The 144,179-nt window shown below is 43.9% G+C and overlaps 3 long non-coding RNA genes and 1 pseudogene across 8 annotated transcripts in view; 1 reads left to right on the top strand and 3 right to left on the bottom strand.

The window, feature by feature from the left end:
• The window catches only part of LOC118238616, a 176,770-nt gene extending 126,851 nt beyond the window's left edge, over positions 1-49,919 (bottom strand). For 2 of the 6 annotated variants that reach the window (XR_004769397.1, XR_004769400.1), the window contains exons 1-2: positions 48,978-49,919; positions 48,728-48,810 (exon numbers count right to left, since the gene is read on the bottom strand). This is a non-coding gene — a long non-coding RNA (uncharacterized LOC118238616). Of the gene's footprint in view, positions 1-12,689; positions 12,771-14,338; positions 15,906-31,071; positions 32,507-45,314; positions 45,793-48,727; positions 48,811-48,977 lie in introns of those variants that run through there. The other 4 variants (XR_004769396.1, XR_004769399.1, XR_004769395.1 and 1 more) reach the window with 4 other exon arrangements.
• On the top strand, positions 32,558-33,151 carry LOC100760359 (annotated as a pseudogene).
• Positions 49,920-54,074: 4,155 nt separating the features above from the next.
• Positions 54,075-119,683, bottom strand: LOC103159905. Its single transcript, XR_004769401.1, has 6 exons — positions 119,622-119,683; positions 116,554-116,761; positions 67,503-68,768; positions 65,121-65,258; positions 63,837-63,969; positions 54,075-62,598 (listed from the first exon to the last, which is right to left on the bottom strand). It is a non-coding gene; the product is annotated as an uncharacterized LOC103159905 (long non-coding RNA).
• Positions 64,319-65,114, bottom strand: LOC118238617. Its single transcript, XR_004769402.1, has 2 exons — positions 64,829-65,114; positions 64,319-64,732 (listed from the first exon to the last, which is right to left on the bottom strand). It is a non-coding gene; the product is annotated as an uncharacterized LOC118238617 (long non-coding RNA).
• Positions 119,684-144,179: the final 24,496 nt, after the last annotated feature.

Below are 144,179 nucleotides of genomic sequence, written 5' to 3'. Positions count from 1 at the left end.
GCCAGGCACCAAGGCACAGAAGCCCTTTCTGACAACCCATAATATCTACTCAGAGTTCAAAAGTCTTTTCAGAACCTCCTAAGCTAAAAGGGATATTATGATTTGAAGTCACTCTTCCACAGCCTTCCTTTCCCGAAGTCTTAAGCCTAGACTGCCTGAAAAATATGACTGTGAGATTAGCAGAACTATAAAAAAAAAAAAAGTTCAAGATGTCCCCACATCCAACTTGGAATGAACATGAACCTTTGGGGCCACTGGGGGTTTCCAGATGCTACCTCCAGTTTCCTTAGCACCTTTCCCTACAGCTGACATGGAAGCTAACACTCATTGGCTCCAGTAGGCAGTATGTCCACTCAGAGGCTCAAGCGGCTTCTCTTGCTGCTGCTTTATGTAGTATTTGCTTACACTTCATACTGAACACGTTGCTCGCCTGCATGCTGAGAGACCAGGAGTCCACATGCATCTGGGGACATGTCTTCCCTTAGGTCCCAGTGAGTACCCACTTGTGATGTTGAAATCCCCAGGTTCCTTTGGCTAAAGTCATTATACAGCTGCCTCTGCAGGAAGTTACTCTTTCCCCCATACTATAGGATCACTGGCTCATCATGAGAAGGAAATCATTTCAGACATCAGGCTAGAAGTCAACATCAAAGGATAACATGTCTAAGAAAAGACTTCAAAAGCTAACTCCAACTCTTCACGAAAACAAGCCTTCATCCATGCCAGGCACCATGGACCACATACACATTCCCTCCATTCCTACAAGGAAACTCCTACTTATTGTTCAGTTTTGGTTTTTTTTTTGAAGACATGATCTCATCACATGCCACAGGCTTACCTCAAACTTGAAATCCTCTTGCCTCAGCTTTCGGAGTGCAGGAATTATAGAAAGGTGCCATCATGCCTGGCTGAAATTTCTGCTTTATACTCAAGCAAACAACCCTCAGGCATAGGGACTGTATCCCCCTTCCTTTCCTACCATCAAATACACAAAGTAATTAGAGTCTGGTCAGGGCTGGGGGTGAGGCTCAGTGGTAGAAGGCTTGCCTACTATGCATGAGACTCTGGGTCCAGGCCCGAGCGATGACAATGACAACGATGATGTACTCCTCAGTGATTGTTAGCACAAATGCTGTGAGGCAACTTCCTTGAAAGAAAGGTAATTCCTTCTGCATCCTTCTTCCTTTCTGTTACATGGAATGAGGCTTTAATGGCAAAGAGATGTTTCCTAAAGAAGGTGGAGTACTTTACTGGAACAAGTTCTGCTTCCTTTACAGTCTTTGGTGAGCAACCATGGATGTACAGGGCTGTCTTCTTCTGGACAATTTACTTAATGAGCTACTACTCATTGCTTACCTGTGTGACACAACCACACTAATGTCTGAGGCATCTTGATGACAACTGGGTCCTACTCTGCTTAGGCTTGGGGTGAGGGGTAGGCAAGGAGATTGTCAAGGAACATGTAGAGTTGTCCCTTAGAGGCAGCAGCCTTTATAAATGGCTCTTGACCTCAGCAGCAGCAAAAATAATTGGGCCAAGCACAGAGAGGACTTTTGTCCTACGGTTCTAGAATATGTGTTTGATAGTGTCTTCCCTCTATTCTACCTTGCAGCCTCAACAGGAATGGATATGATTTAATGGGTCTGTCTCTTGTGCTTCAAGATGTCAAGTGCCCTTTTCTTGTGACTTGTGGGGATTCGCTCACAGTTGCCATAGAGACCAAGTGAATCCAAGTTCAGCTACAACAGCTAGACTTTTTTATTCAGAGACATATTTTGAAGAGGAGACCAATATGTAAGACAGTAAAGTTATTCATCTTTCATTAATAGCACAGAGGCCCGTGCTGGAGCCTTCCTTCAAAATCTTAAGGGACAATATCCCAAGAAGCCCATATTTGTGAGTGAATCACAAAATGATTAATTAAATACATTTTCCTCACCCACTTAGCACCTGTCCTCGAAGAATGCTCTTCTTCCAGAATCTTAAATAGGAAGATTAAGTCATCATCTTACTCTCTGTAACATATTTTTTAGCCTTCTTGCTCATCCACACACTTCAGATCTGATCTAGAAGCAGGAATTCATGTCGGAAATTGCACTGGATTTGGTGAGGTGAAACCTGGAGCTTATCCTTGGCTTTGTCCTTAAAGTAGCTGGTTAGTGGTTGGGGGAGGGGTGCTCTATGCTCCAGTTCCCTGATCTGCAACCTGAAGGATGGAAGATGACCTCTCAGATTCTTCATCACCCTGAGCACTTAAAACATTTTCTGCTTTATTTTTGATCTCAACTCTCCCTGTCAATCACACAGGCTGCCACAGTCATGTTTCTATCTTTATCTCTGTGACTGGAGCACAAGGTAGTGTAATATGTACTCACTGTGTCAGAGCTGAATGGTGTAAGTGAATGAATGAGTGAGTAAGGGAGGGAAGAAATGAGTCTGTCTTGAAGAGAGACTTGCCTAAATATTAGATAGCTATGTCCAGATTTGAGGGCAGGAGTAGGGTGGGGGTTAATTTGCTTTCTTCTCTCATTTCATCTTAATATGTCAAATAAATCTACAAGTTGATTATCAGACTGGAACTGACTTTGGAATCAAGACTAGAGGGTCACCTCTTGTTAACTGTATGTATCCCCTGCCACTCTTGAGTCAGTGCAAAAATCCCTCACAGACTAAGAATCAGAAAGTGACTGTCACTCTGCCCCTTTCTAAGACAAAAATCATTGCAATGAGGAACTTGGTCTAGTCCCCAGTTACATCCCTGTGATCTCAATTTCCAAGCAAGTTTCTTCCCCTGTTGCAGACTGAGAGTCATCATCGTTCTTAGTCAAAACCAAAAACTAAACTAAACACTAAGAAACACAAACAATCCAGGAATCTAAACTCCTTCCCAGCAGCTTCTGGTGAATTCCACAAAGGAAGGGAAATTCTGGGGAAGAGGAAGCAGGAAGACAATATAGGTCAGAGGTGACTGGGTTTATATTCTGGGTCCCTGGGCACATGTTGTAGTCAAACTGCCACAGATAAATTAAGTGCTTATGACTCCATCTAAATGGGGTCTTTATATGAAGAGTCAGGTTCTGGGCCAACAGACTGTATATGTATAGCTGGCTCAACTTCTGAATTGTTTTCTAGTCTCTAAGTGAGAAATTGCTTGGTATGATTTTAATCAGAATTCCTCTTGCTATAAGCCTGGTTGAATAGTTTTAAATTTTGTTTAAAAGCCAGTTTCTTTTTCCCCAGGGAATTGTCTCTTTGTACGATTTTCCTGTTTCCTATCAGCCTTGTTGATTCATCTTCAGAGCACTTTACCTAACGAGAAGGAGTTCAGTCTCTCCCTGACAGATGTTGCAAATGGTTCTCCCAGTTGGTCATTTGTCTCTTGACTTTGCTTGTGGCGTATTTTGCCAGTGAAAATGGTTTCATGAATCCTTGGACAGGCTTATTGATCTTTTCTTTTACTATATTAAGTCACAGAATGGCTTTCCAACTAAGAAGTCAGAAAGTCACCCAAGTTTTCTCAGAAAAATAAACAGGTTCATTTATTGCACACAGCTCTACAACTCCCTTGGACTTGTTCCTTTGTTGTTGGGTTTTTTTTCTTTTTCCTTCTTCCTAAGACACAGTCTTATTCTGGGTGTGTTTGAAGGCATGTCCAGAGAGGATTAACTGAGAAGGGAAGAAACCCCCCTCCACCCCTAGGGCTGGGCCACATCCTACAGTCACAGATTGAATAAAACGGGGAGAAGGGAGAAAGTAGTTCGGTATTCAGTCAAGACATCAATGAAAACAATCAGCATAGTGGAAGAAGTCTTCTTATCCCCCAATGACAGCTATCATCTTCCTTTACAAGCAAAATTAGTATTCTTCCCAGATTCCTTTGGCTGAACCAGATCCCACGGGCTCCAAAAGATGTGGGACTGGAGTGGGCCTTAAGTTTCCATCTTACTCAGTAGTCAACAAACATATTCTTCACTGTGTGGAAATCCTCGTCTCCCTCTCTGCTCATGTTCCCAGCCTTCCTCCAGCAGTTATGTCTCTCTTCTCATCTTTCTTGCCTTCTCTCAGAGTGTGTGTCTCCTCATCTTCTTGCCTTCTCTCAGCATGTGTGTCTCTCTTATCATCTTCCTTGCCTTCTCTCAGCGTGTGTGTCTCTCTTCTTGTCTTCCTTGCCTTCTCTCAGCGTGTGTGTCTCTCTTCTTGTCTTCCTTGCCTTCTCTCAGAGTGTGTGTCTCCTCATCTTCTTGCCTTCTCTCAGCATGTGTGTCTCTCTTGTCATCTTCCTTGCCTTCTCTCAGAGTATGTGTCTCTCTTCTCATCTTCCTTGCCTTCTCTCAGCGTGTGTGTCTCTCTTCTCATCTTCCTTGCCTACTCTCAGTGTATGTGTGTTTCTTCTTGTCTTCCTTGCCTTCTCTCAGCGTGTGTGTCCCTTCTCGTCTTTCTTGCCTTCTCTCAGCGTGTGTGTCTCTCTTCTTGTCTTCCTTGCCTTCTCTCAGCGTGTGTGTCTCTCTTCTCATCTTCCTTGCCTTCTCTCAGCGTGTGTGTCTCTTCTTGTCTTCCTTGCCTTCTCTCCGTGTGTGTGTCTCTCTTCTTGTCTTCCTTGCCTACTCTAGGCATGGGTGTTTCACTCCATGTCTCATTACCTTAATGTTTCAATGAGACTTGTGAGGAAATCTCTCTCAGAGTCTCCCCTGATCCTCTACCCCTGGGCAGATCAGACAGAAGCCTGTGGGGTGAGGCAATGGACTGCTAGAGGACCAGTGTCTGTGACAAATGGAAACTGGTTTTCAGCATCTCAGCACCCTCTGTTTAGCCAGAACCTTCCCTCTAGCGTACATTCTGTCACCATCCTGTGCATACATGTCCTGGGCTGGTGTGGGCCTCTTCCAAATAAGGTGACATCCCATTGATTCTGGGGCTCACTTCAATCTCTTCCTCCTTCATAAAGCCTGTCCTGACAGGACTGGAACACAGTGGCCTCTCCCACCTCTGCATTCCTGTTAACAATCTCTGTATTTCTCACTGCTGTGCATAGCAAGGGAAAACAGATTATTGGATAAATGTCTAATGAATACATAAACTGCATACAGTGTAATGTTTTGAAGGGATAAATGACAAAGACTGTAAAATCTTTGCTGTAAAACTATAGGGCATGATTATGCTCATGCTGCCCTACCATCTGTCTGTAACTTGTTCTCTCTTATCTTCGTCATGCTCCCTGTGATCTGAAGATTAAGATGGAGGCTAGGATTGAAGGTTATGCAAATGAAACTTAAATTCATAAATGTCTCATAACTTGGGTTAATGAAGACTGCATTATCCAGGGGAAAGAGAGAATAACAAGGTGACTGTCCCATGACTGGGTTGACAGTCAATTATTACAGCAGCTGTTGCTAGCAGTGGCCATTGGTAGATTGCTTAATATGCTCAAAACAGCATTCTATGAGCAATGTGTTATTGTCCCCGAGAGGCTGAGACCTAGAGCTACGAGTCATGGCCCTTTGTCACCTATCTAGCACAGGAAGTAACTGGGAACTCCACGGTAGGTTGTTTTCTGCATAGATCATGCCTAGAACTGTGCTATTTTAATTATTAGGAAGTGACAAAGGACAAGACAAGGTGGCTCTTCTGCCCTTTTGGACCCATAGTTTTTCCACTATCAGAATCGTCACAGTCAGAAAGATCGAGTTGAGGGAAGAACAGAGAAGGAGAGCAAGGAAAGAGATACCTTGATAGAGGTAGCCAGTGTGGGTTTAAAGAGAAATCTGGCACTAGGGAAATGCCCATGGATCCAAAAGGATGACCCCAACTAAGAATCTAAGCAATAGTGGAGAGGCTACCTTAAATTCCATCCTAGAGCCTTCACCCAGTAGCTGATGGAAGCAGAAGCAGAGATCCACAGCTAAGCACTGAGCCGAACTCCTGGAATCCAGTTGCAGAGAGAAAGAAGTGATGAGCAAAGGGGTCAAGACCAGGCTGGGGAAACCCACAGAAACAGCTAAGCTGAGCAAGGGGGAGCTCACGGACCCCAGTCTGACAGCTGAGGAGCCAGCATAGGACCGAACCAGGCCCCTGAATGTGGGTATCAGTTGGGAAGCTTGGAAAGTCTATGGGGCCTCTGGCAGTGGAACCAGTATTTATCCCTAGTACAAAAATGAATTTTGGGAACCCATTCCTTATGAATGGGTTCTCAGCCTAGATACAAGGGGGAGGGCCTAGGCCCTGCCCCAAATGATGTGACAGACATTGATGGTCCCCCATGGGAGGCTTCACCCTCCCTGGGGAGTAGATAAGGGGTAGGATCAGGGCTTGGTGGGGGGAATGCTAAGATGGGAGGAAGAGGGAACTGGGATTGGTATGTAAAATACAATTGTTTTTAATTTAAATAAAAATTTATAAAAAATCACTACAGCCTGGGGATATTAGGTGAGTGGTAGGAAAACCGGGAGTAAGTGAAAGAAAAAACAAATAAATGAAAGTTCACATAGCATGTTTTCTCTTTATTTTAGGAAAAAATATAAATTATTTATCAACTGGATAATATTATTTTAAGCAATTTAGAACTGTAGATCTCCTTAGAAACTCTCCTAGACCTAGTTGAAGCAATGGTAAAGCCATATGGAGAATGGAAAAGTCCATCAGAATGTTGAAACAGAAAAAAATATTTGATGGCTTGATGATGTTTCTGGAAAGTAGAAAGCAATAGTGCCCACTGGCATCCCAAAGCTGAACTCTACAGAGGCCGAACACATGCTACTAAGAAGGCTTCAGCCACAGGCTTTGGCTAGAGGGGCCCCAAGCTTGGAGAACACAGATAGGAAGAGCAAGCATGAACTTGAGGTGCTGTAAGGGAAGTTAACCACACAACAGTTGGCAGAACTGGACCACTCAGACACACACTGTCTGCACTCCAAGTGTAGACCAGCTGTTTGTTTCCAACTGCTGCATAACCATAGTCTTCACAGAACACATGCTTTTCAAGGTGGGGTTAGAGGGACTGAGGGAAGACAGAAGTATTTTTCAACCTGAAGGGCTTTAGAGCCTCCACAAAAAACAAAAACCTAGCTCTACTCCAAAGTTGAATTTCATGGCATGGATGTTTCCTTGGGTAATTGTAGTAGCTGAATTTGTTGAGTATGTGGAAACTTCACTCATTCAGAGAACAGCCTTATGAGTAAGCACACATACCAATGAAATCCATCTCTTTAGATGCAGAAACGTGTTCTATGCATACTTTAAAAATGACTTAAGTCAGCCAGGCATGCTGGCATAAGTCCTTAATCCCAGCACTCAGGAGACAGACCTTTGTCAATCTCATACCATCCTGGTCTCCCTAGTAAGTTCCAGGCCAGCCAGGAGATCCGGTCTCAAATAGAAATTACTTAACTAGGAGCTGGGGAGATGGCCAAATGAGCATGGAGACCTAAGTTGGATCTCTATCATGTATATAGAAACCCTGTCAGGCAGCCCCTTTCTAATCCTAGCACTGGGAAGTGGATCCAGAACGATCTCTGGGGTTACTGGCAAGCCAGTCTAGCTCAATTGGTATACTCTGGGTTTAGCGAAAGACCTTGTCTCAAAGAAAAAGTTTGAGAGCAATTGAGGAAGATGCTCAGCATTGGTCTTTGGCCTCTATATACATGCACAGAGATGTGCACTTGTATACACATAAATCACCCCACCCCCACAAACAGGTATGCACAAATACATACAAGAACATATACACTCACATACAGACGTGAACAAGTGTGTGTGTGTGTGTGTGTGTGTGTGTGTGTATCACACAAAAATGTTACTAAATATATGTTCTACTGGAACAGTGTGGTGGTATGTATAAGAATGGCCCCCATAGGCTCATATGTTTGAATACCTGAGCCCCAGTTGGTGGAACAGTTTGAGAAGGATTAGGGGGTGTGGCATTGTTGTTGAAGGAGGTGTGGTCTTGTTGAAGGAGGTGTGTCACTGGGGGTGGGATTTAAGGTTTCAAAGGGCTCCTACTACTCCTAGTCTTCTCTCTGCCTCCTGCTTTCAGTTTGAGATGAAACTGAGCTCCACTGTCATGGACTCCAATCCCTTCTGAAACCATAAGGCAAGTTAAACCCTTCCTTTTATAAGTTGTCTTGGTCACGTTGTTTTATGGCAGCAATAGGAAAGTAACTAATACAAACAAGAACCCAAGAAAAAGATCCAGAAGTATGAGGCACTAAGGCAGAGTGCTGAAGTGAATTCCCAGCTTGATAGCTTGGAAGCAAACCTACCTACATCAGTGTGAAAAGGTTGAAAAATAGAGAATGTCTTCAAGAGGGAAGCAGATTTCAATGTGAAAGTCAAAGCAATTATCTTTATTGATAATAAGAAAAAAGAGAAAACTAGAGAGAACTGGAAAAATAATAGTTGCATGAAATTTTCCTCAGAGACTAAGGCATGGTAAAATTTTGAATAGCTGGAATAAGAAGTGGCATTGCTTGCATTTTGCCAAGTAGGATATTTTTCTCTAAGGAGCACACACTTTAATGAAATAGAGCAAGGTTCATGCTTTTTTCCTATTGACTCAATCACGCTAACTGGCTTTACAGTAAGTGTTCGGTGATCCTGCTGCATGACAAATTACCCCAGAATGTAATGGCTTAAAACAATAATCACTCATTGTTGGTCAGAGTTTCTGTGCCCAAGAAATTTGGGGACAGTTCAACTAGGTGGTTCTGGCTCAAAGTAATGTGGGAGGCTCTGGGTTAAATGGTGGCTGGGCCTGCATTGAACTTCTTGGCTTCTTCACTCCCAAATCTGCCATCTATTCTGGGAAGACTAGAAAGCTAGACATCTGAGAATGCTTTGGCCATCTCTCTCCATGTCGGTGTAACATGATAATATGGTTTCTCCAGGATGGCAGTGTCTTCCGTGATGGCTAGGGCTCCAAAACTCTCTCTCCTAAGGATAGATAAGATAGAAGCTATATTGCTGTTAGGACCTAGAATAAGACAACAGAGAATGTCATTGCTCCTGGACTCCATCAAGCAAAATAGTCAACAAAATCCCACTGAAGCTCAAGGAAAATTGAAATTATTCCAATTCTTGCTATAGAGTGGCAAGGTTCTAGAAGAATACAGGACTGGAGTTTTTGTTGTTGTTGTTTTTGTGGCTATATTTCAGAAATACAGTATCTCACAGTGCCAAACCTATGCTCTTCATTTACCTGGATTATGGAAGGTAGAGTAATATAAAACAAAATGTAAATTAAATAAAAATTAAAACAATTATATTACAGACATAACAAAGTGATATAGAAATATGAATATAACAATCCTTTAGGGATTTTTGTTTGTTTACTTGGTGGTCGTTTTGACTCTAACTGGTCTAGAACTTTCTATATAGACCAGACTGGTATCAAACTCACAGAGATCCACCTTCCTCTACCTCTGGAGCACTTGGATGAAAGGCAGTACCACCACCCCCAGCTATTCCTTGTTGTTGTTTTTGGCTTCCGCCTCTAGATTGCCAGTATTACAGTCATGCACCACCACACCAGACTTGTACAGTTCTGGGAATCGAGCACAGGCACAGGACTTTTTGCATGTTAGGTAGGCACCAATTAAAATTACATCACGGACATCCTTTTTTCCCTTCCTTCCTTTATTTGACAAGTATTTGCTGAATGTCTGTTGTTTACCACAGATTCTTGTAGATTTTACACACACACACACACACACACACACACACACACACACACACACACAATGAGAAATTCCCCATTGCCTATGGCATTACAACCCTAATAACCTGGCCTTCATTTCTTATAAGCTAGGGGGAAACCAACAGTTTAAATGTAAGTACGTATATAGATACAGATGATAGATATGGATACATGTATACCTATAAATAGATGTACATTCTAGAGAACCAGGATATTGGCACATAGAACCAAGGAGGCTAAAAAATCTACAGTGAACATCTGGGAGCTGAGAGACAGAAAAGTGTGCAGTGTGACATCCAAGAAATCAGAAGCTTCCAACCGAGGGAGACAAGCGCTATAAGGCTGAAGGAAAAGAACCCTTCAAGTGTCAGGGCCTAAAGGAGGAAGAACCTGGAATCTGAGGGTCGGACACACGGGAAAGGTGCTCTGTTGCAGAAGGAAGACCAGATGGCAGCTTCCTCCGGCCTTCCTGTTCTCTTTGGTCCCTCAGCTGGCTGAAGGATGCCTCTTACTCAGTTTGCTGACCCACCTGTCAGCCTCTTAGAAACATCCTTACAGAAGTGTGCATTACCATTGTCCTATCATCCCTCGTTATAGTGAAGGGGACACCCAAAATTAACCATTACAATAAATAAACTGAGATGTGCATGCTTTATAATGAGTCGGTATATTCCTCTATTACTACACATGTGCACGGTTAGCAAATGGAGAACTTAAAGAATTTGGAGAAAAGTAAGTGTGGTGGTTTGAATGAGAATGTCCCCTCAGGCTCAGGTATTTGGATCCTTGGTCCCCAGCTGGTGGCAGTGTTGGGGGAAGGCAGTGCAGCCTTGCTAGAGGAAGTCATCTCTGGGAGTGGGTTTTGAGAGTTCATAGCCTTGCTCCTCTTCAAGTTTGCTCTCCCTACGTCATGTTTGTGGTTAAGCGTGTGCTCTGTCCCCTCTCTGCTCCAGCCACCGTGCCCGCTGCTTGCTGACTTGCATCCCCACCATAATGGACTCTAATCCCCTTGGAATCATAAGGCAAAATAAACTCATAAATTGCTTTTGACCATGGGATTTTATTACATCAGTTGAAATGTTAACTAATACAGGAAGTCAATAAGTGGCTCATAAAAGTCTCTTGTACATATCAAGGAAGAGACACCCAAACTATAGTTAAAAAATGTGAACAGGCATTACACAGGATGGGGGTGGCAATGATGTGTCATTCTGTATGCTGCAAGTATGTGTTCCTTTTATGGGTTGATGGGTAAAGCTGCTTTGCCCTATGGAGGGGCAGAATATTGCTAGGCTGGAAAGCCAAACTAATACAGGGAGAAATACAGGGAGAAAGAAGATGGAGTCAAGAGATGACAGCAGCTGCCAGAAGAGTAAGATACCAGAGCATTATTGGTAAGGCACGGGCCCCATGGTAATACACAGATTAATAGAAATGGGTTGTTTTATATGTAAGAGCTAGCTAGTAATAAGCCTGAGCTGTCAGCCTCTGACTAATTATAAGCAGCTGTGGGACAGACAGGATGCAGAAAAGCCTCTGGCTACAGGGCAAATGTCCAGCAAATACATAAAATTATGCTCAGCATTGTAAGCTAGCAGAGAAATGCAAATTAAAACTGTAATACAGCACCTCTACACATTTCACAAAAGGGCCAGAAAGACTGACAAAGTTGAGCCCAGCATCAAATTTATCTGGTTGGGGAGCAAAGGCAGCCTCATCCTCAGCTGGTGACACTGGGTGGAAATGGGAGGCAGCTAACATAGCCACCTTGGAAAACAGCAACATACTAGAGTGAGCTGAATGCTTATCTTTTAACCTTCAATTCTCCTCCCTTAAATATGCACATGCACACCAATCATTTTTGGAAACAATAAGAGCTCTGAATAAAACCAATAACAACATTGTGTAGCAACAATTTGAAACATTCCACCCTGAGGGAAGAGCTTGAAGGTTTAAAAAGTTCTAAAGGAAGAGTTATTAAAATCTAGGAAATAGACAATGTAGAAGTCTCGGGAAGTCCCTGAAACTAGCTAGATGTACTGGTCCCTCCCTATCCAAAGTTACACAAACAACAAGGACGGCTGAGGTGAAGAGATTCTCCAACTGTCTAGCTGTCTGCAAAACTTGGAGAGACCTTCAAGGTTTCAGCTTACATGAGTCATCCTTTATGCTGGGGTAGACATTTAGTAATGCATCTGCCTTAGACTTGTCCACAATCCTCTAAGAAACCCGTTACCTGTATTTCCCAATTCCCACATCAAAACAAGGCAGGTGGGTTTACTTGCCTGTAACCCCAGCACTCAGGAAGCAGATGCAAGAGATCCCTAGAGCAAGCCGGCTAGTTAGTCAAATCACTGCAGTCTGCGTGAAGTGGGAGACCCTGACTAGATACATGAGGTGATCAGAGATTGGGGGAGACATCTGATGTCAACTTCTAGCCTCCCTTGTACCAGTATCTACACACACACACAAATGTTCCCACACATAAGCAAATACACATACACACACATGTACACCACACACACACACACACACACACACACACACACACACACACACACACACACACACACACGTATGCAAAAAGAAGGAAAAAATAAAGAAGTGGTCCTTCTTATACTCAGCCTTATGACTTCTCTTTTAAAGAATCACTTTATTGTAATAGACACACAAATGAAAACAACACAGAGCTAGATTAAGATAGCCACTCAAATGCTTGCCCAGCCTCAAACTTTAGACCTCAGTGAACCTACATGTAGTTAGAATGTAGTTGACATTAGATGTCTGATCACCTCACATAAGAAGGAAAAGAAATGGATTTTTGTTGGTTTTGTTTTATTTCTGAGTTTGAGTGACCTCACTTAATATTTTACATTCTAAGCCCATCAATTTTCCTGCAAATTTTATGATTTCATTTTCTTTACAGCCAAGTAATATTCCATTTTGTATATGGGTCCAGAGAGCTCTGCACAACCAACTTTTCACACAAATAATCACTTACCAGAATACTGCTTCTTTTCAATGACTCATTAACAAATGACAGTGAAAAGATGACAGCTAATTTAATTTGCTGTGACAGCCACTATAAAATAAAGTAGATGCAAGTTTCACATGAATATGCTGTAATTGTCCTGCCTATAGTGAGTGCTCTTTCTCCAGGTTAAAACCTATGAGTGAAAAGCTGTGTGACAATAAGAATTACCTTAGTCAACTGTAGTCAGTAGGTCAGCAGGCACGGTCAGGCAAGTAAGTAGTGGGGACATTGGAAAGTGCATGCTACCAGCTGTATGCATTACTATAGCTGCTCAAATGACAATGGAAATCTCTCCCTCCCTGCTCCCTGCTCCCTTTCCTCCCCCTCCTTCTTCTTGTCTTTCTTTCTTTCTTCCTCATGCTTCCCCCTTCTCCTCTTTCTCCTTTTCTTCCTCCTCTCTCTCCTCCCCCTCCTCCCTCTCTCTTCTCTATGGTGCTATAAATCAAACACAAGATTTCAAGCATGCCAAACAAGACCTCTGAACTATACCCCTAGCCTCTTTAGTTTAGTTTAGTTTAGTTTAGTTTTCAAAGTTGGGGGTTGAATCCATGGCTTAATTTCCTTTTTTTAGACAACAACAACAACAAAAATGGATCAAATGATATATTTATTATGTTACCATATTTCAATTTAGACTTTAAAGCTTTAAGGATTTTTAATGGTTGCAATGTGTTTATACTTCATCAAAAAATTTAAGAACCCTCTGGGGGAGAGAAATGAACAGAGCAGGTCCAGGCCCAGAGGTGCCTCATTTAAATCAGGAAACCATTGGAAATCACAACAAAAAGTACTATGCAGACACAATTAACGTATGTCTTCATTGTTTAAGGTAAATGATATTTCACAACAAAATGAAGGGGCAAAACAAGATCTTAAATATGTAACAGGAAACTCAACAACAAGGATTTGGACATCAGTATTTTCTAAAACAAAAAACATTCTCCTTCCTCCTATCCATATTGAGTCCCATGGAGTGACACCACTCTAACTTTGTATAAACACTCTTTGAAGGGCGATGAATAAACATTCCAGTGGTGTGGACTTTATAACAGGGTTAGGAGACCAATAGGTTAAGTCAACCTTTGCTCAGTTGGGGCCATGCTGTTGCTGCCTATGAAGTAACAGAGAGCCTGGCCAGCTGCAAAGTCAATAGGTCAAAGCAATTGACCAGTAATGGTGGAGAACAAGCCTGTGCAAGCTGCCCTTTGGCTCCCATGGCCGAGCTTAAACAAATTCAAGACCTGTACTCACTCTGAACTCCTTATTCTTGTGTCAAGCTACAGAGGGGAACAGGGGCATGTCTCTGCACTCAACCTGGAGACTCATTTTCTGGAGACAACAATTACACAAAAACATCCAAGGAGCATAGCTAGTAATCTTGGGAAAGAACACCTTGAGGGAATTAATACTGAGTGGGGTACCTTCTGCCTAGTTTCCTTCTCAAAGTTCTGAGGTCACACCCATTTGCCCTATAGTGACAGGCTCTTGGAAGCTGCTTTTGCTAACAATCACAGACCCTTCTCTTGTGCCAATGAGGTGACAATGCGCAGGGTGAAAGCCTGGCATCTTTGCCTTCATTTTGGAGCTACTTCCTTTACATTGGGTCAGCTGCTTACCTCTGCAATAGGTGTGTCATTCGCTCATGGAGTGTCTACATGGAAGCTGGTCATAACCCATCTTGTTCCCCTTCAAAGTTGAAAGCACACAGAGTAACTGAGGCCTCTTATTACTTTTTATAAATAAATAAAAATAGTTCATCTCTTTATAATGACCCATTTCAGAATCCCCAGAAGGCATCTAAATACCTCTAACAATTATCCTAAATATGAAGTCACCTTGAATCCCATGCACAACAGAGCCTTGAAGGGCAGCCCTCCTCCCCCTTCAAAAGATGCCCATCTCAAACCGGGGAGCAAGAGGATTTCTTGAATTAGAACTGAGACAGTGATCAACCAGACTCAACAAGCCTTGACCATACTGCTAAATCATGCATGCCTTTTCCCCAATGCACCAATTCTTATTCTATCACGACAGTCTCCTGAAGATGAATCTGAGGGTCACTGAACCCCTCTATCTGTTCCTTTTCCAGTGTGGCCTCACTAATTATACACTGATTAAATATCCTCTGTCTGTCTTTCATGGTTACTCCTCTCTTTATTGGGGTTTTGGGATGGGTAGCCAAATTGTCCATTGGTACTCCTGGAGACTGGGCCTTTGTCCTAAATTCTATTACATAGCCTTTCTGATAGAGGGTAGAATAACCTGGGGGCCTCTTTTATCCCTTAGGGGAACCCAGAGCTCCCATTACATTAAAGACAAAATCAGGCGCAATATGATGGGCTTTCTTTCTTCCCTCTCCATATCAGCTGCTTCTTATTCTATAGTCAAATCGGGATGGAGAAAGAAAAAGCAGCGTTGCTATTGAGTCAATAAGCCCCTGATCGGCTGTATGTCTCCACCAGTGATCTGTGTGGTCAGTGCTATCTGCTACATGTTGCTAACGTCACCTACCACCAATGGGGACAGACCACCTTCTACCGAAGCCTGTCTCTGCTTTCCAACCTTAAATAGCTGTGCGGCAAAACTATTTGCTAGGGGGTAAAAGAGGTTTCTTCACTCAAGTTGTTGAAATAGAAAATCACTTAGTTGTCTGCAGTATGAGTGTAAGGCAGAGTTGGGGGTGATGATGCCTATAGGTAGGACCACCCCATAACACAGCTAAAGGCATCAGGTGAAACACATAGCAATCCTCCATGTGGGCTGAACAGTGGGTCACTTGGGCAGCTGGGTGAAACCTGATAGGTAAGTCCTTCCCAGGTAATTCCACATGCTGCCAAGCTAGAGAACTGATTTGAAGAGGTATCGACTCAGGGTGCTTGGGGACCACTGGATTGGAAGGATGGATGAATGGATGGATGGATGGATGGATGGATGGATGGATGGATGTCTAGAATGAAAATTCTCAAGCATGCAAATAACAGTAACTTAGAGACATAGACTAATGACAAAGGCATGGCATCCTTGCTATAAGTATACTCCAGTGTCTGTTTATAGCTGTGATAACAAAAGGCCATGGAAAGCCAATGAAGTCACAGGTGTGTATATATAGTGATACATTATTTATGATTTATTAAAGTTTGCCTGAGTATTCAGAAAGCAAAGTCAGCCACAAGCCATAGAAGCCAGGCACACACCTTTAATCCCAGCAGCCAGAAGCTAGGAGTTGGTGGTTGTAGGGAGCCGTCCCTGCATTCTCCATTACAATGATGGCACCTGCAGGCACTGAATGTAAATTATTGCGCAGGCGCTGGGTAATTTTCCATTCCTTGATCTCTGCCTATTCCGTGGCGTCATATGGCCTGATGAGCTGAAGCCAATCATAGGGTGACACGTCCCAGGCGGCGGCTGCCAGCCTTTATTAGGGGACGGGATTCTTGGCTCGGGGTCTCCGCTCTGGTAAGCTTATGCTCTCCTCTCAAGATGCATTAAAGCTTTACTGCAGAAGGATCCGAATGTCCTGTGTGGTTCTTGCTGGCGAGGCGATAGCGCGGGACATCTGGTGCCGAAACCCGGGAACTTGTTAACATCGCCGGCACTGCGGAGACCCCTCTAACGGGGCGGATTCAGAACTGCAGGGTGGTAAGTTCGGAGAGGTATGCTTTATTCTGACACCTTCTTTTTTGACTTTGCTTTTAATTTGTCACCACTATGGGATGGAAAAGCCTTAATTCTAGTCTTTATTCTTCTTTTGTTCACATTGGTCTTATATTATGCCCACCGTGGCTGGTGTTCCAGTTCGAGACCAAGCTTACCCCAGGTAGCCTCCAGCATAATGGGCTCTTCAAAACAGAGAGACCTAATTAAAAACTGTCTAGAGATTGAGGCTTGCCGTCCCATGGTAGCAGAGAGTCAAAAAACGCTTAAAGAGGTACAGGATAATATATCAGAAACCGAACGAGATGAGAGATTAGGAGCTCAAAAAAGGAAGGACATGTCTAAGGAAAAAGGCCCTCCCCAGGATACAAAAAAAGGGGGAGAGAAAATAGGGAATAACCGGTCACACCCCGGTAAATTTAAGAGAAATAAAGACTCAAAACCTAGCCTCTGCCCTACAATGAAACTAGAGGCCTTGGAGCTGAGCAGCTTAGACTCTGAGATTTTAGACTCTAGCAAGGAAACAGAGCTAGAGCAAGACAGATACCACCCTGATAGATATCGGCTGCCAAAAGTAAAAACAAATATGAGGCCACTGCCTGTTAATCCAGCAGGTGTACTTCCATCAACACCCCCATTATTTGGTACTGACTCCTTTTTACCATTAGAGGAGCGGAGAAAATTACAGATGGCTTTCCCAGTCTTTGATAGGGGAAAAGGCCATGCATGTTATTCAACACTTCTTAGAGGCCTGGAATGCCTGGGGAAAGCCTCATAAACATTGACGCTTGGGGCCATACTGCGGCCAAGCGTCACACCTCAGAACCTAAAAGGCCAAAGGAAATGATAAAATAAAAAGATATCTTAACTGGTCTTTGGAGAGGCCCGGATCCTATTCCCATAAGATCCAGGGGAGCTATATGTGTTTTTCCACAGGATGAAGAGAATCCCCTGTGGATCCCGGAAAGACTCACCCGAAGAGCCCCTTCGGACCTTCAAAAGTCGGAACTCCACCCTCTCCCCGGGAGTTGAGAGCCACTATTATCCAGATTAACTCCTGTCCTTGACGGAGGGATTGTCATCATGGATCGCTTCAGCTGTCTCCTATTTTAAGGAATGGGTGGGGATGGGATTGTTTGGTGCAGCCGTTTGCTGCGGATTGGTGTTGCTTCTCTGGCTGGTCTGTAGGCTCAGGGCTCAAACTAAGAGAGACAAGGTGGTTATCGCCCAAGCGCTTGTAGCTTTGGAACAAGGGGCTTCCACTGATATTTGGCTAACTATGCTTAAGCAATAGGCTGCCGGCCAGACAGCTCTTGCACACCCGGAGCCTAGGCTCATTGCACAGGGTAGAGTGTCTGATTTGAGCAGCCCATGAGGGATGTTGAGCAAGGCATCGCACAGAGAGTTGCCCAGTATGCAGGCTTCTCTGGGAGGCATGTTGTCCTGCATAAGGGTTGCCTGCCCTAGTCTCCCTTTCCCAAAAAACGGCAGAGGACAGGTCGAGAGCGCTTCGGGTCAAGCTAACAGCCTGATGGCGACTCTTGTACACAGTCTTAATGTTTGATTGGGAAGGTACAACCTCTGCCTCTATCCCTCAACATATGGGTGACCTATTTGCTTGTAAAAATATAAAGCCTTATCATTAATTAATAAAAAAAAGGGGGAGATGTAGGGAGCCGTCCCTGCATTCTCCATTACAATGATGGCACCTGCAGGCACTGAATGTAAATTATTGCGCAGGCGCTGGGTAATTTTCCATTCCTTGATCTCTGCCTATTCCGTGGCATCATATGGCCTGATGAGCTGAAGCCAATCATAGGGTGACACGTCCCAGGCGGCGGCTGCCAGCCTTTATTAGGGGACGGGATTCTTGGCTCGGGGTCTCCGCTCTGGTAAGCTTATGCTCTCCTCTCAAGATGCATTAAAGCTTTACTGCAGAAGGATCCGAATGTCCTGTGTGGTTCTTGCTGGCGAGGCGATAGCGCGGGACATCTGGTGCCGAAACCCGGGAACTTGTTAACATCGCCGGCACTGCGGAGACCCCTCTAACGGGGCGGATTCAGAACTGCAGGGTGGTAAGTTCGGAGAGGTATGCTTTATTCTGACACCTTCCTTTTTGACTTTGCTTTTAATTTGTCACCACTATGGGATGGAAAAGCCTTAATTCTAGTCTTTATTCTTCTTTTGTTCACATTGGTCTTATATTATGCCCACCGTGGCTGGTGTTCCAGTTCGAGACCAAGCTTACCCCAGGTAGCCTCCAGCATAATGGGCTCTTCAAAACAGAGAGACCTAATTAAAAACTGTCTAGAGATTGAGGCTTGCCGTCCCATGGTAGCAGAGAGTCAAAAAACGCTTAAAGAGGTACAGGATAATATATCAGAAACCGAACGAGATGAGAGATTAGGAGCTCAAAAAAGGAAGGACATGTCTAAGGAAAAAGGCCCTCCCCAGGATACAAAAAAAGGGGGAGAGAAAATAGGGAATAACCGGTCACACCCCGGTAAATTTAAGAGAAATAAAGACTCAAAACCTAGCCTCTGCCCTACAATGAAACTAGAGGCCTTGGAGCTGAGCAGCTTAGACTCTGAGATTTTAGACTCTAGCAAGGAAACAGAGCTAGAGCAAGACAGATACCACCCTGATAGATATCGGCTGCCAAAAGTAAAAACAAATATGAGGCCACTGCCTGTTAATCCAGCAGGTGTACTTCCATCAACACCCCCATTATTTGGTACTGACTCCTTTTTACCATTAGAGGAGCGGAGAAAATTACAGATGGCTTTCCCAGTCTTTGATAGGGGAAAAGGCCATGCATGTTATTCAACACTTCTTAGAGGCCTGGAATGCCTGGGGAAAGCCTCATAAACATTGACGCTTGGGGCCATACTGCGGCCAAGCGTCACACCTCAGAACCTAAAAGGCCAAAGGAAATGATAAAATAAAAAGATATCTTAACTGGTCTTTGGAGAGGCCCGGATCCTATTCCCATAAGATCCAGGGGAGCTATATGTGTTTTTCCACAGGATGAAGAGAATCCCCTGTGGATCCCGGAAAGACTCACCCGAAGAGCCCCTTCGGACCTTCAAAAGTCGGAACTCCACCCTCTCCCCGGGAGTTGAGAGCCACTATTATCCAGATTAACTCCTGTCCTTGACGGAGGGATTGTCATCATGGATCGCTTCAGCTGTCTCCTATTTTAAGGAATGGGTGGGGATGGGATTGTTTGGTGCAGCCGTTTGCTGCGGATTGGTGTTGCTTCTCTGGCTGGTCTGTAGGCTCAGGGCTCAAACTAAGAGAGACAAGGTGGTTATCGCCCAAGCGCTTGTAGCTTTGGAACAAGGGGCTTCCACTGATATTTGGCTAACTATGCTTAAGCAATAGGCTGCCGGCCAGACAGCTCTTGCACACCCGGAGCCTAGGCTCATTGCACAGGGTAGAGTGTCTGATTTGAGCAGCCCATGAGGGATGTTGAGCAAGGCATCGCACAGAGAGTTGCCCAGTATGCAGGCTTCTCTGGGAGGCATGTTGTCCTGCATAAGGGTTGCCTGCCCTAGTCTCCCTTTCCCAAAAAAACGGCAGAGGACAGGTCGAGAGCGCTTCGGGTCAAGCTAACAGCCTGATGGCGACTCTTGTACACAGTCTTAATGTTTGATTGGGAAGGTACAACCTCTGCCTCTATCCCTCAACATATGGGTGACCTATTTGCTTGTAAAAATATAAAGCCTTATCATTAATTAATAAAAAAAAGGGGGAGATGTAGGGAGCCGTCCCTGCATTCTCCATTACAATGATGGCACCTGCAGGCACTGAATGTAAATTATTGCGCAGGCGCTGGGTAATTTTCCATTCCTTGATCTCTGCCTATTCCGTGGCATCATATGGCCTGATGAGCTGAAGCCAATCATAGGGTGACACGTCCCAGGCGGCGGCTGCCAGCCTTTATTAGGGGACGGGATTCTTGGCTCGGGGTCTCCGCTCTGGTAAGCTTATGCTCTCCTCTCAAGATGCATTAAAGCTTTACTGCAGAAGGATCCGAATGTCCTGTGTGGTTCTTGCTGGCGAGGCGATAGCGCGGGACAGGTGATAAGTACCTTTAATCCTAGGACTCAGTATTAAGAGGTAGATGGATCTCTCTGACTTCAAGGCCACCCATATCTACACAAGATTGAATCAATCTAAAAGAAAATTATAGCTCACACCTTTAATCCCAGGACGCATGAGTGGTATATAAGACTCAGTATCGGGCATTCTCCAGCCACACTGAAGACAGGAGCATCCATCCTCCCGTCACACTGAGGATCTAGCATGTATTCTACAGCCACACTGAGGAAAGGCAGCAGTTTGAGACTTGATAAAGAGTTCTTGGATCAGCCCTTCCAGCTTGAACTAGAGGTGAGAGCTAGTGGCCAGCTGCTTTTGCTTCCCTGATCTTCAGGTTGAACCCCAATTTCTGTCACTGGATCTTTTATTTATCGTGTTACATGTATATTGAGCCCAAGATGGAGCCATCAATACTTGTAGAAATTTGGTTGTGCTTTTTAAATTTAATTTTTAAATCTCTTTTATCATAGATGAATTTTAGATATGCAAAAATAGAATTCGAATATATCCTTTTCCTAGTTTAATCTATGGCTAACATCTTAGATGGGGATGATACACTTATTACGATTTTCTGATTGCTTTTTTTTTTTTTTTTTTTGAGACCGAGTCTAGCGATACAGTCTCCACTGACAGTGAGTTTGCTATTTAGTTCAGGCTAGTCTTGAACTCCTGACCCTCCTTCTTCAACCTCCTGAATGCTGAGATTACAGGTGTGCACCACCATGCATTGCCACTTACCACAGTTACTGAACCAATACTGATGCATTTATATGAACTGAATGTGGTTGCTCAGATTTACTTTGTTTTTACCTTGCATCTACTTTTTAATCCAGGGTCCCGTATTGCAGTGAGTTGTCACCTGTCTTTGGGCTTCTTTTGGCTGTGACACTTTCTCAGTCTTTTCTTGTTTTGGTAGCCTTGGTAATATTGACAACCAGTGAGGTAGCCTGTAGAATTTCCTTCAGTTGGCTTTTCTCTCAGTTATGTTTTGTGAGGAAGACCATAGAGGCCAAGTAACTTCCCATCACATCATAACTGAGGTGCATATAGTTGGTCAACTTGACCGAGGTAGGTCATCGTCAATGTCAACTGGGTTTGGAATCCCTATAGAGATACTCCTACAGGTTGCCTGTGGCTATGTTTCCAGAGAGAGAGGCTTGACTGGAGAGGGTAGACCTATCCCCAGTGTGGGTGATTCCATCCCACAGGCTGGATGCCAGATTGAAAGAAAAGAAGCAGCCTATGGAGCAGTGTTCAGCTCCCTGCTTCCTGGCCATAGGTGCTCTGTGACCAGCTGCCTCATGATCCTGATGTTACAGCTAAAGCCTCTCTCAAGACCACACTTTCCCCACTATGATGGACTCTGCCATCACACAAGTCCAAAAAACAAAAACAAAAACAACAACAACAACAAAAAAAAAAACAAAAACACCTTCCTCCTTCAGTTGTCAGATACTTTTTGTCACAATGTGAGGAAAGAACTCAGGCACACTTTTAAACTCAGAACCCTTTTAAAAGGCCCATTTAACTTACTTTAGAACTTCATCAAATTCCATGGCCACATCTATCTTATTCAATGAAACCCTAGTGGAAAGAGACCTATGCTCAGAACTCATGAGCCTTCAATGAGCAATAGCACAGCCCAGCCCCAGGCCTACACAGAGACAGCACAGACTCCGGCTGACATTTTCTTTTTCACTCCTTGTTGTACCACACACTTCAGATTCGATGTCAGCATATGTAAGTGTGGATAATATATCTCTTTTATAAATAGTGTCAGGTTGAAGGACATCTCTGTCAAGACCTCTGGGAATCAGATCCTGGGGCTGAGGTTGTGTGCAGGGTGTCTGCTGAGATGTTGGAACTGTTAAGACCAAGACTGACAAGGCAGGACACAAACAGGACAGAAGGAGAAGCCCAGTCACAGTCCACGCACAGACCTCATCCTATCTTGTGGAAGTTCTGGATCCAGGAGATTCCTGGGAGATAACTATGAGGAGAGTTAAGCGGGCTAGGCCTTCACACATCTGCACTGACCAGTCCTTAAATGAAGGCTGTGTGCAGGGAAGACATTAATTTGGATAAAGCAGCTTGTTTGAAACACAGGAAGCTCTGAGAGTGGGAGGCTCCAGTAAAGTCTTTGTTGACAACATTCCCAGCACTAAGAAGAACAAATCTGAGCCTAATTCCCGGTGATGTCCTATACAGCATCCCCCATTACTTGCTTGCAAAGATAAAAATCTATTTGTCAACATTTTTTTGAGCACCCAATGGATTAAGCAGATAAAAGTTAACTAAGTTGGCTCCCTGAATTACCTTCCCAGCAGGAAATAAACATAGAGGGCAGTCAAAGTTTAAGGCAGAAAAATCAGCAGTGAGCCCTAGGAAGGATTGTGCAAGACAGCATTGGGCAATGCACTCCCGGGTTTCATGTAAGAAAGAGCTGATACGTGCTGTCTCTTCTTGGGGAAACAGGCCCTGGGCGGAGTTGTGAAACAGACAAAGTGGGGCCGTTTCCTCTTTCTTTCAGCACTCAGCCAAGGGCCTGACTCTTCAAAGGGCAGTTTGGTTTAGTGATCCCGGGCTGCTCTGAGGGTAACAGCACGAAGAAAACAGGACTCAGGTTAGCTGACAGGCCCTTCCCTCAGGAGGAATGACTGCAAGGCCTAACAATGTACCCAAGCAGAGATACTGATGGCTCATACCTCTGATCTACAGCCAACAGGGGAGTCTGCGCCTGCTTTCCACTCCCATGGAAGCCTATAGTCTCCACGTCAGGGCCAGCTTCTCCCTCCCATCTATGTTTACCTACTGAAACAAATTGCCCTAAACTGGGTGGCATAAAAATGACCGTAGTGGATTCTTTCATAGCCTTGGACGTATCCCATATCCTCTCTTGACTCCAGTTGGTGCAAGGAATCCTTGGCATTCCTTGGCTTATGAATATAATCTCTGCCCCAGACACCTCATGGCTTTGTCTTATGTCCATGTAACTTCCTCTCTTTTTCCATTTTTTTTTTTGACTTTTTTGTTTTGTGTGTGTGGTATATGTGTACATTCGTGTTTTTTTCACTTTTTGTGGAGAATGTTATGCATGTGCACATGCATGCATACATGTGAGCATTCAGGTAGCTATGGAGACCAGAGGTTAAGTCAGGTGTCCTCCATCACTCCCCTCCTTATTTCTTGAGACAAAGTCTCCCACTCAATGCGGACCTCGCTGATGTAGCTAAACTGACAGGCCTCAGGGATCCTCTTGTCTCCACTCTCCCACAACCCCCTGCGCTGGGGGTCACAGGAACATGCCACCAAACCTGGCTTTTCATGTGGTTTCTGAGGATCTGAACTCAAGCATTTCACCAGCTGAACCATCTCTCCAACCCCTTTTCCTCTCTTCTTCTGAACAGTAATCTTGTCAATCGAGCCTCAGCCTATTCTGGAATGACATCACCTTAAATTAGTTACAACTGCAAAGACCCTATTTCCAAATATGGTCATCTTTGCAGGTACTAGGTATCAATTGTTGAAAGCATATTTCAACTCATAATGCCGTTGCTAAGGTTACTAAGGTGCCTGTTGCTAACCACAACTAAAGTTGGGATGCCCACTCTCATTAATTAATGTATGCTAACGAAAGACATCTTGACAATTTCCTTAGATCCTCTCATCAGAAGACTGTCTCTATCCTTGAAAACAAAAAATACACAGAGAAAAATGGGAACCATGTGGGAGGTTTTGCAATGCCTTCTGTAAACAGACACTGAGGATAATTTCCTCACATGTAAAGAGTGAGGGGAGCTGAGGAGACAAAACGAAGTTCCCAACTTCACTAAGACCAAATCCACTGTCGAATGGCATTTATTAAAGGAATTATGTTGCTAATGTGCCAAGATTTAAATTTGACCTGGATCTATTATTTCTAGATTATATTCCACTGGTCTTGTCAGAGGCCATGCAAAACGCACCCAGCTACTGGATAAAGAAAGGCAGGTGTCTCCCTATGGTATTGGGTTGAGGAGGGCTCTGCATGGATGGAGACACACATCCTCTTCTAGCCAACATGACTTTCAGATCACCGTGTATTATGGTCTCAGACAGCAATGATGATGAGCTACTGTGAAACTCCAGTCATCCATGTGTTGACAACAGTCACTGTGAGGCACTAGGGGCTGCTGAGGGGGAGATGGAAATTGCAGAAAATTTTTTTTCTTTCTGGGAGAAAAGGAAAAAAGAAACAGATTTTGTGAAAGCCCCTATGTAATTTTAGGCTGGGGTAACTGCTTTCTTAAAAGGTCTTTGAAGGAAGAAAGAAAATGGGTAAGAAGGAGAGGGAGGCTCTGTTCTAAAACCAACAATGGTTGTGGGAATCCTAGGAATGAACCTATTAGCACCAAGAGATCCCGCAAGTGATAGGATGCTGCCCAGGTGTGATGAGGCTTGTAACTGTCTTGAAAAGGAATAACAGAACAAAACAAAGTCCACGGGGAGACATTGAGCAGCCAGCCAGCTGTGCACTGCTCCTGCTCACAAACCTCCTGCAGGTTAACTAGACTTGTGTCTCACTCCAACTCCCATAAAATGGAAATGAGCTCACTTTTTCTTGAAGCAGTGGTGGGTCATGTGTAGAGTACAAGTCTCAGTTCCAATACTGCTCAGACCAAGGAATTACCAAGTGTCTCAGAACCTGGTTCCTCCATTTTTAAGATGAAACATCTGTTCTTTAGGGTTTCTGGAGGTACCATGTGTGACAGAATATGCAGAATGTTTGCAATATCTGATGTTAGATATGTAATTTCCTGCCCCCACTGTGTGTGTTGGGGGGGCAGTAAATTGCCTCAGAAGTGGAGATACCTGTAGCTCTTAGGTCTTTGATTCTTCTCAGTGGTATGTCTACCTCCTGGATGCAGGCTTCACCCAGCACCACTGACCTTGTGCATCTGAGGACTTTTGAGTAGACCGGTTAAATTAAATGTGTGTGTGTGTGTGTGTGTGTGTGTGTGTGTGTGTGTGGTGGTGGTGGTGGGGGTCCTCATCCAGGGGTGCTGGATTCCTCTTGTGACTGATAAAACTGTAGCATGATTCCAGAAGTGACAGAATGAAATGTGACAAGACCACAACAATGGAGCTTAACACTGGATACGAAAGTGACTACAAAGCAGACGAACACATGAAGGAAGAGGAGAGGTGCCTTCCACTCTCGTCTATGCAGAATTCCTCTTGGAGGGGTTTCTCAGGGTTGAGACAGAGTAAAAGGGAACTCAGATCTCCAAGGAGAGGCAGGATGCAGGCGTCCTCACACAAGGCACTGCTTACCAAAATAGTTAAGCTCAACTCAGCTCTTTTCAGGGATATTTGAGTCCAAAGAAATCAAGAAAAGAGGTTGTGCATCTGGGTGCTGACAATGACCTTTGAGGAGTCTTCTCTACTTCTGGTTTGAATTCCCCTAAAGGCCCATCCTTTTCACCTAAAAGATCTATTCTATAGCCCAATTTAAAGACTTCTAGACAAATAGTTCATGGAAGCCAAGGCCTCCACAACAGGTCAGGACAAGTGCAGGCACATAACCTGACTAAATACCTCTTTCAACCTCAGAAAGCAAGTGAGTGTTAGCAGGCCTTCTCTCTCCTGCTGCAGGCAGCCTTTCCTCACCCACACAGACACACGGGGACTGCAAACTGACCTTTACCCCTACTCTGGCCCTGACATGTTTACTTTGGGCAATCATTCTCTGTCTTGGCTATTGGTGGTTTAAAAATTAGCTGTAAAAAAACCCTAACACCAGGCCTCCCTTACCAGCCTTGTCCAACCTTATGACATTGCAAAATGGCATCACCGTCTACAGAGTTCACAAGCATGAACCAGGCAGTCAAGTCTCCCCCTGACCCAAAAAAACTAAAAACACACACAAAAAAACCTTATGATGTTTTTAAGTTTACAATGTTGTTTTAAGCCATACTTATAGCTATTATCAGCAGCATGCAGGAGAGTCTAGCCAGACTCTGGTGGGGGGGGGGGTTGGGAACAGGTGTTTTTTTAAAAAAAAAACAAAACTGTAATTTTAATAGTGTGTGTGTGTGTGTGTGTGTGTGTGTGTGTGTGTGTACTTGTGAATGTGGGTGTCCATGGAGGCCAGACAATGACATCAATCAGATCCTCTAGAGCTAGAGTTATAGGCAGTTGTGAGCCACCAGATGAGGGTGCTGGAAACCAAAGTAAGATGCTCTGAAGAGCAATCATCCTCTAACCTCTGGGCTGTATCTGTATCCCCAGTATAGGCACCTGAAGAAACTCTCAGATTATTAAATGGTCAGTCAAGGTTGAGATCCACTGACTTAAAGAGTAAATTGGAGCATAATGGCCAAGAATAGGATAGTGAACTCCACCTTGATATTCAGTCTTTGAGATTGTCATTGACAATTCCTGGAACACCTGGTTTGGGAACCATAGTGGCTGGATTAGTTAACTAGAGCCAGCATAACAAAACGACACAGGCTAGGTGGCTTCAGTTACAAAGTTCTCTTTCTTAAAATTCTGAGGGCTAGAAATTTCAGAATCAAGGAGCCAGAATGGTTGGGTTCAGGTGAGGGCTCATTTCCTGGCTTATAGATGGCCATTTTCTTACCGTGACCTTCTCTCTTCATTTCAGGAACGTGTGTGTGTGTGTGTGTGTGTGTGTGTGTGTGTGTGTGTGTGTGTGTGAGAGAGAGAGAGAGAGAGAGAGAGAGAGAGAGAGAGAGAGAGAGGGAAGGAAAGAAAGAAAGAAAGAAAGAAAGAAAGAAAGAAAGAAAGAAAGAAAGAACTATCGAGTGTGCTCGACATCTCTTTTAACCTAAGCTACTTCCTTAGAGCCACAACTGGGACTGTGGTTTCAGCATATGAATTTTGGGAAGACACAAACATTGATGGCCAATAACAATGATCATGGTCCTGACAGAAAGCCCAACAGTTAAAGATTCCCTGGTGCCACATGTCCTTGTCCCTACCACGGGTTCATAGATGAACAACACTGCTGTTCCTTGGGAGCTTGTTAGAAATGCAGAACAATGGGCTGCAACACAGTCATGTTCCTCCACAGCAGCTCCTGATTTAAATAAGAGCACCCACCTCAGGGCCGGCATGTGAACCAATGTAGGAGAAATGCCATTGACAGACCTTCCCCAACCCCAGTTTCCTCCTCCTGTGGATGGAAGGGAATAAACTTTCTAGCCATTGACTTTAAGGACACAAGATGAAAGTCTCTGACTATGTCCCCATCATGAACACTTACTTTGGTGTCTTTCCACTCTCCCTGTCCTTTAGCCTTCAAAGATTTACCTCATGAAACAAAGGAAGCATTAACCCTGGGCCAGCTGCAATAAGCAAAGTGATAAGTCTTATCTAAGGGAGCAAGCCAATCAAGCTGGTTGAGCAAGAGAATGGGGCCTTAGGGCCATAGAGCTAGGAAGGTGTGAAAGGATGAGGGTGGGGCAGCTCTAGTGAAACAGCTCCCTTGGTCCAAGACCAGACCACAACAAAGGGAACAGCTGGCGCTGGGGCTGGACAGCTAGGGCTTTTGAAATGAGGGTTGAAGTTAATAGAACAGGGCTGAGGAGCTTTTCTTATCTGTCTTGTCACAAGATTTCCTGGAAAAGGTGCCAAGCAGATTAAATTTCTTCAGCAATTAATTTTTTTTTGTCAACAATAAGAGATGGGAGAATCTTGGACGGTTAGCATTGATGTCATTTGAGAGTCATCAAGAATGACCAATTGCTAAAACCCCTCCATCTTGGACACACATACACACACACACACACACACACACACACACACACACACACACACACACATATATATATATATATAGAGAGAGAGAGAGAGATGTAGATACAGATATGAAGCTTTGCTTTCCGCTGGTGCTGTTTAAAGGCTTCTTTCTTCTTTCCTGGGAATTTTTGAGCATGGTGAAGGATGATGACCCCATCAAGGCAACTAAGAACTGTAGGGTTGTCCCCTGTGATGAGATGAGGAACGGAAGTGTCTCACATTTCTTGAAGGAAGGTCTGTGTGAGACACAGGGAGGTTGGAACTTCCCATCCATGAAACTGACCCGTCATCGAATGCTGCCCACAGTCCCCCAACCACACCAGCTTCTGTACTTGGGCTTCCGTGCGATCCTCCAACCTGAACATCAGCATCTGCATCTTTGGAGGACTGGATTCCAGCCTGGGTTTGCTCTGGGGTCAGCCTGCCCAGATTTTTTACAGCCAATTCTGCTCCCTGTTTCCCCTCCACACTCTCCATACCCATACAAGTTTGGGTCACACCCAATTAGAGACAGTTCTTATAGACTCAAATGACTGGGTTTTTCCTTTTACCCATCTGCTACTGGTTTGGGTTTGTCCTACCTCCCCAGAAAATAGTCTTTTTATAAATTGTTTTTGTTACTTTGAAATAGGATCACATAAAGTCCAGGCTAGCCTCCAACTCTCTGTATAGCCCACACTGGTCTTGAACTACTAATTCTCCCACATGGTTCCCAACAGAGAAAGCCAGAGACATTTTGCAGCAGATTTTAAAAGGGGCAGATTTAAAGGTGGGAGCAGAATCACCATGGCAACCTTGGCCCATTGTTACTCTGCTGGTTCATGGGGATGGTACAAGGAAACAGCCAGGTGCCTGCTGCTGCAGCTCTCAGACGCTGGCCAGAGTGTCATAATGAGAGGCTTCCAGCCAGAACCGGAAACAGTGAGGTGGACAGAGATTCCAGGCTGTCCTGCTCTCTCTAGCACGCACCATATCTTGTCACCTTGCCCCACTACCCTGCTGTCATTAGACTCTAACACCAGATGCCCACAGGAGGCAAAAGCCAAGTCCCCAGAACAAACCCCTTAGTCTATGTCACCCTGGCAGTTCTGTTTCTGAGTTTGAATCTCAGCTGATAGGACTTAGAGTCAGGGTAAGAAAGAAGGTAACGGTGAACTTCTGATGAACTTGAAGAAGCCAGGGCTGGGTGGTGGTGCCCCACACACCTTTAATTCCGGCACTCAGGAGGCAGAGGCAAGAGAATCTCTAGGTTCAGGCCACCCTGATCTACAAGCTAGTTCCAGGACCAGGACAGTTAGGACTACACAGGGAAACCCTGTCTTAAACCTCCCCAACTCCAGAAAGAAAAAAAAGAAATAGGAAGAAACCAGGGCTGGAAAGATGGCTCAGCCCTAAAGACCATAAGAGTATAGACAGTTCTTACAGAAGCCCCAAGCTTGCATCTCAGCACCCACATCTGGATGCTCACAACCACCTGTAACTCTAGCTCCAGAGGATCCAATACCTCTGGCCTCTGCAGATATCGGTACTTCTGTACCAAAGCACGCGCGCACACACACACACACACTTATAGATCATGAACAATCAAAGAAATAAGAGTCACTAGATGCAAGTATGGGTTTATTGAAAATAATTTTTGTCTAATTAGTTTGGTTTAGGGTACTGTTTCTAAAATGGTAGTTATGTCAGAGGAAGGAAGTAGTAACTATTAGCTTAATGACTAAAAGAAATAAACCAAATTTCTCTTTTGTCTTTGTGGAATAATGAGATTAGAGATCCCAAAGCAGAAACATGTAGCCCAACTTAAAAAGAAATCGAAGCTGCTCAACCCAACACCTATCGCTTCCCCTCTCGGAAACAGAACTGCAGTGGATCCAAGGCTTCCCAAAAGGAAGAGAGTCCCTTTAGCGCTGTCCTTTTATCCATCTACTCCTGGTTTGGGGTGTACTTGCTGGAGCTCCAGAAGCCATATGGAGCCACTGGCTACCTTAGGAATGAAAGCCACAAGCAGCAGAGTTAGAATATAAAAATAATTAAAAACCACCAGGTGGTGGCAGCACACGCTTTTGATCCCAGAACTCGAGAGGCGGGCAGATCTCTGAGTTCGAGGCCAGCCTGGTTTACAAAGCAAGTTCCAGGACAGCCAGGGCTGTCTCTGTTACACAGAGAAACCCCATCTCAGAAAAAGAAAGAAAGAAAAAGAAAAAGAATAATAATTAATAATAATAAATAAAATAAAAACCAAGGAAAGCTTGAGTACTTAACATTTGTTGCTGCAATACTAGCTCTGTACTAATATTTAAAAAGTTTGCCTTAAATGAGAAGAAACTAAATGTTTATCTTATTTGTTTTCTTTCTCTGTTATACAAATAAACCAAACCCTGATGATGAAAGCACACTGTTATTTTTAAATGTGAACATGTGTCACAATTCAGAATGGTTTTAGGGTTGGTTAATAGTGTCATCCATTCACTCCTTAGATGGCTGTCTCTCTTATTTATCTATAGATAAAAAAAAAAAAAGTGTGTAGCAGCCAAGCATGGTGGCTCCAGCCTGCGATCCCAGCATTGAGGAGGCCAAAGCTGGAAGGTTGAAAGTTTGAGGCCAGCCTTGGCTACATAGTAAGTACTTTCTCTTGTTCTTTTTGGTTTTATTGAGATAGGGTCTCATATAGTCCAGGCTGGCCCTGAACTCATATGCAGCTAAGGGTAACCTTGAACTCCTGATCCTCCTCCCCCTACTCCAGACCCTCTACCCCCAGTGCTGGAATTACAGGCATGTCTCAGAGTATAGTTTCAACATGTGTTTATTCTTCTCCCTTCTGACCCTTGGGTAGTGGTGTGCACTAGTTCTGTGATTTCTTTTTTTCAAATCTGGACATATCTGATAACTTTCCCCATCTCCTTTTAAGCTAGCTGGTGCTCTGCCATAAGACTGGACTGATCCGAAGCTCCCGGGCAGGGCACTCAATGGCCAGTTGTAACAGCATTTACAGGACACTGCTCACCAGAAGCTGTAGTCTGAGATGGGCTGGGGAAAAGGAGAGGGGTAGCATTGACTGTAACTTGACCTTTTAACTCCTTCAGCTGACAGGCTGGCCGAAGGGGAACCATGGCAGAGAATCTTTCAGGATGGTTAGGGATGCTGGTTTCTGTTTGTATGCTGTGTATTCCACCTTGAACATGTAGAGGACATCTTCAGAAGGAGGAAGGTAGATCCTGAGCATGAAGTGAGCAGGCAGGAGTAGCTAGAGCCCCAGGGAGGTGTTAGCTGGTCCAACTAGGCTTCTTTAAAGAACTGAGACATGAACAATGACTGCATGAGTGGGGTCTGACTGATAGGCTTCAGGAGAGGTGGAACACACTTGGGGCATCACAGCAGGAGTAAGGGTTCATAGCTGAGGGGGATGGAGATTTATCCTAGTATGTATGTCCCGAGAGGAGGAACCACAAGGAGGTAAGTCCTGAGTCATCTGACTTTGATTTTTAGTCGTGGTGTCCACCATAGAGATGATAATGACAAGATGTTCTAAAATGTGTGTGCCACACTAATGTTTCCTAAGTTACTAAAGTCTAAAGCTACTCTCGGTGGCCTTCCCAATGTAAGTAAGCCTGAGTCTTTTGGAAGTTTACACCCCACACTGCCTAAGTCCCACCGGCCTTCTTCTAGACTCTGGAGTTAGTGATGATAGCAGGGAGGTACAAAGTATGGGGCATGCAGAAAGGGTCTAGGATGTAATCCTCAGTCAGCTGACCACATGCAATCAGAGCTGAGGATATGTGTGTGGGACTTTGACCCGTTGGCACGCATACAAAAGCGTGAGGCTGGGTTCAGTAAGGGCTGTCCACGTTTTGAGCCTTCATCTTGCCTGCCATCTAGCAAATGGACTTGATGTGGGGTTTTACTGCTGCAGGTACAAGATAAGAGATACCTAGATCAGAGGCAAAGGCCACACTAGCAGTCTTGCTGAACAAGACTAGGTGAGACTAGGAGGGCGAATGCTGCCATGGTGGCTGTGTGTCATTGGCTAGGGAGCCACAAGACAAAACTTTCAAACTTACAACAGAGGTCTGAGTAAATTTGTCCAGCTTTTGCTCCAGAGAAAAAGATGATGACGATGCTGTTGGTGATGAAGTTTCACTTTTAATCTGGAAACAAATCTGCTGTCTCCACTGCTGTCCTCCATAGCTGCTCATTATCCATATATTTTTGAAGACAGTAACCTGGGATAAAAGCTATCATGAGATCTGTAGAAGACACCACAGAGGCCTTTCTCTGCTGCATCCACAGCCGTGAGTATGCTCAGGCTACAGAAGAGGCTTGCCTCTAGCGTCCTCCGTTGTGGTAAAAAGAAGGTCTGGTTGGACCCCAATGAGACCAATGAAATAGCCAATGCCAACTCCCGTCAGCAGATAAGGAAGCTGATCAAAGATGGGCTGATCATCCGGAAGCCCGTGACTGTTCATTCCCGGGCCCAATGCCGAAAAACACTTTAGCTCGACGGAAGGGCAGGCATATGAGCATAGGGAAACGGAAGGGTACCGCCAATGCGAGAATGCCCGAGACGGTGACCTGGGTGCTAAGGATGGGATCCTGCGTCAACTTCTCAGGAGATACCGGGAATCCAAGAGGATTGACCGCCATATATACCACAGCTTGTACCTGAAGGTCAAAGGGAATATCTTCAAAAATAAGCAGATTCTCATGGAGCACATCCACAAGCTGAAGGCAGACAAGGCCCACAAGAAGCTCCTGGCTGACCAGGCTGAGGGTGGTAGGTGGAGGAGCGCCTCCAGGCCAAGAAAGAGGAGATCATCAAGACTCTGTCCAAGGAGGAAGAGACCAAGAAATAAAGCTTCCCTCAAGTCTGTACATAGTGGGCTGCCTGTGACCTCAGGTGTATCAGCCATTAAAATAAAACAAGCCTTTGTCTGTTGCCCTCTTTAAAAAAAAAAGACACCACAAAGAATCCACTTCTAATCATTGTCCTGATCTATTTTTAAAAAGTATATATATATATATATATTATATATATATATATATATATGACTGCTCTATCTATATGTGCAACTTTATGTCAGATCTCACTATAGACAGTTGTGAGCCACCATGTAGTTGCTGGGAATTGAATTTAGGTCCTCTGGAAGACCAACCAGTGCTCTTAACCACTGAGCCATCTCTCCAGCCCTTCTGATCTATCTATTTATAGTTGGACACAAAGCTGCTGAATAACCACACAGTCTAGCTCCAAGTTGTACCCTGCTGGACCAAGAAAGCCCACGAAGGCCTTGAGGCTGGATACATCTGCATTAGAACTTCAGTCTGTCATCCAACTTGCAGCTCTAAAAGCTGTCTGCAAACCACCTGACCTTCACTTTTCTCATTTGGAAATTGGGGCCAAAGATACTACCTTTGCAGTGTTGTTATGAGGATTAAAATGCATTAAATGTTAAAATACCATCAAATGTTAGTACCCCATCTAGCAGACCAGACATGCTTCATTTTTGAGGCAGGATAAAAAGGCAAAGGAAAAGGACATGGGAAGGGGCCCCTCACTCCAGAGTCCAGAGTCTATCTGAAACCTCACCAGCTAGTCAAGAATTCAACACAGACACCATTCACTGTGCAGGTTGCCAACATAGAGACAGTATGTCTATAGAGGTATTCCAAGTAAGAATGTTTAAATAGCATTAATCCACAAGGCAGGCCTCAGCATATAGGGTCTCATTCCTTGCCCAGATATTTTTGGCTGCATCACAAACAAAACCATTAACTTGTTTACAATGAAAACACCCTAACTTCCTGAACCACTGTGATCTAGGATGTTGTCTTATAGACTATAATCCTATCCAAAAACCAGAGGAAACACTTTATTGTCTCATTTGGATTCCTTAGCAAGCCTTTGAAGACAGAGCTCCAGAGTCCAGGAAAATCCTACGCATGGCTACTGCAAAGAAGACAGTTAAGCGCAACCCACCTTTGAGAGGCCCACATGCATGCTCTTGGGTGTGTCTTGTTCATCCCAACTACCTCTTTCTATCAACCCACACACTAAGTCTATGCTAAAAATCTCCCTTTAATAAACTTGAACTCTGCCCATCCAGGCTCATCCTGAATTTCTTTTCGGCTTCAGAGTCGGGGATCCAGCTTTTCGTGACTAGAGAACTCAGGCTGCCGACAGCTGTGCTGGGCTGTGTCACCCTCCATACTTCTGCTGACTTTGGAAAAAATAGCATTCTGAATAACCAGATTGTAAGACCCTTGCAAACACATGGTGACATCAGCTCTTTTTTTTCTTCTTTCTCTGTGACTTAGTTCTGAAAACTGAAGGTACTGAGGAAGACTTACAGGAGACCCTGGGTTCAGACTCGGTACCTGCACTAGGTTCAAGGGACCAAACCACCATGGAATCTAATCACACTGCATGGGTATACTATGGTTGGTTGTAGGAGGCTCTGCAGCTAAGTGACGGATTAAGCTGTACACAACTAACCAGGTAACACAACTAGCCGGGTAAGCTAGTCCAACCAACTTACTGGTGGATGGACTAGGCTGTAGCCAATTGAGTGTTTCCTAGCTCTCTCCTCCCCTTTTCTATAAACACTGCCTGATTGCAGTTGGTTGGGATCCCTGGACCCCTTTCTGAGTCCTGCTTCCTTTGGCCATTGTTTTTATTCTGCTTTATCAAATGAACTATTGGATGCAACTGGTCTACGGAATTTCCCTTGTAGCGGGGGAAGGACAGCGGAGGACACATCTTTGAACTCCCTCTGTATGGAAGGAATCACCTATGCCTCTCAGTAACTCCTGTTCCCAAAGATGTCAGGCCTGAAACTTAAACAGCTCCCTGGAGGTTAGAGGTCATGGCAGGTCATCTTTGTTTGCCTTGGCACAAGCTGCTGCCCTGTGTCATCTCAGCTCTGCCTTCCTCCAGCCTCAGTGTTTACCTCAGCTCTGCTCAATTAGAGGATATTTAGGACTCCTTTCCTCAATTCAACATAATAAACACCTCATCTCATCGCATCATAGGTTTCTCTAGGGAACTCCAACCTGCTATCTAATTAAGCCTTGTTGGGGGATAATTTTTTTCCAGGAAGTTTTAAGCTAAACACATATAGAAACAGTAGGTAAAGACTAGAAAGATTCGCCCCAGCAAACAATGCTAAAGTACACACCTTAATTATAGGGGAGCAGAGAATTTGCTTTCATCGCTTCATAAGGTATTTTGTTCTATGCGAAGTGACTTTTGAGTTTCCATCCCAGGTGGGTCAGGGTTCAGCGTTTTATTCCCAAGAGCTCCCAGGAAGTGGGAATTGAGATTTTATGCTACTAAGAAAGCAAGCAGAAAAAGTCAACAGTTTAATGTCTGTGTGTATATGGGGAAAGGGAGTGAGAGAGCAAGAGAAAGAAGGCATGGGGGGGAAGTGGGGATGGGTGGGCGCATCCATACCGAGGCACTGAAAGAGTTCTGGTGAAAAGCAGAGAACAGAGACTGAATTAACAGAGGTGCACACAAAGGGGTCCAGGGACCCCAAGTATATCTTCTGGTCACTATATATACTTCAGATTTAAATCCAGGGAGAGCTGATGTGTGGGCAAGAGGCCTGTGTAATCAAGAAGCCCTGGTCAAGGCCTGGAAAGATGACTCAGCAGTTAAGAGGACTTCCTCCCTCCCTCCCTCCTTTTCCCTCCCTCACTCACCTACCTACTCGATTACTGGTCTTGCAGGGCACCCAGTTTGGTTCTCAGCACCCATATCAGGTGACCCACTGGCTTCCCAGGACACCTGCATGCATGTGGTGTGCATGAACTCACCCAGGAACATACACATAAATACGTTTGTTTGTTTAAAAAAGTCTCATTCCATGTGATCTGCTTGATTGCTGTCTTGGGTCTAGGTCTACAAAGTGGCTAAACATTCTTATTGTTCATAAGAAACAAAAACTAATTAATGGTCCATTTTCAGAAGTGCCTTGAGGTTCAGCTCTGGATGAACAGGAAAACACTGGTCCCTGCTAATGCCTACTAGTCCCCCCCACCCCCACCCCAACAATAACAAACCCTCAAGGTTTAGAGGGAAAAAAAAAGCAAACAGGGCAACAAACCCACACACAGTGCTTGTTAAGAAATAGACAAATACATGTGGGAAACGGAAAGGTGAGACACAGGTGACATCTAAGATTGTACTCTCCTGATTACTCAAAGAGGAAAGGGAGAGAAATAAAACCCCTTCTCTACACTCAGTCAGCACTCATGCGGTGCCTGGATGTAAAATCTTATAAAACAGAAAGGCTCACTTGAGCTACTTACTCTGCCTGCCTGCTATCTGCTATTAGGAACACCCTCCTTCCTGACATCACTCACTATTAGGAATGCTCTGGTTCCTGACATTGCTGGAGCCTCAGGAGCTCTGCTTCAGGGGTAACAGATATCTTCAGATAATTGCCTTGTCTAGGAAGTGACCTGTCCCATAAGACTTGGCTGTTCCTGGAATTCAGGGTGGATGTAAGTCTAGGACACTGCTGGAGTTATGTGCCTTTGGGAGACAGCTATGAAACAGGACACTGTAAAGATCTGACAGTAAGATGTCTCAATTATGCTTATCTCTGTGTGTCCTTACCCTGGAGTGGGTGTCACCAGTTTTTAGAGAGCTACTCCCTGAATGATAAAGATTCCTACACAGGGGCTGGAGAGATGGCTCAGTAAAGAGCCTTACAGAGGACCTGAGTTCTATTCCCAGCACCCTCACTGGGCAGCTGCCAGCTACCCCCAGCTTCTGGGAACAGGGATGTCTAATGCCTCTGGCCTCTGGGGGGCACCTGACCTCACATAGACACATATGCATGATTAAAAAGAAAAATAAATCTTAGAGAAAAAAAGATTCCTACCTTCAGAGGTAAATAGGCGACCTAAAGTAAAAGAGACAGTGATGAAGGTGGAGGCAGAAAGAGCAGACTTTACCATGTCTCACTTGGTGGCCCAACAGAAGAGTAGGTGCTTTTTAACAAAAAATAGTTTGTACCTGCCTGATGATTCCCCCACAGACTAATTTCAGAGTTTATAGCATATTAGTACCAACTAGATTGTTAAGACTGATAACTTTAAAAATGCAAAACAAAACAACAACAAAAAAATTAAAACAAAACAGAACCACTCATTGTTAGGCTGATCCCTAGTCTGAGAGTGTGGATCCAGTGTGGTGCCTGGGAATTTACATTTCTAACAAGCTCCCAGGCAATGCTGGGTCAGGACCTGGCTTTCGGAAGCAGGAGCCCTGGCTGTATTTTATAATCACAAGGAGTTCTCAGAAAGAAAGCAGAGATTTAGATAGAATTCAGCTTGACCAGAATCAGGGCACCTGGGATTTGGAATGCTTCCCAGGTCATTTCTCAGGACTGAGAGCCACAGATGTGCAAAAGTTTCCCCGAGAATGTATGCTTTTCTCTCACAACAGCATGGCAGCTGGGGAAACATGGGCAGATGTAAACAAGATGTGTTATGAAGCCTCTCTGGATGCAAACAAATCACTGGGAAAGCCAACTAGGAAGTAAAGAAAGAACATTGGACCTGCCAGGTATTTCCTGGTGGTGAGGATGAACGGGACTTCAGCTCATGGTGACCCAGTTTGCAACGCTATGCTCCTGGGCAAAATCTCTCCCCCAGAGCTTTCTTTAATTATAAAATAATCAACTCAGTATTCTCTCCCTACTTCAGCAGAAGGGCTCAGCACTCCTGGGTGGATTATAAGCCAGTAGAGAGGTACAGTGGCTCCTTTGGGACTCTCCAGAGGTGAGATAAGAAGGTAACACTTGGCTGGGACTTCTCATTTATAAAGAGCTCTTCATCATCACGTTCATTGTTATCAAATTTTTTACAAACAATAAGATTTGCTCAAGCCTGGCCTTACTTGCCTTCAGTTGGTGGGTCAATATTTCCTTTGGGTGTCAATGCTAGCTAAATAGAATCTCTAGGACACTTACAGAGAGAACTTATCTCCAACCCAGAGTGACCAATTACTTCTCAGTTCTGAGGGCACCAGAGCTTTAAAAGCATAGAGTGTGGGGGTTAAGGAGGTGACACATGATGTGTAGGCTGGGTGGAGAATTGTGGGCTTTAGAGTGAATAAAGTTGTATGTAGAACAATATACTGGCACTTTCTGGAGATTTGGTAACTTCTTTGTCTATAAGGGTGTGTGTGTGTGTGTGTGTGTGTGTGTGTGAGAGAGAGAGAGAGAGAGAGAGAGAGAGAGAGAGAGAGAGAGCTTGTGGGTATGTCTGTGTGTAAGAAATGAGCTCTGTGTCTGTGTGCATATGTGTGAGTTTGTGAGTGTGTGTATGTGTTTGTGAGTATGTGTGCACCTGTGTGTGAGTTTATGAGTGTGTGTGTTTGTGAGTGTATGGGTGTGTATATATATGGGCTCTGTGTATGTATGTGTGTGTCAGAAATGGGCTCCTTTCTGGTACATGTGATTACAAGTTCATTTTTACAGAATCATTGAAAAAATTGTGACATTTCAAGCTCCATAGCATTGTATCTTCAGCAATCATTTTTATTGGTGATCATCTGGACATGTCTGGCCTCTGTAGTGTGTGGCACATGCATGTGCCCTTGCCCTGGCTTCCTGAACACTTGGTAAGCATACTCGGTGGATGTGATTGGTTGTTGCAATGTGCACATGGAGTAGAAGACATCTTCCTCTAAAAGAGAAAGCCCTTTGTCACTGCCATGAATATTTAGAAAGTGTTTCATATAACTAAGTTAGAAATAAATAAAACTTCAGTCATGCCCACAAAATGGTGGGTGATGGGGAGTTGGGCATAGCCTGGTTGGCAAATGGCCTGCTAAACTTGAGGTCCATCCCCACAACTACATTAAAACCTAGATGTGTCAATGTGCACACCTGTAGCTTGAGAGCTGGAGGAGAACGTGAAGTTCAAGGTCATCCTTGGCTACACAGAATTGGGGGCTAGCCTGGGATACTTGAGACCCTCTCTCAAAACAGATAGATGGTGGATGATAATCTCAGGGGTAATTCCATAAATCTACTTTCATAGCCTAAACTCCCTTGGGAGCTTGTAGAAGACCTCAGCTTGAACAACTTTTCTTCAGTGTCAGAACTATTTCATTACTGGTACAAGTAGCATATTTCCCTCATTGTTCTGTGTGGTATTGGGTTACATTCTATTGTCCAGAGTAAGCTATAGATAGAAGATCTCAGTCCACCCAAAGCCCAAACCCAAGCCTTCCCCCCAGAGTCCCCGTTAATTATAAAATAATTCTAATAGACTGTATAGGGAGGGCAGCCAAAGTACAGGCAGAACTTGGAAAAGTGGGCTCTACCCCTGGAGGTGAATTCTCAAAGGCCAAAAGCAGCCAGCCAGCTGGTGAGTAAGAAGGCCAAAACAATTGAGTATCTGGATTATATAGAAAAATAAACATTTCTGTGGAGAAAAAATTAATAAAATTGAATTATTGGCTACCTAACTGTAAAAAGCATAATTAAAGAATAGTTGCAGGTCAGTTCGGTAGCACACAGCTGTAATTCCAGCACCCTAGAGGCTGAGGCAGGAGGATCTGAGTTTGAAGTCATCCTAGGCTAAATAGTGAGAATATGATTAAAAAAAGACAGAGGAAAATTATATATATACATATATACATATATATAATTATTAAACATTTAGTGAGTATATGTAATATTTTAGTGATAATGTTAAATGTGTATTTAATTCTGTAATATGCTTTCTATGACATGCTGTGGCTTGGTTGTTTTGTTATCTTGTTTTTAATTCTGGACTTAGGTTGTCACAGGGACAGCGAAGTCTAAACCCTGGTTTCCTTAGGAAGCCACTTGACCTCTTTGAGTCTCTTATATTGTCATACAGAGCAAAGAGGTTTCAGGATGGCTGAGGTCAATTCAGGTTTAAAGTGACCAAGAGGGATGTTGTGGTCCACATGAGCATTGGAGTTGATTTTTCATCTCTGAGCTCTCAGGCAGGTCACTTCGCCTGTTGCTCAGTCTCCTATAGAGAATAGAAATAAAACACCATACCCATTTAATTGGGTTGTTGAGATAGTTAAATGAGAGACTCTTCAGAAGTTTCTTGTTAGAGACACAATGCATAGTAACTGAGTCCCGTTGGTGCTGATGGATATTATTACAGTGATTTGTCCTTCCCAGGATAATTCAGAGAATGGAAACCACAGAAAGCCTTGAAAACCATGAAAAGAAAAATGGAAAAAATTGAAATCAGTTTGTCTCTTTAAATATTTTATTTCTAAATCATATGCGTATGTATGTGTTTTTTGTGCATGTGAGTGCAATGCCTACAGAGGCCAGAAGAGGGCATTGGACCTCTTGGAACCATAACTACTGGGGGTTGCAGGCTGCCTAACAAAGATGCTGAGAACTCACCCTTAGTCCTCTAGAAGAGCCATTGTTCCAAAATCAGCTTTTGGATATAAGGAGCAGATAGAACTATGCCTCCTGATTTCCCCAGCAAACCCTTGTAATGCATATTTGCAGAGCAAGCTCAGGACTATGTTCTCTCTTCTGGCTTCTCAATTTCTACTGTCTCCTCCTTTCAACCAAAATAGTCCCTGGTACAAAGAAAGCGGTCAATAAAAATCAGCTGCTGTAGTGGTGGTAACTTTGAATATTACCCCTAACGTGGATAAGACAGTAAAGAAAAAAGTATAGATACAGTGAAAATACTTTGCAAAATAGAAAACAGTTAAGAAAGCCAAGTATTCTCTTAGCCAGTGGAAGTGATTAATAAGAAGTATTTGGCCTGATGTGGTGGTGCATTCCTGTATTCCCAGCACTTTTGAGGTGGAGTCAGGAAAATCAGGCATTGAAGGTCATCTGAAGCAGCATTAAGGAGTTCAAGGCTGGACTGGAGTACACGGCACCCTAAACAAAAGAAAAGGGAGGGAGGGAGGGAGGGGGGGAGGGAGGGAGGAAGGAAGGAAGGAAGGGAGAGGGGAAGGGAGAGAGAGAGAGGGAGGAAAGAAGGGAGAGAGGAAGGGAGAGAGGGAGGGAGGGAGAGGGAGGGAGGAAGGAAGGGAGAGAGGAAGGAATATTTTTAGAAAGAAGGAAACAGAAACCACGTCGTGTTCAGTTTTGAGCAGAAGGAACTGGAGTGATCATCTTTCCTGTATGTGACCTTGACTCAGAAGGACTCTGCATCCTGACTAGAGTGATAGGGAGCAGCCTTCTCCCTGCAGGAGTGTATGTAACCTGCCTGGGAATTGTGCAGTCTGTCAAATTCCTGACATTTGACTATAGCAATGTTAATGTTCAGTCAACCAGACAGCAGACCAGACAGTGGCTGCATCTTAGCAGTCCACTGAAACATTTGGAGAGGAGAACAATGAAAGCTGAGAGGTGCAGCGCTTTGCTCCTGTCCCTTCAGCCTACCATACACAAGACGGAGAAGGAGAACTCCTCATACACCAACTGTGCCCTCCTCCAGCAGCCGCAAAGCCACAACCTCGGTATTGCACAAGCAGACACTTGACGCCATGCCAGACACCATGTAGGCAGCTCTTTAAGCTGAGTAATGAGACTGCGTTTATTGGGAGCCTTTAATTACCAGTCTAATGTACAAACACATTTCTCTCTGGAGACACTCACACAAGCACAGGCTTTGTTCTGGGAGGAGAGCAAGCTGCTTCTGCTTCCTGGCAGAGAAGGCATGGGTCCAGGGTGATAGTTATATAGATTGGTGAAACCCAGCCTGCTCCTGTTCGAGTACACCCCCTTTCTCGCTCCCATCCAGCAATCCAGAGCTGAGTCTCTGACGGTGTCTGTGGGGCAGCCGTTGCCTCACTTCACCTTTATCTGCTGTATGATGGGAATAAGTGGAATCTGGACATGCTACTAGGAGATTTACAAAGCAAGATGGGCCCTATGAGCTGGCCTGTCACCAACCCTGATGACCTAATTCAATCCTGGGACCCACCTCCTCCAAGTTGTCCTTTGACCTGAATTCATGCATGCACCCCACCCCCACACTCTAAATAAAGTAATAAAAATAAAAAAAAGACTACTTACAAAGCAAAACAGAAAAATAAGGGTCATCACAGTGGAGGCCACTGAGTTTAATATGGAAAGTGAAAACAATCCAGCTATTGGAGCACAGCTCTGTTCACCTTGACAATGGGAAGGGGCGGAAAGGCCACACTGAAAGTAGTTCACACATACCAGGTACCATTTACAGAAGAAACGCCATGCTGAAAGTAGTTCACACATACCAAGTACCATTTACAGAAGAAACGCTGCGCTGAAAGTAGTTCACACATACCAGGTGCCATTTGCACACCCTGTCCTGAACGAGTCTTCCCCCTGAGATGTCATTTAATCTCACAGCGACCCACAGGACAGAAGCCATTTAACAGTGTTTTCCCTACCTCCCTCGCTGAGTTGCTGCAGCTGGACTCTGGCCCTCAGGCAGGCTTCAGCCCAGGGGCTCTGTTGCTTATAGCTTCTTGATATTTACACAGCAGTTCACTGACAAACTTCTGCATGGCAGGTTGAGTGGACAAGGTGTGGGAACACAGTCCATGAACCAAGCTGTGCAAAAACTCGGAATAAACAAGACAGGAGTCGTGTAACCTCTGTTCCTCCGTAACATTGTTGCTCTCGGAACCTGCGATCATGCCCTCCCAGGTGTAGCAGATAGGAGTGAGTTTACTTCAGATTATTCGTTACAGCTGGCCTTGTTATTTAGCTATATGCCTCTATGGAAAAGCATGCTTTTACCATGTACGGCTTGTCCTTGTGATTTTATACTTTATCCAGGTGACTCTGATAACCCTCAGAGTATAAGTTATCTGATGCTATGAATTAAGTTGGCTATTGCATGGGACTTCAGTCCGCCTCAGTCTTAGGTCCTGCTCTCCCAGGTTTATACTACCAACTAGAGTGGAAACACAAGACATTAATACCATATGACAAGGATATAATATTAGAAACAACGAAAGATCTATAAGAGACAAATATCCTTCTTAACACTGTGATCCTGGGCTGGAGCCCTGATGGGAAGAGAGACAAGAGATGTTGTGCCCAGCCCTTCGGTAACCATACGGTCAAGCCTGTTCACCTGCACCCACTTGTTCACTAGGGTATCTGGTCTAGCATGGGAGTAATACAAGATCTAAGAGAGAACACCACTGGACAGTCAATGAACCCATTGCCCTCAGTTTCCCCATGTCCCAGAGAAACTGGGGAGCAGAAACTGGCAAAGAAACATGGGTCTATTCACAGTTCAGCCAAAACAGAAGATGGCAGTTTCATGACTACCATACAAGTCATTTGATAACTTGTAGGAAATTGTGAGGGGACATGAAGATGTATGCAGTTTAGCTGTGAGATAGCTTCGTGTGTTTACAGCATGCAGGAGTCATGATTGAAGCTGATGCCCAAAGGAAAGATTCAGAAGCTCCAATTGCAAATCCTTCACAGAATAAACCCATGAACAAAGAACTCTGCTGGATCCAGAATGGATAAGGACCTCACTGAATACAATAAATAAATAAATAAATAAATAAATAAATAAATAAATAAATACATGTTCTTTCCTGTTTCAAAATGGAGGACATTAAAGGCCCTCTTCTTCTCAACCCAGACTTGAATGAAACACTAACAGGAAATTGAGGCAAACTTGGGGCCCAAGGTCACTTTCCCTCTGTTAAAGACCTGATAAAGCCTGGGTGTATACAACCTGTCTTGTGTGGCTCAGGAGAGTTATGAATGGGGCCTAACACAAAACATAAACTTAAAACATTATGAGTTTTTATTTTGTGATTTGTTTTGATACTTGGTCATCACTTGAACATGGATTTAGTAGATGATATCTTTGACAACACAAGGTAGAACACACCTATTAGCTGTCTCACAGCTAAATCTATGTGCATTCTAGGGCTGGTTTTCTGTAAACTTCAAGATGGCCACAGGAACCTGGAACAAGGGGCCTGGGGGAGGTGGGAACTGGACTTTCTTCTTTGGTTGAATGAATGTTTTTCAGAACAATTTCTGTTTCCTGATATCTTTGGAATATAGGAAAACTGAGGAGATGGTTTACGGACCTGAATGCCCAGCAGAATTCTAGCTTAGAGCTTGAACTTCTTTTGTCTGTCTAGACACCCTTGTGTGGCAGCCCTGCGGGTGCCTTGCTCTGACACCCCATCCCGACACCCATTGTTTGGCCATCCTGCCCTCAATGGGACTCTACTGGTGGGTGCTCTTTGCTCGGGGATTCCCTTTCAGCCTAGTACTCCTGTCCCACCCTCGTACCCTCCCTTTCCCTTCTCAAGTGTGTCAGTCCTTTACCCCAATCTGAGCCACCCACCAACACACACTCCAGAGGCACCCTCCTGTGTCGTCTACTCCAGGCAAAGTCTCTGCACATGGAGTACCGTCTTGGCTTTTGTTCTCAGAGGACTAAGCTGGGGAGTCTCCCTCCAAGGGAGAATAGCTCATCTCTGAAATCAAGGACTTAGACACCCACTGTCTACCTGATCACATTTAGCTCATCCGTCTTGCACACCTACAGCCTCTCCCATTTGGCTTTGGTCTTCCTGTTGTTTGACCTGCCTGCCTTCCCACTTGTTGATTTCCTCCCCTCTATTTGAACTAATTAGAGCTCATGGTTTCTCCATCAGTGGCTGTGATTGGCAATGCTGAGAAGACCATTATTTCTAAACACTGAAGGCTACTTTTCATCCCTGGCCCAAATGGTGTTCCCCATCCGTGGTGACAACCAAAACCAGCCTCACCTGCTTCCAAACACCACAGCTATGGAGAACATCTAGATTAGTCTCTTGTCACTTCCATGTGCCCATTGTCCTTCCATCATAGTAAGCTGAACACACCCCTAGCCTGGTGCCTAGAGCTGACTACTGGCTCCTGGCCAGTGAACAGGTGCTAAGTCCTGCTGTCACCAGTTTTAGGGGAAAAGCCTCGTCTCCAGTGGCTCTAACAGGTTAGGCTTGGCCGCCCACCCTGATATATCAATTAAAGGGGCAAGTGATAGTGAAAAGTGGAGATTTAATCAGTCCATTGGGTGGAACAGATAAAGGGGTTTAGTGACCTCCCGAGTCTGCCTTCAGGGGACTTACATGAGTTTTAGGTTTAAAGAAAGGAAGAATTGGGACAGGGAACAAGAGGTGTACATAATTAAGCAGTCCTGGTCAAGGTGGTCTGATAATCGCTGTCTCAGTTCTAGGAATGAAAGTGATCCAAGGAAGTCCTTTTTACTTGCTGGGCCAAGATCGCTCCAGTAAGATAATTATTCATGCTTCAAGGTAAAGCTTGCCTTTATAGACCATTACCCTCTTCTCAGAGGTGGTCTGTCCTACAAGACTCTGGTGTTCCCTCAGTCTAGGGTGACTTCACATTTAGGACAATGGCTTAGCTCTGTGCTTCCAGCCTTGAAGGAGGATGACATAGATTAAGCAGGCACACATCCTCTAGGTGATGGACATGCCTAAGCAGTGTGGCATGGGAGTCTAAGAGGAAGGAGACAGACACAAAATGAAGGTTAGAGTGCTGGCCTTTATCCTGCTTCTTTACTTTGTGGGCCCAAGTGAGGAGACAGTGATTTTTAGAAATAGCTCCCTCTAAGAACCTGTTAAACTGTAGGAATGATTTCACTGTTCAACAGACTGGTGCTGCCATCAAGTCCTTGTCATTAATCCCAAGATGATCCCCAACACGCATGGCAATCTAATGAGTTTGCTCTTCCAATCCCCAGGGTAACCATTAAAACCTTTTCTATGTCGATGAAAGCCCTGAACTTTAGCCTATACAAACTAAGGAAGAGAACTCTATGGCTACAAAAGAAAGAAAGGAAGGAAGGAAGAAAGAAAGGAGAGAAAGGAAGGAAGGAAGGAAGGAAGGAAGGAAGGAAGGAAGGAAGGAAGGAAGGAGAGAAAGAATGGAAGGAAGGAAGGAAGGAGAGAAAGAATGGAAGGAAGGAAGGAAGGAAGGAGAGAAAGAATGGAAGGAAGGAAGGAAGGAAGGAAGGAAGGAAGGAAGGAAGGAAGGAGAGAAAAAGTGGAAGGAAGGAAGGAGAGAAAGAAAGAAAGACAGAAAGAGAGAGAGAGAGAGAGAGAGAGAGAGAGAGAGAGAGAGAGAGGAAGGTAGGGAAGGAGGGAGAGAGAGAAAAGAAAGGAGTGGATGCTCCCAGTTTATATCTTCAAACCCTTGCCCACAATAGTTAACTCCTGAAACACCTGCCCATCCTCCCTCCTAGGACAGCAGAAAGGGGGCTCTTTCCCTTGTCTAAAACCACCCCCCATCTGTGATCCCATCCCTCTCTTCTACAGCAAATGAAGCAATAAAAGCATCCTGTCTCCTTTGTCTTTCCTCTCTCTTGCCTTCCTTATTCAAATATATGCTTCTTCCTCCCACATGGAAAAGATGATTGTTGATAAAATATGGACACCTCTTCACGCAGCACCTTAGTAATGCTTCATTCAGGAGGTGGCTTAGCTTGCCTAAGGATTTAAGAATAAAATTCCTCCCCTTTAACCCTACATTACCTCCATGGATGACCAAAACTCTTTGGCTGCCTTCCTGCATGGTCTCTATTTATTATCTCTCCCTCACAGCTGAATCCTTTCTATCTTAACCGTCCTGGCATTGCTGAATGAAAATTGTTCTTTCCGAGGGCATTTGCTGTATTGATCCAATCTTAGAGAACCATACCTACCACTAGTTTCTGTGATACCAGCATCCCCCATTTTATTGCCTACATTTGACCATCTCCCTGTCAGGGACAGCTTGCCTTTCTGACCATCATTTTAAATCTGTGTCCAGGGTCTGAAGAGATGGCTCAGTGGTTAAGAGTGTTTTTTCTCCACCCACCTGGTCCCCACAGTCACTTATGAAATAACCATTTTGAGGCTTAATTATCAGTTACAGCTGTTTGGCCAATGGCTTAGGCTTCTTAGCTGGCTAGCTCTCTCTTAAAATATTAAAACATCTTTATTAATCTGTGTATTACCACATGGTTGTAGCTTACTGATGATGCTCTTGCATCTTGCAGAGCATCTTCCCTGGCAGCTACAAGGTGTCTATCTGACCCCGCCTTCCTTCTTTCTCTGTCTTTGTTTGGAATTCCTGCCTACATACATTCTGCCTGGCCATTGGCTGAAACAGCTTTATTTATCAACCAATAAGAGAAACACATAGTCACAGCATACAGAAGGACATCCTACATCATGCATGTTTAGTCCTGGCACTGACATGGTGGTTCACAAGCATAACTCCAGGGAACCAGATACCTTCTGACCTCTAAGTGTACCAGGCATACATGCAAGTGGTATACATACATACATGTAAGCAAAATGCTTTTATGTATAAAATATAGCAAATAATTGTTTAAATTAAAAAATACCTATGCCCAAAGCTTCTGTCCCTGGGCCCCCTTTCCTTACCTTTCAAATTCTTCCCTGGCTATAGCTCTGGGAATAACCACAACCTGTAGAGTCTATGTGCTAACAACTCCCCAACTGGCAGTCTGGTCCTGTCTCCTAAATCAGATTCTTCTATCATCCCTGGGTTTGCACTGGGCTGTCTTAGAGTCTACCAAAATCACAATTTGTATGTCTGTTGAGTGAATTGACAACAGCACAGACCACTCTAGGATTTTTTTTACATAAAATGACTTCCAATGAGGGGGGCTCATGTTCAACACTGGTTGAGATGAATGGAGAAAGCCCTAGGCCTTGTCCAGGAATGGATTCCAGAGCAATCCTGCAGAATTTACCCTTAAAAGGGGGATGTTCTGTTTGATATAAGCAGGAAGCTGGGGGATGAGAAGCCTGATGTCCCAATAGGAGCTGAGTTCAGATGAAGCACCTGGACACTCTGGCCAGGACAGTTGAAGCCAGAGTCATCAACAGCTACTGATGCCATCAGCACCGTGAGGCTTCAGGCTCTGCTGCATTGTGAGCTCAGGACTCTCATGAGGGAAGCCGAAGGAGGGAGCAAAGCCACATCTGGACCTCCAGTTTTAAGAAAGCATATATAAATATCTGGGGACTCCTAAGAGCACTGCAGTGAGTCATTATACCATATCTGGACCTCCAGTTGTAAAAAGCATATGGAAATATCTGGGGACTCCTAAGTGCACTGCAATGAGTCATTATATCACATCTGGACCTCCAGTTGTAAGAAATCATATGTAAATAGCTGGGGGCTCCTAAGAGCATGGCAGCGAGTCATTATACCAGCATCTACGGCAGATCATTATTTCTCCAGCATTTCACTTCTCCCCTAAAGCTCGTGTGCTGCCTCTGTCCAGTTTCTCAAACCTGAAACAAAGTAGTGTCCTGGACCTGCTCTCTTCTGATGCATACCCAGGCCTGCCAGGTTTGCCCCTAAGTACCTTTTCGTTCCATCCCTTCTCTCCTTTCCATTTCTTACATCATCTCTTACCTCAATTGTAGCCTCCTAGGCAGTCTTTCTGCCTCCATGTTTGTCCTTCTCTGTTGCATCTTCCATAATGTAGCTGAGTAAGCCTAGTAAAACAACAAGAAAAATGAACACAACACTTCTCTGCTTAAAAAGAACTCATTAAAAATGGTTGTGTGATGATATATTATTTATGATTTATTAAGTCTTGCCTGAGAATTCAGAAAGCAAAGCCAGCCTCAAGCTATAGAGATCAGTCAGTGGTGATACGCACCTTTAATCCCAGGACTCAGGAGACAGGCAGATGGATCTCTGAGTCCAAGACCACCCTGGGCTACCAGAGAGTGAAACAGAACTCACACCTTTAATCCAGGATCTGAGGAGTATAAAAGGTGGAGGCATTCAGTCTCAGGAGTCTGTAGCCACACTGCGGAGAGCATAGCAGTCTGAGTGAATCTGAGGAGCAGTGAAATTGGGAGCAGTTTGAGGATCGCCCCTTTGGTCTAAGCTGAGGTAGAGGTGAGAGCTGTGGCTGGCTGCTTTGCTTTTCTGATCTTCAGCTTGAAGCTTGAACCCTAGCATCTGTCTCTGGGTCTTTTATTTTTCTTGCTACAGGCCATCTGTTTTATTAGGTTCCCCATCCTGTGAGCACGCACTGGGTCTTACAGACCACAATATGTTGTCTTCATCTTTCCACTTGGCCTCCTTTCTCCACACCCATCTTCAATAGCTCTTTCCTTAAAGTCATAAAGGAAACCTCCAGGTCTGCCTTTTGGCTCTGATCTCTTGTCAGCCGTGGGCTTCCTTGTTAAAACTTGAACTGCCCAGTCAAGGATTGTCCTAGCTCCTTCTCGGTCAGGGTCTCTGCCTTCATTAGAAACTTTTGCTCCACATCCCACATCTCAGCATCTCTCTTGCCCTCAGATCTGTGCATTGTTTTACTGACTTCTCTTCACCCATGTTTGTCCCAAAGACTTAATAAACTCCAAGCATATTCTTGGAATCAGATTCAAAATGTCTCTGGAGAAATAAAACAGGCTTTGAATGGCTGAAGAAGAAAACTAACTTTATTCTCACTCTTAATTTTTATCAAGACAGCATGGAGGGCATGTGTGCACATGTATGTGCATGGTGTGTATGCATGTGAGAGAGAGTTGTGTGTGTGTGTAAGTGTGTGAGTGTGTGCATGTATGTGAGTGTGTGCATGTGTGTGAGTGTGTGTGTGTGTGTGTGTGTGCATGCGTGTGTGTGTGTGTGTGTGCATGCGTGTGTGTGTGTGTGTGTGTGTGTGTGCATGCGTGTGTGTGTGTGTGTGTGTGTGTGTGTGTGTGTGTGTGTGTGTGTGTGTGTGTGACCACACTAACGTCATAACAGACGGCTTATAGATGTGCAGACCCTGACACTCCTAGAGGGAGGGATACCAGCATGTCTGGTGGTACTCGCCAACCTCCCAAATGGAATCCCCGCCAGTTGTTTCTTCGTGTTGTCTGTTGGGCTTTTGATTGGATGGTATTCCACAAGGAGGTAAGTAGAGCAGGCACAGATGGGAAGGAAGCCAAAGAAACCTGCAGCTTTAGTGCTGTGGTTTGAAAGTGAAATGCACTCGCCAGGCTTGAAGTTGTGAACACTTAGTCCCTGGCTAGTGGTGCTGTTTCTGAAGGTTGTCATATCCGTAGGAGATGGAGCCTTGCTGGAGGACATGGGTTACTGAGGGAGAGCCTTGCACTGTTACAGCCTGCCCCACTTCCTGTCCACTCTCTGATTCCTGACTTTGTATTCAAAGATGCCCCTGTTTCCAGACCTTCCCATGATGATCGTATCCCTTCGTAAAGCACGAGGCAAAATAAACCTCTGCTTTCTCATGTGTATCTGGTCAAAGTAACAAGGAAAGTTCTACAGTTAGGTACCTCTTGGTGTCAGACGTATTCCGTCTACACAGCAGCTGCCAAGAGGGTGTGTTTGGCCATGGTAGCCTATGAAAGAAGAGGCTGCTTACCTTGTGGAATGAGACCACCTGGCTTGCATCCCATTTACCATTTGTCAGTGAAGTGGCTGTGGTGGTTTGAAAGAAAATGGCCAGCAAATGGAGTGGCACCATTAGGAGGTGTGGCTTTGCTGGAGTCGGTATGGCCTTGTTGGAGGAAGTGTGCCACTACAGGGCCAGGCTTTGAAGTCTCATATATGCTCAAGCCACTTCCAGTGACCCAATTCATTTCCTGTCGCCTTTCCATCAGGATATAGAATTCTCCAGCACCATGTCTGCCTGCACACCATCATAGTCCCAGCCAACATGCCCCCCCACCATGATGATAATGGGATAAACCTCTGAAACTGTAAGCTGTCACCTCAATTCAATGTTTTCCTTTATAAGAGTTGCCATGGTCACAGTGTCTCTCCACAGCAGTGGAAACCCTGACTAAGACAGTGACCATGAGAGAGTTAACCCACTGGATGTTTCAGTTGTATTGTTGGTGAATGGTGTGGTAACATGACCTCTGTGCAGTTAAGGGCATGTGTGAGCATTAGTACAGTACCTGTAACAGTACTGGGCAAGTGCAAGCACACTGAAGAGACTGGTGAGTACAAAATGTTGGCATTTGACAGAGGAGGAGGCTGGGGTCCCAGGAAGCTTATTAACACCTGTGGCCCCCCAGACAATCAGAGGACATGCTAGATACCACCCTTACAATCTGGGTTCAGGGCCAGCAGTTTCCCAGTCTGCTAACTACCCAACTCATAGCTAATACCTATGAGCCATGAGTCACTTTTACCATGTCCTCAGAAACATCTTGACCAATGTCCCATTGATTACTAGAGACAACTGGGAAAGCTCGAGGTTTCACTCCCCAAGTCTCCCTCTCAATCTACTTATGTTGTCCCACTACTGCCACTTGTAGCTGATACCTCACCCCAAATGAGACCCTTTACCAAGGCCCTGGTTCTACCCCTGAGTAATCTGAGTTGACTGCAGTAACTTAGCTTTGATATTTTTTAAAGTACTAACCATGTTAGGAATTAACACACAAACTTCGAGACTAAATATTTTTATTAAGAGGAAAAATATGACAGACCCTTGCTCTCAGGGGCATATAATAGGCAGCAAGATAGTCACGTACACAAACACTACAAACGTGACCAATACAGGAAGGGGATCAGAAAGAGGCTGAGCGCTGTGGACCACTGACTCTAGGATATCGCTGAGGTATCACACAGCTTCCCATGTCTGAGGACTGGGAACAGGATCCTCTTCAAACCCTTCACTGACCACTGAGAAGCTTGGGAGTTCTAGGACCACTCCATGGCTGCTGAACAGCTTCAAGGACACTGGGGTCACAAAACAATACCATTTGCCAGATGGCAGGAGCTGCCCGGGGGAAGGAGAAAGGCTGTCATCGATGCCAAGCTAGATGGAAAACGTTTTCTGAGTTAAAGGGAGGCATGCCTTGTTCTGTGTGGAAGCAGCAGATGGACTCAATTTTTCAGAGCTCCTTCATCATTTGTGGGTCAAAGACCCTTCAGAGCATAGAAAGAAATCAGTGAGGACCAGTAAGTACTGCAGAAACAAAGGACAGGGTCTCAGACAGCACATTGCTTAGCTTCTGTGGCTTCACAGATGCTTAATAAGCCAACGGTGGGTTCCCAGTGGGCTCGTAAATCCTAGGATAAAAACCGTTACTTAAGATGGCTGCCAACAGGACTATTTTAGGGCAGTGAAAAGACTCCATAGGGCACCGTAATGGTGCATACATGCCACCACACATTTGCCCACACCCAAAGAATGGATGTCAGGAACGAGCCTAAGCAACAACTTGAGGGTTTTGTTGGGGATGGTGCACCATCAGGTTCATCTGTTTTTGCAAATGTGCCACTCTGGTGCGAGATGTTGACTGTAGAGGAGGCTGTGTAAGACGGGGGATGGGGGGGCATGGGGGGACGGCGGTGTGGGCATCTCTGTGCTTTCTGCTCAATTTTGTTGTTTGCCTTAAAATTGCTCTAAAAATGTAAATGCCTGAAAATACACTGATGTAGGGGATGCTGTAGCCACGAGGGCGTGGTCAGGGTGACGTAGAGTGAGGGACACTCACGTGGGCGGCCCTGCTTTCTGCTTTCATCTTCGGCTTGCTGTATGGACTGCTGCCCCGAGTTGATGCTGTTTTCAGGGTGTCGTGAGTCAGGGCTGGCCCGGAGAAGCAGGCATGGCTACAACTTCCCCTACACAATGGTACTTCTGCGTGCAGGGGTGAGGCTAATATCCCTATCTTGAGACAGGGTCTCTTGGTACACATTAACTGCTCACAGCCTAGAGTCTCAGTCAAGTAATTAACTGGAATTAACTGGATGTAGAGGCGCATGCCTGTATTCCCAGCACTTGGGGGTGGGGCTAGGGCAGGAGGCTTGCATTAATTTAATGATTTCCATGATGATCCAATCTAGAGAGTGAGGCCTTATCTCAAAAGACCAACTATTAATTATTGTTTTTTTATTTTATGGTAGGTGCATTGATGTTTTGAGTGCATGTATATATGTTTGTGTGAGGGTGTCCGATCTTGGAGTTACAGGCCGTTGTGAGCTGCCATGTGGGTGCTGGGAACTGAACCCAGGTTCTCTGGAAGGACAGCATGTGCTCTTAACCACCGAGCCATATCTCCAACTCCAGTGAATTATTTTTTAACGGTGAATTTGGATACAGAGTTAGCTAAGTAGACAGGGAGGGCAGCATGGAAAAATAAATGCAGAAAGCAGGGTGATGGCTCTGTGAGCTAGGGCACGCTGAAGTTTATCAGCGAACCTTCAGGGTTTAAAGAGAAGCCTGGAACACATTCTCTCCCACACCCCTTGGAAGAAGCCATCTCTACCAACCACCTGACCTGAGATTTTAGCCTCCGGAGCCTCGAGTCTCCACATCAATCCACCTGGTTTGTGACATTTTAACCTTTACAGCCTTAGGAAACGAACTCACCATCCTTGGAGTTACCCTTGTCCGGGCACCCAAAGAAGTAGTCATTCAGCTCGTCCCAGCTGAGGCCACCAATGTCACAGGCTACACACACACCATTGCTACTGGGTCCGGATTGAATTTCTAACACAAAGAACCCATGAGCGTACTGTATACAGTGGTGTCCTCTTAGGGCATTAAGTGTAGGACCGTTTATCATATAGCAATGATGGACTTCACCACTTAACTCTCTGCTGACTTACAGATAACCTACATCACATCCTCCTCCTTTCTTCCCTGATGAGGAACTTGAGCTGGATGTCCTTGAAAATCACATCACACAACCTGAGAATTTCAGAAAGCAGCTTGGTACTCATGCTTAAGTAAAAACAAATTACCCACAGTCCCAGCTCCATACAAATCAAACAGCTTTCCTTTTCCCTTTCAATCGTGTGCATACATAATTTGCACAGAGTTTATTTAAGATTCATTCAACATAGTTAGAATCAGAACACACATAATTTTGGAGTCTGCTTTTTCAACTTGCAATTTATCATAGCATTTTCCATGTTGCCCCACAATCTTTACACTATTTTAATTGGCTATAAAGAATTTCACAAGTAATTATACTATAATTTACTCAATCATTGTCCTTTTGACCAACATAAAAACTTTGATGTGAATCTTCTTTAATTGCAACATTTTAATTATTGTTCTAAATAAGGGTTTGGCAAACTATGGCCTGAGAGCCAAATCCACCCACCCATTCTTCTACTGCCAGTGAGCTAATGATAGTCTTCAAAGTTTTAAGTGGCGAAGAGAAAATTTTAAAGTATATTATTTTGTGATATTGGAAAATTGTATGACATTCAAAATCCAGTGTGTTTAAATAAAGTTGTATTAGAACATGGCCATGTTTATCACACATTATCTATGACTGCTTCCATACTACAGGACATAAGTGGTGTTAGTGTCAGAGATTAGCTTCTGGCAGGCCAAACAAGTTAGTCTTGGTCATCCATTCCCAATAGGCCACCTTAAATAATAGTGAAAAGCAGACAAAGTAATTGTATTCAATGTGGCCAGACTTTGATGAGGAACAAAGAGGTCCAGTGACCTCCTCGTCATCCCCAAGACCATCTTCCAGGTGCTGATACGATGTTTAAATTACAATAGAGAGTAAGAGGTGTGCACAACTCAGGTCAAGGTATGGCCCTGCCCATCCTCATTGTCTCAGTGCCAGGCTCTCCTGCAATGTGGTCTGATAAGTGTGAGAACTGTGTGACATCTCTTCCCGGAAAGGACCTCCTCCCCATATGGTCCCCAGAGCTTTAGCTTTTCCCTCTTCCCAGCCCCAGCATGATACTCCTGGGGAAATTCTAATTTGAGGGGTCTATTGTTTCAATAGTCTGATAAGCCAAGGGAAGGACACAGCTGTTCATTTAGACTATTTTCATTCCTCCCAGGATGGTTACAAGGACAAAGTTGGGTAAGCTGGGACAGAGAAAGAATGGCCTGCAGATCTTAAAATATTTGATATTCATCCCTTTATAGAAAACATTTGCCAAAACTTTATCTAAAATCATATCAAACCACTAACTCACACTGCCCCCAAAATTCATGCTCAAGGCCACCTTGTTACCTGGTAAGGAACTTCACTGATCATCTTTCTGCCTGCCATTATCAATGTATTTAACAGTGATTTTTCTAAAATGCCTGTCCTGTGCTGAATATTTGTCATTTTGGGAGGCTGTGGAGGATATTAAAACTAAATGAGACAACATCCTTTCTCTCAAGGAGTTAGAAGTTGAACAGGGTATTTGTTGCAGAAATACAGTAAGAGCATTACAGGTTTGAAATCTGGGGCTGAGAGTATAGCTCAGTGGTAGAGCACTTGTCACCTAGCATGAGAGAGGACATGAGTTTTATCTACAGCAACACACACATGCACTCATACATGTGAAAGCACACACACACAAACAAATGAAACACACACACACACACACACATTCTATAAAGCCTTACAGAGACACAGAAAAACAAACAAACAAACAAAACCACCTTGTGGTTTAGATGTGATCCTTCCTGGCAGCTGGCAATGGGACATTTCAGCTTGGGAGAAACAAAAGGAAGCCAGACCTGTTAGAAGAAACAACTGTAGAGTAAACAAAGACAAGGAAGCAGGAGACGCTTGGGCATGTGTGTGGGACATGTGGCTGCTGTTAAAGGTTGATTAGAAACCACAATGAAGGACCAGATGGAAAGAGAGTAGAGAAAACATGAAGATGGGACAGCAGGGATAAGAGGAGAGTGTGGTCATACTAAGGTGTCTGTAGAAGTTGATCAGATACCAAAGGCCAGATGTGGTGGCAATACCTACCAGAGGGTCACAGTTATGGCTGCACCAAACTTTCAACTGAAACCACTAAAAATGAGAAACAAAAGAATCCCCCTTCTGTTCCTTCCTTCCTCTCTCCCTCCCTTTCTCTCTCCCTCTCTCCCTCTCTCCCTCTCCTCTCCTCTCTCTTTTTTCCTCTCTAAGGATTTATTTGTTTATATGTACATGCACATGCTCGAGCACGCGCAGACACACACAAGAGGGCCCAGGGTCCCTCTCTATCACTTCAGGAGCTCCTCACCCCAGCATGCACCAGCCATGGTCCCATCTCTGCTGAGTTACAGGTGTGCATGGGAAGCCCAGTTTGTTTTTGTGGATGCTGGGACTGGAACTCTTGTCTTCATGATTGTGAAGCAAGTGCTCTCTATTGCTGAGCCATTTCTCCATCCCTTTTTCATTTTTAATTGTCTCATCATTTCCAGAGTGAAAAGGCTTTGATGGGCCGTGCCCCATCCCCTCCACACCCTGCACAGAGCATGCAGGCAGAGCTTTGAGAACTGGCAAGCCCATCATAGGATGTGGTCATCCAATCTCCAGTGAGACAGCTCCAGTCTTGGGCAGAATGCCTCTTGGGGACAGTCATCTCTGCCTTCTCCCAGGACTGGTGCCTGTGACAAGTGGTGGTTATTTTGATACACAAAGCAGGTACAAGCCTTAAGGTTGGGTGAGCAAGACATGGAAGCTATTTTTAAACGTCTGTAACTGGATTTACCTAATTTCAAGCTTCATCTTTTACCTAATTGCAGAAAACCTCACCTAGACCAACTTCAGGTGAACCAAATTATTTCCCATTTCTTTTGCCGGTTCAGATCTCCTCTGCCCTCTATCTGTCATTGTCTCCTTTCCCATTGGCATTTCTGTTACTACTGCCACCGGTCTTCAGTAGTCATCCCCACAGTCTGCATTTTTCTTTATGGGCCCCTGTGCCCAGTGCTCCCTTTATGGCTAGTCCATGCTCCTCCTGTAAGATTCGAAGTCTTTCAAGTTCTGAAAGCCTGCTTTAAGGGGTAATTATAAGGAAGGAAGTCTCCAGGTTATTATACCAAGATGGTAGGGTAGGCAAGATGGCTCAGAGTGCAGCACACTTACAGAGCAACGCTGACAACCTGAGTTCGATCCCCAGAGCTCAGGTAAAGGGGAAAGGAGAGAACCAACAGAACCAGCCCCTCCCCATCTCCTAACACTAGTGATGATGATGATAATGATGATGGTGATGACGACACCATAACCACCACTACAGAACACACAGGTGAGACAAATTCTACTTTTCAGGAGCTTCTCAGGAGAAAACTCAATAATTGTCCAAACAAATATGACCTTAAGCAAATGGTCATATTTAATAGTTTATGTGTTCAGAGCAGTCCTTCCAGGGTAGGAATATGAAGTGTCAGGGTGTCCTACTAGTTTGAGCCTCTGCAAACACTATATTTCTACTTCTCCATTCTTTGCTATAAAAAGACCAATCTAGCTGTCTATGCTCCAGGCTCTGAACATTAGATCTTTATTCAGGGGCTGCTTGGTAAACTCCAGGGTCACACAAGCTTCTCTGTCTGCAGGACACAGTGGAGAGGAGTCTGTCTCAACCACGCTTTAAGCCGACTCACTTCCTTTTCAGGCCCATCTTGATCATCCATAGCTCAGTAGTAGATAATCTTCCTTGTCAACATGACTGAATTCAAAAGTAGCCATGGAAACACATGTCTGGGGGTAACTAGGGGTGGTGTTTCCAGAGAAGTATATCTAGTGGGTGGCACTATTCCCTAGGCTGGGGTCCTAGCTTGAATAGAGAGGGCAAAGTTAGCTAAGCAGCTGTACTCATCTTCCTCGGCTTCCTGACTGTGGCTGTAATACCATCAGTCATCCCACCCCCCTGACACCATGTCTTCCTCTCGTTGATCGATTTTATATGGGAGTCAGACTAGGCCCTCCCTTCCTTAAGCTGTTTTTCTCAGATGTTTAGTCACAGGTATGAGAAAAGTACTGGATACGCCAGGCAAACAGTGTTTGATACTAAACCCTGCCAATGCCTGATGACTTTCCCAGACTTGCCGATCCTAGATGCACTCATCATGCCATTGCTTCCCTAGAAACTCTGAGTTTGTACAGCTGCCCCCCAGACTCAGGTTCGTGTTTGTCTTGACTTTAAGAATATGCAACCTCTGGCTCAGCCTACTTTCTCAGGCAACTTCTTCCCAGTACCTAAGACACACCTCTCTCCTTGCACCAAAATCCTACAGATCCTTGGGAATCTGGCTTACACTTGACCTTCCTTGATCTATGAGGTGTGACTGGCACTTTGATTCCTATTCAGTGATGACTGGAGTTCATATCCCTGGATGGTGACACCTTAATGACAGGAGCAGTGTCAATCATCTTGTACCTAGTTCCTTAGAACCAGAAGGTCATGGCACCTATAACGATTATTCTTATGAGCCAATGGGGCTAAGAGAGAGGGCCCAGTCCAGCTGGTCAAACGTTGACCTATTTTCTTCTAAGGTATTTGGTAGATGTGATCACTGCTGACAATTAATTGATTTCAGGTTGTGGGTAGTGGAGGAAACCTTAAGCATTCGAAGTCCTGAGTGGATGTATATTGTTGGCATAAATATGACTATGTCAAGGACTAAAGCCTCAGATCCTTGGGTAAACGGCAAAGCCTTCCCTCCTGGTCCACGTGTAAATGCTGATAAAATGTGTAGAAAATGTCCACCACAGCTTTCTCCCCCACCCTCTGCAGCTGGGTGTTTATGGTCTGAATAACAGAGCCTACTCCTGAGATGAGCTAAACTTTTTTCCTAGTTCAGCTGGATATAATAACCTTGGCTCCTGGTTTATCTGCATGTAATAACCTCTCCTCTGTGTTCAGTTGTATGAAATAACCCTGTCTCCTTACTTAACTGGATTTAATAAAATGCTAAGCTTCCAGGGTGTTGTGGCTTCTCCATCAGAGAGACCAGTCCACCCAATCCCAGGTCTTTTGTGTGTCTATGTACGTGGACATACATACACATTTGTCCAAGTGTAAAGGCATGTTTGCATGTGTTTAGACACATGTGGGGAGTACACACATGTATGTAGAGGCTCAAGATTGATATTGGGAATAATCCTTGTCTCAGTTTGGGTTTCTATTGCTGCGAAGAGACACCATGACCATGGCAACTCTTCATTTAATTGGAGCTGGTTACAGTTTCAGAGGTTTAGTCCATTATCTTCTTGGCAGGAAGCCTGGTAGCACACAGGCAGACATGGTGCTGGAGAAGGAGCCAAGAGTTCAACATGTAGAGTGTCAGGCAGCAGGAAGACAGAGAGACAGTAGGCCTGGAGTGATCATCTGAAACCTCAAGGGCCATCCACAGCCACACACTTCCTTCAAAAGGGCCACACCTCCAAATATAGTGCTACTCACTATGAGAGCCGTTTTCATTCAAATCATCACAATTCTTGAATGCTGTTCTATTTTATTCATTATATCAAACTCAGAGCTCACTGATATGACTAATCTCACTAGCTAGCTCGCTGTGGGGAATCCCCTGTCTTAGTCTTCCAGAGCTGGAGTTGCTACTGGACGGGTACTATGCCTATTCCACATTTACATGAGTTCTGGAGATACAATGTTCTTTCCTTGCACTTGTTTGACAACTGCTCTAGCCAATGAGCCATCTCCTTGTGTGGGACCTCTTGCTTCTGTCACTCCAGAGAATCCCAACAAATAAAGCCCCTCAGACTTGTGAATGAGATTGAGCCTGCCACTCAGGAGTGCCACCAGGCTGTGACATGCTCCAATGGTCATTGGCCATACCAAGCACCAGGGATAGAACCTGAACTTTGGGAGTGTTATATTTGAATGTGAAAATCCCTTCCCAAAAGCCTATTGTCTTGGTCCCAGTCAGAAGTCCAATTTTTGAAAATACTACAAACTTCAGAAGGTGGGGCCAAGCTGGAGGAAGATCTTGAATGACCCATTTGTTAAAGATTATCTGTTCCTGCTCTCCAGTCTCTCCCCTTTCCTGTTTCCTCCTCCTGGAGGTGAGTAGCTACTGACACATGTCTCCACTGCCATAGCACCTTGCTTCCATGTGTTTCTGAATGCAAACTGACAAAGAACATGATTAAAATGTCAGTTCCAAAAGTAATGTTGTTGGCAGAAGTTTCTGTCCTACCAGCAGCTCCCAAATCAACACACTGAGGATTATATTAATTACAAAAGCTTGGCCAATAATTAAGGCTTGTTGCTAGCTAACTCTTCCACTTAAGTTAATCCATATTTCTTATCTATCCTCTGCCACACGGCTCATGGCTTGTTTCCTCTGCATCTGTTGGCATTTCCTCTGACTCTGCCCTTCTTCATCCCAGCATCTTTAGTTTGGTTGTCCTGCCTGGCTACCAGCCGATCAGCTTTTTATAAACAACGAGAGCAACACATTTTCACAGCACGGGGTTATTCCACAGCATAATACTTCTCTTTAAGGTGTTCTGTTAGGTATTATGTCACAGCCACAAAAGGTCTGACAAACCCAGAGAGAGGACAAGTTTTGTTGCAAGCAAGCAAGGGAAATTCACTCAAACCAGGCAAGTGAAAGGACATTTGTCAAATGAGATGCTCCCAGGACCCATGGGCCAGACGTGCAGCAGTTTCTCACAAAACTCAAACTTTACACAAATGGGTCACAGACCCATTCACAGAGGAAGAAAGGCCAGACCCTTTCTTCCTCTCCATCTTCTTGCAGGAACACATATTCATCTTTTCTTTTGGCAAATCCCTTGTACCCTTGAAGACTCAGTTGTATTGCCCAGTCACGGACCATTCTGCCTTCAGAACTCTCAACTCTCTGGTTCTTTACAAACCTTGAGAACAGAGATCTGGATGCTGTGAGCCTGCCAACCTCCCCTGGTCAAGGAAGGACAGGGGGACAAGGAGAAAGTGACTTAGATATGATTCTCTCAGCACAGCCTCTTTAGTAGAGGATGAAGGAGACCAGCCCCACTCACAGAGCCCTCCAAGCATCCACCTACTGTGTATGTGGTATCCTGCCCTAATCAGTCCAGGCTGCCACAAAAACCAAGTACTCAGAGGTCTGGAAGTCTGAGACTGCGGTCTTAGAAGGTTGGCTTTTCTCCAACCTCTTTCTTGGCTGGCAGGCAGCCACCCCTGGCCTTCCTGTTGTGTGTCTGACCTTCTTACCCTTCCTTTCAGTAGGAGTATGTTACTCTTCCTCTCAGGACGCGGCACTGTACCTTCCCCCACGTGACCCATTTGTGTAAAGTCCACTTCTTTAGTGCCTTCAAACTCCTAATTCCTCACATTCTGAGGTCCTAGTGGTTAGAACACATGCCCTTTCAGGGAGAAACATCTCCATAGATTTTTTTTTTCACAAAAACATTTCTCTTGACAGAGATACCTAATAATTCTATTTAGTTAAGCTTTCTCTCAGAGCAAGTAGCATACATTTGTAAGCCCAGTCTCCGGGAGGCTGAGGCAGAGGAATATTGAATCCAAGGACAACCCGAGCTCCATGGTAAGATAAGGCTCTGCCTCAAAAGCTATTTTCCTATCCAAGTGAGGACAATGCTGTCTCTTCACAGACATGAGAAGGCTGACGAGGGCCATGAGTATAGGGCATACATCACAGCTGCTTTGATAATTGTTTTCTCTCCTAGGTGGACAGAGTGCCACTGACTGTGCTTCAGAGCCATCCTCAATTTGTGCGCAGTGGCTTTCCTGCTGCCTGGCCCTTCGCTCTCTTAGGTCAATCACCATCGCTGCACATTCACACCTTGCATGGAGTAGAGAGGGGGTTTTAACCATCAATTTTATTATCCAGTTATGTTAATGGTCCGTGAAATAACATGTGAAGAAGCCCATTAAACACTGTGAAAGTTTCCACTTCTTACAAATGAGGGAAGAATAAGAAGAAAGGCCAGCATAACTCAGTGCTGAGGAGAGAGCTTGACCTTCATCTTCAGACGTCCTTCCGGGAGACACAGCTTAGAATACTCAGAATTCTGCATTTCAGGATTTGGGTATGATGCGTGCTTAGGCATTAGCAAGCAGCTCAGGAGTCACATTTAATATCTTGTAGTTGAGATGAGTTTCAAATCCAAATGTTAACTTATTTTTCTTTCATCAAACTGTGTTCTGGTTTCTGACACATACTTCACTGAACATAGCCTGCTAGCCTCATGTACAACCTGATTAGAAAAGGTCAAAGTATAAATCCATAAACAGCTTCCACCTCGATCCTTCTCCTGGCCTGAACCTAACAGCAACCTGCCCTGAGCTCTCAGGGACCCAGGGCTGCAATGGATTCTCAGCTATGCCTGTGAATGAGTCTTTGCTGGCCGACTATTCATTTCTGCAAACTGTTACACAACAGACTTGCAGATCCCTCTGTCCGTGCAGCTGCCACAGACTCCTGGATATTCACCTCATGGCCCACCACTTCCGAAAATGTTGTAGCTTCTCTTCTTCTCTGTGACCCCAAGACTTAGGCTAGGATTTCTAGTCTTCCTCCCTCGGTGGCCACTTTCTTGGCTCTTTCATCCAATCTCAAGGATGTTCACCTGAGAAACATATACAGGCATATAATGCATGTATATAAACTACTAGTAACAAACATTTACTGATGGTAAGCTATAAAACATTTATTTTAAATCAATTGTTTGTGTACATATAGTTATTAGTAGTAGTAAAGACAAAAGCAAGTTTGGACACTAATGGGATAAATGTGCTTGTTCGTTCCTACTTAAAGATTTAAATCTGGACCAAATATTTGATGCTGCAGGACATACAGCATCTTCAACATTTTCCAAAGTTGATTGACATTTTAATTTTATACTCATCCATGATGAGCACGCCACTTTGCATAAATAACTTAGTGCAGAATGGTTTAGGGCCCTTTCAGAAGTTGTTGGAAATTCTGTCCTAATCCCTAATTAAAATTCATTTAATGTTTTTTTTCCTTGTATGAAACTCAAGTCAGCAATCCAAACAGTAAATTTTAAAGACAAGCATCTTCACACAGTACAGCCCAAAGATACACTGATTTGAAACCCAACCTGCTAAGGAATTATGGTTGAGGAGCTTGTAAAGCCTTTGTTTTTTATAATTAGACCATCGTGTTTCTACAAAAACAGAAAACTTGTATGCACAGCAAAAAACCCTGCCATTCCTAACATCAGTCTCAGAATCTGATCTGGGGCACCTCAGGCACTACTCTGTGGTACCATGAGGCCTCACTCTGAACAAAGTGAGCAGGCCGTTGAGAACCAAGAGTGTAGAGAAGTCACACGATGCAACACGGGTGAAAGCTGCGAGGGTTACATGGGGCACATTATAGGCATTATTTAATCCATCACTTATTAAAGCTTTTGAAGTAACTGTCATTGTAGAATTCTTTCTGTTGATGAGAAAATAGAGGCTGTGGTATCACTGTATCATAGCAATCTGGCTATGAGAAGACAGAGACTTTGAACACAGTTGAGCATAACCCCAAAGCCACAGACATTCTCTATTCTCTACTGAGCAAGCCCAGAAGATGGAGTTCTGGAATAGAATTTGCCATTTGACTCAACTTCCTGGGCTCCAGTTTCCTCGTGAAACAATTAGAAGCTTCAGTTAGGTATTCTCTATGCCATTCTAGTTATCACCCTCTGGCACAAAGGCACTGAATGGAAAATCCGAAGTCATTGCCTTTTCCTTAGACAGAAGCCAAGGGTGAGAATGGGTGAGGGCTGAGAGCCTTTGGGTTGTGCAAGCTGATCAAATCATGCACAGCACTGTGGAGAGCGGGGCAACACACCTTTCAGACTTTTCAGTTCATGGAGAAATGGACATCACACAAACACAGAAAGGGCCATCTTTAGCCATTGCCAAGTTGGTGGTTGTAGTGGTGGTATCTTGTTTAACCAGTAGACTTGCAGTGGCGGCAGCATCTGAAGGTGGGGTTTAAAAGAGTCCACAAGATCCAAGAGAAATGATAAACAGGTATTCATTAGGGAAGTACTTACACAATTAATAGTAAATAACCTCCACGGTCTTCCTGCTCCTGAAGATGCCCTTCCTGAGTTCCCACTACTGCCCCAGATAGTGAGACAACCCCTCCTCTTCCTTATAAGGGGTCACGTCTGCACACCTGAAGCCACGCCCTTAGGATGCGGCTACCACTGCAAGTCTACTGGCGAAACAAGATGCCACTACAGGTGGTGATATCCCTCTTGAGTTTATCATACAGCCTCCTCCATTCTCCTAACTGCTAAAGAGTAGATGTCTGCAGAAATGGGCCATGGGAACAGGAAGTTTATTGGCATAAGAACACTAATGCGTCTATCTCCAGTAAATGCTATTAGCATCTCTGCCCTCTGTTCCAGAGTAGCTGGAAGTTCTCTTCCTGGGATCATCAACTTCTTTGTCTGAAAGCCAAAGATATTCCACCAAAGTTAACCAAAGCAAAAAAAGGAAAATACAGGTCCAGAGCCACTGAATTGCAAGGAACAGAAGTGGACTTGGCCCCAGAATTCCCGTGTACCCATGTCATTTTTCCCAAAGAAGGGGGGTGTTGCTGTCAGCAGCTCCAGACTTACTTCCCTGAAGCTTTGGGAGTCTCTAGACAAAACCACAGTAGTTTAGAAAGTCAGACATAGTGTGGGGGTGGAACACTAGCTAGCATGTTCAAGGTCCTGGGCTTCATCCCCAGCACTACAAAGAAAAAGCAAAACCAAAAACAATTATGTGAATAATGTGATTTAAAAATCACAATTGCTTTAATTTTTATGCTAGAATTAAGCACCTTACCAACTGTTTTCTCTGCTCCTGATTTCTTACGGGGTCAGATAAGCAGCTTTATTTCAACTTAGCCTGAGGGATGTATGTCATTTTGAAGTTAGCCTGGGCTGTTGTGGGTACTGTGCAAACATTTACTATAAAACAATGTCCTCCTTTAATGTCGATTTAATGGGAAAATAAAATAGGCAGGTTTAATCAGCCTAGGTTGCAAAATCTGAAACCAAGAGAGACTGATTGGCCTCACATAGTTGGCATACCTGTGTTCAAGCAACATGAAGGCCAATTACGGGAAAGCTCTTACCTTCTAGCCAAAGGAATGGGAGCAAACTCTGGTGGCAGACATGCCATTGTCTCCTTTTAAAGAGCTAATTGAGTTGAGCAAGCCAATCACCTGGCCAAAGGACCATCCATCAGGAAGACAGGTTCACCTTCAGCCAAGCTAAGGAGATAGAATGAATAATTAGCCCTTGAATGAGATTCTGTACTTTTCCTTCCCAGAATTCCCACTATCTAGGACAGTCCCTTGTAACGCAAAGAATAAAAACCCAGAGAGAGATATTGGGGTTCAAACTGAAGATCAGAGAAGCAAAGTAGCCCTCCACTAGAGAGTTCTCCCCTCTACCAATGCTCAAACTGAAGGGGCCATCCACTGGACCTCAGCTTGTATTTCCAGACTTCACTGCTCTCCACCAAGCCTCAGAATCCTAGACTGCAATGCTCTCCTCAATGGGGCTGGAGACTAATTGCCACATGAGACCCTTGGCTTCTTCCTCACATACCTCTCTAGTGTAAGGAGCTATTTTGGTGGGGAGGTCTATTTTTTGGATGCTGGCCAAAGCCTAGGCATGCTTCTGTTTCCTCTGGTACCAGGAGCTGCCACTGTCTGCTGGGGCAGGTTTTTCAGCCTGTGGCTGGTTCACCTGGCATGGATTATTTCCTCCTTCTTCTCCTCCAGGTAGCTGCCAAGGTTTGCAGCTTGCCTGCCCTTGAGCACTTCTCTTAAATGCTAAGAAAATTGTCCTCGAGCTCCTGTTTGAGTCCATTCTTAAATTCTTTCCATAGTGAGATGGGTTCCCGAAAAGACAGCTGGATTTCCCTTGTATCATATAGTGACCCTGGTAGACCTGCCAACATTTCTGGTAACACCAGTTTCTAAGCACTGGTGGTGGCCCAGGAAGGCTTTTGTTTCCTCCCTGGTTTCCTTGGGTCTTTATTCAAATGTCCACTTCTCAGTGAGGCTTCTCTGGCCATCACTAAGCTCAAAACCTTTCCTCTCCAGTTAATCCCCACCCTCTCTTATCCTAACAGTACTTGCCTCCAAATATGGAATTATTTACCAATTTAAGTTTCTCATCCATTTCTATATTATATGTGCCATGCCACAGGGTTATTGTATGTCTTGTTTAGTAATATACTCGGGTGTCTATAGTTGGCATACAGGGCCCAAGAACTATTTGCTACCAAATGAATAAATGAATAGCTTGACTCTTGCCCCCCCCCCACTCGAATGTGGTTCCCCCTGTAGCAGAGATTTTGACTGTAGTTTATTTTTGTTGGTGGTGGTAGTAGTTTGTTTTTAGGGAAACAAGTAAATTCCAGTCCAGACACTCTGGATTGAATGCTTGTTGACTTGATTAATCGACGGGTCTCTATGGCCATGTTGGTGGCCCAGTCATAGCCCTCTGTCGCCATGGCTACAGTGATTCATTGATTTGCTTCCCCAAAGTGGAGTTTGCCTGCTGTGCTTCCCTAACCTGGACTGAAGTAGATATGAATGTAAGATTCTAATATCATAGAAGGCAGAATGTGATACTCTACTTTCCTCGATGTACATAAAATATTTTGACAAAAACCAACTACAGGAGGAAGGGGTTGTTTCAGCTCACACCTTCCAGGTCACAGTCCATCACTGAGGGAAGTCAAGGCAGGAACAGAAACCAGGAACCATGAGAAAATGCTGTTTTATGATTCACTCACAGGCTCATGCTTTCTTTTATAGCCCAGGACCACCCACCTAGGCATGGTGCCGCCCACAGTAAACCAGGCCCTCCAATATCAACTCATAATCAATACAGTAGTCCACAGACAGGTCCACAGGCCAATCTGATCTGGCTGATCCCTCGACTGAGACTTCGAAGGTGACTCTAGGCTGGGTCAGATTAGCAGTTACAGTTAATTAGGACATCTGGGTACAAAGCAACACTACATGGCTGCTGCCCAAAGGTAGACACCACCCTAATACAGTGTGAATGAATGCAATGGAGTTGTGAACATGACATAAAACACCAGGCTTTAAAGTCATTCTCCCATCTTATGGGTACCACCTATGCTCTGCCAGCATCCTTTGAACTTTTCTTGGTTTGTACTTTAAGGAAAACGCAAGTTTCAGTTAATGAGCACTATTAGAGCTCTTTCTAGATTTCTCTGAGTATGTACTTGCCTTCGTGTCTTCCATTAGAGACAGCACAGTTGCTTTCAATTTTCCTTTGCTCAACCTCCATATGTACACCCTCTATTACACACCAAACCTTTGCTCTTCCCTCACTCTGAACGCCCTGGTTACCATAGAGATGATCACGTATAACTCAGTTAATTGTGTAAACACCGTATATCTCTGTCGCTCTTAATCGTACCAGTAGGCAGCTTCCCGTCCCCCTTTTTGCATGGGAAGTTTTGATCTTACCATAGGTGAATCTGCAGCACAGTGTTTAAAGAGCCAGATGCCAGATGTTTCAACGATGAAATTACAGTCCCTTTGATGAATTAACTGCCCTCCTCCTAATCTAATAGCCAATTAATTCAGAGGTACAAGAGACCATCATTAATAAGCTGGAGCCCGAGTTCACAAGATCAGAGTTTCAATTTCAGTTCAATTATCAGAAACTTGGGGCCACCTTTTCATAGCTTAAATAATAACAACAACAACAAAAACCAAACAGGTTTTTGTGTTTGTTTTTATCAAAAAGTGTTTCTTAGTAACCAAATCTAAAGACTATTACTTGTCTTCCTCTATAACATTGTTACAATAGTCAAAAACCCCCAGAACATTTTCTGTTCCTATTTTTCTCGAATAAATCACCTTTAAAAATACAAATCTTTAGAACATATTCTTACTAAGAATTATTTCACTTTATCTGAAATTCAGATTTCACTGGACATTCCGTATTTTTATTTGTAAGTCTGGCGGTTGGGTCATATAGGAGCTATAATTGACCAAATACTTGCTGAGCCCTTCGAATTCATCCTAATTGCCAGGGAAATGAAGCAGTGTCTGTTGAGAGAACAGGAGAAAGTGTCACGTAGAAACCAATGAGTTTGATGAGGGATGAACTGAGGTCTTGTGTGCTGGATCCTTAGCACACTTCAGGATCCCTGAAACACGGAGCCATGGAAGCCCTTTATCCAGTTGCACACAGGATGGAAGGAAGAAAGCAGGCTATGGTCTTAAAACCTTGTCGACAAGTGGTCTTTGTTTTCAGGAGAGGACTGGGTTTTGATGCTTTACTCCCGCCCTGTGGGTGGGTGACATCCTGCGGAGTTCTTATTCTCCTGCTTCCTTTTAGCTTTGACTCAGAACCAAGTTCTAGTTTTTGCTCCAACTCAGAGGGTGGGCTTGCAAGTTCGTGAAACTCCCTGGCTCGGGACCTCCTTTTATAGTCCCCACCTAAAAATGAAAGTAGCGCTGACTCTGATAAGTTTGGATTGCTGTTGTTCCCAGATGGTGGTGGCATACAATGATACTGTAGGGTAGCCTGTGCAAACATCACATGCCCTTAGCATACCCATTGCTGCTATGGTCCCCTGCGAATTCCACAGGTTGTTCAGTCTCCAGTGCAACAGGAAAGGTGGCTTGGGTGCGTCTGAGGATGAGGATGAACCACCTAACAGGGCACAAAGCCTTCTCCTCTTTGAAATTTGAATCTTCCAAGAAGTGCCAACAGGTTTGGGTCTAATGGAGGAGAGAGAGCATGGATCACAGGAATGGCAACTGACTCTGGGATTGCCCTGGGGGGAATAGCCTGGGACCAACAGCTGCCATCCCAAGAAAAGCCTGTCTACAAAGGCACCAAACGGCACCTCAGTAGGGTGTGTTGAAATAATTACAGTCCCTGCAGTGAAAGCAGATCATGTTTCAAATCACTGTCCCATCCAGAGGCCAGGAAACAACAGACTGTTGGGAAATCATAAAAATGAGACAAGACGTGTAGTCGCCTATTACACCTGAAAAGAGAAGAAGGGCTGGGGGAGGATTGTTCTTGCCTCCAAGTTTTATAGAATAAATATTTGAGAGGAGGCCAAGATATGTTCTGGCTGATGCCTGAATTCAGAGGTCTCCTGTCCTCATCCTGAGGGGCAAATGGCCTTCTGGGAGCTGGCTGGGGTACCATTGAGAACGGAGATGAGGGCCAGCACACAGCTCTCTGCTTCTGCCGAATCCACCTGTATTTATTTCCTCTGTCATTACCTGTCTTGCCAGATGAAAACTGAGAGAGAACAAATTTGCCTAGTAGCACATGATGCCTGAAAACTGCTGCTTTTTTTTTTTTTCAATTTAAAACAAGAAATAACTTCTATGGCTCCCCCTTGAAACAAACAAAACAACATCTAAGGGCTGGGGGTAGAGCTTATGAAAAATTACTTGCTTGATTTTATTTATGCATGGTTCCATTTTTTGAACCTATAACCCTAAGTAAAATCAGTATACACTAAGCTAGATAGATACATGTGTGTGGGAAGGAACATGCATAAATATGTAATTTTTTTTTCTTTGAGAGGGTTACATGCACTTCAAAAGCATTGACTTCAAAGGGCACAGTCAAGAGAAGAAAACCTGTGGAATGAGAGAAAACTTTGAGGAACCATGTAAGAGATTAATACCTCCAATTCACACAGAATTCCTTCAACTCAACATGATTGAAAGGCAGAAAGTAGGCAAAGAAAGGATTTAGACATTCTCCAAAGAAGATTCGAAATGGCCAGAAAACACCTTTTTTTTAATAAAAAATATATATTTACTGTCACTAAGCATTGGGGAAATTCAAGTGAAATCCACAATGAAATACCATCTCATAGCCATTAGGATGCTGCTCGAGTTTCCTTTTTGTTAGCGTAGTAAAAATGTCCTGACTAAAAAGCAACAGAGGGGAGGAAGGGCTTATTCAGCTTACAATTCCAGGTCACAGTCTATCCTTTTCAGAAAATCAAGGAAGCAGCTAGTCACATCCACAACCAAGAGCAGAGAGACATGAACACACAGGTGCTGCCTGAATTCTTGCTGCTTAACTCCATTTCTCTATTCTTGTGCATGGCAGGCCTCCTGCCTAGAAGATGGTGTCACCCACACCAATTACCAATCAAGACACTGGACTAGCTTGATAAAGACTGTCTTCCCAGCTGAGTCTAAGTCTCGGCAAGCTAGCATTTAAAGTGATCACAGATGACAACTATTACAAACAGCCAAGCACCGGCTCACTATTCCAATGAGTAGAAAATCTGAACAATATAGTCCTGGTGTCTGGCAAGGGTGCCTAGGCTGTTGTCATGACATGTTGATAAGTAGGCACATGAAGGAAAGAGTGTGTGTAAGACAGGACCAAAAAAGCACAGTTCATTCCTGAGAGGGAGCATGGATCTATGAGAAACTATGCCTTGTTGAATTCCACTGGTCTCTATTCTTAAAAAAATCTGCTACCTAACAATACTTTATACTGGGAACCAAGCTTCCAGAGCATGTACATTTGGAAGGTAACCAAAGCAATTAATAACCACCTGAATAACTGGTAGCCATGGAGACAGACCTTACAGCCCTCAGAAAACCTCTAGATAATGTCGACTCTACCCTACAGCATCTTGTCCTCAGCCTCACGAGAGATGCTGACAGAAGCACCAACCAGATTCTGAACCCTCAGAAATAGCACACAATGATAACAAGGGTTTATTGCTATAAGCTGTTAAATGTGGGGATAATTTGCTGCAGTGGGTAACAAACACATTCTCTTGACATTTGGTTCAATTTATAACCTGACCCAGGGTAGGTGCTTAACCAGCCTGGCTGAAAAGCCATACTGTTTGCTAAACCCAGTCCGATTCTCTGTCAAATGAACTGTCACTTGCATCCCATAGTAAAGCCATGTAACTCTTCTTTAAATGCCTCAGCCTCCACAATTAGAGGGAGCAGCCCATTTACAGAAGGAACTGAATTGATCCCTTTTCTGGGAATAAATGCCCTTTTTTTTTTTCAAAGAATATCAAAATTCCCACAGTATTTTTCCATTTCAATGTCTTATTCCAGGAAGCACAGTTCCCTATATTTCTTTAAAGTAACTAATCAAATAACTTACTAGGAAAAAAAATCCCATTTTTCTTAGGAAAATCTGTGCTAAGCATCTCTTAGATGGAAGAGTATTAGTCTTATCCAGGCTCTGCATGAAATACTTCAAATCTCGTTACTCTAAAACTACAGAATAAAAGTCTCAGACTATTTAATGCCTTGAGTGCGAGGAACAGTGGATTTTGACTACATTTTAAAATGTATTAAACTTAAAATGCATTAAAATTTAAAATATGCCACTGGGCTAGAAATTGATGTTAAGTTATATATGTTTAAGTCCATGTTGATTAAAAATGCCTGTATGTGGCTGGAGAGATGACTCGGCCATTAAAGGCTAGGCTCACAACCAAAAAAATGCCTGTATTATGTATGTACATCACATGTATGTGGTATCTATGGAGGTCAGAAGAGGGCATCAGATCCCCTGGAATTGGAGTTGCAGGCTGTCACGTGCATTAGGAAAACTGAACCCAGGCCCTCTGCAAGAGCAATAAGTGCTCTTAACTGTTGAGCCAGCTCTCTCTGTCTTGAATCTGTTATAACATCCTTTGACATCACTAGAGACCTGTGGTGTTTGTTCATTTGGTATTTGCTCTCAAATTATACATTCAACACAGACAGAAAGAATTCAAATCAAGACATTAATGTTTTCATTTAGGGGACACTTCATTTACTGGGTCCCTTCGCTGGGGGCCATTTTCCTTTGTGTAGCTCCGCTTATTGTCTAAGGAAGGTTTTGGCCTACTGGGGCCTTGAACTAACTGCCTAAAAGTTGAGTACATACCCACGGAGCACCAGTACACACATCATTTGCTCATGGAATGGTGCCACCCACACTTGAGGTGGGTCCTTTTCCTTCCGCTAATCTCCCCTGGAAATCCCCTCTTAGACATGGCCAACGCTAGGCCTCCTCGGTGATTCTAGAGCAACTAGGATGACAACGAAGATCAACAAACCATCCCATGAGTGGTTACCTAATCACCCCTTATGAGCCCTATGACTCAACACCATGCATTGTGGGTTTAGTTGCAACACACACACAATGGAGAACACAGTCTAATAATAACTGGCTGCCTTTGCTTTCTCTTCACGGTAAGGAGTGAGGCTCAGGCCCTCATGAGATGCCCCAGATCACCCAGTCAACAGGTACAGGGAGCAGGATTTGCACTTAAGACACCAAAGCTGCCTCAAAGACCAAGTGCTCCCTGGGGCTTCCTGAAGTTTCTCCTGGGGTCACATTTACTGCTAGGGAAGCCTTGGCACATTCTCTTCACCTGGGCTTCCAGAGGCTGAGTAACCCAACATCCTCTTCAGTGTTTTTGCTTGGCTCAACTTTGTAGTCCTTGTTTCATTTCCATGTCTACTTCCTGCCTTACTCCAGGAGGGCTTGCATGATGAGAGATGAAAACTATTCTCCTCTTCATCTGAGGGAGGTTGGTCCCCGAGAAAGCTAACATCTCAGTCTAGCCTGCCTCTCCATATTGACCTGCTTGTTTCTTCTACCTTCATGTTCCCACTTCCTACAATGGCTGAATGCATCTGTTTGTAGATGTCATCTAACTTCCACACAGACCACATACATACCCACACATACACCTCAGAGAAACACACATGTATCACACATATACACACACCACATATATACCCAATACCACCTCAGAGAAACACGCACACCTTACATACACATACACTTCAGAAAACATAAACACACACCTTACATACATTTATACTTCAGACAAACACATAAACAGGCCTTATATCACACACACACACACACACACACACACACACACACACACACACACACACCTCAGAAAAACACATAGATATCCACACCTCACATGATACACACAGCACAATATACCTTAAAGATACAAACACATATTACACACACACACACACACACACACACCCTTCACACACCATGTGGACTCATCCCTGATGCTTCCTCCACTAATCCATTCATGTTTCCTGATACGGGTACCTGAGTGAATTGGAGGATTCTCTAGAAATGCCTATGGCTCTCCATGCCATACTCCTTTTCTATTGTCTGGATCTGTCTTCCTTAGCAGAAGGTGAGCTCTCAGAGGTAAGTTAAAGCATCCAGTGCTCAATAGAATTTCAGCAGATGTTTCTAGAATGACTGGTTGAGTTCTGCTACTTTGGTAATGAAGAGTTCAATGAATTAGTCAACCAGAGTAGTTTACTGACTCCTGACTAATTAGGCCAAATGTTAGTTGTGATGAACTGATGCTTACCCACTCCCCACCAGCATGAGGTGAAGACAGCAGTTAGCTGGAGGAGTCAATGAGGTTTTATGAGCGTACTGTGTTACACAGACGATAGTGGGCAAACTCCACCGTTATAGCCATCACACAGCTCTGCTAGGAAAAGCCCACTCTGGTGCCTGGTGTAACCAGGCAAACGGTGATTTCTCTGCTTCCCAAGTTACTCTTGTATCTTAAACAAAAGAGTGACCCAGCACAGTGGTTCCAAGGACAGACTTCCAAAACAGTTGAACTAGCCAGGCATCTTCCCGCTGTCCCCAAGAGAAAGGAAACCTTGATAAACAGGTGTGCCTCCCAGATCAGAACCACAGAAATGTGGTTACTAGTGTTTATAACAGTGGTTTTTGTTCCCAATCTACTCCAGCACCAGTTTAATTTTTCTAATGGATTGATTCTTCTGCGATGTGACTGGATAAATAAGAGGCATTTCCCCGTGGCCTGCCTGTTGCAGTTCCTTCCTGACCTCTAACTGGGGACACTTTCAGACATCTCTGACTACATTTACTTCACAATCAGGTCAATATTTGAGGTTTGCCCTATTAAAATTTCCCTTTGAGTCAAAATAGGCTTAGCAGGGAAAATTAATAGCCAAGGGAGAGTGTAAGAACAGAAAAACCTAATTCTGTGAATCAACACAAGGTTTGAGATTCAAGACCTTTATGATCCACGCAGGAAGGGCTGGAAAGATGGCACAGTAATTAAGAGTGTCTGTTGCTCTTTCAAAGAACTAGGGTTCAATTCCCTGCACCCACATGGTGGTTTACAACAATTCATAACTCCAGTTCCAGGGGATTCAGTACCCTCTTTGGACACCAAATGTAGATAGAGGTTTCTGTTCTACCTGGTCCCACAGTCATTTAATCCAAAATAAATACACAGAGGCTTATATTAATTATAAACTGTTTGGCCAATGGCTCAGGCTTCTTATTGGCTAGCTCTCTCTTAATTATTAACCCATATCTATTCATCTAAGTATCTCCATATAGTCTTGGCTTACCAGAGAATTCCCAGCATCCTATCTTCCAGGTAGCTACATGGCATCTCCTCCTGTTTCTTTTCCCCACCTTCTCCTAGTCTGGTAGTCTCGCCTATACTTCCTGCCTGGCTACATACTGCCTGTCCATTGGCTGAAACAGTTTTATTCATCAACCAATAAAAGAAACATATATTCACAGCATACCAAAGGGCCTCTCCCATCAACCAAACAAGCATCAACCAAACTGCTCTTCTAAATAAGAAACATGGTACACCAAGCACCTGAGTACTCCCAGAAGCCAGAACAATGAATTCTGAAGTAGGGTGAGTAGCCCATAACAGGCCAGCTGAAGAGTCTGCACTCTCCATGGCTCCTTTTATATGCTTCTTATGCAGAGATCCCAGTGGTATGAGCGCTCACTGTCCAACCTGAGGTAATGTGCTAACCAGTCACAGTCAATAGGCTTCCACTATGGAAGTGGTTGCTCAGGTGCTGTTAAGCAGATGCTGTTCCCTGAACCGGTCTCCGGAGTGGTTCATCTCTGCTCCCTTTACTGACCCACAGGCATCGCAGTCTTGTCGGGGATGTCCTGGTGGCCTCTGCTATAAGGATTGAGCAAGGGTCAGCTGCAGGAGCATATTGGCTGTGGGTGATACTGCTACTGAGAGTTTATAGAACCTTTAAGAGGGAGCCTTGCTGGAGAAGGAACTCCACTGGGGGCAGTCTTTGAGTTTCAGAGCCTATCCCCGCCTGCTGTTCTCTCTGTTTCCTGGGTCCAGATGCAAAGTGATTGATCACTCTGCTTCTTGACAGTCAGGCCTTCTTCAAGTTCCCGATTCCGTGCCTCCTCTGCCATGATGGACCACACCCCCTCGAACTGTAAGCCAAGTTAGACCCAGTTGTTGTTGCTGGCCTTCTTGTACTCAGAAGAGATGTTTCATAGTGGCTAACCTGGATGTAATATGTGCTGAAGTTCAGACAGGATGCCAATGTAGCTACCAAGTTCCCATGCCGACAAGAAGGAAAGGGTGCTTAGTGAGGAGAAACTGGGCCAAAGCAAGACTGAAAACCAGCTGGGCAAACTCCAAACTCTTCGTCTCCATGTTAATTGTCAAAGCACTTTTCAGATCTCCAACACTTTCAGCTTTGTTGACTGCAACAGACTTCTTTCTCTCGGGCTGGTTCCATTGCCTGTTAGCAGCTTTCCTTAGCAGGTACTGCATGACTCTGGCATTGCCAACATTTTGAGATCTCCATAGTAATGCAGGCTTTATCTTCACAGCTAGAGGCCTAGGTCTCTCTAGTCTTCCATGCAGGGACACCCCTAACACAATTCTGGCCACAGTGACTGTCCTTGGCCATGGAGGGAGATTCCATAACCTCTTTCTTCTATGTTTGACTATAAAGCTAGCCTAATGTGACTGAAGCTGCCAAGTTCTACTGCTTGCTGGGGCTGAAACATGGCCCTTTTGTTCATTACATCTCCACCTGCTTTCTGTTTTTGATGGTTCATATTGGTTACTTTTGCCTTTGCTGTGATAAAGTAACTTATAAGCAGAGAAATTTATCCTGCCCATGGATTGAGGGGGTACAATCATCCATCTCATGAGGAGAGAAGAGAAGGAAGGCATGATAGCAGGTGGCTCCATGGATGCAGGAGTATGAGATCATCTCCTTATATTTGGTGAATCAGGGAGAATGGACTTTAAGCTAGAACTAGAGCAGGGTTATAAGTTTCTACATTAAAAAAATATATACTATCAGAGTGTGCCTGTGTGTATGTGGAGGTCAGGACAACTTTCGGAATTAGGTTCTTTCTTCTTCTACCATTAGATTGGTGGCAAGAACCTTTACCGATGGGCTGTCTCTTTAGTCCCTGAGCTATAGTCTCAAAGCACACACCCAGTGACCTATTTTTGCCACCAAGGCTTCACCACTCCTTCTTTGCCTATGTCTGTGTGTGATTTATATGAGCATGTGTATGAGTGGAGTGTGTGTATGTGTATGCATGCCCACATGCACGCACAGCCATGCTCCTGTGTGTGAGTGTTTACATGTTTGTGGGCTCACATGGTGTGCAGATGCACAAAATACTGGAATTACAGGCCGGTCACCATGCCTGCCTGGCGTTTATGTTTATATGGGTGCTGGGGATCCAAATGTTGGTCCTGATCCTTGAGTGGCAAGTGCTTATTCACTGAATTCCAGCCCCAAGGCCCTACAATCCCCTCAAACAGCACAACTAGCCAGGGACCAAGTGTTCAAACGCAGGGGCATTGTGGGTAGGGGTGGCATTTCTGGCTCAAACTCTTAACACACACTCTAATGTAGAGCTTGCACAGGGAGATTCTCGAATTAGCAGTGGGCGGGATTGGTCCTTTTCCTCTTGCCCTTGCATTCAGGGAAACCCTTGGAAAGGCAACCAGCCTGAGTCTGAGCGCTTCTGAGGGATTGCTGCTGAAATAGTAGGCTTCTCTTCATGTGCAGAGGGCCTTGCCTTTCATGTGAGTACGGTAAACAAGATGGATTCTGTTTCTTGAGTGAGCAGAGGCTAAAAGGAAAAATTGTTTCTCCAATTATAGACTCTCTGGGCAAAGATAATCTGCTTGGCTTCTTTGATATGAGATGAAAGATAAATTGCCTCATGTAAATGTGTTTCCCTTTGAAGAGTACTCCAGTGCTGACTTGGGACAAATCCTGATTCAGCCAGGGGTTGTCATGGCAATGGGTCATATCTCTAAAATCCAGATGCAAGTTGGCTATTGAGATTTGTCAAAGGACAAAATTATGACAATTTAGTTTCAGGATCTTAACTGGCTTTGTTTTCTATTCTAGAGTCAGACCAGCTTTCATTCCATAAAATATGTGTTGCAGTAAGCTGATTGGAGTGGATGATTTTATAAAAAAAAAAAAAAATGAAGAAAGCAGAAAAACAACAACAACAAATCAGATTGGTTCTTTCTTTTTTGACAAGGTGGCCTTGAATTCCTGGTCCTCTTGCCTTTGCTTTCTGGGTGCTGGATTCACAAGTATGCAATACCCCATCTGACTGCAGATAGAGGGAGAGCTCCAGGAAACCTCAGAGTGTGTCAGACAGGGAGACAGACACTAGGAAAAGGTTAGTCTCAGGTTAACTTTTGTGTAAGGGTTAAAGCAGGGAATGAAGCTTGCCTGCTGGGAAATTTGTCTGTTTTCTTTCTAGTCCTAATTTCTCAGGAAGCCAGGTTAAAGTGTGTGTGCCTCTTCATGAGAAGGAACTTTAACATGAGTTTAGTTTCGAGTTTAGCCTTCCTGTTGGGGTCCAATACAGGAGATTAGTCAAAAACAATGGGCTCCTGTAATCTTTAAAGGACTTTGCCACAAAAAAAAAAGGAGACTGGGTTTATAAACAACCCTTCCTCCCTAAGCACTTCTGTGGTGGTTTGAAAGAAAATGGCCTCCACAGTTAGTGGCACTATTAGGAGGTATGGCTTTGTTGGAGGAAGTATGTAACTGTGGGGATGGGCTTTGAAGTCTCCTATGCTCAAGCTATGCTCAGTGACACAGTTCACTTCCTGGTACCTGTGAATCAAGAACTCTCAGCTCTGTCTCTAGAACCATATCTGCCTGCAGGCCACCATGTCCTACCATGACGATAAAGGACTAAACCTCTGAAAATGTTTTCCTTTATAAGAGTTGCCATGGTCATGGTGTCTCTTCACAGCAATAGAAACCCTAACTAAGATAACCTCCCTGCAACCAGTATAGTTTTACATGCTATTCTTAGCCTCAATTTTCCCTCCCTAAACTAAGTCGGAGGCACAGTTGGAATGCTACCAGTATCATTGGCCTTCCCACTGCAAGGCCAGGTCATCTAAACCAATTTTCACTTGGAAACAATGGCTGTTATAATCTTATGGCTAGTTGAGGAAGGATATAGACATGACAAAGAGAGAGACGTCTTTTTATTTAAAATGTGAAAGTCAGGTGTGATGGATCATATCTTTAATGCCAGCATTTAAGGCGTAGAGGCAGAATTATGAGTTCTGGGAAGCTCGGTCTCCACAGCAAGTCTACTTCATTAGCAATTAAGTACAACGTGAAGACCCAATCTCATAAAAACAAAATGAGAATTCATAATGTAGAGGAAATCCTATACAAACCATTGAAACATTGCTATAATCCCAGCATCTGGAGGGCTGAAGGCAGGTGGATTGCCCCAAGTGTAGGCGAAGGCTGGGTTCCAGCCTGTGTGTAACCCTCTCTCAAAATAAATGAATAAACAGGTAAATTAGGTAGACAGACAGATAGTTAGGTAAATAGACAGGTGATAGGTAAGTAGACAGGGAGACAGATTTCCTGCTTTGCTGCCCTTCTCAGAGTTCTTGCTAAAGATAATAATTACAACAATAAGAACATTAGTAATGTGTTAGAAGATGCTAGAGTTTACAGAGGGTTTAGTGGGCATCAGCCATTCTGAAGTCCTTCTAATCACATACTGAAATAAATACTAGGATGACTCCCCCCCCTTTTATTTCCCTGACTAAGAAACTAAGGCCAGGGACACACTGCTAAATTCTGCCTCTGCAGCCATCTGTAAGGCTTACACTCAGACAATCCTCTACTTTTGCATTCTTCTCTTGCTGTGGGATCTCTTGAAACATTTGATCAAAAAAAAAGTGAAGTTCATGGCCTATGGAGACTCATAAGAGGCGATTCCATCTGCATTGGGCAGTGGGACGGTGTCCCCTTAGCAGCCATGTGCAGACAGTATACCCTGTGGACAGGCAGGCATTGCTAGAGTACAGCAATAGATGATAGCAACTCCTGGACAAGCTAGTTTCAAAGATTTAGGAAGGCAGGAAGCAGGAGGGACTCTTATTAAATGGTTACCACAAGGAAGACTGGAGTGTGTGGGTAAGGAAAGTTCTGGAAACCCAGAGGCTGATAGTTCAGGTGTGTATTGACACTGACTGTTCTAATCACCGAACTCTTTGTTGAAACTGTAAGAGGCCTTAGTTTGGGAGGAAGTTCCTCCCCAGGACTTGTTCCATTGGACCAGCCAAAAATCAATATGGTGTCAGTCACATGCTAAAGGTCATTGTGCTGGCTAGTCTTGTGTCAACTTGATACAAGCTAGAGTTATGTGAAAGGAGGAAATCTCAATTGAGAAAACGATTCTATAAGACTCAGTTGTGAGGCTTTTTTAAAAAAAAATGAGTGATTGAGGGAGGACCCAGCCCAGGGGTAACACTATAGTGGATGGTAGTCCTGGGCTGGTGGTCCTGGATTCCATAAGAAAGCAGGCTGAGCAAGCCGTGAGAAGCAAGCCAGTAAGCAGCACCCTCCATGGCCTCTGCATCAGCCCCTGCCTCCAGGATCCTGCCGTGTTTGAGTTCCTGTCCTGACTTCCTTCAATGATGAACTGTGATGTGAAAGTTTAAGCCAAATAACCCCTTTCCTTCCCTATTTGCCTTTTGGTCATGGTATTTCATCACAGCAATAGAAACCCTAAGACAACTATCAATCAGGAATTCAGCTTCCAACCAACCTTCTGAGAAACAGGATTGAGAGACTAAATAGCCCAGTCCCAGGACAGGTCATTGTCAACTGGCATGATAAGGACTTTTCTTCTGCTTAATCCTCCCACAGAGAGTCTCTTTAGTCACCTCAGCCAGGCACCTTTCTACTGTTCTGTCTACCCGGACCCACCTTACAGGGAAGGTGGCTTTGAGATGACCCGTCCTCTTCCAAGACTTTTATCTCGGCCTTTCTCCCATCCTGCTTTGTCTTCAGCACCAGCCTCTGCCGAGCGTCCACCTTCTCCAATCCTAACTGCCCCCCCACCCCACGTTGCCCTAGATTTGGTGAACTATAAATTCCAAGGATTTACTCCAAACTTGTGGGTGAGATGCAGAGGAGGGGATGCTGGGAATTTGGGCTCTGTGGAGCATTTGGGTGAGTCTCACCAAGGAAATGCAGAAGACACTGAAGGGGACTTACCCAAAGCCTCGAAGCCATACCTGCCTTCCTATGAATGAAGAAAGGCTAAGCCCGGTGGAGCACGTGGGAACAGGAAGAAGATAGGATTCATGAAATGGTCCAAAGAACTAAGGGTCGCCAAGTGCCCTGCTTTGTCTGAAACTACGGACATTTCCTGTGACTGTTTGAAACTGGAACCATTCTAAGCAAACCTTTCCATCCCGAGTCCACATCCATTCTCACCTTACACGCGGCTCACACCTCACGTTACCCCAGAGTTGTAAACCTGCCGATTTCAGTCCCCCAGCTGGATCCAGCTTCCCTGGGCATCTGAAGGGAAGTACTGCTGAGGAAATATTGCATTTTGAATTGAGCATAACCGGCATCCTTTAAAAAGGAGAAGCCATAATTTGTATTGCCTCCTACATTTCCTTTGTAGCTGAAATTGCTTTTCAGAGTTATCTTCAAAAACAACAGTAAAACTCATAGCGGCACTTAAGAAAAGCAAGCCCCGCCTCATTTGTCATTTCTTTTAAGTTGGCTAGAGAAAACAGAAATTTCCACTCCTCTCTTAAAACCAAACATAGGTTCGGATTTTTCACTGTCCTTTCAAACCAATGCTAATTTCTGAGTGATTTCCTTTTCCGATATTTGGCACTGTGACTTTAAGAGGAAAAAGGTATTTTTCAGACATATATCTGAAGTCATGTGCTTGGGGCCTGTTAGGACAAATGAGAAAAAGCAAAACAGATATTAAACCATCTATTTTATATAGAACTAGTCCAAATTCCAAAGCAGTGGGCTTTACCAAGAAATTAATTATGATAAAACATGCATAAGAAGTCATGATGCAGACCTATGACCCAATATTTGCTAGGTAGGGAGTTTGTCTCACAGCGAGTAATAAAGAAAATATCTCAGATATGACTTTCCCCCAGAGCCATGACATCCACAGCTGAGACAGACCACAGACCTGGACTGTCTATTCACAGCCCAAATCCAGCCGGAAGAGGGACCAGAGCAAGCCCAGCTTCTATACTCATTGCTGGCCGTGTTAATGAGGGAGGCAGCAGGAGAGAGGAAGCCCTTTACAGTGTAGGAACACTGTGTGCCAGACCCTAGCTCGAACCTGGGTGCAAGTCCCAGGTCTGCCACACATTAGTTGTAGTGACTGACTTTGACAAAGCAGCAATCATACCTACTGTCATGATTAATGTCTTCACTGTCGATTTGACTTTGAACTCATCAAGAAGACACACTTGTGATATGGAGCAGTAGGTGGGTGGGTGTGTCCAGGGAGCTTGAACTGAGGAAGAAAGACCGGTCCTTAACATGGGTGGCTCCATTCCATGCCTAGACTGTATGCTGGGGCCCTAAACTAAATAAAAATGGAAACGGCTAACTCATTCCCAACATTCATCTCTCTCTGCTTCCTGACTGTAGACACAGAGTGACCAGCCACTCCCACCCCTGCTACCATGATGGACCATGAGGCAAAGTAACTTTTTCTTAAGTTGTTGCCAGGTACTTTGTTACAACAATAAGAAAGAATAAGGAACACACTTCCTTACAAGGTCACCATGAGGACAATTCTTGAATACAGACACGGAAAACACCCACACCCACCTAAAAGCTACGCCTCTCACCTAAGCACTGCTTGCTTGCTATTTGCTTAGATTCGGTTGGAGACAGAAATCTCCAATCTGTCTCTTGAACAGATGAACTGATTTTTAAAGCTTGCTGTGCAACACAAGCTCCACAGAGGGGCCCAGGGCAGTCTGCTAAGTTGTTCTGCTGGGGCCCCAAGATGTGGCGCTGCTGTTGGAATTAATCATACAAATTTAAAAACTGGGAGGTGGAATGTGATGATATATTATTTATGATTAATTAAAGCTTGCCCGAGGATTGAGAAAGCAAAATCAGCCTCAAGCTATAGAGATCAGGCAGTGGTAGTATTTACCTTTAATCCCAGGAGTCAGGATTAAGAAGTAGACGGATCTCTGTTAGTTCAAGGCCACACTGAGCTACACAAAATACATGCAGCCCTAAAGAGAAACAGCTCACACAAGGATGATCTCAGCACCTGGGATCATATGCCTTTAATGCCAGCACTAGGGTGGTATAAAAAGCAAAGGGTCTCATGTGAGGCAATCAGTCTCAGGATTCTCCAGCCATGCTGAGAGCATGGCATTACAGTCTGGGGTTTGGTGGAGCCAGGATCGCCTTTCAGTCTGAGGTAGAGACAAGAGCTAATGGCTGGCTGCTTTGCTTTTCTGATCTTCAGCCTGAAGCTTGAACCCCAATATCAGTCTCTTTGTCTTTTATTTATCATGCTACATGAGAATCCAGGTCTCTGGCTATTTTTGAAAAACAGAAAGATCAAGCTATACAAGACTCACCATCTTTCTACAGAGCCATCTTTCTACCAGCTGGAGCTGAGCGGAGTCAAGTAAGCAGTGATTGTGTTAGGAGCTCCCCCAACTCATCAGACTTCCGCCAACCTGCTACACTATAGGCAACTGTATTTCAATTGTTAGTTAAGTTAGACATCTGCATATTATAGCCAAGGATCAAACCCAAGATGGGCTGTGTGTGTGTGTGTGTGTGTGTGTGTGTGTGTGTGTGTGTGTGTGTAGCTTTGTGGGACTCTAGTGGCATACACTCATTCACAGGACAATACAGATTGACCCAGAAAACCTAAAGTATTAGTATCTGGATCCAGACAGAAAAAGGTCATGGATGTTTGCAAGACATTCAGCAAAGAATTTGCTCAAAGATAGCATATTTTATTATTCATTCATTTTGGGGTGTTTTGTTCTGTTCTTGTTTTTAATTTTTATTACATGTTATTTATTTGGGTGTATGCATATATGTATGTGGAGGTATGTGTGTGCATGTGCTTGTGTATGTGTGTGTGTGTGTGTGTGTGTGTGTGTGAGAGAGAGAGAGAGAGAGAGTGTGGTGTGTGAGTGTGTGTGTGTTGTGTGTTGTGTGTGTGTGTGTGTGTGGTGTGTGTGTGTGTGTGTGTGTGTGTGTGTTGTGTGTGTGTGTGTGTGTGTGTGTGTGTGTTGTGTGTGTGTGTGTGTGTGTGTGTGTGTGTGTGTGTGTGTGTGTGTGTGTGTGTGTTCGTGTGTGTGTGTGTGTGTAGGGTGCACCATTAAGAACTGGAGATCAGAAGACAACCTCAAGGAGTTGATTCTTTCCTTCTCCCATATGGTCCTGAAGTTGAACTGAGGTCATTAGGATCAACAGAAGCATCTATGCCCAAGGAGCTATCTCCCTGTGAGGCCCTTATTTTTATTTTGAGACAGAGTCTCACATTGTAACCCAGGCTGACCTCATTTTAGCTGTATATCACAAACATTAAAAGCAAATGTAAAAGGCATAATAGCCTTGGAAGAAGAGGAGTTCACGATGTAGCCCAAGCTGGCCTCAATTAACAGTCCTCCTGCCTCAGCTTCCTGAATGCTAGGATCACAAACATGAATATATATATATATTCTAATTAAAGCATTGGTACACATATTTATGCAGGCATATATCATTACTAATTCTGCAGTACACAGAACTCTCCTCATATGCTCACATAAAGCATTTAGATGACTCTGACATTATGCTAGAAACATCCAAGTAATCATTCTTGTGGGATGTAACAAGAGGACTTATGCCACACTGATAGAAGACCCCAAATGTTACCTGGGACATCAACTAAATTAGATTCCAGGCATAGTATCTATCAACTCCCTTTTCCATTAGTTCTAAAGGAACTAATTTAATTTAATATAGTTCCATTCCTATTATCTCTTCCTATCAAATAAGAATTTAATGAGAGTCTTTACATTTTTCCCTTGGCAGATATCTAAGGAAGGAATTAATATTGATATTTTGCTAGATGCTTTCAATCCTTGAGGACATATTTTATATCATAAACATGATATATGGACATGATGTAGAATATATTGACTATATATATCCAATGTACTCTTGCCTGAAGATGCTGGCACATTAAAAATGTCCAATAAATATTTGTTGAATGACTTAATACACTGGGAACAGGGATGTGAAAGAGGCTAAGAGCCAAGGCCAGACCTGCAGGGAGTTCTGAGCTTGGGATAAGCTTTCAGACTGTCGTATGTTGGGGGAAAGGAGTTATACCTCTGCCACCCTGCTTAATACATCATGAGATGAGAGCAGCCATAGAACCGAAGGGGAAGCCTTGGACACAATGGTTATGTGGTTTTTTTGAGGCATCTCCTCAGAGGAAACTATAGTCTCAGGCTCCTTAGCCAGGCATTTCCAACAGCTGGTTATTGCTAGTCCTTCCCCCCGGAGAAGGATCTGGGTACATAATACAGTATCTACCACATAGTGATTGCTCAGTAAATGTTAGTGTCTACCCCATCAATATGTACCCCATAAATGAAGTAACAAGTAACAGACTCCTGTATATCTGTATATCTTAGTGACTGACATGCTTAGTCATTCTAAGTTGTATTACCTTATAGATACATCCTGATAAGTTTTTTTTTTTCAACTTGACACAGTCAGGTTTGTCTAAGAAGAGAAAAAAACTACCTCCATTAGATTGGCCTGATAGGCAACTTTGTAGGGCATTTTCTTGATTAATGAGTAATGCAGATGGTGCCATGCCTGGGCTGGTGGACTGGACTGTAGAAAAAGCAGGCTGAGTGAGTCATGGGGAGCAACCACAACCCAGAAGACTTATGGACCCTAGTGGCCAGATGCAAAGAACAGTGCTATTTTTAGAGAAGATAAAATTCCCCCAGTGTTCTTGATTAGATCCAGCTAAACCTCAGACACACCCTAAATACAGAAATCTCCTATTTGGGGAATGCTGAGCCCAAATCCAGGGCTTTGTTTGTTCATGTTAATCAAGCCTTTTACCAATGAGTCACACCCAGGGCCATGTTCATGTTAGGTAAGTGCTTTGCCATTGAGCTATGCTCCCAAACTATCACTAATGATTTCTAGTCTCTTCTAACTCTAAAGCTGTGATTCTATAATACAAAAATGGAGAGGCACCATCCCATTGGCTACTCATCCTGTATTCTGTAGATATTGCCTCATGAGGAAACGGGGTAACAACTACTCCTTCCTAATATGCATGGATTAAAAAGTGATGATGGGGAAAGCACATAGAAGACAACCTGACATGTGGAAAGGATGGGAATGCTAGCCTTACCAAATTAACACAGCTGTTGAAATGGCTGTAATTTTATGCTTTAATACAATAGCATGCCTTGACCCCCCCCCTCTCTCTCTCACACACACACACACACACACACACACACACAGATATGGTACTTTAATAGTGTTCACCTCTATTTTTCTTCCACTGCCTACTGCTATAGCTCTTCTTATTTCTAATGAGCCCTATTTCTTCTTCCATGTCTTTTTGGGGGCAGGTCCACTGACTTTCATTAGGGCTGTCTGCATGACATGGACAGATGTTACTTACTAGGGCATGTGCTCCTTGCCAGTGGCTACACCACTGCAGAAAATGGTTGTCCCTCCTGCACCAACCACTTACTGCTAATAGCTCCTTGGAAAGGGGTGGAGCCTGGGGAGGAACGCTGATGGGCACCATCAAGTGCAGGTCTTGAGCAGGTACCCACAGCTGCTGCAAGCTCACCAATGCAATTCAACCAGACATAATTTTAAACATTGTATAATTATACAACTCAATAATGAGTACGAAATATTACAGGGATCCGTGACAACAACACTTACCCTTCCTGAACACGGGACACCCATCCCCCAACATGGTCTAATTCCCTTGCACTAAGCGCCGCCTCTTAAAGGCCCCATTACCCCTTAATATCACTACAATAGGGACCAAGCTTCTAACTCATGAGCCCTTGAGAGAGTACACATTAACAGGGCATGGTGGGAGAGAGGCTTTTGAAAGCATAAAAACTAAATAGTTCTCGAGTCAGGCACAGTGGCGTACACTTGTAATCCCAGCACATGGAGGTTTAGACAAGAGGAACATGATTTCAAGGTTAGCCTGAGCCACATAGCAAGGTCCTACCATAAATAAGTAAAGCCAGTTTTTACTGTGGGATCTCTCAGACACTTTAATATATTAACATACTATACCAATATAGATAGAGTTTTTTTTTTTAAGTTTTGTATCTGGCAAGAGGAAGCAGATGGTGAGAGAAGAAGGTACAAAACACAAGAGCAAGATGCCACTTTAGGAACAAAGGTACTGTCTTCTCAGGAGCTGATTTCAGGAGGGGGCGTGTCCTATCCTACTGTCAGGATGGGTTGCGGCCTTTAACAGGATGGGACTGTCAATCTTCATTGTAAACTTGGCTGGCTTTAGAGTCACTATGGAAACACACTTTCAGATTTCTCTATGAGGGTGTTTCCAGAAAGGTTGACTCACCTTTTTTTAAAGATGTATTTATGTATGTACTTTATGTATATGGGTACTCTGTCTGCACATACATCTGTACACCAGAAGAGGGCATAAGACAGTTGTGAGCTGCCAAGTGGGTGCTGGGAATTGAACACTGGATGATCTTCAGAAGAACAGTGAATGATATGAACCCCTGAGCCATCTCTCCAGCCTAGAACTCACCTTTAATGTGAGAGGCACCTTCCCAGAGTCTGTGGGTCCTGGGCTGCATGAAAAGGAGTGAGTGGAGCTCCAGCATTGACCTCTCTCAGCTTCCTGACTGCAGAAACACAGTGACCACTTTCTCTCCCCTCAGTGACCATATCTTCGCTGACACAAAGCACCCTCAAGTATGATCCCAAATAAACTCCCTTCCTATGGAAGGTAAAGGGCACAGTCCTGCACAGACCTAACATTTCCTAAGCTTACTCTGCTCTACTCTACCTAATTCAGCTACCATGATCCCCTGCCAGACCTCCTAGCTATGATTAAATATGTCCGCATGAATGAAAAGACCTATAGAAACCATAGTGACATGACCTATGCTAATATTAGGAGTCACATTAATCATTAGGGTTGTCACCATCCACAGGATACTCAAAGTTTATGTGAATAGTAGCCCAGGAGAAACTTGATTAGAGAATCCATAAACACATAAAAGTGTACACTAGTTTTCCATAAATTTTGCAAGGCAGAAGAAAGAGGTTCAATAGGGTGAGATGTATCGAGTCTGTTGGAAGTGTTCCTCTCTGAAACCTTGGATGTGAGCTCAAGGTTCACATCAGTCCACTGGTTAATAGCCCGTGGTTTCCTCCCTTCATCCCAAATGTGTCTCACTGACAGATGGCTCCCTTGGGAAAGCACCTCAGTGATTAATTGGGTAGAGAGCACCGTTCTGCTTGCAGCATGTTGGCACTTACTTCGTACAGCTACATCGAAGCAGCCTACAATGAGTTAACAAACATGCCGGTGACGCAACTTCTTTTCAGGTCTAACTTTTCGGTCCCCTTCTACTTTTGCAGGCATGGCTGTTAGGGGAGGGGCAGTTTCATCCACCCTAACCACACATCTGTCTAGCTCTATTGGTTACTCCAAAGCTAAAGTGTAGCCTTTTTAACTGATGTTTCTTTTCACTCTTGATCTTTTAGAGTTTTTTTTTTTTTTTTTTTTTAAAGCTCACTCTGTGTATGCAAGTAGGAATATGTGCACAAGCATGCAGGGACCATGGAGACCAGAAGAGGACATCAGATCCCCTGGATCTGTAGTTGTGGATGGTTGTGAACTGCCTGACAGGGGTTCTGGTCCTCTCCAAGAGCAGAATTACCCATGATTAAGAAGAGACCAACATGATTGGGGCAAAATCTTCTGGGAAGTGTTTGCTCAAGGTCAGAACACAGGATTGTGATTCGGGAGGGCTCAAGGATGTAGCGAATGCTGGCAGCTGAATTTGATAATATATAAGAGCTTGCCAGGTGATCCTAATTTTGAACGCATGAAGGAGCAGTGGAGAGCACCTGAGGCTTGGCACCAGGAAAGGCCAGGAGCTGCCATTGGTGAAGGTACAGCTTAATTTGCAGTGGAAACCCCAGGAACGAAGGGATCACGGAGAGAAATTGAGACTTGGCACCATATGGCAGGAGAGGGTATTGGTAGAGTTCCAGGCCGGGTGCAGTGAAGACCCCATGATTTTGGAGATGACCAAGGACAATAGCAGCCATGGTGGGGTGGAAGAAGCTGAAAGCAGTGTTTCTCCAGGGCCCCTGTTTCAGTTCCTTCCCTGACTTCCCTGGATAATGGATTACAAGCTGTAGAATGAAAAAGACCCTTTCCTCCCCAAACTGTTTGTGATCTTGGTGTTTTTGGCTTTGGTTTTGGTTTTAATTTTTCAAGACAGGGTTTCTCTGTTTAGCTTTGGAGCCTATACTGGCACTCACTCTGGAGACCAGGCTGGCCTCGAACTCACAGATCAGCCTGCCTCTGTCTCCCGAGTGCTGGGATTAAAGGCGTGGGCCACCAATGCCTGGTGGCGGTGTTTTATCACAACAATAGAAATGCTAAGGCAAGCAAGAAGGGCTCTGAAGTGCTGAGCCATCTCTCTAGCGCCCCCCCATACTTCTTGGTTCACTGTCTCATGCTATTCCTTTTGTTAATTTGCACTTTATCTATTGGTACTTATGCATATCGGCATGGCAAACTCTCTGTTCTTCATTCTATTGTGCAACTTGATGTTCGGACGTGTTCATTTGGTCTCTTCTAAGTGGTTCCCTCTCTTTCCGTCCACCCATCCTGTACCCTTTCTCTGGTGTCTATATGTAGTGGCATCTTGTTTCACCACTGGACTTGCATTGGTGGCCGCATCCCAGTGGTGTGGCTTCAGGTGTGCAGAGGTGGGGACCGCTTATAAGGAAGAGGAGGGGTTGGCTCATGCTCTTGGGTGGTAGCTGGAGATCTGGAAAGACAGTGGGGCTACTGGCAGTGGAACCAGGATTTATCCCCAGTGCATGAAGTGGCAAAACAAGATGCCATTACACCTATCCCTACAGCTGTCTGTCTTTGATGGGCTTCTCCCAGAGAGAACAGAGGCAGGCTCTCTCTCTCTCTCTCTCTCTCTCTCTCTCTCTCTCTCTCTCTCTCTCTGTATCTCTCTCCTTAAAAAGTTTCCTATAGTCTCCTGTAGTGAAGTGTTTGGTCTAACAGGCCCCAGGCCTGCCTTGAGTGATATAAGAACACTGGTATGATTTAAATAGGGCTCTGTTTCCAATATACAAAAGACTTGGTTCTTTCTGTGATGGGGGAAGTCCTTCTGTGTATATGTCTGTCTTATTGGTTGATAAATAAAGCACTGTTGGCCAATAGGAAAGCAAGATAGGTGGGGCTAGGAGTTGAGGAGGATTCTGGGAAATGTAGTAAAGGAAGCAGTCACCATGTGATCGCTGGCAAGAGAGGAAGCATAAGGCTGGAGTCCTCGATAAGCTAAGGCCTTATAAAATATAAAATATATAGATTAGTGGTTATGGTTGATAATTAAAACTGAGATAGCATATAAGAAATCCTAATCATTAGCCAGCAGCACTGTACCTAATATTAATCTCTGTGTGTTATTTTGGGTGCCCACGTGGTGGCGGGGCTCCAGCAGCTGGTGGAAAGATTTATCATTACATTTCTGCTTAGTAAATATGTCCGTGCTGAATGCCCCCGACTTCCCAGCTTGTCACAATACCAGAACAGTACACTTTCATGCAAGCTTCATTTGCATTTCACTCTTGCTACCCCAGGGAAGGTGCTGAAAGATCTCCTCCTGCAATGTCCATAGGAGGCAAGCAGTGGTACACTGCTTGGACATTATGACATTATGTATCTCATATGGACATTATGAGATACAACTGGCATGGAGAATATCAGGGAATTTCCCCCAAGCTACTATCCTCTGTAATATGTAAAGGAGGAGCCAGAGAAGCAGCTCAGCCATGAAGAGCATGCACCTGCTCTTGCAAAGAACCCACATGGGCTGATTTGGAGCTCCGTGTAACGCCAGCTCCAGGGAATCTTATCCTCTCTTCCAGCCTCCAAGGAGATCCGCACTCATGAACACTACATATAGTTAAAAATAAAAATAATAAGTCTTCTAAGGAGGTAAGGAATTCATTATCAAATATAATTAGCAGCATTGCAGCTCAACATAGTCTTGGAATTAAGCATAAATGAGCATACAGAGCCAAGAACATTGGGCAGGCTCAGGAACAGGCCCTTCTTTCCACCCCATGCCCCACAGATTCTCTCCTTCCCTACATTTAAACACCCTCTCATCAGAGAGACACCTCCTGCTCCTCTTCTAAAGGAACACCAGCCTTGGCCCCCCCAGCTTACTCTTTCCATCTTCAAGATTTATTTTATTTTAAGATTGTATGTATGTATGTATGTATGTATAAATGTATGCATATGTGAGTCTGTGTGAAGGCATATGAACAAGCATACAGGTGCCCAGAAAGCCCAGAAAAGAGCTCCAATTCCAGATTTATTTTATTTTAAAATGGTCTGTGTGTATATGTATATCTATCTATGTGTAGGCATGAGGAGCTGGTTACAGGTGGATATGACCCATCTAACAAATGTGTTGGGATCTGAACTCTATTCCTCTACCATCTACGAGAGGAACACACGCTCTAACCACTGAGCCCTCTCTCTAGCTCCCTAATTTACTCTCCTTAGTAAATATTCAATTCCATGTTAAAGGTGGCAAAGATCATGACTCAAAAATAATGAAACACACTTCTTAAGATGACGTGTTGGGACAAGAGTGAGATAAAGGACACCCTTCTAAAGGGTTAGGGTTGTGTCCTTTGCTGGGCTCTTAGCTGAGATGCCAGTTGATATGAGAGAATGAAGCTTGCCTTTGTGGAGACCAAAACTGTCTCTGTCACGTCCAAACCTAGCGACTGTGGTTTAATCCTTTACCCTCTGAATCTCACATCCTCATCTGCAAATGGAAATAATAATCGTCCTCCCTTTGCAGAATTCCGGTGAAGATCAGTCAGGAAATCTACAGAGTGTCTGGCTCTCGGTCAGCCCTCATTAACTTGCAGTTACTATTATTATCCCCATCTAAATTCCATGAGTGATAAGCTTCTGTATTTAACTCGAGTAGGTGGGTAGCATTTAATCTGTGAAATCAGTGTCAGGAATGAGAATTCAGTAACTGAATCTAATCATTGTAGAAGAATGAGCTCGTACACCTTGTAGTCACAATATTAAGGCAGAGTGCCAGTAACTCAGAAGTTCTTCAACATTGGTGGTACACAACGGGAAAAGTACAGCGATCCACGGTAACAGCAGCACTGGGGGAGGAGGGGAAGAAAGAAGAGGGGGGTAGACGAAAGGAAGAAGGGAAAAGAAATGGAGAGAAAGGAAGAGGATAGGAGGAGGAGGAAGTAGGGGGGCCGGAAGAAATGGAGGAAGAGGAAGACTCTCATTTGCCTGAGGTACAGGATCGTGTTCACGCCTCTGCTGCAAGCAGAAGGGAGATGCTTGAAGGTGGGTGACAATGAATTCACTAGACCCAAGATAAATGATAAATGGGTGTTTTGTTGTGGGAACACTTACACAGATAATAATAAAGAACCGAGAGAGAGAGAGAGAGAGAGAGAGAGAGAGAGAGAGAGAGAGAGAGAGAGAGAGAGGGGGAGAGAGAGAGAGAAAACACACCAGAGAACCAACTAGCAACCACGCCTCACACTTTCCTCTTTCCAGTTCCATCCACACCTGAAGCCACGCCCAAATGGGTGTGGCCACTATTAGAGGTTCACAGGCAAGAAGCAGCTACAGATGCTTCCACTGAAAGGTAGAAGGAAGAATGGCTAGAAGCCAGAGAGTCATGGGAAACACATTTGTTTACTTATATATTTGGCAAAATTCAGGAAGTTGAAACATACCACCTGGCCAAGAGACCAAAGAGGCAGGGAGTAGAAACTGACATGTTCTCTGTAGAAAGCAATTTGTCAGCATTGATCACAACGAAAGAGTCACACACCTTTGATCTAACAGCTCCCCTTCCTTTACAGCTGTGCCTGACAAATAAGCTTACATGCCCGAGAAGAGGTGTGTACACAATGTGCAAGAGTTGCCCAGAGAATGAAGACTTGGGAAATGAGTCAGACCATTTTGTGCAGGCATAAGAAGGGAACTCCAAGGCAGATGTGGTAGCACATAGCTTTCATCTCAGCAGAGATAGGCAGATCGCTGTGAGCTCAAGGCTAGCTTAGTCTACATAACAAGTGCTGGTCTAGCAAGGGCTTACCTAGTGAGAACCTGTCTCTAGATGAATAAATACATAGAAAGCCCAAGAAAAATAAGGAGAGAACTCACTTGTGCAAATTGTCCTCTGTGTGACATGGCATCTGTACTGGCTGGTTTTATGTGTCAACTTGAGTCTCAGAGGAAGGAGCCTTAGTTGAGGAAATGCCTCCACAAGATCCTATAAGGCATTTTCTCATTTAGTGAACAATGGGGAAGGCCTAGTCTGTGCTGGGTGGTGCCATCCGTAGGCTGCTGGTCCTGGGTTCTATAAGAAAGTGGGTTGAGCAAACCTCTGCATCAGCTCCTGCATCAAGGATCATGCCCTGATTGAGTTCCTGTCCTGACTTCTTTCAGTGATGAACAGCAATTCTGAAGTATAAGCCTAATACTAATACTAATACTAATACACCTTTCCTCCCAACTTGCTTTTTGGTCATGGTGTTTTGTTGCAGCAGTAGAAACCCTAACTAAGTCAGCATTGCACACACATAAACACTCATACACACACTAAATAATTGTAATCAAAATGTTAAGTGTATGATTACTGCTAAACGTATAGCTTTGTCAATGCATAAATAATATTTGCTGCCTCTGAAGAGAGTCTAACGTGAAAGAAAAGATTGAATGTCTGCTCTTCTTGCATGCAACTGCATATCCATTATATACTTAATTGCATTGTATTTTACTCTTTCATGCATAGATTTTTGTATTAGCAGAGTCTCGTTATGTTGTCCAAGTTGACCTTGAACTCACGATCCTTCTACTTCAGCTTTCATAGTAGCTGGAGTTTCAAGTGTCCAGCACACCTGGCTTTTGGACATATTTTAATATATTACGAATTCATGTGCATATGTTATTCAAAAAATAAGCACTGTGGAGATTTTGTATATACCTGCTTACAACGAACGTTCTAGTACTTGGCAAAAATAATGATGTAATGCGTGCTTCCTCAGCCAAGCCTGGCAGCTTTTCTATCCCCAGAGGTCCTCTTCCAGCTGCTTATGTGTCCCAATGCCGTCTAGGAAGATGCTGCATTAACTGTTCCCGGGGAAACATGAGCCACCATAGGACACTCCAAACCACCAGGACTCTGGATTCCCTGGGTGCCCACATGACAGGAATCATCAGGAAGTTCTCCCCACCCCACCCCACCCCTTCCAGTTAACTTTCCGCCTCTTAAATATAAACATGTGAACACCACAAACAAAACGGGAGAAAGGATTACATAGATTACATAGAGCTGGCTGCGGTGGCGGTGGCGGTGGGGTGTGTGTGTGGGGGGGTAACAACGACACAGAACGTCACAGGAGGAGGGAATGACTCCTTCTAGGAAGGAACCTCAACAAGCCTGGCCTTGTTAAGAGCTGCTTGCAGGTCATCACATCTGCTCTGTATAATATAGTAATGGCTGCCACGCTCAGACGAGAGGGCTCCACAACATAGGGGAAAGGAGAAAGCAGAAACGGCCTGCTTTGGAAATCCAGACGATATGGGAATCTAATTATAAATGCTGTGCTAGCCATGATTCCATTCTAAAGACAACTTGAGACCGTCTTTCATATCCTACCGAACTGTTTCCTGGTCCCATAAACCTTGCTCTAATAAGCCTTGAAGCCTGACACTCTGGGTGAATCTTTAAAAAGCTGGACAACCATAGAGGGTTCCCTGCCTATAAAGGTGAGCCCCCCTTCCCCCACTGCTTGGTCCCCACACACCATTGGCTGGCCCTCCCTTTCTGAGAGCGAATCTCTATTAGTGCTATATAGAAAGTAGGCCTGCCCCAAACATGCAGGGGTTGGGGAAGTAGCTCCAGAGTGGAGTGCTTGCCTAGCATGCATCAGGCCCTGGATTCCATATTCAGTATTACAAAAAAAAAAAAAAAAAATCAAACCCAAACAAGATACACACAAAAGTTTACCAGAGAAGGTTTTCACCAGACTTGGAGACAGAGAATCCAAAACCTTTAAAAGATTCCCACAAGCCTTTCCCAGCAGGTGAACCTGGACCCCTGCTGGAGAATTCATTTTTCTGATTGTCTAGACCGGGAGAGACGGTTGAAATGGTTTGGAATCCAGCCCATCCACGCAGTGTGCCCCACTCCCCAGCTTATTCATAAAGAGCTCTTCATTGCTAATGTGATGCTGACTTCAGATACTCCAGGGGACTCTGCTCCATCTTCCAGTCTTCAAGACTCTGAATAATTGAATTTTAAAGTAGCGCACAGCATATTTGCTATATGGAGGATGGCAAGGAAGAGTGGTATTTATTTAGAAAGGCTGTTTGAAGTAGGCAGAAAGACAGGCAAGCAAATGTTTTAACGTGTGTAGAAACCTTGAGCACATGGACACATGGGCACTGGGTAGCTGACCTGGATGAGCAACAAATGAGAAGGTGCTCATCCACAGCCACCCACCACAGGGCCTCCTGGACCAGGTTTTACTCAGACCATTTCTGTCAAGTTTTTAAGAAATACAGGCAGATGAGATGACTCAGCAGGTAAGGGTGCTTGCAGCTAAACCCAATGACCGAAGTTCAAGCCCTAGAACCCATATAGGGGAGGGAAGAACTGGCTTCCACATGCTGACCTCTAACTACCTCTAACTCATCTCTCTCTCTCTCTCTCTCTCTCTCTCTCTCTCTCTCTCTCTCTCTCTCTCTCTCTCCTCTGTGTGTGGAGTGTGTGTGTCTGTCTCTGTCTCTCTCTCTCTCTCTCTCTCTCTCTCTCTCTCTCTCACACACACACAGAGAGAGAGAGAGAGAGAGAGAGAGATTTTTTAAAAGGAAAGTATGTAGGGAGGAAAATGTGTTTTGCAAGCCCTCATCTAAGGAACTTGATTTAAAATATAATATTAGCTATAAAATTTTGTATTGATTTTACTAATCTCAATAAAACACAAGTTTTAAATAAATAACTAGAAAATTAATCTCCTCATTAAAAATATAAAAGGGCCTCCCCTTTGTTTTTCAATGAAAATAAACTCCCAGAGAACCCTCAGACTTGAGTTTGAGAAAGGCTAGTGTTTAAGCCAGTCCCATGATCTCCCCAGAAGTTTGATCCCCAACTAGGTATCAGGATTCTCAGGCTGTGCCATTGTTCTCAAGGCAGCACTTCACCATGAGTCAATCACCTGCAAGAGGACCAAGTGGCAGAAAGAAAGACAGTTGAGTTCTAAGATAGGCAGGGAAAGAATTGTCCCTTGGAATGTGACCAGAGTAGGATACAACCATGGAGCCTCCTAGGCTGTCAGATTGCTGTGGTGAGGGGTGGAGAGAGAGGTGTATTCATTTCCTGAGGCTGCTTAACAAGGGACTGTAGACCAGATGACTCTGTCACTGCCCTGGAGGCTGGAAGCCCAAAACCAACCAACATCTTTGCCACAGTCATCTTGGGATCAATCCTTCCAACTGTTTCTGTTTGCATGCATCCTTATGTTCCTTAGCTTACCAACACCTTCCTCCAGCCACCTCCCCCTGTATGTGTTCATAGCCTCTGAGCTGTTTGGGTGCTCCTGTGTTTCTTGCCATCTTCTTAAAGGAGACCAGTGGGTTGAATTAGGACCACTCATGTGACCTTATGGAAAGCCGATCACCCCTGACAGACCCTTTCCCTCCAAGGTCATATTCTGAGTTACAAAGATTAGAGTGACATCATTTTTTTTTCAGGACACACCCTGTAACAGCAGGGAGTTGGGAGAGCCCTGCATGGGTACCAAGGAAGGATGGCTCTCAGTTGGAAGGAGGGGGAAGGGTCAAGTCTGCCTTACATCTGCTTTCCAGTGGTCAGGTTTCTCTAGGCCTATGCCAGTAGGACAGAAAATGAAAACTTGGGGCTGGGGAGACAGCTCAGTTGGTAAAGTGCTTGGGGACTTGAATTTAATGTCTGAGAACTCTTGTAAAAACCTCCAGGAATTGTGGCATGTGTTTGTAATCCCATGGCTAGGGAGATGGGTAGATACCTGTCTAGACTACTTGCTGACTTTCAGACCAATGAGAGACACTGTCTTAAGAACCCAAGATGGGTACAACAGCCCGGGAAGGCCTTAGATCTCTGCTGACACTGGCCCCTGCACAGACATGTGTGCCTACACCCCCACCCCACCCCCATGCCTCACACGCAAAGAAAGAAAATGATTTTTTGAGAAATTGATTTTTGGGAGCACAAAACACCACAGAGCCCAGTCACCCACCTTCAGACTATTACATACACAAGGTTCAAAAGCATGGGGCAGACAAAGCACAAATGGAGAGATTCCTCCCACCTCCATGACATGAAGAGCAGCTCTGGAAGTGATAAACTCATGGGGGTGAAAACGTCCTTCTGAAGAGTGATGGCAGAGCTGGCGACCAGCCAGGAACAGCACATCTGGTCACACACAGCAGGATGCCCGGGAGGAGGTGATCTTTAAAGTAAAATATAGCCACTTTGAGGGCTTTTTCCACAGTGGTCATTTGGGAAATGATGGTTTTGTTGGGGTAGGGAGAAAGAGGAAGGTGGGGGAAGGGCGAAATGGAGGAATAGGCTAGCATAGTGGGCTTGAAAAGAGGCCATCTGGGCTGCCAGGGGACAGCACTGACGACTGAAGTCAATGCTGATTTGACTTAAGGATCCAACTCAGGCACAGGAAGACCTGGCTCATGATCCCATAAATTCAAGCATGATTTGAATTTATAGAGACAGGTCAGACCGACGCTAGAAGTGGGTTAAAATGAACAATTTGTACTATTTAACTGAGTAGATAGAGATGCAGCTGCGGTGGAGTATTAAGAACTACCAGCTCACCTGTGGCCCCCTCCTCCCATGTAGATGGATGTCTTTTCCTGTTGGGGAGCTGTTTGAGCTAAATCCTACAAAGACTACACCCACCTCTCTTCTCACTCTCTAAAAGAGGGAACCAACCCAGCTCCCTTCCTAGAGGGCCCAAGAGCCATCGGCAGTTTGTAAGATTTGAGAAAAAGAAAGAAGGGAAAAACCAAAAACAAGCCTAGTTCATTTCCTTTAAGCTCTTTTTGGCAGGAGGCTAGATACAACTAATAAAGAAACAAATCTTACAGTCCTACCTCTAGGAAAGCAGAGACAGGGGGATTGGCATGAGTTTGAGGCCAGCCTGGGCTACATAATGAGCATCCTGTGCTACAGAATGACAAATGTTTTTAAGGCCTGCGAGGACAGCTCAGTGGGGCAGTGCTTGCAACAGGAAGAAAAGGAGGGGAGGGTGGGGCAGAGGGAAAGAGGGAAAAGAGAAAGAACATGGAACTTTCCCTCTAAGTACCAGTTCCAATAAAGAGAACCCAGAGGCTCGGGGCTGGGTACCAGGGACACAGACAGTAAAGCATGCCCTCCCCAAAAGGGGTCTGCTCTCTGCTCATCCATCCCCCATCATCCATTGAAGGAGCAAATATCTGTGGAGAGTTACCATGTGCCAGGTGCACCCTCATCTACCAGGGAGAGGGGGATGAAAAGGAAAGAAAAAACTGCTTCCATCAAGGGGGCCATTGGCAGTTGAGCAGAGAAACAGGTGACAATTTTGCTGCTTCATGTAGATGAGAGAAGCAGGACTGTGGGGGCCATCGGGGAAGGAAAAACACCTCCTAGGGGAAAATGACACTAGGTCTAAAGCAGGCCACTGAGGGCTGGATGAGCGGGAAGCACCAGTGTTGTAGTAGACAGAAGACAGGCACAGGAAGGATCTGAATGTGTCTGAATTCTGAGTGTATGGGAGAACAGACTAAACAGAGTAAAGGCCTGGTTATTGTATGTCTAAGGAATTCATCCTGGCAAACTACTAAGGAACCACCAGCCTCACCTGGCATAAAAAGCCAACTGCTCACTCTTGTTTTTAGAAAGTCAATCCTTTTGTTAATAGATATTTTCAGTTCCCTCTATTTCCTATAATGAGAGATGGACGAGAGCCCTTTGAATGCATGCGCCACAAACAGACAGGATTGTTAGAATTAGATAGTAATCCATGAGATGAAAGCCATGGGAGCTGATGACCTCCCCTTGATTTTAAGCAAAAGACTGAATGGGGTGGTTTTTAAGTTGTTGAGACAGGGACAGAATAGACCCCCCCCCAAAAGCCAAATAAAGCTCAGGGCTACCTGCATAGGAATGGTGCCATGAACAGTGGACTGGACCCCCCCCCCCCAATGTCAATCATCAGTCCTGACCGTCTCTTACAGACATGGCTGCAGGGCAGTCTGACTGAGGCAATTCCTCATTTGTTTTTCCCTCCACTCAGATGATTCCAGGTTGTGTGAAAATGACAATAGTTACTAATTAGGACATGTGCTAAGTGGGAGTTCAGAAGGGAAACAACTTGTAAGTTTTTCAAAATTTTTATTTTATCTCATTTTTTAGAACTGAATTTTTCACTTTTAGTACGAGTGTTTGCACGTAGAAGAAATAGTCTTCCGGGAAGAGGTAGAGAGTCATTCTTTCAAGTGAAAAGCAGAGGGGAGGAACAGAAGACTTGAAGTTGAGGCACACACAATGTGGCCGAGATTGAATCCCAGGTTCTAGAGTAGACAAGACTCGGATCCTGGATCTGCCAGTTAAGTGAATATTTGCTAGTTGGATAGGTTATCTGATCTCTTTTTCTAAGTATTCATATTTACAAAACAGAAATAATAATTCCATCTAACATACAGTATGGTAAGGAAAATTGATGAGTCAAGATGTATAAAGGCCTTAAGACAAAGCCGGGCCCACAGTCACTACTGCCGAATGGACTAAAACCTTATTCATAGTAAATATTATCTGGTGGTGACCTGAGTCTGCAATTGGAGGATTTGCCTTCATGTTCCCACTCATCAACAACCACAGGACGCTCCCTCTTTTCCTGGAGGAGGTGTGAATGTGGAAATGGGAACAACTCAACAGACTTAGAAGCATAAATAGAGGAGCGTGGTGGTCAGCCTCTGCACCAGGGGCTTCAAATCGGTGGACTCAACCAACCACTGGTGACAGTAAGCCCAGAACTCAGGAGGCTGAGGCAAAGGGATTTCAAGTTCAAGGCCTGCCTAACCTACATGCCAAGATCATATTTCAAAAGAGAAAAAGAAAAGGGGAAATAAACCGTGTTTGTACTGCTAATAAACATGTATGGACCTGCTTCTTGTCTTCCCCAAACAATACAGTATAATGCTGTTTGTATGCCACTTACATTGTATTTACTATTATAAATAATATAGAAGTGATTTAAAGTATATGGGAGGATGTTAAAGGTTATATGCATTGTGATGTTTTATATGAAGATTTGAGGACCTGTCTATTTCAGTATCAGTAGGGGCTTTGGGTCCTTCACCCGAATATGAAGGCACAAATGTATTGGACTGTTGAAGACAGTCGTTCAGTTGAGTTGAATAAATGATGAATTCTGTTCTTCTCTTTCCCTGGAGAAGCTTTGAAGTTTGAATAGATTTTGATAGTCATTATCGACTGTCACTTAATCCACATCCATAAATGTGGCCCTGATGCTGTCCTAGGCATTTTCTGTTAGTGATGCAGCTGGGGCACACCTAATGACACAGCTGTGAGAAAAAAAAAAAAAAAAAAAGTAGAGCCCTTGCCTGGAAACTCCTCGAGCTGACATCTGGATGGCAAAATAAAGTAGGGCATGCCAGATGGGGACACAGCATGAACACAGCACAGACACAGGGACAAGGAAGAGACGAATGTCCCGAGGACAGAGTAAGTCAAAACAGACTAGAGCAGGGATTCAGAACAGTTTGGGATGGGAAACACAAATTTCCACTCCTTTCCTAGAGAGTAGGTCAAGCAAAGTGGCCATTGCCAGAATCTGTAAACCCCTAGAGCTTCCTACAAATAAGTTGTATCAAGCACGGGGGTAATTGATATTCCAGGCTCCAGTTGGGTTGAGATAAGAGAGGTCAGGCACGGACAGGCTGCAAGCTTTTAAGGCTCACATCACTTTCTTATTTCAAGGACTATCAAGCATCAAAACCAAGACAGAGAATGAAATGAAATCTTCTGACCTGGAATATCCTGAAAACAAAACAGAGCCCTAAATTCTAAAAAGAAAAGGATGTTCACGGCAACAAAAAAAAGAGTTCTTAAAGTACAATCCCTAACTGCATTCTACATGTTTTTCACTACACCAAGAAATAAGCGAAGTCCTCACCCATTATCAAGGAAACATCTCTTTGCAAGCAATAGAGACCATGACACTGAATCAATTACAACTGATGAAAACCTAGACTTGTGGAGCTCAGTCCCAACTGATACTTCTTCAGCACAACTCCTACATCTAAGGTGGCTTGGACATGTCAGCACAATAGACTTCTATTTAAGTTCTTTCTCTAAACTTAAAACCAAAGAGAATTAATGAACCTTTTGAGATACTCAACTTAAAGAACAAAGGGTTTACCTCACAGTATCAGCGATCTTAGTCCATGACCACTTGGCCCTCTTGTTTTGGGCCTATGAAAAGGCAGATCATGGCATGGAGCCCTGTTCATCTCATGATGGACAGGAGGCAGAAAAAGAAAAGAGACCAGCATCCCAATATCCCCTTAATGTTCCTAATGACATAACTTCTCTCCACTACTCCCTGCCTCCTAAATTGCACTCTTTCCCAACAGTATCATAGGATGATGGCCAAACATTTAGCACAGTTCTTTTTTTGGGGGGGTTCCCAGATCCAAAGCATAATGCCTTCCATTATTTGACATAAAAGTCTGCTTTCCCATAGATCTGAAGTTTAACACCAAGTCAAGCCTTTAGATCATCATTTGGTACTTGGAGACAGTCTCACTATGTAACTCAGAGCCCTCAAACTCAAGATCCTCCTGCGCCAGCCCTCTAAGTGGTGGGATTACTAGGGTGTGTCACCATGCCCAGCTCTAAGTATGGCTAAGATTATGATCAGTTCATGTGATCCTAACAGGGAAAATTGGAATGGAGTCTTGTAGTCAGATTTTCCAGGACAGAGAAGGCAGGAAAAGGCTCTCATAACATAGCCCCAGAGATGATAAAGTAATAGAGGATGAGTGATCAATTTTGTCACTTACTCCTTTTGAATATTACTACAGCCACCTTACATGACAACCACTACAGTCACTGGACATAAATGTAAAGATTTCCAGGAGTGGGGGCTGGGAATGGAAAGCAGGACTGTGCTAGGCAAATATTCTACTGCTCAGCTGTGCTCCAGACTCAGTGTAAAGGATTTTGGAACCCTGGAAATTTGGGAGAGATAGCTCAGTCAGTAAAGTGCTTACCACACAAGCATGAGGTTATAAGTGTGGATCCCCAGAAATGACACGTCAAAAACAAAAACAAAAACAAAAACATGAGGGCTTATCTGCAATTCCAGCATGATGAGTTGATCCCTGGAACTCATTGGTCAGTCAGCCTAGTAGAGTCAATGAATTCCAAATGTGGTGAGAGACCCTGTCTCAAGAAAATACGGTGGACTTAGAGCAAAGATGTCTGGATTCATCACACATGTGCACATGTGAGTGCATTGCCCACATGTGTGTGTGTGTGCCCGAACACACACACACACACACACACACACACACACACACACACACACACACACACACATAAAGGCCTAGATATTCGATTAATCTATAATATTACTCCAGGACCATTCTATTTCTGCTTCTTGACATTCTGTGTCCCCTTAAAAGAGCCCAATTTATTCTGCCTTGACCACTGAAAAATATCTTAGATATTAGAAGCCAGAATTCTTGACATTAAGTCAATAATAGTGTTTTGCTTCACAGACCAAGGCTGTTATTTTTGCCAGCCCAAAAAAAGGGAAAAAGAGGAAAAGACAGGCCTATTAACAATGTACAAAAATCTCACAGGTTGACTTCCTGTGTTTCCCTAGAGAAGGGTCAAAAGAAACTGAACCATGGCTTGTTCTGTTTATATCAAAACTGAGTACATTCATTGCACAAAGTGTGTAAAACACAAGACACTTTGACCAGAAGCACATTTTGGACTTCAGATGTTTGTAGGCTTCCCCAAGCTGCTCGTCTGCAGAGGACATAAGAGAGGCGTTCAAGACATGGAAGCCATTGCATTCTCTCACACACATTTTATTAGGATTATCCAAGCCTGAGCCAGAATAGTACAATACTGTAAGAGCAAAAGATGGAGGTTCTTCCTGAATGGCCGCTGCCTGACTTCCCTTGTGTGTGTCTGCTTTTATAGTCCCACCATTCATTTTTATAGTGCTTTGAGTTTATTGCCACTGTTACACACCTTGCCTCATTTATGCCTCACAATAAGCATGAAGGTAGATACTATTAACCTTTGGTTTATAGCTAGAAAGAGACTGAACCTCAAAGGGTTTGTAAAGTCATTCAGAGAGCAAATCAATCCCGAGCTAGTGTCTCTGAGCAGAGTTTAAGACGTTGAGATTACGATTATGATACAATTAAATTTTCTAGTACAACTGTACTATAATGTCACTGTGCCATGAGATCATTGGCTGCATTATAATGCTCATAACCATATCTTTGTGTTGATTACAGTATGGGGGGGAAAGGTAGAGATTTAATTTTTTTAAAAGATGAGAACCAGAAAGATAGTTCAGCAGATAAAGGTGTCTGCTGCCAAGGCCTGATGAATGAGTTCAGTCTCTGGGACTGACTTGGTGGCGGGAGAGAACTGACTCCTACAGGCTGTCCTCTGACCTCCTCATGAGCACTACAGCCCAGGTCCAGCCACATGCACACATAAATACATACATACATACACACATACACACACACAAATAAAATGTAATAAAATTGTTTTAAAACAGCAGAAATTCAAAATAGAAAAAAATCACATCTGAAATAGCTACACTGATGATCTGAAAGTGTTGCCAGCACTATTGATGAGGTAGAGGGTCAAGATCCTGACGAATGTAGTTCTGAAATGAACTACTTTCACGTTAAATGACCAAGGGCGACAGTGTCTCTAAATACCTACAATTTGGCTATGATCAATTCATCTCTGATTCACAGAAAAATGGAAATATTTGTATTTATGAACAAAATTTTTTAAAAAAGCCAGGCATGGAGGCACATGCCTATAATCTCAGCACTTGGAAGGCTGAGGCACAAAGACTGCATGTTCCAGACCAGCTCTGGCCATAGTACATTCTAGGCAACCTGGGCTGCATAGCGACAAGACAAAAATAGATATATAGATAGGTAGATGCATGCATACATACATACATACATACATACATACATACATACAGCTAGAACATTTTGTATATTTAACTAATTGTTTTTAAGTTAAGCATCTTTTTAAATGCCATAAAGTATCATGTGTGCAAGGGAGGGTGTGTATATGTAGGTGTATGTGTGGAGGTCAGGGGCAGCTTTGTGCTGTTCTCTGATTCCACCCTTACCTGGGTCCTAGGAATTAAACTTATCAGGTTTGTGTGGTGCCTCCCCCACCCAATCCTGAGCCACTCAACCCCGAGCCATCTTGCCAGCCCAGGATATCTTATGTTTGATGTTTATCCTCTATATCCTCACATGGATTTTGTACAAAACTGATTACAGGTTCTGAGCTTGTCTGTAGAATACAGGCAAACCCACTTCCTGAAGTGGCTAACATGTAAAGTTCAAGGAGAGTCGTCTTAGTTAGGGTTAGTATTGCTATGATGAAACACCATGACCAAAAGCAAGTTGGGGAGGAAAGGGTTTATTTGGTTTACACTTCCACATCATAGTCCATCACGGAAGGAAGTCAGGACAGGAACTCAACCAGGACAGGAACTTAAACAGGGCAGGAGCCTGGAGGCAGGAGCTGATGTGGAGGCCATGGAGGGATGCTGCTTACAGGCTTACTCCCCGTGGCTTGCTGCTTTCTTATAGAACCCAGGACCATTAGCCAAGGGGTGGCCCCACCCACAGTGGGCTGGGCCACCCCTTTATCAATCACTAATTAAGAAAATTCCCACAGGCTTGCCTACAGCTCAATCTTATAGAGACATTTTCTCAATTGAGATTCCTTCCTCTAATGACTCCAATTTGTGCCAAGTGGACATAGAACTAGCCAGTACAACAGCTATCTCTAAAGGGTTCTTTTCACCCCGGCATGAAGAGTAAATATTTTTGCATCGTGCCATTTTTCATTTTAATTAGACTCAGTTACATGATACACCTGGACTTTGAATGGAATCAGTGTGGACAGGAATCCTCCCTTCTCGATGTCCCCTCCCTCCAGTTGCTGTTCTGGGAAAGTCTCTATTCCAGAGAGGCCGATGGGCTTGGGACTCTAGAAGAAACCAAACACTTGTCCCTAAACTAGTCATTAATCATTAATTGCCATAGTACTTTAAACTTTATACACCCAGCTTATCCATAATTACAGGCATGGCTTCTTTCAAGCATATGGATGTTTGACAATGTCCTGCCACTTCTGGGGGTGAAGTAAAAGACCAGTTTTCAGTTATTTTCTTTTTCAGAAGAAAGCAGCCTATTTTGTTGTTCAAGAAAATAGTTTTCCAATTTCCATACTTATAATTCTAAGGGTCCTTAGGAGGTGCCCCCAGGGCTTCAGAGCAGCATAGGGTGGTCAGCATAGATGACATGCTTAATCATCCAGCTGCTATAGTATAGAGCAGTGGGAATTCATTCAAATGTTGATTACAAAATATGACTAACAGCTACAAATAGCAAAACAGAAAACATTACTGCCGCAAGGCTACCCTACAAAGTGTCTCTTGTTATCTCACTAGTTATACTGAAGATCTCAGAAGCAATGCAAAAACAAGTTCAAATCATTTTAACAGCTTTAAAGAATGTGACATACCACCATGGTTTTCCCTCTTACCTACTTCCACAAAATATATATGGTTTCAATTACCTGCAGTCAACTGCCATCCAAAAACACTCTGCAAAGCAACAACTCACAATTTTCAAAGCATGTGCTACTTTGAGGACTCATATTTTCCCATTCCATCTCACCCAAGGAGTGAGCCTTTTGTCCCATGTATCCATGCTGTATACATCACCCATCCACTAGTCACTCAGTAGCCACCTTGGTTAACAAGACACCAGGTCAGTTATCTCTATGTTCCAGTATTTGTGTTAAGGCATCCTTATTTTACATGATAATGGATTCAAAGCACTAAGATAGTGATTCAAAAGAGGCAGCAAGCAGCCAGGTCATTAAATTTGAGAGGAAATACTAACTTTGATAACTATGGGGCAACACTACAGGGTCTACAGGTCAGGGAACAGGCAGTGTACGTAGAGATCAAAACTGTTAGGCATCATCTAGGGGTCATGAAGCACACTCATCATGGATAAGAGAGTACTATTGTACTGTTAAAACCAGCTTTAAAGCACGAATTTGGTTGCCTGGATACATGCAATTATTCCATATTTTGCCCCCTGCTGAAGCAGCAAGAAACTTCAAAGTAGCTCATTACTCCATTTTGCTCCTTCAAAGGATTTCTTGACCCCACCTTCTGGCTAAATCTTGCCTGATTTCTATGGCTGGTCCTTGGCTCCCAAGAGTACCTTGTCTTTGCCTGCCTGCTTGGGATGTGCTGAGGTTGGCTGTCGTTAGATTCCCAGGGGGCTCACATCTAGGACTCTGTTTCTACATCCATTTTCAATCTTTTTACAATCAGCTTCAGGTCTCAGAACCTAACCTTTATATAAAGTGACTATGGTTATCTGAACGAGAATGCCTCCTGTAGGCTCATGTAAAGGATGATCCCCAGTGGAACTGTTCAGGAAAGATTAGGAACTATGGCCTTGTTGGAAGAGGCACGTCACTGGGGGTGGGCTATGAGGTTTCAGAAGATTCCCAACACCCCCAGTTAGCTCTGTCTTTGTCTCGTGGCTGTGTCTCAATATGTAAGCTCTCAGCTACTCTTGCAGCACCATACCTTACCTGCCTGACGCCATGCTCCCTGCCAAACTCTAACCCTTTAAACTGTAGCTTCAAATAAACTCTTTCTTCTGTAAGTTGCCTTGGTCATGGTGTCTTATTGTAACAATAGAAAAATAACTAAGACAGTCACTAAGAGAGTCTTCAGAGTGAATTTACTAAAACAAAATGAAAGTGGCTTCCACTCTGAATTTCAGTCCTGAAGATACATTATAGAATCATAGAAGAATAGGTCAAATGGACATGAAATGCCGATGGCACAAACTTTCTCCCCAAAATCTTGGCTCTTTTTCCCAAGTGGCTAAAAGAGACAAACTCATGATTTTTTTCTTATGGGTCAAATCATCCTTCTTCCCAGTGGAATTCATTGAATTAGCCTATATTCCAAAATTAGCTTTTAAGATAGAAAACATATCTTTTACCACATCCTTGGAGACTTGTCTTTAAGCTTGTATATAACAACAAACAGAATCAATTAAAAAAAAAAAGACCATTGATGTGAACTTTCTCTTCAACAAACAAAACACAAAATACCCAAAGCTCTTCAAACTTTTAATTTTAGTGAGTAATGTTCCCAGGTCAGCCACTCATACCACAAGGTCATCCTCAGAAACCTGGAATGAACTTTAAGAAATAGATGTAACAAATTTTCCTCTAGCTGTCAAGATCAGTTAAAGATATTTCTTATCTTGAGAAATAATCAGACATGAAGAATGCTAACCATATTCCTTCTTTCTTCTTTATCTCTGTGAACATGTGCATCTTTAATAGGGAAAGAAGGATATTCATACAATGTTTTGGGCCTCATGACTTCTTGGCCTCTATTTTCAAGGCTCATAAATATCCATATGCCAAGTACCTAATTAGTGTTGTAATCTAAGTTAATGGACAGGCTATTAACTTATGACAAAATTGCTGCAAGGTAATTGGCAGAATTAAATTGTCACTTAATCCAACAGACCAGGCACTATTCTAATTGGCCCATCCAAAAGAAAGAAACCTGGGCTCCCCACCCTGAGTTGGAAGAGACCTTCAATGTCATAGAGTTCAAACTCCCTTGGTGACACCCTACATATGTCTCCTTTATTCTGTTTCTAGAACTTCCAAGTTTGGGAAATTCCCTGCCTCTAAAAGCTCTTATTGCATTTGTAAGGAGTGCAAATTACCCAAGGGCTTCTAATCCTAGCTGGGTGGATGTGTTTCCTAGAATGAAACACCTGGAAACAGAGTATCCTCTCCTGAAATAAAATGCTTTTGCACCTTGTGAAGCATTTGGAATAAGCAAAACACAGTCAGGTCTCCCATTGAGAGACAACTAACATGCCATTAGGATGGTTATGTTCTGTAGATCAAGACTCTAGTTTGAAGAATGAATGAATGTATCTTCTAAGAGGAACCCATATCCAAAGTATCTCTGGGTTCTCCATGTCGGGTAAGAGAGTGGCTATAAAAACAGGCAGTGGCCAGGCAGTGGTGGCTCATGCCTTTAATCCCAGCACTCGGGAGGCAGAGGCAGGGGGATCTCTGTGAGTTCGAGACCATCCTGGTCTACAAAAGCTATTTCCAGGACAGCCTCCAAAGCCACAGGGAAACCCTGTCTCAAAAAACCAAGAAAATCAAAACAAAACAAAAAAAACAGGCAGTGGTTCATTCCCTTTTGGTGAGGTTCAAGAAGGTATATCCTGGCTGTCAGGACCTATGCTTGAACTACCTCAGAATAGTTTAGGAGCTGTCCTGATTAGGCTTCATTGTCAACTTGATACAGTCTAGAATTGTCTGACAAAGAATCTGAAATTAAGGAGTTGCCTTGGTCATAGCAGCCTGTGGGAAAGTCTGTGGGGGAGTCTCTTGATTATTAATTAACGCAGGAGGACCCAGCCTACTATGGGTAGTACCATCCTTAGGCAGGTGGTCCTGGGCAATACAAAAAGCTAGCTGAGCAAGGGCCTGCAAACAAACCAGCAAGAGCATTCCTCCAGTTTCTGTTTCACATTCCATCTTGACTTCCCTTAGTGATGGGCTGTTACCTGGAAGTGTAAGCCAAATAAATCCTTCCCTTTCCTAAACTGTTCTTGGCTGAAATTTTTATGACAGCAACAGAAGACAAACCCAGCTGAAGCTCCCCCTCCTTCTTTCCCCTATTCCACTTCTTGATTTTGGAACTCAGGTGCACGGAACTGAATTAACACTCCTGCTCCACTGCTCTCATTGCTAGCTAGCTCAAGTGTGGCTAGCTCTCTTTTGGAATTTTTTTTTTAATGCATGTATTTACTCACTGTGATAACTAACCTTGGTTGTCAATTTGAAACACCCAGGGTAAAGGAGCCTGAGTTGAAGAATGCGTCCATCAGCTAGGCCTGTGGCATGTTTGTGGGGCACTTTCTTGAGGGATAAAAAGGATTTCATACCTTAGTTGATATCCTAAGATCCCTCATTTTATACTGAGTATTACGTTGCTTAGATTCATTCAGATGGCTGCACATGGCTCACTCATTTGATTGTACTATTTCATTGTGTATTTACACTTCATTTTTTTCCCAGTGATCATTTGAGCTACACCCCAAGTTTTGCTATTGTAAGGTATTCACATGTCTTTTGTTTGCTTTTGTTTTTGTTTTGAGACAGTCCCAGGCTGGTCTCAAACTTGCCACATAGCCAAGTCTGGTCTTGAGTTTCTCATCTCCCACCTGCACCAGGAAGCTGCCCCGCCTCTCTGCGTGAAGCTTCTGCCTGCCTGTTCTCTCGTACATTCCAAGAGTGCACCTGAGAGCAGAGCTGCTGGATTACATGGTCTGTGAGTCTTCAATTTCCTAATGTAATGTCAACTGCTTTCCAAAGTGCTCACATGCTTCCCAGTGTCTATGAGGAATTCTGTTTGCCCACATGACTTCTCACCCTTCTGCCAGAAGCCTTAGTTATAAGCATCTATGGAGGAATGACTTATATCCCTATACTCACAGTAAAATTCAGCATACTTCCATAGGTTCCTGGCAATATGTGATTTTTAACTTTTAAACATAACAACCATTAAGTATTTGACAATTGGCTCTTTACTATTTCCCACGTACATAAATATATTGGCTTGCTTTTTATTTTTCAAAATTGGACTACCATGTTTCATGGCCTTGCATCTTCCCTTAACCATGTATTAGAAAGGTTTCAGGTGTTCCAGAACATAACATTTCATGGCTACGTTGTACATAAGTCTATGGATGTTCCAGTTTATTTTACCCATTCCCTGTTGTTGGATTTGGGTTACTTTCCAATGGTACTGTTTTAAATAATTCTGTCCTAAGCATCCTTCACTAAACTTTCCCATACATTCTTTTTTTATTTCCTTGGAATTCATCCCTATGAGTGATGCTACATGGTAACACTTTTGAAGATCTCAGATAAATATTTCTGAGGAGTTATTTAATTTTCTCTGCTTTTGCAGCCAGCAGTGTTTGAAAAAAAAATGCCAACGTTCCAATCTTTTCCACATGATGAGGTGTTACTATAAAAAGTAACATTTTTTAATCTAGTTGGAGGTAAGGAGCTGTTTCTCTTTGTGGCTTATACTATAGCTCATGGTTTCTTTCATTTACTGCAAAACTTGACTTAAGACATTCACTGGTATTTCACATTTTTATGTTTCTGTCTTATTTTGGGGGGGTAGGTAGTGATTTTTTTAAAGAGTTCTTTAATGTCGGGGAAGAAGAGTGATGGCACAGCAGTTAAACACACCTGCTGCTCTTCCAGAAGACCCCGGTTTAGATCATAGCACCCGTGTCATGCTTAATTCCGGCTCCAGGAAACCCAGTTCCCTCTTCTGGCCTTTGCCAATACCTGCAGACATTTGCATGCACACACACACACACACACACACACACACACACACACACACACACACACAAATAATAAATAAATGAGTGTATGTGTGTGTGCACACATGCTTGCACATGGCATCACACAGGCTGTGGCTCACATGTGGAGGTCAGAGAACAACGTGTGGGAGTTGGTTCCCTCCTTCCACTATGTCTGTTCCAAGTATAGAGCTAAGTCCTCAAGGCTTGGCAGCAAACAACTTTACATACCGAGACATCTTCTGGTCCCAGAATTTTCAGTTACTCTATTTGGTATATTTGGTATTTTGTCTTTAGTGTGAATATTGTTCTTTATGCATTAGGAATAAATCTTTTGTAGTCCATTAAGGTTGTAGCTTATGCCTTTATTTATTTATTTTACTTTTTTTGGCAGCACTGGAGATTCAATCCTTGGCCTTCTGCATGCTAAACTGGCATTCTGCCTCTTAGTTACACCCCCAAGTCTTGTTTACCATGTCTTGGAGGAGGTGATTGACTAACTGATGAAGTTGGAGATGGAGAGTGTGGTGGCTTGAAAAAAATGGACCCTAAAGGGAGTTATTACATTATTAGGTGTGGCCTTGTTGGAGAAAGTGTGTCACTGTGGGGGTGGGCTTTGAGATCTCTTGTGCTCATGCTTCCCTCAGTGTGACTGTCAGCTGACTTCCTGTTGCCTTCAAGATGTGTAGCGCACTCATCTGTAAAATGTGTAACAGGCACTACATCTGCCTGAAGTCCGCCATGCTTCCTGTCATGATGGCAATGAACTGACTCTCTGAAACTGTAAATGAGCCACCCCAATTAAATGTTTTTCTTTATTAGAGTTGCTCCACATGGTTTTTTTTTTTTTAAGAAAAAAAAATCCTAACTAAGACAGAGAAGTAAAGCCATCTGAAATTTTTCACGAAACAGAAAGGAGTAGGAGGCTTTCTAGAGCCCTACGAGGCCCCTACTCATGTAGGGGGAGCTCTTTTCCAACAAGCAGAGTGAATCATGCAGAGCTGCGGGCTCAGGGATACTGGGAAATGAGAGTAGCCTGTTTCCAGCCTGGATTTGACAGGCCCCTTAAAGACTCTAGCTACAGTTGTCAATGTGACAAAGGCCCTGGGGCTTTCCTGTCTCCTAGAACATCAGCTTCATATCAATTAGTATGTTTAGTGTGTCACCAGGGACAAGAGGAAGAAATAGTACTTCCTCCTGAGATAAACACTTCCATTTAGAGCTCATTAATAAAATACAGCACAGAACATTGTAATCATAATTTAAACAACAAAGACACACTTCCAGGTCAATGCTGTGGGGAGTGGGTTCATTTTCATTACTTGCTAAGAACCTTATTAGTGCTTAAGACACATTAAACTCTTTACCTCAGTGAGACTTCTGAGCTCATTTAAACTCCCAGCATGCTCTTAGGGCTTGTATTAATTTCCCCATGTTAACGTTTGCCTCTGACATCACACTTTGAGAACAGGAATGCGGAAGAGATCTCTTGGGAATTGGGTGTGAATACAGTCTGTCCACCTTAACTGTAGGGGGTCTATTCCAGGACCCCAGTAGATGCCTGAAGCCACAGGAAGCACCCAACCCTATGAATGCTATGATTATGCTACAATTTAATAGTACACAGGTTTAGCTAAGCTTGATGGCATGATTTATTAGTTAATGTTCTATCTATTGCTGTGAAGAGACGTCATGGTCATGGCAACTCTTACAAGAGAAAGTATTTAACTGAGGCTTACTTACAGTTTCAGAGGTTCATTTCATTATCATCATGGTGGAAAGCATGGCAGACATGGTATTGGAGAAGTAGCTAAGAGTTCTACATCCAAATCTGCAGGCACAAGGAAGAGCAAGCCACTGGGCCTGGCTTGGGCTTCTGAAAATTTCAAAGCTCACCTCCAATGACACACTTCCTCCAACAAAGCCACATCTTCTAATCCTTTCAAATGGTGCCACTGCCTGGTGAGTGAACATTCAAACCCATGAGCCTATGAGGACCATCCTTATTCAAACTATCACACATTGCTACTCAGGAGGCTGAGGCAGGAGTACTGAGAGTTGAAGGCCATCAGCTAAGTCTCAAAACATTTAACATTTTTAAAAAATAAGGACTGGGGGTACAGCTCGCTGATAGAGAACTTGTCTAGCATGCAAGTGACCCTAGGTCTTATTCCCAGTACTGAAAAGAATAAATAAAAGTAAATTTGGTTCATGAACTAAGGGATCCAAGCTCTTCCTATCTTGCAAGGCTGCGATTTTAAATATGGCAGGTGGTTGTCATGGCATGTGACCATGGGGAAGGAAGACCAAATAAAGAGGTAACAGAAAAATAATGCAGAAGGCCTTATAGCTATTGTCTACCCCCATTGCCTTACCCAACCCAACTTGTTTTGTAACGGGGAGTTTATGTTCCTCTGTATCCAGAAAATGGGGAAATAATGCAAGATTTGAGGACAATACATTATCTCTACCACAACTGGTTTTACCCACGTAGGTAAAATGCCTAATTAAAAGACCTTGCCAACTTCTCTCCACATTCTTCAGTCTTCACAGAATATGTTAAACAACCCCCTCGCAATGTCTTTATGACTTTCTGGAATTGTGTCTCAAGTATATATTGTACTTAATTAATTGTTCACAGCATCCTGGGGAGACAGATGCAACCTCTTTTAAAGCCTAACTATATCAAATTAAACTAAGGAGCTGTGTCCAGACTGGACACAAGGCAACTCAGATGCCTCTGGGCAAGCAACACAGAGGGGAAACATAGCAAATATCTCTGAGCTCAAAGGACCTATGATGTAAGTGGATGCTGGAAAGGGAACTTCTAAGGGTAGGGAGTCAGCTGGAAATGGCTGAGTCAGCTCAAGAGAAATAAGGGGACTGTGCCAGAGTGGGCTATTGGCAACGTCATAGAGTGCTCCATAAAATACAGGGAGACTGAAGGCAATTTGTTCTTGTTGTTGCTCTGGGATGGAACCCAGGGCTTCACAGATACCAGATATACACTCCACTTCTGAGTTACCCTATGAGCCCAGTAAAAACAAAATGAAATAACATCATCAATTGGTTTATTTGGTTCTCCTGGTCTTGCCAAGAAAAATCTAACTTGTCCCACTTGAAAACATTCTTAACTCACATGTGGGCATTCCCAGTAAGCTCCAACTCTACTCAAAATGAGTATTACTAACAGATACAAGCTCCCTGGGACATAACTGACACAAGCCAACGCTTAGCAAGTGACTGACCTCATCTAGGTTCAACTGCAGCTGAAGAGTTTCTATGTTAACCTAATGAGATGGCAGCAGTGACTACTTCCACCTCTGGAAGGGGTCAGAAATAATTTCGTTCCTTGTGTTATTGTTCTGTGACAAGATACATATGGAAAGTACTATAAAAACTATACATTACAGCATTAATGTTAGTTGCAACTAGCATTAAGATTCCAGATGGATGAAAACTTCAATTTCAAACATTTTTCTGGCAAAAGACACTGAGCTAACTCAGGAAATGTTAGATAGGGCAGCTCCTGGAATACCAAGGGTTCGAGGAGAATATAGATAATGCAGGATAACCTTATGAAAATCAGACTCTGGATCCTTGTCATTCAACAAACATTAATTGAGTGCTTACTAAATACAGATCTATTCTAGAAGATAGACATTCAGTGTTGAACAGAATAAACAAGACCTTCTTCCAAAAGCAAGGACAATTGTGTCTATGCCCTTCTGCAATGACACTGAAGATGTTTCTATGTCACCATTTCCACATCTGAAAGAAGGATAAGAAGGTCATCATGAAGGCCAGTGTTGCTTAGACACTCAGCACCACTCCAGGCTCCCAGTACAGGTATGTGAATGCCAGTTAAACGCAAAGAGTGCATTTAGTAACTGAGTTAAACATTACAATAATTTAGGCACTGTGATGAGGTAACACAAGGCCACATGGACAAGCCAGACAAGATCTCCTTTAGACTGGGCATTCAAGAAGGGTAGAGTTCAAGTAAAATCCTGGATAATGAAGAGGATTTTCAGCCAGAAGATGGTTTATTGGTTTGTGGTCCGAACTAGAATAAAAGTGAGTATGATCAGCTCTCATAATGGAGAGAAAGCCAAAAGCAGCTATGACACACTAGGCAGAAAGGCATGGGTAGGATATGGGAGATGTGAGAGAGACAGGCAGAAGCTAGCTCAGTGGGCCTTGAAGTATTCATGTCTGGGATGAAAACTTTGAGTTCATATAAAGCCAAGCAAAGGATGACGCTAAGTTGCAAAGGAACAGAATTCCATATGCATTTCATGAGCACCATTTGGCTGCTGTGTAGAGAGGAGACAGATGATGGGAATACAAGCCGAGAAACCAACGGCCATGAGGGCAGCTATCTGAATCATTCAGGATAAAGCATAGGCAGGATAGACAGGAATGTATGTAGTGGAGACCAAGGAAACAGAACAGATACTTTTATATGCTTTGAAAGCAGAATGGCCAGGGTGTATATATACAGGATATGAGGCCTGGCAGGAAAGAGTTCACTGGAGATGTAGTGGCTCATAGAAACAGATGACAACATGAGGGTGGGAAACTTGTCTCGGTGCTGCAACAAAACACCCGGCAAAAGGCGATTTAGGAAAGGAAAGGCTTATTTTGGTTTACACTTCCAGATGATACAATCCATTATGGTAGTGACGGATTGCCAGCAGAAGCAAGGGGGCAACTGGCCATAGGGTCCTCAATATGGAAGCAGAGACACCCGAATGCTTGCACTCAGCTAACTTTTTCCTTTTTATACAGCCCCAAATCCAAACAATGGTGCTGCCCACCTTCATGGGGGTCCTGCACCTCCAGCTAAATTAATCTAAATAATCCCTCAAAGGCATACCCAGAGATTTGTTTCCATGGTGATTTCAAATTCCTTTAAGTTGGCAGTCAAGATTAAGCATCACAGATACCTTCCAAGACATGGGAAACATTGGGCATCACTAGTACCTTAATGACTAGACAATCAAACTCTAGCCTCTTCCTGGCTTTGTGACTGTGATCATTGATCAAGCCTCACGATCAACAAGAGGGTAATGATAATGTCTTCCTCAATCACATCTCAGGACATTTGTGAGGATCCAATTAGATAACAAAAGTAAAAGACTTTGGAAGACAAGCCACTGTATAAATGTAGTGACATTGTTTTAACTGTCATCTTAATTTGGAGCCAGTGTCTCAGTCATTGAATATTGCTACTTGAAAGAATTAGCAATAACTTCTTAAAGTTAGGTTCCTTAACACACTAGAAGGGAGCTGGAGGTACAGCCACGTCTCTGTCTGCTGTCATTTCTGTCTCCTTGTGACAACCTAATGCCATTAGCCATGCTCCTATCATGGATCCCATGACTGTATTCTTGATCTAATGCAACCTGATACTGTTTAAAGGAATTTTGTGTCAAATTTTAAAATGGAAGAAAATTCAGGGTCTAGATGTCACTTCTAAAGTCAGTAAGCCTGGTCAGAAAGAACTCTGAATCAGGGGGGAAAAAAATCAATCCTTTCTTGCTTTCAAGGAGTAATAGCCCATAACAGACAGGAGGCAAAGGGCTTTCTTACGGTTTAGTGAGTGTGCACAAAACCTAAACCTCTGAATTCTCTTATGGATAACAATGCCCAAAAGTATTTCTTTCACTGTAGCACTATTGTATAAAAAGCATGGAAGTGACCTAAAAATAAAAGAAAAGAAGCTTGAGTAACTAAATTATAGGATTATAAGAATGCCTGGTGCCTAGCTTTGCATTTAAGTCTTAAAATGTATGTAATATACATATTCATCTTTAAAATGCAGCGATTTCAAAAGTATGGAAAGTGTACCAGTGTAGTCAAAATAACATTTTCTAGAGTCATTTGGGTATAGTCACTGATATAAAAAGCTCAGTGTGAGCCACCCTGGGAGCTCATCTCTGTCCTTGTAGTTGGGGGATGCAGGGGCTGGTGGGTAGCTCTAGCGAGAGGCAAGGTAGCTGATATGGCAATGACTCTGTAGGCTGAAGATGCCAGAGTTCTCCCTAGGGTAGAGAAGGACTCTAGAGAAGGGAACTAGGCTGGGTCACCTGGAGAGAGGAACTAAGCACGAGAGGCCAGGTGACCACAAGACAAGGTAGCTCTCCAAGTAATGAAGGAATGATCATAGACAACCAGCTGGGGAAGGCACTGGCCACATCCATGGAACCAGGAACTCCAGCAACACATTATACATACTTGCCTTCATGCTCCTGGGTCATCCCTTCCCCACTGGTAACCCCAGAGAAGTCTGGTGCCTCCTGACGAGCTGCCTCAGATTTCCAACCGAGAGCCACTGGCTGAGTCCTTGCACAGGATAGGATTTGTTTCCTGAACGTGACCAGCAGACTTTATCTCATTACCAGAAAGACTGGAGACATCACAGGATCCAGCCCATGTGTGTCGCCTGCAGAAGCAAGACAGTTGAGAGAGCCTATCTCTCTGTACAGGCAGGGGTGAAAATAACCCTGCCGTTGTCAGCGGTTGTTCCCTTCAGCCTGTCTATTACACCCAACACATCTGTGACATAAAAGACAATAGGTGGTTTGAGCAAAAAGCCAATCTATAAACAGCAAAAGAATCTGACTCTCTGTAAATGGACCAGACTCCTTTTATGCCTCCTGGAACCTACTGGTACATTTTACTTGCAATTATTGTTTTGATGTGCTTTAAAAATTCTGCTAACAAAATAGCATTAATAAGTTCTAATGTGGTTGTATGTTTGTTTTTGAAACAATGCCTCCCACTGTAGCCCAGGCTGGCTGGCACTCACACAATCCTCCTAACTGGACTTCCCAAAGGCTAAGATCAGAGGCACCATGCCTGGCTCTTTCTTTAAACACCAAAGGAAGGGGATTGTGGTATTCAAATGATAATTCCCTAAGACCTATCACAGAAACTTGACATTACCTGCTACCTCAGAAGAGTCTGGGTTATGCTTGGGAAAGAAGGGGCATTATAATCTGCTTCTATAGGCTTCCAATTTACATTCGCATTTATATCAAACCGGCAACAATAAACCGTCCAGGGTTAAGCTCTCCAATGCCAATTATTAGTTTTTCAGCTTATAATTTTTAAAGATAATGGCTCTTTTTGGAATCACACAGAATTTTACACCAATTTCCCAGCTGCTGCTTTGTGATTTTACTCCTCTGGTTACCCTAGAAACAGTACCAGAATTAATGGTTTTCGGGAAATATTTTTATTGCTTACATAGCAAGATCCTCCCATTATTTTGGAAAACTAAATGAATTGTCTGTCTTTGAAAGTAAGACTTCCTGAAGCATAAAAGAAGAAACATTATAGGAAGAAATGTAAATGCCACTTTAGCTTGAAAGGAAGCGGCTCATGGGGACAGCTACCTATGTGCCAACACACGGGTTTTTGTGTTTGTTTCTGTTGTTCCCCTTGTTTAGACTGGGATTTGTAGAGGGGACTTACTTTTTGCTTTGGGTAGTGAAGCCTCTCTGAGATGAGAGGCTCAGCATGGGGGACTGACATCCTCTGGGAAGGGAATGGGAGGAAGCTGCCCCTCTTCACAAAATAAGAATCCCAACCCCCTTCATGTACCCTACACAAGGATGAGGAGAGAAATAAGTCATCAGTGGTCAGGTACCTCAGAACACTACGAAAACTAGGCCATCTCTAGGATGGAAGTCAAAAAGAAGGCCAGGCTTTACCTCCCTGCTTCAAGTTCAGCACTGCTTTGAGGTGTTTCCTTGGCAGCGAGGATTGCGATGTCTCCTCTGCACAACATGACTTTACTATAAACAGCTCTTACATTTCAGAAGATCACAATGCGCTCTTCGACATACCAAGACCCTATTTTGAGTTTAAAAAGAAACTCCAATCCCCAGATTTAAAAAACTGGGGTGGGGGTTAAAAATACCAATCATGAAAACAAAATAAATATTTTAGACATTGACCCTAAAATAAAGAAAAGTGCCCCCCCCACTATTATTACTGGCATTGTTTCTAATTGTTCATGTGGCTTTAGGGAAGTCACTCACTGCCATGGCCTAAGTTACTAAGATCTCTTCTGCCCTTCAAACTACAGGGTAAAGGGACAAAGCTAATCAAATGTGTTGGTCAGTCTTCACATTGATGGGATCAAAATACCCGGCATAAGCAGAGTCAGACAAGAGTTGATTCACTGTCTTGGTGTTCTCATTCCTTTGTGATAGGTGGGGCATCATGGAGCAGGATTGTTCAACCCATGCAAGGCATAAAACAGAACAACCTAGCTCACAACAACAGCAGGAAGTAGAGAAAGGAAGGGACCAGGGACAAGATACTGCCCAAACACTGCTAGGATCCACCTCTTCAATTCCTAGTAGCTTGCAAAATAGCAACACCTCACACATGAACCTTCTGAGGAGACACTTTATACCCAACAATAGCAAAAGGAATGACCAGAAAACAGCTCTTAGAATGTCAAAGAAGACAGGCCACTGAGGCAGGAGTGAAGAGCCCAGACCCTCACCTGGCCCCTGCTTTCGTAGCCATGACAGGCTTCAGAAAAGACCCAGCAAGATAGTTCCCTGACTCACCAACATGTGCTGAGCTCCCGACCTTGCCCAACCTTGCCCTCCATTGGTTCCATGAGGAACCAATCAGAAGTTAGCTGATGGGCTCTGGATGTGCTTTACCAATAACAGTGGAATGCAGAGCATAGAAACCGCCCTGGGAGGGTCTCTAGGCATAGCAACTTTCTTGAAGCTGCAGTTGACCAATCAACACAGGACAGGCTTCCCAAACCCAGAGGTGCACCAATCCTGAGACTGTTGCTATACAACTAGCGAATCCGATCCCCAGTCACTCCCCTTGCTCTACCCCACTGCTGCTCCAGGTCCTTCTTGCTCCACCCGCTGTGTCAGATGGATGGAGGACCCAAGTTAATACAGTTAACTAGTAAAATTAAAGACTCTTCGCTTTTGCATCATTTCGGGTCTCTTGATGATTTGGGGGTTCAGAGTTTGGGCACAACAGAAGGATCACTTGAGTTCAGAAGTTAGAAGCCAGCCTTAGCAACTTAGTAAGTGCCCATCTCAAAATAATATAGAACTGTTACGATAAATCTTTCCGCCAAAAACTGCCCAAGTCCCACCACCACGTGTGTGTTTTACGCCAGCCACCCGCCCGAGTTAGGGCCCAAATGAATACACAGAAACTTGTATTAGGTTCAAAGTTGCTTGGCCAATGACTAGGATTCTCATCTGTTTGCTAAATCTTAATTATCATAAATCTATATATTTTATAAGACTTACCTTATCGGATGCCTTATTGGCGTCCCTCCTTGCCGGTGGCTCACATCCTGCCGCTGGAGGAGACAAAGGGGAAAGAGGGGACACTTCCTGTTTCCTTTGCTAAATACACATCTCCTTGCTATGTCACTTCCGGCCTGGATCACACTTCTCTACTACATTTCCCAGAATTCTCTTTGACTCCTAGTCCCATCTAACTTGCTGTCTCATTGGCCAAACAGTATTTTATTCAACAATCAATAAGATAAACATACACAGAAGTACTTCCCCCATCATAGAACAACACAAATTAAATGTAAAAGTTAGTGGCAGTGTAGTTTGGTGGTAGAATATCAATGTAGCATGTACAAGGCTCTGGGTTTAGTTCCCAGTACCCCTCACTGATAACCAAAGAATTCATTAATAACAGAAATCACCACCAAAACCTACAACAAGGAGGTAAGTTTTAATACCTAACACCATAGTGACAGTAGTTTCCTCCCATTGCATTCTGATAGCAGTTACTCAGCTGTTTTATTTTTCAATGAGAGAAGCCTGCCTTCTTCCTCCCCTGGACCACAAGGCCTTATGGTCCTCCAAAGTAAGATGCTGTATTTGTTATTTATTCTTTTACAGTTTTATAAGTAGAGTACACATTAATCATTTCCAACCCCTCCATTGCCTCCCTCCCCCCTCCCACTAAACCTATTCATCCCAGCAAGTCCCCTCCTCCTTGCATGCCTTTGGGGTGGGGTGGGTACGCTGAGTTTAATTAGGGTTGTTTGCATAAGAGTGGGTGGGAAGCCATTTACTTAAACAAGGGCAAGTTACAGGGTCTATGCCACTGAGGGATAGGATCCTTTTCTCCCCTGAAAGCTTTTCCTTTTCTTTTTTGCTTTAATTAGCATGTTCCTTTTCTATAGGGGAGAAATCCAATAACATCAACAAGAGCTCCTGGGGTTTGCTGCAAGAACAACTCCAGCATTTCAGACTTCTGAGTTTGAAGAATCTGAAATGTAACTTGGGAACAAGGTAATAAATGACGTATTTGGACAGATACCTTTAGGGAAAAAACTACCAAGAAATTGCTGCCTTGGTTTTGTGGTCAAATTACCAAATTGAAGACAGAATAAGGACACATGTTCCCAGAAAAATAACATGGTTACAAGAAAATCAACCAGGTTACATTGTGCATGAACCAGAAGCTAAACTATTATTCTAAGTCATTTAGGCCAAGGAAAAGAAAAAGCCAGACAGCCAAAAGGGGAAAGAGAACTGCTAAGGTAGAGAAAGACGGAGGGGAAAAGAGTGTCAGCTAGACTAAGCCATCTGCTAGGCCAGGAGGGCAAAGCAAGGCAAAGGGATAATGTAACTGAACAAATAAATATATGACTGTGAAATGGTTCTTAAAATATCAAAGCCACAGGGCTTGGGAGATGGCTCCAACTGTAAAAGGCTTGCTGTACAAGCATGAGGATGTAAGTTCAGATAGCTGACACCCATTTGAGAAGGCGAGCGTGGCAACATGACCCCATAATTTCTGTGCTGAGAAGGCTGAGACAGGTAGATCCCTAGAACTTGCTCACCAGCCGGCCTCAACAAATCAGTGAGACACAAGTTCAGTGAGAGACCCTGCCTCAAAAAAATAATGTGGAGAACCACTGAGGAAGACATCTGAGCTCAACCTGATCTCTACATATACTTACATGTGCACGCATCAATGTTCACACATTCACCAACACACATGCACACAGTGTGAAATCCAGGTGGACTGACCCATGCCTTTGGTCTCTGTTACTTAGGAGTTTGAGGTAACATCCTTGAGGTTCAAAGAGTCTAGTTCCTTTCCTCCTATGATTCCCAGATGCTTTCTGTGCAGCTGTCTCCAGGCTACCAGAGAGCTTTCATTGGGACAGTTAATTTGATTAATAGCAGCTTGCCTTCAACCATACCACCCTGCACATACCCAATCTTACCTAATATCATCTTTACTGGGCCACAGGGTGCCAGATAAACAGTCAAACGCTATACTCAGTATTGTTTCTTGAGGATGTTTCTAGATGAGATCAACACTTGATCCAGTAGACACAGTAAAGCACATTGTCTTTCCTAATATGGTGGACCTCATCCAATTAGCGGGGCCTCAAAGAAGAAAGGGACTAAGAGGGAATCCCTCCTATCTGGCTGCCTTTGATCTGGTATATCAGTTTGGGTTTTCTGTTTTTGTGCCTTCAGACTTGAACTAAAACAGGAGCTCTTCCTGAGTCTTCCAGTGCCAACTTCAGAGTTTGGTACTTATGGTCATGTAAGATTATAAGCCGCTTCCTTATAATAAATATATTTATATTGTAAAATATATGTGTGGTGTTTGCCCAGTTTGATGACATACAGCAAATAAAATCCTTGGGATTTCTGGAGTGATGACAGTATGTTTTTAGGCTCATGAGGTAACTGATAGTGAGGGGGTCTCAGAGTAGGGACCACTTGGCAGGGGGACCAGGGATGTGATCAAAGAACTAGAACTTTAATTCCTACCCCTGCCCCCTGGATCTGAATGATGACTTGGCCACCAATGGAATGATTTAGTCAACCATACCTATGAAAGACCTCTGAAGAGGTACTTTCGTAGAAGGAGACCCGCACCCAGGAATCAGCGAAACCACGAACTTTGGATGCAAAAGCAAGAGGTTTTATTGATGGCGCACATACCCGGGGACTTAGCTTTTGTTAGGCTAAGCCCCGAGCTAAGGGAGAGGGGTCCTTATATAGCTAAAAGCACTGTGCAGAAGTGAAAAGCATAGTTACAGGGATTCTATTGGACAATTTAATGAGGTACAGAGTTATTTTAGGTCAGTATATTCTCAAGGTCTGCACCTGGTACAACAGACCCAATTCCCCCCTCCGTGTCCAGATGGCTGACCTTGGGACGGAGGTTCCCCATTGGGCGGGGGCACGGGGGCGGGGGGTGTCCTCTCCCCGCTCGGCCCCAGCCCCGGGGTGCGGCGCCAGGCGGGCGGGCCTGGGTCGCGGCCCCGCCTGGGTGAACCGGCTTGGGAGGGAGCCAGCCGCCAGGCGTGTGGGTGCGCGCGCATACGGGAGTGTCACCGAGAGAGAACCAGCCAGGGGGCGGGGTCTTTCACCTACATAATAAAGCCTTCATACAAACCAAAATGGGCTGAGTCCCAGGGCTTCCATGTTTATGAACAAGAACATATGTGCAAGAGAATCCTGACTAACATGTTGTAGTGCCTTCAGACACAAGAACATCTCTACAGTCTTGAACGAGAATGTGCTACCGATACACTACCCAGAAAGTAACATCTCTGTGGCCCTCGGTTTAGAAACCCACATCTATCTTGTGTGCATTCAAAAGGTTTTGTGGGAATCTAAGTGGAAAGACAAGAGTTGGACTCAAGGCACTCTATACACAGTTTTCAGTTTTCAGAGTGAGTGTGATGGGTGATAAGGTGGAGAGGGGTGATTGACAGGAGGAAACGGAATTCAGGTTGCAGACACCATAGTTTAATGCGTTCCTCTCCTAACCAATGCATGCCTGGATCCTTTACACACATTCTGACAACAACCCTGGGAGACCAAAGCTAAATTCGAATTTCCTGAAGGCAACTTAGAGCCTAGTGATGCAGGACTATGATCCCAGCCCTCAAGAGCCAGAGGCAGGAAGATTCCAAGTTCAAGGCCTGCTTGCCTGAACTATGGAGTGAGTCACAGTGCCTGAAAACTTGGTAAGATCCTGTCTCAATCTAAAAAAATTAAAGTGGTGGCACATGCCCACAATTCCAGCCCATGAGAGGTGGAGGCAGGGGGAATCAGGTGTTCAAAGTCATCTTTGCCTACATAGCAAGCCTGAGGTACAGCCTGGGCAATAGGAGACCTGGAAACAAGACCAAAATGAAAGTGAAAAAAGGGGCTGGAGACACAGTGCAGGAGGAGAGCACACTTGCTTAGCACGACAAGGGTCCTAGTTCAGTCCCCAGTACTAAAAGCAAGAAAGGGAGGAGAGGGGAGGGAGGGAGGAGAGAGAGGGAGAGAGGGAGGGAGGGAAGGAAGAGTAAAGGGGAAGGAAAAAGAGAGACAGAATCCCTAGAAAACTAGAGTCCTGCTAATTTAAAAGAAAAGCTGGGGATATGGGTCAGCACATATAGGGTTTGAGCCCTAGTACCAAAAGAAAGGAAAAAGAAAAGGGGGAAGGTAAACCGAGAAACAAGACAGACAAAATATACATGGAAGTAGCAAAAAGGCAAGCATCCTAGAGCCAGTTTGCTCATAAAACACAAATTGTGAAACAACGTGCCTCAACAGAAGCAGCACATTTTCTACCTGGCATTGTGACAATCAAGTTTATGATGAGGGAAATCAAATGCCTCCTGCAACTGGAACAAACCCCCCATCTCTCCCAAGTATCCTTAGAAAGCATCTGGTGGGAACTTTCTGTGCCCCAGAGTTCCTGCAAAGTTTCTAATAAGCAACTCTGAGAATGTTTTCCTGAAAGGTCCTTCATGTGGGTTAACTGGAGAACACTCAGAGTGACTCTAAAAAAGCAATGACACATGAGGCCAAAATGCACAGGGTCTTGACACAGCTCTGAAAAGGATTTTCACATTCCCAAGGGTGAGCTTCATAGTGTCCTAGTTCCTAACGGCATCTTGGGGATTGCTACTGGAGCTTTGCCTGTCTTCGTGCATAGGTGCTCCTGGCCATTAGCGAACAGGGCCTGGGAACACCTAGCATCCCACAGCAGGCAGAAAACACTTCATCCCCACATCTCTCCTAGCTTTTGAAATACAATGCTGGCTGGGTGGGGCGGTGGTAGTGCATGCCTTTAATCCCAGCACTGGGGAGGCAAAGATAGTTTGAGGCCAGTTGGGTCTACAGAGTGAGTTCTAGGACAGGCCCCAAAGCTACACAGAAACCCTGTCTCAGAAAGAAAGAAAGAAAGAAAGAAAGAAAGAAAGAAAGAAAGAAAGAAAGAAAGAAAGGAGGGAAGGAGGGAGGGAGGGAAGGAGGAGGAGGGAGAGGGGAGAAGGGAGGGAGGGAGAGGGGGAGGAAGGGAGGGAGGGAGAGGGGGAGGGAGGGAGCAAGAAGGAATACAATGCTGAATCCTTGCTGCATTGGTGACTTTTCACATTGCTATGACAAATCAGTGGGTTCCTAGCAGTACACCTACTATGTGTATGGGTCAGAGAGTCAGAGACTGTCTTGGGTCAGAGACTTTCTTACTTGGTTTCATTTGGAATCTAAATGGGATTGATTATCACTTCATGGGCAACACGCCAGCCCGCTACAGGTGATGATTCATGTTGTCATCCACAGTAGCTGTGTTGAACATTTAATACATTTTATTGAAATGCACAAAAGCTGGAGGTGTAGTTCAGTGGAAGAGTGCATGCTTAGCATGTGTAGGCCCTGGGTTCAACTCCCAGAACCCAAACCCAAAATCAGGTAGAATAATGTTTAAAAATCCAAATATACCATCTATGTTATAGTGCATGTGAGTAGCCATCATTCAAAATGCTTGCGACAAGCATTATTCAGGGTTGAAGGGTGTTCGGTCAGAGGAGGTAGAACCTTTACATAAACATAGAGAGGTTTCTTGGGGCAGGGACCACAGTCTACACATAAAATCCACTTTTCTTACATATGCACTTTAGACCCATAGGCTAAAGATAATTTTATTTAGGATTGTAAATAATGTGAATATTTTTTTTCTTTTTGGGTTTTTTGAGACTGTGGTTTTGGAGACTGTCTGGAACTAGCTCTTGTAGACCAGGTTGGTCTCGAATATTTATTTTTCCTTGTCACATCATTTTGACTCTCAAAACATTTCGAATTTTAGAGGACTTGGGATTTTCAAAATAGGCAATGCTCAGCCTGTAGACCTTCATGGTAGTATCCTATTCCTCTTTCCTGTACGTCTTCCTTAGATTTTAATTAGCAAATTGTTTTCCTATTTAAAACAATGTATAGATAGATTTTTATTTTTATGCATTTTCTTATGGAAGAGTAAAAAGAGTCATTATAAAATTTTGTTATAAAAAATAAAACGTGGTCTGGTATATAGAGAACTGACTCAGGGAAGGTCACAGTATAAAGTCTACAGATCAGAAAACACAGGCATGGCTTTTTTCCAGCTAAGCTTTGGGCAGAAATTGAGTGGTGGCTCCCATAAAGGAGACATAATGGGGAACTGATAGGCAGTCAGCAGAGGGGCCTCGCTCTACCATTAGAGACCTGAACTCTGAGCACACTGAAAACCCCACTTTCCAACATCTGTGCCCCCAAAACAAAAAAGCTACCAAGAGACAGAGAATGAACACCAGGAAAAAAATCAATCCACTTGGGGGCTCTGAGGTGACTTTTTACAGTATTTCAAGAAGTGTACACTATCTTTGGTAATGATCACAGGAATCACTGTTTTCTAAACCAAAATTGGAGTGTGGTTTGATAATAAGCATTCTTAATTGAAAAGGAGAAACTTCTGGAAAATATATGATTGCTTTAAAACACCAAACAAAAGAGAGACGTGATGAATGTCCATTTGTCCCCTCACAGCTAGTCTTATCAAATGTGTTGTATGAGGCAGCACCCACTTTTAAGGAGTGTTTAATGGGAAAACCAATAGGGTGAGTTAATATCTGTGCATGCTGTGTGGTATTTGTGCTGGGTGGGGCTGACAGGAGACAAGAAGGGAAGGTTGGTTTGAGAATCGGCAATGAAGGAAGCGTTTGCAGGAAAAGCAGCTTTTATGGGGACCTCACATGAGTCGCTAAAGTTGGGCAAGTGCCACACACTAACACACTGGAGCAACCCAAGGAAGATGAAGAATCAGGAAGAAGGTGAGCACTGCCATCTTACCTTGAACGCGGTGTGCGTCGGGTAGGTGACTTCTACTTGACAGAGGTGGGCGCTCTGTCGAATAACAGCAGAATACCAGGGATATGTGACTCAGGGAACTCATCCTGAAAGTTCAGAGGACACTGGCTTTGTCTTTGTTGACATGAATTTAATTCCCATGCAGGGGCCTCAGTCCTTCGTCAGCATCTTGAGAGTCCTATCATCTCCATTGAAGCCCCATCTGCCGTGGTTTGGATATTGAATCTCCCAAAGGCTTATACTAAAGGCTCAGCCATGAGGGTGATGAGGTGTGAGGCTGTGAAAATGCAACTAACAGCTGGGGCCTAGTGGAGAAACCTTAGATGCACTGGAGATAGGCTCTTAATGGAATAGTGGGATCGCCACCCCTTCCTTTCCCTTTTGCTTCTCTGACCACCAATGAGCCGCTTTGCTCTGCTATGAACTAACTCATCTCACCACAGGGCCATTAATCACAGACAGAAGCCCCAAACTGTGAGCCAAAACAAACGGTTTCTCCTTATAAATTTCTCATTTCAGGCTTTTTATTATAGTAACAGAAACCTGGCAAGCACACCGCCCATGGCAGGGGGAGCATGAACTCCTGACCTAGGGGCAGACATTAGGTTCCAGCCCTCACCTAGAATACAAGCACAGAAACAGCTTAAATCTAGTCTGTCTCCACAGCATGACCTTGAGGCCACCCAGTGTCCTTTGAGCCCTATCCGCCTTTGCTTTTCCTGTTCAGCTTTCCTGTCAATTTGAGAATATTCAATATTCTTGCTAAGAACATGTGGAGATGAGTATTTTTTTTTTCAGACAGGAGGAGAATGGGTGAAGGTAAGGCAATTAATTAATGAACAGAAAGTTTCTCTCAGCCTTCGGGGTGCACAAGATTGATGGGCTATTGTGGGAGAAAAGACTTGAGGTGCATGAGAGGAGTCCAATCAATGCCAGGCAATTTGAGACACAAAACCAGTCTAGAGAACCCTTGAGAGGCCTACAGGGAATATCGACTCCGCCAATGTGCGGAGGGGAGAGAATGGCATGAACATCAAGGCCAGTGTGCACAAAGGACGCTAGATGGGGACAGCAGGAGGAAACTCTGGGGGGAAAATCTTTGAAAATAAGTCAAAAGATAGAAAACAAGAGCTAGTCAAAAAGTTCAGTGTTTGGTGAATCTAAACCAGGCCGTCAAGAGATAGGGAGAACTTTCTCACTGTGGCCACAGGAAAGGAAAGGGAGGTGCTGGACAGATGGCTAAATGGTTAGGCAGGCTTCCTGTTCTATCAGGGGACCTGAGTGCAAATCCCAGTGCCCACAGTGGACAGCGCACCAACACCTACAACTCCAGCTCCAGGGTATCTGATGCCCTCTTCTAACCTTCAAGGGTACCTGTACATACACATGTTTAAAACATTAAAAATTAAAATAAAATCTTAGCATAGATGTTTTTAAAACCATCTTGGACTCTTTTTTAGAGATATTTGTTTTAAAATATTATCTCAACTATACATATAACACTATGATAAAAAATTATCATTCCATTGAGGTTGATATAACCCTATTAGCATGTTGATGTGTCTGTTCCTTTTTTAATTGCTTGGGATGTTTTTAACATGCTGGTAACTTTTTATTCTGATTTTCCATTTACTATTGATGGGGTATGTCCTTCTGTATATGTGTTTCTCTTATTGATTGGTGAATAACCCTGTTTGGCCAATAGAGGCAGGAAGATGAGCGTGTTAGGAGAAGGCTGGGGAGAGGCACCATGTAGCTGAGGAAGAAGAAACAGGTCCAGGCGTTCTCCGGGAAGATAAGACTATGTGGAAATACATAGATTAATAGAAATGGGTTAATAATTAAGACAGAGCTAACCAATAAGAAGCCCTAGCCATCAGCCAACAGTTTAATAAGTAATATGAGTCTTTGTGTGCTTATTTGGGGCTGAAAATGTGGTGGGACCAAGCTGGGACAAGAAACTCCAGTTATATATTGTGTTTTTGTACAAATAGATTTCTGGTTTTTTTTTTTCAAAGTCTTAATTAATAAGAATTAACAGTTGTGTGATATCATTAAGGTAATACCTTGATTTCCTTGGTTTAAAATGGGGTGTGTGTGTGTGTGTGTGTGTGTGTGTGTGTGTGTGTTTGTGTAGTTGACTCAGCAGTCTCAGCAGTTAAGAGCACTTATTGCTCTTGCAGAGGACCTAGGTTCAGGTCCCCGAATCTACACAGCAGCTCACAATCACCTGTAACTCCAATTCTATAGTATTTGATGCCTTTTTCTGGCCTTCATAGGTACTACACACACACACACACACACACACACACACTCATACACATAAAATAAAAATAATCTTTCCAAAAAATGCTGTTTTTGTGTGTCTACTACCTATGAAATATCTACTATGTAATGAGGGCTCACTTAGTATACTCTTTAATCCTCAAATGATCCATAAGTTCAAAGAGGCCTGCAAATGTCTGCCCCAAGAAGATGCTAAAAGACCTCAACTCAGGCTGTTGTTTTACTGAACATGTGTCTTTTTCTGGGGGCTTGAGTTTCCATAGTTGAAAACTCAGGAGGCTGAACTAAGTGACTGTTCTATTTTCACTCTCAAGCTAAATGATTGGTTCTGGGTGTTTTGAGAGGGATGAAATAGATGGATGACCGTGACTATGTGTGTATTGTTCTCAATCTTATTACAGGTAACATTAGTGGAGATATTTTTTGGTCCACTCTCAGATTATACAAACCTGGGTTTGAGTGTCACTCAGAGGTTTGAGGCTGAATAAGTCATTCAAAACCTCATTTTCTTCCTATGATATGAGGGTAATAATAGCAATAATAGCTCTCTTAACAGGTTGTCATGAGGCCTGAACAAACTAATGTACAGTAAAAGCTTAATTGAATGCATGAACTCCCAGTTATCGTTATTAATAGTAACAACCACACGTAAAATGGCACACAACAGTTCATGATGTTAGGGTTTCCTAATTCTCAGTTTTGTTCTTTCTGATATGGCGCACAATCTTCCAAGATAAAGTTGAGTTTCTGGCTCTTAAAATAGCAAATGAGAAGAAAATCTATACAAAGAGCTGAGCTGCCTCGAACATGCATAATTCTCCAATAATAGATGTACTGTCTTGATATCGGATCCTATTCCTTAAAGCTGCTTATGCTTGCCACTCTGCTCTCTCATTCAGTCCTCAGTTCTGTAGAGCAAGCAGGCTGCTGCTGTGGAATGCTTCCTCTGAATAGAACAGCCACTAGCATCCTTATTATAGCAGCTAGGACTATCCACAAAAGACCCTCAAGACAGGGCTTGTCCTTAGAAACTCACCTAGGATCCCAGCCACTTCTTCCTGCATCCCTTCCCAGATGTGGACAGTTCTGCCCCAGCTACATGAGGTCCCAGGAGGTGCTGGTTTATTGTGGGGGGTAACTAAAGGTGGGGACTCCGTCTGCACAGCTATTGTGAGAACTGTCATCCAAGCTTATGTGACACTTCAGCCATGCAGACATTTTGGTCACTTGTGCTCCTGTAATAACAACTTCCCCACACTTCTGTAAGAAAGCCCAATAAACTCACTGGTTCACCAGTCTAGACTTTGGTGGAATCATTACTTGGGTCTGTTGCTGGTACCCAACTGAGATGGGTGGACACTGCTCACATCTCCCCAGGGAGAAGTTCTTGTATCAGCAGCTAACAGCTTCCCATCCTCCCATTTTGGTCTGCCTGATGCTGGCAGTATTTACTCCCCTTCTACAGAATGCTGATATTGACCCTTGAGAGGACAAAGGGTCATTCTGAAGTCAACTGGTGGCATTGGCTCGATGATCTCTAGAGAAAGGGAGTCAAGCAGAAAAATCTAAACCCCAAACACAATGCTCTCATGAGTTCAAAGTCGGCTTTCAACTGTGTATTCTCAGGGTATGAAAGAATTAAAAAAAAAATTATCCTCAAACACAAAGGGAATCCATTAAAAGTCTATGGACATATTCAGTGTTAAGAATAATAAAAAAAGGAAAGAAAGGGGGAGACGGAGGGTGAAGGGTGTTTCAGGCTAGCCTCCCCAGAAGAGACTTCAAATTCCTTTACAATAGAAGCCTGCCTGTGTTGTGTATGGCTGTCAGCGGTCTCAGTGAGACCATCTCTATCTATTGAATGTGGCTTTTCTGTTGTTTGCTCTCACACAATAATGACCAGTACAACATATCAATCTACTCAGGTTACAGCTCAGATAAGAAAATGCTAGGAAAGGTACCGAAATATATCTTCCACTCACTGGCTGGTATCTGAAGGTCACTGTAACCTTTAAGACAGATGAGAATGAAAAACCTTAAGACACAAAGACTAAGAACAAAGAAGCCTGAAGAGTGTAAGAGCAGGACAGAGCTTCCCTCAGCTTCTCCTCAGAACCCTTAATTCACCGAAAGTGCGAGGGCATGAGCAAAGGAGCAGTGTTGTGGAGTTTTTCACTCTTTTGGCTTTTATGGCAGGCCCTCCACCCAGCTCCCAAATAAATCACACAGGAAGAGGCTTATTCTTAGTTATTTACATCCGGCCTTAGCTTGGCTGGTTTCTAGCCAGCTTTTTTTTTTTTTTTTTCTTTTTTTTTAACCTTAAATTAACCCATCTACCTTTTCCCTCTGGGCTTTTGTTTCTTATTTCTATATATCTTACTTTCCTTCTTACTCCAGACTGGCTGGGTGTCTGGCCCCTGAGATCTTCCTCTTTTTGTTCTATCATTGCTGGTTTTCCTAGTTTCTCCTTCTGTTTATACTCTCTGCCGGCCAGCCCCGCCTATCCTTGCTCCTGCCTCGCTATTGGCCACTCAGCTCTTTATGAGACCATCAGATGTTTTAGACAGGCACAGTAACACAGCTTCACAGAGTTAAACAAATACAACATAAACAAAAGTCACACACCTGAAAACAATATTCTGCCACAGAGCAGTTTCACGGTGGAAATGGGGATGGCAAGAGAAAGCTGAGGCTCTCAAATTGGAAACTAGGACACTTTAGGAAACCAGAAATCTAAGCAAACAAAGTATGCTTTCAAAACTCATTTGTGTAAAAGAGGAAAATCCCTAGCTATCCCAGATTGGGGCCAGATGGGGAACTCCAAGTGACCAGGAACACCCAAACCACTGCAGTCGGGTCTGGAAACCAAGGTCCTGGCTGGGGTGGTGCTCTGTGGTAGTATGTGTGCCTAAATTCCAGGCACATAGATTTGAGGTCCTAGAAGGGAAGACTCTGGTTCAAACCCCAGAACCGTAAAGAAAAAAAAACCACGTTAGAAGGCCCAGGGTCCCAGAGGGACACCAATACTATCTAAAGAGTTTGTGTTCAAAGTGAACACAACAAGCAGTTTTTCCACTGGTGGGAAATTTAAATTAATAGTTAAATAAACAAATAGATTTAAGTAAATAGTGTTAAAGAGATTGTACTTATGGGGGATAAAAGAAAGAAAGAAAATGAAGTATAGCCGGCATTGGTGGCGCACGCCTTTAATCTCAGCACTTGGGAGGCAGAGGCAGGCGGATCTCTCTGAGTTCGAGGCCAGCCTGGTCTACAGAGCAAGTTCCAGGATAGGTTCCAAAGCTACAGAAAGAAACCCTGTCTCGACAAACAAAACAAACAAACAAAAAAAACCAAAAAAAAAATGAAAAAATGAAAAATGAAGTATAATTTAAAGTACATAACAGATAGAAAAAACTAATTTGTTCTCCCCCCACCTCCCCCCTCTCTGTTTAAAGCCCACTGGGATTCAATCATGGGATCCTACCTACTTTGATGATTTTTCCAACACTAATTAACTCCACCTCCCAACACCATCAGATGATACCCCCCAACACACACACACACAACACACACACACACACACACACACACACACACACACACACACACGCACACACAAGTTCATGCCTAATTCACAATAGAAATTTAACCACAATAGGAATTTAACCCCAACAGGAATTTGGGTGGTAAAAATCTGATTGAATCTGTAAAAGACCTTAATCAACACAGAGTTGTGGCGGTCTGGGTGTGTAGGCCAGAATTCTGCAAGGGATTGTGCTGAGCTACAGTCAAAAAGTCAGAGGGCTTTGTGCCTTCCAGAGGCTCCAGGGAAGAGCTGCTTCTCAGTCTAGAAAGTGCCTAACCCAAGCCAAGCCTCCATTTGCAATATTCTAACTTCTGCTTCTGTCAGTCACTTTCCAGACTCTGGGCTCCTACCTTTCCCTTATAAAGACCCTCATGATCGCAGTGAGCCTGACTTCAGATTCCAGGACAACCTTTCATCTGTGGACACTTAACTTATCACATCTACAAAAATCCCTCTTTCCCATGAGGTAATGTGTTCATGGGTTCAGAGGATTAGGATCCAGGCACCTAGGAGGGGCCTTAATTCCACCTGTCGGGAGAACAGGGAGTAATCTTTCAGCATCAGTTAAAGTAGTCTGTGACTTCTCTGATAACCTCATAACCCACCAGCAAACAAAAGACTGCATATCTATCAAAGGCTTTAAAAAATGAGAGAAATTAAGATGGCGAGCTCGCCTCTGACAAGCACACAACAGAGAGGAGAGACTTCTCTGTGTTGTGGGAGTCGGCTTTCAGGTCACTTTCCCCTTCCTTGTGGTTCCAAATTAACTTAAAATGCAAGGTGAGAGCAGAGTGCCCTGGCATTGGAACAGAAATTACAACGAATAAGCAAGCAGTTGGATGAGAATGAGGCGGTCCAGAGCATGGAGGAGATTGCTGGAGACCCAGCTTTGATTACGGCCCTTTCCTCATTTACAGACACTTATTTAGCTACGTTTCACTCAGAAGATCTTGTTGACAGCCTGGATGCACACGGCTGTGTAATTACAGGGCTCTCAGAAATGAAATGGTGGAGAGGAGCAGACATGATAAGAATAACGCTAGCAGGGCTCTGACTGACAGCCCTGAGCTGTACCAGCACCTGCTTTCCAACCTTTCCGTTTCAGACCCTTGGTCAGCCGTTTTTGTCTGGAGATAAATGTTGGGATCCCCAGCTCGGCTATTTCAAACCCCGCCCTCAGGGTGCCAAGTTGCTGCGGGGGGCTCCCCTGGAATTGCCTCAGTCCAGATTCTGCCCCTAAAAAGCCCACCATTGGCGGCTCCACCCCCCCCCCCGAGAGCATTAAAAAGCCCACCCACCTCTGGATTTACCTGGTCGTTTGCTCCTACCCCTGGGGCCACCCAGGAATGCTTTGCTCAGATTAAACCTGGATTTATTTTTTGGTTTGATTGGCTTACTACATCATTGGTGGGTTTCCAGTAACTGGGGATTTTTTCAACTTAACATCTGGTGCTGAAACCCAGGATCGAACCAGGGACCTTCAGATAATACACCAGCTCCTGGGGCTTCACCATTGCAACTTACCTTTACTGCTTCCTTAAGAAACAAATACCTATGGTCTCCAGGATGGAAGAACCAGATGTCTCTCCACCCATACCTCCCTCTGAGCGTGAGCCCACCAACTCCCAGCTCCCCCCCCCATGTCACCCCAAGCCCTCAGGAAGCAGTCAGACATGGACCAGTGTCCATACACCCAAAGAGTCTGGGATGTTCTGGTGGAAGCTCTATCCCGGCCCCTGGCATCCATATACCCAAAGAGTCTGGGATGTTCTGGTGGAAATTCCACCCAAGTCTCCTTCCCCCATCTCTCTCCAAACCCTGCTAGATCTCAGATGATGACCCCTCCCCCAGAGATTCTCAAGACCACTCCCACAGAGTATTTAAACTGTCCGGCAGAAAACAGACTCATGGTTTTCCAGTCTCTCTTTCACAGCTCCTCTCTGGGGGCTGAAAAACCATCCGGGAGCTCTGTATCCATTAAACGTGGGCTTTTTCTAATTCACTTTGATTTGCTTTGATTTGGATTGCTGTGTTGGCAGAGAAGCTTACCAGGGTGCCGAATCTTTTTCTGATACCTGAAGTGATTTCTTTCCTGTTTAGCTAGGAATGGGCTTTAGAGACCTGGGGCATCTCTAGAGTCAGAAATTAGTTTGGGAAGTAGAAACACTTTGGGCTTTGTTGGAGTTTTAAAAAAAATAATGTTGAGTTCACTTTGTTCTCCCAAAATGTTTGTGTTAAAATGCTACCTGCTAGGTGTATCTCTGTGAGTTCAAGGCTAACCTGGTCTACAGAGAGAGTTCCAGGACAGGCTCCAAAGCAATACAGAGAAACCCTGTCTCGAAAAACCAAAATAAAATAAAAAAAATGCTACCCACTATGATTGATATTAAAAGATGGAGTCTTTAGAAGTTAACCAGGATATTAGGCCAGCGGGATAGAGCCTTTCTGACTAGAGTTGTGCCTTTATGAGATACACGAGACAGCCTTATCCCAATCTCTGCACTTCTCTACATGAAGATATAAAAAGAGAATAAAGACCAGGTGTGGCAGCGCACGCCTTTGAGCCCAGCAGTTGAGAGGCAGAGGCAGGCAGATTTCTTGAGTTTGGGGACACCCTGATCTACAGAGCAAGTTCCAGGCCAGCCAGGACTACACGGAGACCCCGCTTTGAAATAACAAGAGAAGAAGTGAGTAATTTATAACTCAGAGGAAGGCTCTCACCGACTATAACTGTGCAGGCAGATATCAGACTTTTAGTACTGGAAAGAACAAATTCTGTGGTTTATAAGCCAGCCACTTGATGGCATTTTGTTGGAGCAGCCCAAACTGATGAAGGCAGGCCCTAAGCAGCCTAGGAGAATGTCTCCAACTTTCAGGTTGTACTTCAATGTCGGTACATACCCACTCCCTCACTCCCGGATTATGGACCACAGACAAAGCTACACTGCAATACCAGACACATTTCAACAAAATTAAATCAGCATAGTTCAAACAAATACATTCTTTTTAATCAGATAATGAGTTGCATCTTGTACATCCCTTGAGAGCTGTGGGGTTTCCTGCGATACTGTCAATCTCTAAGTAGCTACATTTGACTACAGAGAGGTCATTTAAAGATCAAGGACATTTAGAATGAGGTCTGAATTTACTGAGCTTCTATATGGACATTTTTAGGTTGCTAAGGGCTAATACCAAACTCCTCATGAGTTGGAGATTTTCGGGACCGGTCCTAATCCACTGTGGCCAAGTACAAAGCCTGTGTGTGGGCGGCAGGTTGTTCACAGTCTCCTTCTGTTTGCAGTCCCTTTATAAGCTGCTGCCCCAATGGTCTCCTCTTGACTCTTCAGTTTTATCACTGTGACTGGTTCAAAATATGAAATAATAAGGTGGAAGAGGTGTAAAAAAGAATCACTTAAAAATATGTCTGTATGTGTGTGAGCATGTGTTTGTGTGCTTATCTGTGCATATGGATGAAGGCCTGTCCATGCTACAAGGTGCATGCAGAGGTCAGAGAACAACCTCAGGTACAGTCCTCACCTTCTACCTTGCTTGAGACAGGCTCTCTTGTCTACTGTGGCATATGGCAGGCTAACTAGGGGATTTTCTCATCTGCACCCTCAAACTTGGGGTAGGAGTACTAGATTATATATACACACTACCATACCCAGCTTTTTGTGGGTTTTGGGGATCCAGATTCCAGTCCTTACATGCATTCAGCCAGGACTTTATCCACTGACCCTTCTTAACCTGTTGAACTAACCAGGGACCCTTTGTAATAAAATAAACAGCATCTCGTATAGCCTGTCAGAATGGAGAGTTGGGATAATTTCATCCTAGCACCTGGCTCCCACAGATTCCTGAGAAAAACGTGCTCTCTGCTCCAAGATGGATTTATTCTGACAAGGGGGTCACACTAAAGAGAAATGAGCGCATATAGTAAACCCCAAGTGGAGTGCAGTGGAACAGAGAGACTGTAACAAGGGACAGGATAGGAATCTCAACGCTTAGGAACAGGGAGGCATAGAAAGCCTGGGGAGAGAGGTGCTTGCTTCTGATGCCCATGCTACATCTCAGGGAAAAAAACAGAGGCAGAGAGTCAATTTAGATTCATAAAACCATCTCTAGGAAACTGAGGCAGGACTATTTTAAGGCCAGAATTGTTTCTAAATGCTATGCCACAGTAAAATTAAATGAAGATTATAGAGAAGGAGGAGAGGATCATTTTTTCTACCTGCTATGATAGGCAGAATAATGTTTCCTGCTCCTAAGATTTCTGAGTTGGAGCCCTTAAGACCTATGAATTTGTTATGATGCCACGTGACAGAGGGGAATTGAGACTATTCATCGAGTAGTCTTCAGATGAGGGAACTGTCCTTCCAGAAGGACCCATGGAATTACAGGGACTCTCAAAAGTACAAGAGGGAGACAGAGGCAATATCAGAGCTGTGTGAGATGGCAAGGGACTTGTTAGCTTTAAACTTATAGGAAAGGGCTATCAGTTAAAAAATGTCCTGGAAGCTGACAACAAGACAGGAATGGATTCTCCCTTAGAGCCTCCAGAAGGGACACTGTCCAGCAGATACCTGTTTTAGCCTACAGAGGGCCATTTTAAATCACCCCCTCATTGTTGTAAGATTATGTATTTGTGTCAACTCGAGCCACTTAGGTAATGACTGTCTTAGCAACAATGGGGCATGCACACACCTGCCAGTGAGTCGGCAGCTTTATACCTACACGAATAGGCCTTGACTAGCGCGAGTATGTACTTCATGCTCGCCAAGGGGACTTTACAGTCCTGAGACTTTCTTAGAGTCACTAATTTCAATGTCTCTAAATATTAAATTAATGCAGGAGGTACAGTGTTCCCTGGGAAAGATCTCAAGGAGTGCCACACATCTTTGCTAGAAACTAGAATTTTAGATACCAAAGTTGTGGTATGGCATGCAGTTCCTTAAACCCTGGGGTCCATAACAAAATGTGGAGTAGTAAAAATGGGGGAACAATTAAAGGATTCCTGAACATACAATGACTAAAAATCAATTCAAAATCCAATGCAGAAAGAATCTGAGGTGCTTCTGGCAGCAATAGATCATGTCCCACCACGAGATGTCACCTCAGTTTCCTAGAGGCCACTTCATTAATCTACCTATGGGCCCACAAAGATTCTGTGCCTCTGTCTTTTTGCTGGGATACACCATTTGTAATCAAATCAAAGTATTTAAGCACCTCTCCCCCAAGGCTTCCTATGCCTCTCTGCTCCCAAGCATCGAGATGTTCTGAACAAACAACACGCACACTTTGCTCCGAGAATGTCATCACGACACACCCCAACAATTGATATCAGGCCAACAATTGATATCTGAAATAATCTGGCTCCAACTTGAGACTATTGCATGTCATGAATTGTAGTGTTTTCTGCTGTGCATACAAAGTGTCTTGCCCTTATAGAAATATAACAGTTGCATTGAAACAAAAACTTTTAATATTTTCCTAGCAGCAATCCTCAATATGTAAATATCAAATTAGCATATCTTTCTATTGTGTTATGTTAGGGTGCTTGGTTTTAAAAATTGATGTTTGCGTTGCTGACTTGATTTCATAAAAAAATATTGTGAAATGAATGTTGGCTAGGGAGTAAGACGTAATATCCAAAATAATATCCAAAATACCCCTAAGTATAATTCTGTCATGTAGTACTAAGTATTCATGGGAAGTGGTGACCTTGGTATACATGATTATAAAATTAAAATGCTAGTCAGTGTTGGAGACACTGAGTGTTCTGCAGTACCAAACATTCCGCTAAGATTTAATCATTGTGTAAAAATAAACAAGCACATCTATCTCCTTAGTATGCAAATTTGTTTCATCCTTAGTAAATGGTAAATTATATGCATATCAAAGAATTATTTTTAAATAAATTTATTTTTATTTATTACCACCAAATGTTAGATTAGTATGCTATATTGTACCCCCGTATGCCCAGGGAGCCCTTGTGTAGTTGATACTGTTGATAGGGTGTAAAGGTGCTTCATTCCTGAGAGATATCCCATTTTATTTAGTATCTACTCCTTCCCATGGAATTTGAGACAAGGGGTCACAGTGGTCACCTTTGTTTGTGAAGTCATTGTATCTGATGAGCTGTGCAGAGAGGTCACCTGGAGGCTTCTGGAAAGAGTGTTCCTTACGTTTGAACAGGCTCATGAAAAAGTCCTCTCTGGCCCTGAACACAATTTGCCTGTGCCAACCTCTCTGTCTATGATGGCTGATTTTGACTGTCACTTTAATCAAATCAAGAAGCATTTTCTAACTAGTCATGGTGGCACACACCTTTAGTCCCAGCATTCAATAGACAGAGGCAAATACATTGCTATGAGTTCAAGGCCAGCCTGGTATACATAGAGAGATCCTGTCTCCAATATATCTATGTCTATATGTATATGTATATTTTATGTATATGGATATCTATATCTATATCTACCTGTATCACATTATATATATAACAAGAGGAATAATATAGAACATATATATAACAACATATATAATATTATATGTATATATAATAAGAAATGAAAGAAAAATATGCAGACAGACAAACAGGTAGAATTTCTAGGACATTAGGAGGACTGCTTAAACGCAGGAGTTTACGGCTAGTCTGACATTTGGCTGTGTCTGTGAGGGTATCTCCAGAGAGAATTAACAAAGGGGAAGATCCACCATGAATGTAGGTGATGCTATGCCATAGCTGGGGTCTTGGACTAAAGAAAAAGAAAGAAGGACAAGTGAGCTAGGAGCCTGCCTCCCCCTCTCTACTTCCTGCTGCCACAGTGAGTGCCCTACCCACCTCCATATTCTCCATGTCATAGTGAACTGTAGCCTAAAACATGAACCAAAATAAATCCCTCCTCTTTTAGGTTTCTTCTTGTCAGCACTTGACCTTGGAGACAAGAATAGTAACTAATAATACCATACCAGGTTCTTCCCAACAACCTATTGCTTATTGCCACGCGGATGAGTCTTCAGGTAGGTCTCTGGCCTCCAGCCTCTTGTTCCTCAATGTGGCAGATGACAGGACCCTATCCCTGGCATCATCCAGTAGAATAACGCAGGCCTTAGACATCCCAAGGGACTCACTACAGTGTTCGCCATCAAGTTCCCAAGTGTCTGAGACAGCTCCTGTCAAAATAAAGCCAATGGACCATTTCATACATTAATCATCTCAGGCTGATGGGAATATTTCAGAAGCTCCTATGAAATAAACAAGCCCTGTCAACATCCCATATAAAAGATCCCCGGAAGACGTGGGTCCAAACGACAAGTCTTGCAGTTGTGTTTTAATTGAGATGATTCCATGGGACAGAATGAATTCCGTCCACAACTTCCTGTCAGCCTTCTGTGACCTTTCTCCTCATCTCTTGACAGATTCGTCTTCCTGAACATCTTGCAGAAAATGTGAAAAAAAAATTCCTTTTTTTCATGACATGCAGAGATTTGAATCTCATGAATTTATGTTCCTTAAAATAACAGTTGTTTCATGCTCTGATTGCTTCCCCTTCGATTATATTTGCCTTAATTCTCTTCTCTAGGGAGTTCATGCATTTTCTCCCTTTCCTGTCCTTCCCCATAGACTTACAAAGGAATGGAGCAGCTTTGACTTTTGACCAGAGCCAGGGAAATACCAATGACTTTGGGGATCCATTACATAGCCATAAATTAGGGGTTTAGAGATTTTAATTCTTGGCACTCATTAATGTTTTTTAAGCTAAAGTGAGTAACTAAGAAAATTCCCGTTAGGTGTAAGATAATTGGGACAAGCACTTACACGTCCATCCACACATTAGTTCAGTCTACTCATGTTTACTGTATACATTAACTTACACGTTGCATGAACTAAGTCCTCCCACAGGCTCTGGAGCTCTTGAGATGGTGAAGGGATGAATTCTGTCTAATGGGGAGAGAAGCTGTGTGCAGTGGCATGTACCTGTGCTTCTGGGGACACAGAGACAGGAGGATTACTTGGGCCCAGGAGTCTGAAGCTAGCACAGGACATATAGCAAGACCCCATCTGAAAACTTAAAAACAACAGGGGGCAATGGGTAGACAAGATTCCAGGAATTCAAACTTCAGTTTAGGGCAAATAAATTTGGCTCTGCTGCACACGGTATACACCATAGTTGCATAGTAATTGCATCAAAAGGGGTCACTGCCTACATGTTCTTAAGTGTCTCTCAGCTCTGTACTAGAGCTTCTGTAATTCTTTTCTGTGATACTGAGGACAAAATTTAACATCCTTTGACTGTCACATATGTCATAGACAAATGAAGGTGCTTATCTATCAGTCAATGACAGATGCCTATCAGTCATCCACACACTGAATAAACACACACACACACACACACACACACACACACACGACAAGCACTGGAGACTCAGTAGCAAAAGTGAGGAAATTTATATTTTACAACTTACCTTCAGGACTTACAAAGCCAGGTGCCCCCAACGGAGATAAAAATAACAGTGTGCACTGCAGGAATGCAAAGAACAGTTTTTAGATCCCAGAATACAGGTCCCTCCTTGGCTTAGAGGTGGGGTGTGCAATCTCACACCTCATCAACCACTCGGGTGATAAAAACCTTGTATGGGTTTATCTCTACATTTTACACCTTGTTTATCTTAATGCTTTTCAACACACAGCTTATCATGTCTGCAGTCCTTGGGCAAGGCTGGATGTTAATACTTTATATTCTAAATTTCCAGTGTGCCTGGGGAAGTAGCTGGACTAGACTAGCAGGGCTAGCAGGGACCCAGTGTTCTCTTATTCCTAAGTAGCTGGACCTAACCTGACTTGGGCACATTTGAAAATGTGCCACTATTTTTTATCTCTTACAAGTGGACAGTCAGATCTACATAGCTAGTGCTTCCTTCTCTGCCTCTCTGCTGTCTTCCAACATTACAGGGTTACTTACTGGAGTTATATAACCTCTAGGTAGATGTATCAAACCATCTAATTGGTCATTTGATGGGGATTTAGTTAATTTACTGTACAGTATTTGGCAGAAAAGGAGTTTAAGAAGAGCATTTCGTGATGTCATGGAGCATCTACCTATAGCCACAGAGGGAGGAAATTCAAGAAAGACAGGAGTCCAGAATACAGCACCAGAAACTGCTTTCTCCTATCCGTCAGGGTTTGTCCTGTATACCTAACACAGGCTGCTTCCAGATCACACACAAGACTCATGAATCACACTAAGAACCTTCTTCATGTCTCTTAGCCTCCTCAACCAATTTCCAGCCAAGCCAGACATGTCTGACCTTAAACCCAATCTCGGTTTCCTTTTCTGCTGGTTGGAATCCTCATCAGTCTTATTATTAATGACTACTGGACAGTCCTCCTGGAGGGAGACAAAAGAAACACACACAACTTGAAAATAACCATTATGATCACCTTTCTCTTTGTGCTTTATGAGCCTGGCAAACTCATGAGCACATGGGTGTGTGAACCTAGCAGAATCGTAAACGCATTCGTGTGTCCCATAAGTGGTCCCTGCAGTAGTTCTCTTCCTCAGTCACTCAATATTCCAGCTCACTGCCAAACACTGCGTCTTCCTCTTCTTTACGACCTTAATTGCATCTCAAAAGCCTACATTTTCTACTCCAAGAGTCCTTGGAAATTAATCACTTCCAAGTCATGTTGGGTAATGCTTAGGGCATTACCTTTGCTCTGTTAACATAAAGATATAAAAGATCACAGACAGGCAAATGGCTCCCTCTCGATTAAAATCTTTGTCACTCATGACCCTAGAGGAAAATTCCCTGGCTCTTTCCTCTGGGTAGTCACTCTTCACTGTAGCGAATTTTCTCCAGGGCCAACTCCAGCAATGTCTACTGTAAAACTACTAGCAGTCTGATGTATTATTAACCCTTTGCAAGAACTTCCCACAGGTCAATCCAAAGCAGTGGTTTCCAAGTATCCACAGCATCTGTGGATCTAATGAGGATCTAATGAGGACCATCTAGACCTCATTAGAAACGCAGATTCTCAGGTCCTGTCTGACCAATCAGACTCTGGGGGTGGAGCTCAGAAATCTTTGGGGATTATGTTGTTGATGCTGTCATATTTTGGCGTAGGAAGACATGGGGTAGGGAGCTCATTATACAGTCCAGGGGGGGTCTTGAATTTACCATCCTCCTGCTGAGGTTATAGGCATGTGCCACCACACCCCCTCCACTCACATTTAAGAAGTCCCACAACTGTGTTCTGTTGGGAAAAGGGAATGCTACCCATTCTGGGGACTAGCGCTATGCCTATGGTGTGGTTTCACCTGCCTTTGCCAGGATGCTCCCACATCTGAAAATGAGGAGAGATGGACATCTCTACAACTCCCTCCAGAAGCAAAACTCTAAGAAGACATGGGAGGGAAAAGGAAGGGCCCACAGAGTGAAAGACCCGTTCAGCATGCTTCTGCAAGTCCCCTGCCCACTGCCTCTTTGTCTTCCCCGCCTGTGCCTGTGCTGGGTGTTCTCTCTGGAGCAGGCGGGATGGGCTGGGGAGGATGGGGATCGGGTGGGGGCGGGAGGAGAGTTGGCCGAGGAGGAAACGGGTGCTCCCGCCGCCCTGCTTCCCCTAATCCCGCTGTCCCTGCTGCAGCTGCGATTGCAGATGTTGGGGGGCACCCCTTGAAAGACCCCCGCCCCTTAGCTCTCTCTTTCTCAAGTTTGCCTCCTTCTCCGGTCGGCGGCTGGCGGAGGATGCCTCCGCTCCTGCGCTTCCCCGATCCCCACCCCTGCCGGCCTCCACTTCCCCTGCTGCGGCAAGCCCGGCAACCGGCTCCCTCCCAAGCCTTCAGGCCGCTTCGCCTAATTATCAGACCTTGAGAAAATGCTCTGTACCTCATTAAATTGTCCAATAGAATCCCTGTAACTATGCTTTTCGCTTCTGCACCGTGCTTTTTGCTATATAAGGACCCTTCTCCCTTGGCTCGGCGTGCTTGGCCCACAGAAGCTAAGTCGCCCCGGGTACCCGAGTAACCAATAAAACCTCTTGCGGTTTGCATCCAAGTCTGTGGTCTCGCTGATTCCTGGGTTCGGGTCTCCTTCTGCGAAAGTACCCCTTCTGGGGTCTTTCAAGAGATGAGGGTGACCCTCGTTACAAAGATTTCCTGCCTGCTCCCTATAAGCTTGGTGTGTGCATAAACACTTAGTATCTATGATAAAGACACTTCCTGAAGCTAGCTGTCTTGGTCCACTTGTGTTGCTAACCCACAGCACTTGAAGCAGAGGCAGTTACAAAAACTGGGATTTGCTGGCTCAGTTTTAAGATGCTGGGAAGTCCAAGAGTGTGGTGTTAGAATATGACTACAGCCTCCTTAATGTAACACCTCGTGGTAGCAGGCAGAAAACTGTGAGAACAAGAGATCAAACCAAGCCTCTTAGAAAAAAGAAATGCTTGTCTATTATTGATGGACATGCATGCTAGTGCACCCTCTGCAGAGAGAAGCTGTAGCACTCCTGGTGTATACCCCAAAGGGATCAAAGTCAGCATACCACAGACATGCCCCGGCATCCATGTTTATAGCCGCTATTCACAGGAGCTGAATTATGGAGTCCATCTCAGGTGCCCATCGGCAGATGAGTGAACAGATCTACACACTGGGGTTTTGTTTGGACATAAAGAAGAATGAAATTATGGCATTTGTAAGAAAACGAATGACTCTGGAGATCATCATGTTAAACAAAATAAGCCAGACTCAGAAAGACAAATACCCTACGTCTTTTCTCATATGTGGTATCTAAATATTTTTTAAAAGACAAGAAATTGGAAG

Source organism: Cricetulus griseus, chromosome 3, assembly GCF_003668045.3.
Source record: "Cricetulus griseus strain 17A/GY chromosome 3, alternate assembly CriGri-PICRH-1.0, whole genome shotgun sequence".
In the NCBI taxonomy this organism is placed as follows: domain Eukaryota; kingdom Metazoa; phylum Chordata; class Mammalia; order Rodentia; family Cricetidae; genus Cricetulus; species Cricetulus griseus.
Note: the sequence above shows the minus strand (reverse complement) of the source record. Positions and strands in the feature narration are given on the sequence as shown.